The following is a 144,179-nucleotide window of genomic DNA, read 5'->3' on the forward strand; positions in this document are numbered from 1 at the left end:
AACAAATTGTAGCGATCTGACATTATAAGTTTTAAACAAAGCTTTGAAGACGTCCAAGTTTTAATTTATAGTTCTGTGGGAGGGTGGGGGGATTGGAAACACTTTTGTCTTACAGGAAAAATCAACAATAAAGACAAACTTTTTGTTAGTGTCTGCCAGAGACTTTTGGCCCCTGAAGGCAATATTTGATGACTGCATAGTTTCTTGAGTGCTGCTTCAAAGTCAGATAAAAACGTATGTTTTTAGGCAAAGGAAAGGTTAGTTTTTTTCATCCTCCCCCTCCTCCTGTGATCCTTTCAGAATCATTGCATGCTCAACCAACTAGTAGTGTGCATCCAGTGATTCCAGTCTGTGGAGGAGCAGGAATTTGGCAGCAAGAGGGAGTTGGTAATAGGAGGGGGGCAGCAAGGAGTTTAAAAAACAACTTTGGACCACTCGTGAGCCATGGAGCTTGGGTTATACACCCCTGGTGTGTGTACACAGTCATGCACATAGATCATTGTGGTTCATAGCTGCAGTTCTGGTAACAGTAAGAATAATGGTCAACCTAATATATTTTAAATCCATCCTGTGTATATGTAGCTTTATCTCAAGGACCATCTGGATGATCTCAAGGACCATCTGGATGATTGCTTTGTTTCAGCCTTGCGCCCTTGGAGGTGTGTGGGAGTTCTAATTTGTACACATCTGAAGAAGAACTAAGTTTGATTCCCATATGTCTTTCCTCTCTTCATAATTGTAAAATCACTGATGACATATATTTTGTAGGTTTTTAATGAAATAGGTAATCATTAAGCACATGTTTGGGCCCTTCCTTTTTTGTTATACACCCCCCCCCCCGGTTGCAAATACTAAATAATAACAATAAATGATAACAAATACATAACTCATGCAAATAAAATTGTTGATCCCATTCTATGGATATAAAAGATTGCACCTCTGCCTATAGATTCCCTAGGCATCTCTATCAGGGAAACCCAGACCATATCTGGTGGTTGAGCTAAAAGGACACCAAGACTCTCAAGAGTTTCCAAAAGAACTGCTCTGCATATATTCTCTGTTATCCTGCATTTTTAAAATATTGTTTATTTTAAAAGCTGTAGTATAATAGAACTATTTTGATATAATCCTATTTAAGATTAATGCCCAGAGAAACCACTGGGTTCAGGAAAAAGTGACAAGAAATACAGGGGTTTTTTTGCAAAAAATTAAAGGCAACAGCAGAACGAATTAAGTTATTGTTCACAGGGAAAACATAGAAAAGTGCTTTTAGAAGTTGTGAAGTATGTGTCCAAGGAATGAGGGTGGTTCCATAGTGGCACATTACATAGTTGCACAATCACAGTTTTCTGGTTGTTGGGTTTTCTTTTAAAAAGGCACTAAATATGGCGCAGGAGGTGGAGCAAACAAGATGCAGTAAATGGTATTGTATTGCATGTGGAAAAGACAGCATCATGCTTTCTGAGTACCTTGGAACAACTCAAAATGTATGTGTGTGGGAGAACCCTAAGTAGAATTTGTTAGAAATGAAGGTGCTATTAAGGCCAGTCAAACATAATGTCTTTTCTTTTTTTCCTTTCCCCTTTAAAAATCATGCTTTTCAAAAACTTATCATTAACGTCTGTTGATCATACGTTAATATTAAGTTAACAGAGAGATTTATTAAGAGCACAGATTATGAACATTAGTCATGGTATATCAGAGCCAGAGAGGAGAAAGAAAATGAAAACAAGCTTCAATGTGGCTCAGTCTGATTCCTGACAGAAGGCTATGCTTTTACAGTCCTTTTCTTCCTTTATTTTTCAGGCCAGAGATGTATGTGCAATTTCTTGGCAGTCTGGTGATTTTCTGTGAAGTTTTTAAAAACAATTATTTTTCATTTCTTTTCTATAATGTGATGACAGGCTTTGACAGATATTACTGTGTACGTTCTGATTTGAATGAGATGAAATCATGCAGTATTTTGAAAAAGATGTTATAGCTTTACCTTTAGCTAATTTAAGCTGATACATCAAATTTTCTGCCAAAGCTGTGCGCCAGATTTGTATTAGAAACCCTGCTCTGTTCCAACTTTTAGCTGTTACTCAGATTTCATTCATACTTTGTTTCTGGGAGTGACTTCAGAAGCAGGTCTTGTTTCTAATCTGAACCTGAGCATTTTGGCTTCGTATCCTCCAGTTCAAAGGCTAAAAGAAGCTGCAGTGTTTTGTCTTTGTATGTTTACATAAGTTGGCCAATACTTAGTATTTTTTGCTTTATGTTGAATTGTTTGCCTTATGTTCATAATCACATGTTCTCTTAATAAAACCTTCTGTTCAGTTCTGCTGTATTGGTTTATGTTTTTTTACCTAAATATTTATCACTTGGCAGCCCACTGGAGCTCGTGAGGCAATATGCAACAAATAAAACCGGGTCAAAACCAGGTAAAACATGAAAACAAATCAAAATGATTTTTACAAATAACTTTTAAAAATATATACAAATGAGATGATCAGAAAAGTAATTTCTGGTTCTAAATGCCAGAACCTACACAAAGCAATGTTGGCCAACATTCTGTGTTACCTACTTAGCTAGATAATCACCTTACTTATGTAGCCAAATAATTTCTTAAGATCCAGTTCCCTCAGAATCCTAATTTGCTGGGCAGCAGCTGCTGAGAGTGACAGGGATCTGTTATCCTGTAAATCAAGAAACAGCAGCCTGGCATTTCCACCACCTCTGATCTCTGGTGCAACAATCAGAAGCGGAGTCTATGACACAATTTTCCCCCCGCATCAGAGATTGCTCACTATAAGGGGAATGGAAATATCATCTGGCTGCTTCCCAATCAACAGAGGAACAGATCCCTGTTGTTCACAGCAGCTGCTGCCATGTAAGTGATGAATATGAATGATTCACAAGCACTCCAAATTTTGGTCTTGGGTTCCTACTCTGCATGGGATATACATTGACTGACTACAGTTGATTTTAGGATTTGAACCAGAATTTCCAGTGAGTTTTTAATGCTCTTTCTACCTGGATGCATGCTGCAGGTAATATTTGGTGTTTACATTTTGCTAGACACCTCAACCTTGAGCCATATTGAAACTGGATTATGTGATTTGTGCGGAAAGCCTCATAGTAGCAGACTAAATGTGTGATGCCCAAAGGACCAGCTAGGTAAGTATAGAGTGGCTCAGTTCCAGAAGGATGACCACCAAGATAATGAACTGGAAATTCCAACAAGGGAACACTCAACCATATGGAATACTTGCAATTTACATCACTGGAGAGATACAATAGCAGGATTTGGTTGGGTGTCCTTAAGGTAGCAACGTATACTTTTGTCCCATTCCTTCAAATTCCAGTATAGTTTACTCATAAATGAAGAAAGTGGAATGCCCACTTGCACATCTGCTTTTTACTGTTTCTTATAATCAGAAAAAGACCTGCAGACCACAGCTGCTTTAAAGCAATTCTGGTCCCATGCCACAAATATGCTCCTAAGAAACCACATGCTGTTTTAAATAAACAGACCTTATAGACCTTATGGATCACCTATCTCAATCTCTTGCCTGTTGCAACAGCCAGTACCTGATACTTCAAAACATTTAAAGAAAAAAATCAGGCAAAGCAGAAGTTTTTAAATAGTTGGGTATGAAATTGCATCCCCGTGTCATCTTGGCTTTCAGCCACTGGATGATTTAATCACTGTGAATTTTTTAAAACTGTGTTGAATTGAGTGATTCAGCTTGGACAATATCCTTTGATGGCAAGTTCCAGAAGTGCTCACAGCACGGACAGGTACATAATTATTTTGAACTTGATGCATATTAATGTCATCGTGCTTTCCCTAGTTTTTGTTTCACAGGAAAGGAGAAATAAATGTTTCTAATTCATGTCTTCCATTCTTGATTTTTCATGGCTCTTATATGAATAAAGAAGCAGGGAGTTCAATCTGTCAGACTTCCAGATGTTGAAGAGCTCTTGCAGGAGGACTATCGAGACATGACATTTAGCAATTTAAAGCTATGTGATTTTATTTTGCACCCCATTACACACTTGGACAGCATTTGCTCCATATATCCAGTAATAGAATATTTAGATGGTTATTGACAATTCCCAAGACAATTCCAAGCTTGTTTTTATGTTAATGCAAAGATCACTTGACTAGGAAAAGCATAGTCTTGATACATTAATACCCTGAACAGTAACAGTAGAAAATATTGTGTGCTAAAGCATTGCCTCTTTAATGTATAGCTTTTATGTATATATATATTACACTCTCTCAAACATCACACATCAGTTACAGACTGCAACACCGAGGATCCATACTTGGTTTTTTAACACAATCATGAGGTCAGGAGTATTGTGCTCCAAAACTTTGTTAGTCTGAATTCGGAAGTCCCAGAGTAGTTTGACATGTTCATATTGTTGTTGTTGTTGTTGTTGTTGTTGTTGTTGTTGTTGTTATTCTATTGCCTGAGCAATAAAAGACATTTTGAAACTTGTTGTTTTAGACCTTTAAATCAGAAGACTTCCATTTATTTGTTTGTTCATTCAATTTCTATCCCACTTTTCCCCTGATAAGGAAAAGGGTTAACTAAAACAAAAGTTGTTAAAAATAAAATGTCAATTTTATTAGGAACACATAGTTAAAACAGTTTTTTAAAATACATTTTATAACACAATTAAAAACATACAAAATAAAAAAGAGGTTGCACTTTAAACAAAATACTGCCATATTTTTGCAGAGAATATGCAATGGTTGATTCCGTTCAGGACTGTCTCCAGAGATAGTTTGGAGGGAACAGAGAAACAGATCCATTGTGGTCATATGAAACTTTGTGTATCTGTTGCAGTAGAATCACACTGTCACCATCCTCCTCCCACAATGTGAACATCTGAGATACAGACTTTTGTTTGCACCATGCCACAGAAAAATGGCTATGAGCCAGAATACAAATGACACCAAAGCCAAGACTCCCACACCCACACATCATTAGCACTTTGAAAAGTCAAACAGAAGAGAGAACACATGTTGTAGCACTTGCCAAGCAGATATCACACATGTCGGTTTGGAACAAAGCCTATACGTTAGTGCTTCTTCTCACTTGTAAGTACAGTATGTGAAAACTCCTGGCTCTCTACCATCAATACTCTTATAGCAACAACGAAGGAGCACTTCCATGCTTTCAAAGCTGTGGAGGCTGTTGGATCACTGGTGAACACTGGGGTTTATTCCAAAGTTTAAAAGAACTAACCCAGGTGCTGAACCTATTTAGGGGATAGGTTATTTCAAATGTGCACTGAACTCTCTATCAGAGTCAATCATCTATATAAGTAACTCATTACTTTTCAATGTAACCTTCCAAGCTCTACTCTCAGCACAGGTTTTGTCACATTTCGTTTTTGAATGCTGATTTACAGCAGAAATCTTTTAAAAATATTGAATCTGCAAGTGGGAGAAATGAGAACAATTGCATACCCCTAATATGCATTCACCGAGGAAGACCACACACTCCTAACAGCCATTCACCAATGACTCCACAGAATCCATGCCCTTTCATTTTTGGAGGGAGGCCATGGTAGGAGAGAAGGGCATTTGGATCCAACCCACTATGCAAAAAGATCAATTTCAATTTGAGGATTTGGAATGTTAGTTTTATAAAATCTTGAGCCTCCAATTCTCATTTAAAAAATAATATATCCCTTATGGTTGCTGATAAAGTTGCAGCAGTGTATTGCATCTTGGTTCATGGAGCTTTTTGTTCTTATTCAGATATTACTAAGTAACATAAAGCTTCTTGTTTTTATTTTAGTTCCATATCTCCGTAGTTGTTAGAGAAACACTAGGTTTGATGGGATTTTAACCTGATCCAAGAAAGCAGTGCTTACATCCTTACCAACATTCTCATTGTGGATTACTTTTTTAGGCAGGATGTTGAGAAATGAGTATATGTAATCGAATTTAGAGATAGGACCACGAATAAGAGAATCCATGCCCAGCAAGCATAATGCTAAACTGAAACAGGCCAGGACAGAGAACTCACTCACCAGGATGAAGACAAGCCACAGAGGTTTATTCAATATGTCCAGAAAGGATGCAAGTACAAGCAGATGCTTTCAAACGTACAAGCGTAATATGAATACAGAGACATGAGGCTTTATTCATTTGACAGCTAGCCAAAGCTCCCGCTCCCTTCCCTGATTGGCCAAAAGAGGGCTTGGATCTGCACCCTGAATAGCTGGGGCTCCATTGATATCATCGCTTCCAGACAGGGATTCCCTCTGGTGGGGATGATGGGGGATTGTCCAGGTGGGCCAATCAGCTGTGGGAGGCATCTCCATGGGAAGGGACAAGGTCTGGATGAGCCGTGTTCATATTTGAAAAGGCTAATGAGTTCCTGAATGGCTTAATTGTTCAGTTTCAGATGATGGGGAAATGCTTTGGGAAAACAAAGGTGCAAAACCCCAAAACCTAAAGGGGACGATCTCTTTAATCAAGTCTTGGGTTTGAAATAAAGAAGTCCACAAATGTACATACTGTATCCTGTTTCCATGATCAGCAATCTCTCAGCCCAAATGGAGTACTTGACTAGACACACATAGGCTGGCATTATTAGATCAGACATGGAAACTGTCTACAGTTCCATACATACACACAACCGAGTCCTGATTATTACCCTGACCAGGGATAGCCAGGGGTTACTGCAGCCTTTCCTGTCCTGGAAATGTCTCTGAGGGGTGGCTGAAAGGTGAAGACCTCTGGGATTCACCTTGTTATATTTTGGCATGCATTTTATATAACATATTATAGAAGTAGTATCAAAGGATACAAAGTAGGCAGAAAGTTGAAATAAAAAGATTCAGTTATTAATGGGTTGAAACAATATAACTTTTGTGAGGAAGCTGCTGGCACTGATATCCTTCTCCACAATTGCAGAAGTCCAGAAAAAAAGTTAAGAAGGGAATGAAAATTATACTTCTATTCTTGCGTCCTTGGACAAACTATAAATCATGCTAGGGGGAGGGTTATGATGTTAGACAACATATACACAGAGTGGGGCATGTGAGTAAGGAATGTATACAAATATACATACATCTGCATCATACAGCATCAGATTAATTCAAATTCAATGTGATGCAATGAAATAAGTTTAGAAAAAATAAAAACAAATGCCACACAGTAAAGTGAATCTATCATGGTAAAATCCAACTAGGTTACCACAAAGCAAATTCCTTCCCCAGCTATAATGCATTCCTCCTCATTTGCCTTTCCTATTTTTGCTTTCCCTGCTCCAAGAGCAGGAAATAAGATCCCAACTTTTCAGTTGTTAGAGCCAACACCCAATGATATATTTCCATATTCTGCACCAAGAAAACAATGGCATTCTTTCCCTCTACGACCCAGCCCATTCCTCCATGGCCTCAAAACTGCTCCAGTGGGTTTCCTAAGTTGGGGGTATCTGTTTAGGAGGCCTGGGGTAACAATTATGATGGAAGTGATGGAGGGATCTAATGGATGGATGCCACTGGATCCTGACTAAGACCCAATAGTCATCCAATGCATACAAATATTATACAGTCATGCTAAATAGGTAAGGATGTTCACATCAGCCTCTCCCCTCCAGTTCTTGCTCCTGCTTTCGCATGCTACCAATAAGATGCCCTCTTTCCCAGGACAAGGGCTGAGAATCATATTTTTCTCGCCTACATGCTTTCAGGGTATCATAAAACTGAGACTAAATCCTTAAAAGCTTTTAAATGAACAAAGTATGAAGAGGCAAAGCAGCTCACATAACATTGCTGCCAATTCAGTTGCTGCACATTGCAACTATGTGAGCAAAGTATGGCCTGCAAAAACCTCACAACTTGTCAGTATTGGAAGAAGAATTATTTCAAAAACACTCAGAAAATATTCTTAAATTCTTCTTGGGCTTCACATCCAAAGACAGCAGAAGCTATGACAGATGTGTTCAATCCCAAAAGAAACGAGAATGATTTTTTTTTGAGCAACTAGAAGGGCCAGGGAAGGATAGTTGGGGGCATACAGTTTTACAGTCTGTGCTTTTGTAGCAGTGCAAATGCAGAGACATCTGGAGCAATGCCCTTCAACTTCAAGAACTGAGAACCAAGTGGCATGGTGTGAAGGCTATTCTGAACACTTCCCCACCCACCAAACAGCTCTGATTTGGCTCCATGTGATTTCTTTCCCCAAACCCACATTAAAAGACATCATTTTGGAACAGGTGAAAACATCTACGCAGCTGCAATAATATCTCAAATGAAGACTTTCTCCATTGCTATGAAGAGTGGCAGCAGTGCTGGAATTGTTGAAACCAATCACAAGGAGCCTTTTTATAAGGAGTAAGACTTTAATTCCATGTATGTTTGATTAAAAAATTAAAATCATTCTCTTTACATTTGGGACAGACTATGTATATGGTTGTTTGAGATCCATAATAATCAAAGTGAGTTAAAATTTGCCAGTGGGCCAATGCCCACATTCACCTTGACCAGTAAAACCGGAAACCTCAAGGCAATAATTGTGTTAACAGCAACAAAAAGCTAAATACTTAACACACACAAATTCCTAAAAGTTATTTGATGAACCAGAAAGGGGTCTTGTTAGGCCATTTAAGTCAAGAGATTTGACAACTAGACTCCCAGAATTTTAAAAAAGATGAAAACCCATCTCTTCCATCAGGCTTACCAAGTCAATTTTAACCTATGAATTGTAAATTGTCATTGTATAGCAATGATTGATTCTATTGTGTGTTTTAATCTTGTTTATGCGTGTTTAATCTACATGTTCTAACTGGATTTATGTTTTATATATTGTTAAGTTTCTATCTATTGTATTTTAACTCTGTTGTAATCCACCTTGACCCTTGGGGAAAGACGAACAAGAAATAAACCAAACAACAACAACAACTATTGTTGTTGTTGTTGTTATTATTATTATTATTATTATTATTATTGGATTCTGGAGATTTTGCCCTTCAATATAAATGTACCTTTCAAATTGCCAACTATCTAAAAATGCAAATACCAAAACATTATAGGGAGGTGTTCACTCGAGCTATTATTATTATTATTATTATTATTATTATTATTATTAATTATTATTATTATTATTATTATTATTATTATTATTATTAAATTGAGATTTTGCTCTTCAATGTGAAGAAAATTCTCCCTCTGAAAGAGGAAAACAGATTAAGCTTTTCTTTTCTTGTCCCCTACAAACAAAGCTCCAGGCTGTGTGTGTGTGTATGTGCGTGTGCGTGTGAAAATATTGAATTTCAGTTTGCAGGATTATGGAAAAGACTTTTAAGGGCTCTTTTCTGGAGACAAAAACAGACCAAAACAGCTGGTAGAGATTAGGCCTAGCTGTTGTCTGCTTCTCCAAAACGAATGATCCAATTTTGATCCACAACACATTCTATCTGAAACCTAGTCAAACCAAAATAATATTAGTTTTATCGCAGTGTAAGTGTTCAAAGTCTATTTATAGTGTGTTGGAAGCACTATTTTTTTTAATAAATACTCTTCAAATATCCACAGTTTTTGTAACAGTTTTTGTCTACCCATAGAAATTTCAAGAATAGATACATTTCAACATTATGTAATTCAATTCCTTTTTTTAAAGTGTGCTTTTGTTGAAGATAGCAAAAAAGTCCAAGCAAAAGTTACACTGACAGACTGACCACAATTCTGAAGATTTGGGCTTCAAAGTCATGCTTGAGCCCATTTTTATCTCGAAACTATCCCACAGAGCCAGATGTGAGAGGACTCAATTGGTGGAATGAAATGGAAATCCACTTTCCTGTAGCCTTTCACACTCACTCTCCTCAGATCTAAATGCAAGTCACTTTGATTGAAAAACCTGCACAACCAGGTTTCTGACATGGTAGCTCCTATTCAAGGGTATAGATCAATGTTTGGAGGCCTTCAGGTCTTACAACTAACTATTTGATTTGCACAAGCTTAGAACATGCAGAATTTATTGTTCTTTAAATCTTTTTGTCTTAGGCCACAAACCAACCATTCTTACTTCCCAAGAAAACCTGAGGTTTTTCTTTTTTTCATGTCAGGAGTGACTTGAGAAACTGCAAGTTGCTTCTGGAGTGAGAAAATTGGCAGTCTGTAAGGAAATTGCCAGGGGATGCTCAGATGTTTTTGATGTTTTACCATCCTTGTGGGAGGCTTCTCTCATGTCCCTGCATGGGGAACTAGAGCTGACAGAGGGAGCTCATCCTCTGACCTGATTCGAACCTCTGACCTATCCATCACCAGTCCTGCCAGCATAAGGTTTTAACCCATCGAACTACTGGGGGCCAACTAAAGGTAAAGGTAAAGGTTTCCCCTGACATTAAGTCTAGTCATGTCTGACTCTGGGGGGTGATGCTCATCTCCATTTCTAAGCTGAAGAGCCAGCGTTGTCCATAGACACTTCCAAGGTCTTGTGTCTGGCATGACTCCATGGAGTGCCATTAACTTCCTGCAGAAGCGGTACCTATTGCTCTACTCACATTTGCATATTTTCAAGTTGCTAGGTTGGCGGAAGCTGGGCTTAATAGCGGGAACTCACCCTGCTCCCTAGATTCTAACTGCCAACTCTTTGGTCAACAAGTTCAGCAGCTCAGCATTTTAATCTGCTGCTCCACCAGGGGGTCAACTATCTATACTTATTTCAGGGCATTCTCAGATGGTTCAAAGAAAGGATCTGCCACGAACACTACAAATCATTCTTGCGTGTTCCATAAATAGGTGACAGATATGAAGATAGAGATAAGAAATTATTCAAAGAGGGGGGAAATATGCCCAAGGCAGTAACATGTGGAATAAATAAATTTTAATATTAGATACACACCTAATAAACAAGCATAAGTAGAGCATTGAAGGCCAAGATGGTTCACATCCACAGTGTTAGTAATTGGTGCAACAGCACTTTAAAATAGAGCACTTGTTTTTCCCTCCTATTGCACATGGATACTGTAAGGATGGTCAATAAAATAACATCAGAGTAGCATGCTCTAAAAAAAAAAGTCTTGCACATTAAACTCATCTTACAGCAATTGACGTAAACTGAGGATAAACAAGGAAAGTGGAAGGAGGAGAGCCAAACTGGAACATTAGTCTGTTGCAGCAAAACCAAAAGAAGTTTTACAGGATGAACACGTTTCACTTGGCATGACAAAGTGCCTGGAAGATTACACCAAATAAAACTTGGGAGTCTTTAAGGTGCCAAAACACTTTTTGCTTTTACCCTACTGCTGACGTTCAAAAAATAATCAATAGCCAACCCAGTTGGCTTCTGTACAATGACTGGAGATGGGGTAGCATCTTGTCCTTTGCCTCAGGCAGCAAAAGTTTTGGGCTGGGTTTATTTAATAAATTGGGTAATGTGGGAATGAGTTCCCTTCCAATTTTCTGCTCTCCCTTTACTTCCAGCACCAAAAGAAAGATGTATTAGTTATTTATTTTATTTTATTTATGTTCTACTTTTTCCCCAACATAGGAGTCAAGGCAGATAAAAAAATGAGTTTTAAAAAGAAACATATAGAAAAACAAACAGTACAAAAGTGTTTAAACAACTAAATAACCATAGTAAAACATTAAGTTAAAACAGTTTTGAAAAGAAAATTAACATATCATTTTAAAAATACAAGCAATTACAATGTATCCCAATTAAATGATTTTTCTCTACATTGCTAACACTCAAAGTCTTTGGCAAACACAAAGGTCTGTGCCTGTCAGCAGAAAGAGAGCAAAGGAAATGCCAGCCAAGCATCCCATGGGAGGGAGTGCCACAGCCTGGGAGCAGCTCCCTTGTAGGCTGACTCCCATGCCCACAGCAAAAATGCCTGGGATGGTGGTGGGACCAAGGGAGAGACTTCCCCTAAAGATATTTAAACCCAGGTAGGCTTATAGTCAGACTTTCTTTCCAAAGGTTTGGACTCTGGTCATGTAGAATTTTATAGATCACAACCAGCATTTTGAATTGTGCCCAATAACAAACCAGCAGCCAATGAAGGTATTTCAATAGGCAAGTTTCAACAGGGGAAAATCTCCACAAAGATTCTCCTTTTAAAAAAATCTAATTCGCTCCACAGCATTGTAACATTAATTTGCTTGTTTCTGAGATGGCTGAGATCATGCAATGAGAAGGGAGAAAATTGTGCCTTAGGAGGAAAGGGACAAGGGAACACAGAAAATGCATCTCATCTCCTCTCCCACCCCCACCCCCCTCTCACACACATATATGCTAAAGCTTACAAAAGGACACATATATTGCACTTTGCAAAACTAAAAAAAATCCTTTTCTGCCTCAAATATTTTCATAGGAAAAGGGCCACTCTCTGACAGTGAGTTTCTGGTGCATAACTTAGTAGTTGACACTGTGTAGCATTTAGTCTTAGACATTCTGCTCTCATGATCCAACGTTTACTACAATATCCAGAAATTGATTAAATATCTTCTGTTCTTCTAAGACTGCAGGGTTGATGCAACCTTCAGCTAAGGAGCCTGGCATTGACATGTATGGTTTACCCCAGATTAATAGACTGTCTGGCACTCAAATCTTAACACAAATGTGTCATCTGAGGCATTTTGTGGTACCACATGGACTGAATATGAGCAATTCAGTGGCACAGTTGAGCCACATAAATACTCCAGTTTAGCATTAGAAAAGCACCGAGGAATCATGCAAAAAACAACAACAACAACAATAACTGATAGTCTGGTCAGTGCTAGACCATTCTGAAAACTCTACACCTCATCTCCATACTCAACTATCTCTCTGCACAAAGTTGCCACTGAATGTTCATCGGTCTAGAAGTGGGTATGCATTACAGATGTCATCTATAATACTAAGGAACTGGTCCCTCAGTAAAATCACAGGACAAGAAGAAAGCACTTAGAAACTATTCATTGTAGAGTCAAGTAATAATGAGTTTGACTCTAGGCTGTGAATAGGGGCTGTCATGATGGGGGAGGGAGGCGGTATTTTATTTATTTTTTATTATTATTATTATTATTATTATTATTATTATTATTATTTCCAACATTTATACCCCATCCTTCTCAACCTCCGAAGGGGGACTCAGGGTGGCTTACAACAGCAGCAATTCGATGCTGACAACATACAAAAAGACATTACATACAATATTATACAAAAGATAAAACATTACATTAAAATACGTTTAAAACATTACTATTCATCATACAGCTGATTCCAAGTCTGATTTAATGACCAACGACCCAATCCAAAGCCTGTCATAGGCAGATTTCAACATTATGATTACTGCCAAACCTACTGTCTGAATGCCTGGTCCCAAAACCATGTTTTGAGCTTCTTTCTGAAAGAGAGGAGGGATGGAGCTGACCTAATTTCACTAGGGAGAGCATTCCACAGAAGGCCAGTATAGGCCAGTGAGACATGCAGGGATTGTGTGTGTGTGTTGGGGGGGGGGGGGGCATTCTTGGTTTTAGTCTGAACTATAAAGGGAAGCCCCATCCTGGATTCCAAAATAGGTTCAGTACCTTGGAGAGCTCCATAAACTGATGATAGAGAACACCACACATGCAAAAATCCCCAGGCTAAAACCCTAGCATCTCCACATACAGTTGTTTGAAACTTTGGAGAGATACTGTCTAACATCATAAAGGTAAGTCATAGGTAACTGCTATGGGAACAGGGAACTACTTCTCAGGTTGGCCAACAGCAGTGGACTGCATTTGGCTTTGGCTTTAAATATAGTTAAAATACATTAAAATTAGGAACATGTATACAAATAGGTTTAAATTCACAGAAAATAATTGAAACTAATTTTCAAGAAATATTATTAAATTAAAAGCCTCCACTCATGCTTGCATAATTTCTATTAAATTTATATCTCTTTGCAAATGAATCTTAAATAATTCTATTTAAGAAAAATGGCCACAAAATGGCTGGAATCCTGTAGACGAGTCTCAACTAGTGCAGGCCTATTAAATCAGTTGTGGAAGGGTGAGCTAATACATGGGTAAAACACATTTGTTGATGGGAGAGAGAGGAAATACAAACAAGGGTCACAAAATATTATGAGCATAGAGCGAAACAACATAAATATTGGAACAATGAAAACTCAAAAGAAGCCAAATCTGATAGATCCATGCACCCTAATCTACAAAGAAACAATTGTCTTCTTAATTTGGATTATACTGATTTGAGAACTTGTTTTATGTATTTATGTATTATGATTCTGAAAATTTAAAAATCATCCCTAACCATGAGGTTAGAAGGCAGCCTTAGGAAAACCTTTGGATTTGTTTGTTTGCACACATTTAAATTCAGCCGCACTGAGAACTAGCAATGCTGCCTCTTCTTACAGGTTTTGGCAGCTCATCGTCTGAGTGGATGTGGAGAGGGATCTCACTCCAAAATGTTGTGGAGAGACCTCTCTCCTGGCTCAGACTATGGGCTAACCATGTTTGCACAGTTATTGCAAGGATTACTGGGATATAGTATGTGGAGTTCTTTGAACATATAGGATAACTGCTGTACAAACATGGAATCCAAGTAATAGCTTGTTATCAACATTGCAAAAGTTTTAAGCATGCCTTTAAAAGGCCTGCTCTGATATCTTTTTCTAAAATCCTCACCCTTGGTTCTTTGTCTCAGTTGCTTCACCTTCACAATGCTTGTCAAACAAATGACTCTGTCCAGTCCCTTTAAAACATTATGCTTCTTTGGACTAAGTTCATCACCCTACATAATCAAGGAGTATTCCCGTTCTTATCTCCCCTAACCTTCAGATAAAGCCCAATTATCCCATCCTTACTTTGATGGGAGAGGACTGCTCTTTGTTCATTGATAGATCTTGCTGATTTCTTTGAGACAATGGTGATGTTTAACACAATGAAATTACTCCCTTGAACCATGAGCTAATAAAATTAGGCCACCAAAGATTTGGTACGGGAATTTCTGTTACTCTTACTTTATTACCAGTCACAAATAGTCCCATTTCCACGTGTTGTAGAAATGGTTCTTTATTTTTTGTTTGTTGAAGAGCTCTGGACTTGAAAGGAATGGCTTCAAGGTGGGGTGATAGGGCAAGGGCCAAGGAGTGCATGACACTCACCATAGACATACTGCTGAAACTAGGGGTTATGAATCAGTTTCTGGTCAATTTTAGATTTGGTTTGGTTATTTGGGGTGCTGATTTAGAAAATTGCATTGGCTAGACCACATCAGCTCTAGCTTCTGATAAAAGAAAATATACCATGCAGTAGTCACCATCTGCTCACCCACAGAAAACCATATTTAATAAGCATCAGCACTATAAGAGGGTTTTGCGAGACCAGTCACTCTCATTGCAATGGTGTAGTAATGGTGAGGCCACAGACCATATTTTAATTCTTGCGGACCACTGGTAGTCCACGGACCACAGGTTGTGAACCACTGATTTAGAACTACAGATCTTCCTACATGGATGGATCCCTTCCATCATATTACCAGTCTCCAGAACTCCAGCTGCAACTGCTGGGTATTTTGTTGGTGGAGATGCAAAATGTAATTGAATTGCAGTCATCCAAATTTTGAAGTTGAAGAGCATAAAAGACATATTTAGGCTTCGGGTCTTGATTTGGTTTTTGAAATCACATAGTTGCTTAAACAAAACAGGCATGGAACTGGTTGCTCTTAGATTACCAGTGAGAAGTAGTATTGTTAACCCTCTCTGAACTCTAAACACCTTTGCAGCTATGTTAGAGTCTCTCACTGAACATAGAGAAAACCAAGGTGCTCTTTCAGCAGATACCAGCCAATCCCCCTGCAAAGCCAGAAATACATCTTAATGGTGTAATGTTAAAAAATGTTGACCATTTCCATTACCTTGGCAGCCAACTCTCCACAAAAGTCAACACTGATATTGAAACACAATACCATTTGAGCTCTGCGAGAGCAGCATTTGAGGATTAAGACACCCATAGGGATACCAAGGTGCTTGTTTATAAAGCTATTGTCCTCCTAACCCTGTTATACATCTGCAAAATGTGGAGCATCTAAAGGCATCACACTCAACTTCTGGAATGAATCCATCAGCATTGCCTCTGAAAAATCCTGCAAATCTCTTGAGAACACAGGAAGACAAATGTCAGCATGCTAGAAGAAGCAAAGTCAACCAGCAGTGAAGTAACAATCCTCTGCCATCAGCTTAACTGGACTGGCCACATTGTCTGAATGCCTGATCACTGCCTCCCAAAGCAGTTACTTTACTCCCAACTCAAGAATGGAAAATGAAATGTTGGTAGACAGGATAAGAAATTTAAAGATGACCTTAAAGCCAACCTTAAAAACTGTGGCATAGACACCGTGGCCTTTGAGTGTTATTACTTGAGGTCTGCTGTGACCAACAGTGCTGTGGAATTAGAAGAGGCATGGATGGAGGGCAAAAGGGTGAAAGCACATCAAGACAACCCTGATCAAGACCGCCTTCCACCTGGAAATCGATGTCCTCACTGTGGAAGAATATGCAGATTGAGAATAGATATCTACAGTCACTTACAGGCCTACTGCCAAGAAACTACACTTGGAAGACAATCATACTCATATAGGTGTGATTGCCAATGATAATAGGATTCTGTCCTGGACCTGGTGCTATTCACGTCTTGAAGGAGCTGAATATATTCATCTTGGTTTAGGGAAGACTGAGAAGAGGGGACAGGCCTGTTCTCTGCTACCCAGGTAGCATCAAGTCTAATGGTTTGAAGTTTCAGGAGTGCAGATTTCTATTGGAAGGAACTCCTTGATAGTAAGACCAGTTTGGCAGTGTAACCAGTTGCCTAGAGAGATTATGAGGTGTCCTTTCTTGAATGTCTACAAAAAGAGGTTGAACCGTTACCTGCTAGCAATGTTTTAGCTGGAGATCCTGCACTGAGCTGAGGGTTGAACTCAGTGGCCCATGAACCTTCTTCCAACTTCTATGACTCTAAATTAATGTCAATTAAAATGGTATTGGGAATAATGCAGACCTACAGAAACTAAATTGACTATGTTATTGATTATAGCATATGTAATTCTTTCACCCACTGACAACAGTACATTTACTTGTTTGCCATCCATTTTTAGAGATAACCAGGAGATATTGGCATGTGGAAGTATAAAAAAAGGCATGGTGGCAAATTTCTGATTTTGATAATGTTTGGTGTTGTTTGGATAGAGGTAATAGCATGCTGGAGAACACTGAAAACCTAGCTAACAGATCCTGGCTTGCCAGAGGAAAAATATTACTCTTTTTGGAAAACAAACAAAGCCAAAGTATCCACTGAAGATGATGCATTTGAAAGTGTTCTATATCCATTTATTGTCTACTCAAATAAAAAATGGTGCTCTACAACTCCTGCTGAAATTTTACAGATTGTCATTTAGGCTTACACTACTAAATGTGCATTGAAGAGGAGCCATCATGCTGAAAGAATTTCTCATTCTCCTTTCTGCATACTAGTTTTACTAGAATCGATATAGAATCTTATATTTATTTATGCATTCAAATGTTTTGTGATTTTGTTGTCGTTGTAGAAAATCTTCAGTAAAGAGGGGGGGGGGGGGAGAATAAAAAGTGCATGTTAGCTGGTTGCAGAGCACAAACAATACTTTCTCAGCCTGACTATAGACCCTACTGGGCAAAAGGTTGCAATGCACTGCCTCAGTCTAAATACTACTATTACTACTACTGACAATAATAATAATATTTATTTGTTACCCGCCTCTCTTCGTGGCTCAATGCAGGGTGCAACACAGCTAAAACACCATTCCCAGGGATTCAAGGTGCCATAACTGAGATGGTGTGAAATGCTCAGAGGAGGACTGGGGTTTCTGAGAGTTGTACTCTAATATAGCTGCAAAGGTGTTTAGAGTGGCTTGTAGGTCTTTTTTATGAATGAGCACAGATTACATTATCATCAGCATATTGGTGTTCTAGAACAGATATTGTTGTAACCTTGGTTTTGGCTTTCAGTCTACTGTGGTTAAATAGCTTGCCATCTGTGTGATATATTATTTCCATGCCATTGGGAAGCTTCCCATCAACTAGGTGCAGTATCATAGCAATGAAGATGGAGAGTAAGGATGGGGCAATAACACATCCCTGTTTGACAGCTGATTCCAACTTAAATGGGTCACTTTGGGAGCCACTGCTGTCCAAGACTGTTGCCATCATGTCATCATGGAGGAGCCACAGAATGCTGACAAATTTGTCAGGGCATCCAATTTTTTTGCAGAACAGTCCAAAGAACACTACGATTCACTGTGTCAAATGCCTTTGCAAGGTCAGTGAATGCCATGTACAGAGGTTGATTTTGTTCCCAGCTGTCAGACTGCTCAACTGCCTTGGATCTTGAGGTAGAATGACTAAATCCAAGCCCTATGAGGAGCGGCTTAGGGAACTGGGCATGTTTAGCCTGAAGAAGAGAAGGCTGAGAGGAGATATGATAGCCATGTATAAATATGTGAGAGGAAGCCACAGGGAAGAGGGAGCAAGCTTGTTTTCTGCTTCCTTGGAGACTAGGACGCGGAACAATGGCTTCAAACTACAAGAGAGGAGATTCCATCTGAACATTAGGAAGAACTTCCTGACTGTGAGAGCCGTTCAGCAGTGGAACTCTCTGCCCCGGAGTGTGGTGGAGGCTCCTTCTTTGGAAGCTTTTAAGCAGAGGCTGGATGGCCATCTGTCAGGGGTGATTTGAATGCAATATTCCTGCTTCTTGGCAGGGGGTTGGACTGGATGGCCCATGAGGTCTCTTCCAACTCTTTGATTCTATGATTCTATGAAATCCATATCCACCGCCTATTTGCCAGTTTTTGACTAGGGGCTTCCAGATTTCAAAGTCCTGCCCTCATCGCCACTTGCTGATCGCCATGGGACTTTTGTTGGTTTTATTTTTCTTGGAAGATGCTGGTGTGTGTGTTTAATGTGTGGAGGTCAGTACATAGTCTTCCTAGAATGAGGTGCACATCCAGTGGCATGGTTAACATGATAACAGTGGCTTCTCATCTGCTGCAACCTTCTTCTGCCCTCTAGTACTCTCCTAGTCACTTCTCTCAAAATGAACAGGAGCCATTGGATTCATTTGGTCAATCCATTACAAATCTAACAGTTCTTTAAATATCCTTGGCTGTAGTTCATCTAGCCCTGGAGATCTGGAGGCCTGGTATCCTTGTTCTACTTCTTGATTTATTATGTGCTTCATTTCCCCTCTTGTACCATCTTCTTAATTTTCCCAGGTTGTAAGCTGTTTTCCTTTGGGATAAAGAGCAAAAGGAAAAAAAAAAAGATGTTGAGCAATCTCTCTAAGGATTAGCTATTTCTATACAGAACTATTTATCTGGGGCTAGAGATCCAAAAGTACTATTAGTTCCCCATATCTGACTTTTAAAAAAACAGAGAATTTATTTCGTTCAATTTATTTTCAAATGCTTGTTAAATGATTTCCAGAATCTGGCTATTGTTGGATTGTTCCTTGCTGGGGTTAAAAGTACATGTTGAAAAGAACTAACCAGACATTCTGAATTCATGAAACTATTGACCACACTGGGGAAAAGAAAAACATATTATCTTTTTCTATCATCAGATTGTGTGAGTGTGGGTGATTCCCTTTTTTTCTAAGTGTGGTTTTATTCTTTCTTACAAACAACAACCTAAAAACATGTTTCCCATCAGCATGAAAGAGAGCATCAGGCCTGGTTTTGTGATTCCAAAACTTTCTTCTGTATATATTTCAGATTCCAATATTACAGTAGAGCCTCGCTTATCCAACATAAACGGTCTGGCAGAACATTGGATAAGTGAAAATGTTGAATAATAAGGAGGGTTTAAGGATTAGCCTATTAAATGTCAAATTATGTTATGATTTTACAAATTAAGCAACAAAACATCATGTTTTACAACAAATTCACAGAAAAAGCAGTTAAATATACAGTAATGTTATGTAGTAATTACTTTGTTTACGAATTTAGCACCAAAACATTGCAATGTATTGAAACCAGCTGTGGATTCAGGCAGGAGGCAGACTGCATTGAATAATGCAGAATGTTGGGTGAGCGAAGGTTGGATAAGCAAGACTGTAATGTCAACAATATGTAGTATGAGCTTACATAGGATTTTAACGTATTTAAAAACAACGAGTCAGACTTAAAATATCTGGAGAATAGCTACAGGAGTTCTGACAGTTTTCAGAACTCATAAAATCATTTTCCCCTTTCAAATTTACTTCTAGTTTTGGCAAGATTTAGGCAGCCATGAAGTTGCCTTTTCAAGCTTTTGTTGGAAAATGTGTCATTCAAATGTGCCTTCAAAATCCTCCCAGTGTGGACCTTGGTTTTGTTTTGTTCTGTCTTTTGAAAGATGTTTCCTTCAAAGGTTGGTTGCCTCTGCAGGTGTTACCTATTTCCTGCCTAATAGCCATCCAAAACCACAGCAAGTCCATTCAGATCAGACACTGGAAGATCAATACATTTAAAACAATGTCTCTAAGGAAATTTACAGCCATTTTCAGGTTGAGATTATTTCCCCATATTGTCCTTGGCCAGTGCATCTTGTGTAATCAGTCAATGAGATAGCCAAGTTTACAGTGCACTCATAGCTCATGGATGTGCCAGCCATAAGGGGTTTAGGACTGGAGAGAAGACTCTTTTGTCAACATAAACCCCTTTCTGTAAAATAATCTCAGAGATTTGCCCAAAAAGACAACTGAAGAGTATGCTATAGGGTGCAGTGATAGTACTATTAAAGTGCTACAATGCTGCATTCTGAAAGAAGTTGCAATTAAAATGAGGTGTACAGCGATTTTCATCACAATTTCCTAATGTAAGTTCAAGCAAAAACAGACAATCCTGTCATTTGGCAGCAACTGCACAAAGTTCTCAAGGAATGCGAAAGTAACACCATCCAAAGTTAACCTTCATAGAACATGTTTATTTGTCTGTGTTGCCTCTTCAGTATTCAGGCTATATTTTGTAGTTTAAGGCTGTAGCTAGTGGCAGGTCACAGATAAATACTAGCAAAGAAAAGGTTAATAAGGGAGAATTATGAATAGTCTGAGACATTATAGGGCCAGGGCTGAGGAGGAGAAGGAAAGAACCCCACAATTCCTTCTTGTAAAATATTTACAAAATGCTAGGTAATATTCTGCGCCAAGGATTGGCATCTACGCAAAGCGCTTTTATTTTCACATCTGTAGTGAACATCCACAAATGTAATAAATGAATGGCATGTGGTGCTGTAATAAAGGGAGAGAGCTTTTATGCTGAAAAGAACTGGAACAAAGAAATGGCTCTGCTTGAAAAGATGGTGACATAAGGCATAAGGTCAGCCATGTTCCCTTTCAGTTGCAGGGGAAAATACAGTAAAGTAATTTAATGAAAACATTTAAATAAGCAAACAAGGAAGTTAATTGAACCCATATGTATCAGGAAGGAAATCTAAAGTATACAGATTCATTAAGTTTTATATAACTGTAAACCCCAGTACCTAAGAGAATGTAAGAAACCATGATACAGTGGTAGCTAAAAGGCAGCCGAGTACTAAACTGTCTTCAAACTGGTTTGTTTTCAGACAGAAAAAAAGTGGTTTTAATGCATTCAGCATACATTTCGATCCACCATCACTTTCCCATTTTGTAGATTTGGAGGAAACATATCCGCCATGATAGTGACTACAAATTTAGGTTGACGATTTTAAAGATGTTTTCATGTTAGTATTTATTTGTTTACCCCATTTATACCCCACCTTTCTCTAGTTCAAGGCAGCTTACAAATGACAATTATTCCATGCCTTAAACACATACAAACATTAAGCTTTAAAAAACTGAATTAAAATTAATACATATTAAACATTTAAAATTACATTCAATATTCAAATCACGCCATCAAAAAATCATGGTCTAAAGTCATTCTGTAGTCATAGCACATATTCCAATTATATTATATTGTTGCACTGCTTCTCTGAAAGCCTGATCACAGAGCCAGGTTTTTACTCTCTTTCTATATAAACCAATTACTGCTGTAACTAGATTAGGTAAAGTAAGAAGTCAGATTTCTATCACTAGTTGATAATTTTCCCAGCACATTTAAACTAACTGGACTTTCAGGACTGTTTAGCAGTCACCCTGATGTAGGAGGATATTATAAATGGACTCTAAACCTTATTTTGACATGTAAGGCATTTGGTAAGCTCTCTGTCTCCCAGGTACATCAATAGTGTAGTGTTACTGCAGTTTGACACCAAACTTTAACTGCCATTCCCAGGGGCGGCTCGTCCATTACGCGAAGTAAGCGGTCGCAGAACACTTTTTTTGCCAGGGGCACAGAGGCGCCTCTGTAAATGCCCCTCGACCGCCACTTGAGGAGCACCTCCTCAGCTCACAACAGCTCTAGCAGTCCGGGGGGGGAGCATCGGCTTTCTTGCCTCGCTGCCGGGCAATCCTCTTCCCAAAGGGGCCGGGCCCTTGAGCCTGCTCCACCTGGCCACTGGGTGCATGAGCAGAGCCAGCACTCAATTGTTCTCCACGTTTGATCCCTTCCCCATGACCGGCTCCCTTTCCTGATCCCCCAGCGCTCTCCACTCCCCAATCTGCGGGTGGGCCAAGGGGCAGAGGGCCAAGGGGCTCTCTCTCTTGGTCCCAATGGCTGAGGAGAAAGTCAGGAGAAGAGGTGACTTTTGGTGCACATGCCAGGGTCTTCAGGCACACCTCCAGACCCAAAGCGGGCCAGGCAAGGGAGCAAGTGTGGCAAGTGTAGTTACTGGGATGTATAGTTCAAAGAGCATTCTGAACTCCACCAACGATGGAATTGAACCAAATATGGCACACAGAACTCCCACGACAAACAGAAAATATATATCAATGATTGGTTGGGGTGGGGGTGGGGCACCAAAATACTGTTTGCTTACCATTGAAAATTACCTAGGGCTGCCTCTGGCCATGCCTCAATGCTATGGGTTTTGGAGTTGTAGTTTTACAAGGTTTTTAGCCTTCTGTGCCAAAGAGTACTGGTGCAAATTAAAAATATCAATCTGTAATTTATAATATGTATGACAGAAATTATGGTAACATATTCTTACCTGTGCCATTGTCATAACAAATGGAGACAGAAATATAAACTGTGTTGATAAGAAATTGTTTCTTTTTCTTTTTAACTGAAACTATAGTATTTTATTTGGAACAGTAGCCTGCTTTGCCTTATTCTGCCATCTCTGTCATTCCAATGCAAATCTTCAAAAGCCACATGCCACAGACATTCCTATTAGAATAGGGAAGGTGTCTTCTATTTTTGGCAGAGTCCAAAAGTTTAAACTGGTAAATGCTGAGAGAGGGAGAGATATATAGGTCTACATGTTCCTTCTGTCCTCAACCCCAAGACCTGATATTGCATTGATGACCCTACCAGATTGCTCACCAAGAAATGGAAGGCATTGGCAACATCTGAAAGCTGAATTACTCCAAGCAAGTCCCCATCAGGATTTGATTGGTAAACATTTAACAAGAGACCTCCCTATCCTCTCCTGGTACATATTAAACTAATGCCTTTATTTTAACAAGGGAAACACGCTTCTGCTCAGTACGAGTCCTACAAAAGACTGAATGAGAGAAAAGCTTTTGGGAGTATTTTAATTCACTTGGGGGGAAAACAATAAGTGGCTGGGAGACAACAGCTTGCAGTCTGAACTTGGGAACCTCCCTCTGACCAAAGTCACATGAATGTGGACCCTCATGTTGCCCTCAATAAAATAGGCAAGCATCTTATCTAGCAGTTCAGTCATGTTTGACCCACAGTGTCCCTCCTTTTTCCTGTGTGATAGGCCCAGTTGTTACTTGACATCTATTATGTGAGGAGAAACAATCTGCTAAGACTAGGCAATTTTGATAAGTATCCAGTCACAAATCCACAATTTTCACAAACTTCTGGTTGACAATCAGATTAATGTTCAGATATTGTGACTTTGGGGGATATTGTATTATTATTTAGCAAGATCCAGACATTCCATGCAAGTATGTTATTCTTCACATTTTTATCTTCTAATATTCTGTGCCGTTTAGCTTCTTTTGGATTTTGTTCCCATTCAGATGCCATACTTTAATTTTGTTATAAGCACTATCCATGTAAGTAATTGATCCACATAATGTTACATTGTCTTCATAGTACAAGAAAGAGAAACAATGTTTGTTTTCTGGGTCAGGTATTTCTTAGTAACAGGGATAGACATGATCATTGAAGTTGCCTTCTCAAGTGGAGCCAGTCTATAAAGTGGTACTCTGCTCTTTAGATTGGTCCTCAAATTTGATGCTTGGCATTCCAGAAAGGAGGAGGTTTCAGGGCTGGGAAAGAACCTGGCCCCTTTCACACTACACAGATATGGCACCATGATTCCACTTTTAATTATCATGACTCCATCCAATAGAATCCTGGAATTTGTAGTTTAAGGAGGAGTATTTATCATTCTCAGCCAAAGAGCTCTTCTAGTACCTCTCACCAAACTACAAACCTCTCACCAAACTCCTACTGACAGTTCAATAGGATTTGTAATGTTATAGCTGTATGGTATAAAAGGCTTATCTACCTGAAAGCCTGGGGAATCCCTTCACAAACTAGTAATGCACACTACTGATTGAGTGAGCAAATGTCATCAGTAACTAACTATAAGGTGATTATGAAAGGATCCCTTCCTGAAAACCCAGGGAATTCTCACCAAACTTGGTGCAAACTTTTGGGCTGGATGAGCCAATGGTATGAAGGTAACTATATATGAGTGTGTGGTCTAAATCCTGTTGTTAGTTCCAATTAAAGGAGTCTGAATCTATATGTCAACTCTTCAGCAATGGATTTGATGAGACTGCTTTAGTTAAGACTTAGCAATAGGATCCCAGTCTGTGTGTTTATTCATGAATGTATGAGTTACAACTTATGTGTCACAATTATTTATTTATTTATTTACTATATTTATATCCCGCCTTTCTCTACCCTGAAGGGGACTCAGCAGCTTACAGACAGGCAATAATTTAATGCCTTAACAAAAAAAAAACACTCTAGCTGGAGGTCAGCTGTGACCAGCAGTGCTATAGAATTTGAAGAGGCACGAATGGAAGGCAAAAGAAAGAAACATGCCAAGAGGAAGGAGCGTCAAGCCAACCCAGACCAGGACCGCCTTCCACCTGGAAACCGATGCCCTCACTGCAGGAGAACATGCAGGTCAAAAATAGGTCTCCACATTCACCTATGTACCCACCGCAAGGACACTGAACTTGGAGAACAATCTTACACAACGAGGGATCACCTAAGCAAGCAAGCAACAACAATATACCATTAAAATAAACATTTAATTTTAAATTAAAATCAAAATTAAAATGCATTAAAACATTTTAAAACATTACAATCACTATAAAACCACACCTCCCTTAGATACAAATGTCACCAAATATTTAAAAACATCCAGACTTTGGCAGTTGTCAGGACATTTTACCTCCAGGAATCTAGTTTATAACTGATAAAGCCAAAGAACTGCCCCATTCAAAGCACTCCCTGAGCACATGTTGCCGTTTTCCTTCCAGTGCTCATTAGCGGAGAAGGGAGTCTCTCCCTTACTCCAATATGATTGCTATCAGCCATGTCTAGCCTACAAGATGACTGTCAGCAGGGCAAAGGGCCATTAAAGGATGTTTAACCTCTGCTCACTTAAATTACGCATGAGCATTCCCAGACCCATGGTTGTTTTCAGCATTCCACCCAATGACCCATCTGCTCTGCTCTTTATTCCAACTTAGTCTGGCATTCAGAAGCTGCCTGTTTTCTTTTGAGGCGGTGATTTGGACAATGACCAGTCAGACAAACACCTTCTTAGTAAGGAGTAGCTCTGACTCGAGAACAGTATGGTGCATGCAGGTGTTTTTTCAAGTTTACTAGACATGTTACATTGACTGGATTTCACCTGTCCCACTGGCTGGTGCCTGTTAATTTTGCAGTTGCTCTTCCTCCTTGTTGTTCAGAAACTTAGGAATGATTCCTCAACTTGCAAGGACTTCTTCTTTTCTGTTAGCCTCTGGTTTTCATCCAGGATGTGATTAGTAGAAAAACAAATTTGCCTTATTTCCCATATGTTTCGAAACCATAACTACACTGCTGGATTTCAAGGTAAGAGCATTTGTAGACAGGCTATATGTTGGAAATACTTCCTGTGTGGAGTAGATCTGCAATATACCTACTCTCTTAATTTATTTACCTCTCCCCCTTTTTGGCTCAAGTGGCTGTCCTCCAGAAATGCAATAATCTCTCTTCTTTGGCCACGTTGCTTTCACAAGAGGAAAGCAATGACCAGACATGGTGGAGAGAACAGAGTTGGTGTACTCCTCTTCCCTCATGTGGCAGACACATGGTTCCCTAATAGAGCTTATGTCAATAACTATTTACACTCATCTTCTATGTAACTGGCAGCCATTTACATCTTCTTTGGGTGGCTTGTTTTATCATTATAACGTCTCTCCTCATTTTTTTGAAATCACTTATCCTTGAATTTATTTGTAAGTCATAAAATATACTTGGTTCCATAGGATGGCTGAGGGCCCTTCCACACACCCTTATGTAAAAGAATATCAAAGCAGATAATCACACAATATCTGCTTTGAATTGAATTATCTGAGTCCACACTCAGATAATGTGGGATTTTCTACTTTGATATGCCGGGATATAGGGCTGTGTGGAAGGACCCTATGATAAAGGGATTTAGATAGGTTTGCACATATGTGAATATGTAGAATTTCCAGTATGTCATCTTTCCAATTTGATGTTGGACAGTTAGGGATGAGCTAAAAGTCAGAACTGTTAGACAACAAATACATTTTTGCTGCTTTATTACATCTCTGGTATATTTGATATTTTGTTAAGTGAATATTTTCCAAACAGTCTCTCCCATTCTTGCCTCTATATCTGTATCTGTATCTGTATCTGTATCTGTATCTGTATCTGTATCTGTATCTGTATCTGTATCTGTATCTGTATCTGTATCTGTATCTGTATCTGTATCTGTATCTGTATCTATATCTATATGCTTTGCAATTTTGTGTTCACTTTGTAAGGGCAGATTAACAACATGCTTATTTCAGCTGGATCAGGCCTATGACGGGAACTTTGAACAAAACTTGCGGTTCAAGCTTTACCGTGACTCCCTTCCATCATCTACATAATCAGTTGTGTTAATCCGACGTAACACACAGGCTGTTGCAATAAACTGATGTGTCTTAAGGAATATCAGTGGTCAGATTTATTTCTGTAATGTGCATTTTGACTGGGAAAGCTATGCATCTTTGACACTAAGTAGAGTAATATTTTTGAAAGGAAGCCTCCAAGGAAAACTCAGGATGCCTGAGAAACTGGTGTCATCAAGCGAGCAGGTAACACCTGTCACTCCATTAGCACACAGGCCCATTAAAGAAACCAGGTGGCAGCCTTGTCCAGACACTTGATACCACCATTAGAAGCTTCCCAAGAGCATAAGTAAATGGTATTAGAAACATCTCATCTGTGAGGAGTGGGAAATTACTTGGCACTGAGACTTTGTGGGAAATATTTCACTCTCTGGAGTGCCAGAGAGTTACTCCTTGCAACACGTGACACCAGGGGAACTTGAAAAAGACATTTGTTTCACATTAATGTACTGTTTCGCATGCTCTCCACTTTCCTGAAAAGTAGGCTTCGAATGGGCAGACTTCTCCCAAATCTGCTTCCTTCCGAAGAGTGTATTTTTGGGGGGGGGGGGGTGTAGTTGTTTCTTGGGTTTTGTTTTGTTTGTTTTTTTGTTTTTTTGCATTAACAGTTCATTTAGAGATGAAGGAGAGGTGAGAAAGATAGGGCAATCTTAGCTGTATCTGGGAAGTTACAGTTATTCTCCTCAAGCACCCTACCAAACAAATCAGTATATCAAAGTAGTCACCACCAAGAGAGAAAATGCAACAAATGGAAAAACAGTTTTGTGCCAATTAGGGGATGCACCTTTAGCCCTTAGACAACAGGAAATTGTCTATTCAACAATACATCAAGGAAACCACTGACCGCATAGGGAAGCTGATGAGGAAACACAACCTACAAACTATCTACAGACCCACTAAGAAAATCCAACAAATGCTATGTTCAGCAAAGGACAAGAGGGATCCTCTCACCTCTGCAGGAGTCTACCATATACCGTGCAGCTTTGGACAAGTCTACTAGGGACCACCAAATGCAGCACTGCCCAAACATGAATCAAGGAACATGAAAGGCACTGCAGACTACTTCAGCCAGAGAAGTCAGCCATAGCAGAGCACCTGATGAACCAAAATGAACATAGCATATTATTTGAGAACACAGAAATGCTGGACCACTCTAACAACTACCGTGTCAGACTACATAGAGAAGCCATTGAAATAGACAAGCATGTGGACAATTTCAACAGAAAGGAAGAAACCATGAAAACGAACAAAATCTGGCTAACAGTATTTAAAAAAACCTCTAAATTATAACAGTAAAACAACACTCAAACACAGGGAAACTCCAGTCAATCAGGGACAGCTAATCACCTCCCAACAAAGGATTCCCCCAGGCACTAACAAGCCACACCTAAAAACTGTCCGGCCATCAAATGCTAATCAAGGTGACCAATTGAAATATTCACGCCTACCTCAAACAGACAAGAGTTCTTTCTCCCACCCTGGAGTTTCCATAGATATATAAACCTAATTTTCCTAGTTTCCAACATACCTCACACCCTCTGAGGATGCCTTCCATAGGTGTAGGCAAAAAGTCAGGAGGGAATGCTTCTAGAACATGGCCATACTGCCCGAAAAACCTACAACAATCTAATCATGTTAGTGTTGTTTTCTGACTTTGGTGATCCTCTCATAGGATTTTCTTGGCAAGATTTTTTCAGAAGAGGTTTGCCATTGCCAGGGGCGGCTCAACCATTACGCAAAGTAATCATTCGCAGTATAGTTGATTTTGCCCAGGGGCGCTCTTGAGGCGCTCTTGGGGGAAAATAGACCTTGACATATGCGAGTTGTAGTTACTGGGATGTATAGTTCACCTACAATCAAAGAGCATTCTGAACTCCACCAATGATGGAATTGAACCAAATATGGCACACAGAACTCCCATGACGAACAGAAAATATATATCAGTGATTGGGGGGGGGGGGGGGGGCGCCAAAATACTGTTTGCTTACCATTGAAAATTACCTAGGGCCGCCTCTGGCCATTGCCTTCCTCTGAGGCTAAGAAAGAGCGTGACTTGCCCAAGGTCAAGCAGTAGGTTTCCATAGCTGAGTAGGGATCTCATGGAGTCCTGTTCCAACACTTAAGATGTCCAAAAACCCAGGCGACAGGCTACAAAAGGTTTGTACTTGACAATGATACATGCTTTCTAAACACTAGTGCACACATTCTTACAGCTCAATGCTAGCAGTTTACTGATTAACATACCTAGAGGACTGCATCTCCCTATGAGTGGCAAGTTAGCTACTGAAATCTTCAGTCAAGGCCTTATTAGTCACTGTCATGAAGGTTCATAAAGGTGACTGGCACCTAACTTTCATCACCTCTAGCCCAAGTGGTTAAAGTGACAAAACCTATTACAGCTTTGGCTTCAAATACCTGCTGAAAACATCCCTCCTGATCAATAATTATTCACCTTGTTCTTTTTTCTTATATTCATTATAGGAATGTCTTTTATATTGTTTTTAAAGGTTTTCTACCATTTTATATATACCATGTTAAATACATACATACATCTGCTAATAAAATCTACCGATTAGTCTTGGTCTCATATGACCCATCAGAATAAAAAGGACTTGCATCCATCATTCTGAAAATTGGGTGCTTCCATCCCAAAACAAAAGGTATGGAGAAAAGACTGTCAAAAAATCAACATTACCTTTGCTTAGTAACTTTGGAAGTAATTAAGAACAGCTTTATTAGTATCTGGACCTGCTGTTCAAAAGACTAGTAAAACTGGTTTTGAGTCTTCTGATCAAGGTGTGCCCACATGCTTGTAAAAGATGGCCATACAGCTGGTCACAGTGGATTGAAAAGATGGGTGCTGGTTCTCCCATCCCATGTCTCAGTATCAAAATATTGGTGATGTATTCACTGTATACTCTAAGGCAGAATATGTAAATAAGAGTAAAGCAAGATCAGCATTATTTGTTTATTCTTGTTTATATTTTTCCCATTTGTCTAGCTTTCTGAAATGCGGCCCATATAACTGTCAAAAGAAAAAAATTGGTTTTGATCTGCTCTCTCCATGCAAGCAGTCACATATTGTCTTCTAGAGCTACATGTGTTTTCATTATGTGGTGGAAGTTTGAGGAAGTGATCGTCATAAAACATGAAATTACTACAGATGACAACATGAACACAAATTTAAGGGGAACATGTCTCATTGGTTCCTCTCTAGGACTTTTATGAGGGACTTCTGTTTGCACTTGTAAATGTCTTCCCACAGAAAAGTGACAGAAAATATGTAGCTCCAGATGAAGTTCCCTCGGACTCTTTTAAGTTGAAATAATGTACATAACAATATTGTCAGTTCTATCCAACATGATGAGCCACGTGTGGATACAGGCTTCCATATGCGGACAATCTGCTTATCTGAAAAAAATAGTGTGGCATTTGTGGTGTTCCAGATGTTGCTGTCCTGCAAATGTCACCGCCCTTTACTATTGGATATCCTGCAAGTACGATAAGAGATTTAGTTCATCAATATCTGGATAGCCATATGCTGCCCTACCACAATCTAAGATATTTAATAAATATTAAACAAATGGAGCATCTTCATGAATCATATAGACTCACTAAACAGGATATTTTGTTAATTTCTTGTTGAATAAGAGGAGAACCACAAAGTGCTACTTCTTTTCACTCCTCAAAATTTCTCAGTTAACCTGGTCACTGAACATACTGGTCAGTATGTTCTGGGTATTATACTTTGAAAAGGCTTGGAACCAGAAGTATTTTGGATTACAATATTTTTGCATTATGAGATATCTGTATTTGAACATAAATATATAATGAGATATCTTGGAGTTGGGACCCAAGTCTAAACACAAAATTCATTTATGTTTCATATATATCTTATACACATAGCTTGAAGGTGATGTTATACAATATTTTTAATAGTTTTGTGCCTGAAACAAAGCTTGTATATACTGAATCATTAGAAAGCAAAAGTGTCACTATTTGAGCGAACCATGTGGACTATTTTGGATTTCTGTAGTATTTTGGATTTTGGAATTCCAGATAAGGGGTGCTTCACCCCTTATCCAGAATTCCCACTATTTCAATAAGAAGGTTATGCCATCACCATATACACCTTCCATTTCTTGAAAGACACACAAAACCAAGAATTCCACCAAGATTGCCAGGTTTTCAAAACAACAATAAAGAACAGTCAAAATTCATGACACATGGACTGGACAATCAGGGACTATCAGCAGCAACAGCAGCATCTATTCTATAGCCACCTTTTTTCATTCAAGACTCAAAGTGGCTTACAACAGATTAAAGAAACATACCATATAAATCAACTTCATGTATAAAACAAAGCTGGGATTTGGAGCCAAAATGGTGGATTTTGGCATGAAGTGTGGATAAGTCAAGGGTTACTCAACAAAGGGGAGAAAGTGCAGGGTTGCCTCAAAAAGCTACCCATTCCTAGCTGCTACCGCCATTTTGCACCCAGTCATCCAAAAAGGCCAGAAGTAGTACTCTGTTGGAGGTAATAGGGGCCACAGTGGCGCAATCAGTTAAACCTGTGTGCTGCTGAACCGCTGACCTGAAGGTTGGCATCCGAAGCCATGGGACAGGGTGAGTTCCCATTGTTAACCCTAGCTCCTGCCAACCTAGCAGTTTGAAAACATGCAAATGTGAGTAGATCAATAGGTACTACTTTGGCAGGAAAAAGGAAAAAGACGCTCCAAGTAGTCATGCTGGCAACACAACCAGGAGGTGCCTACTAATGCAGGCTCCTCGGCTTGGAAATGGAGAAAGAGCACCTCCCTCAGAGCCAGAGATGAGCACCGCCTCCAGAGCCAGAAATGAAAGGAGAAGCCTTTGCATTTGTCTGTGTATTTGTGTCTCATTGTATGTCATTGTAATCGAGGCATTGAATGTCTGCCTGTTTACAGTTTATATACTAATCTGTTCTGAGTCCCCTCGGGGAGAAGGGCGGAATATGAATAAAATTATTATTATTATTATTATTATTATTATTATTATTACTATTATTGAGGGCAAATGCATTTTTTTTTGTTCTCCCAGAATGAACCAAGCTTTCAGTGGTCACCACTCCACATAGAAAAGTGGATGGCTACTTTCTGATGAGAGTTAAGGTACAGTACTTACATTGACCCAGAGATAAATTGACCCAGGTATTTTGGATTGAAAATTTGACTGAAATATTTAGACTTGCACGTAAGTATATGCATAGTTAAATGTTCACAAAGAGTGCTTATCAGAAAATTCCAACCAGTTAGAAACATAAACCATAAAAATAGCACAATAAAAACAACAAATAGAAAATCCAGCACATTGTTTAGGCAAGACAGGCCTTATGCAATAGGTCCTTAAAGGTCTGTTGGAACAGAAGGGTCTTCAGCTGTCTATGGAAAGAGGGGGTGAGGGTACTGGTCTAACTACTCTGAGAAGAAAGGTAACTATTAACAAATGGTGTTCTCACTAATTTGCTGCTGACTTAGCTAAGCATTTCTCTGCAAATTAACATATTGCCCATATTCTCTACACATAACGATGCACAGACTTCTGCCTTTTTGAAAATTCACATTTAGTTTCCTTTTTGACCTGCTTCAACAGTCCTGGATCCATTTTACTCCTATCAAAAATGCTTGACTTCTATGATTATAATTCAAAGGAACTTAAATCTTAGATTTTGTTAGGCTTACAGAACATCTGGTTACCTTATCACTCAATTTGCTTTTCTAGAATTGAAAAAAAACACACACACACATTTCTACAAAAAAGCATTTGACCCTGGAAGGCTTCAAAACAACTCATACAGGTTGGGTACTGCTTAATTGAAATGTTTGGGAGTGGATGTATTCTGTATTTCAACCCCCCCTCCCCGGCTTCTTGGAATACTTCCATATATACAATGAGATATCTAGAAGATGGTACCCAAGTCTAAGCATGAGATACATTTATGTTTCATATACACATTAGCTTGGTGGTAATCTTATACACAATATTTGAATAATGTTATGCATGAATCAAAGTTAATGTATTGTTGAAGGCTTTCATGGCTGGAGTCACTGGGTTGTTGTAGGTTTTTCGGGCTGTATGGCCATGTTCTAGAATATGGAGAGAATACTTCTAGAACATGGCTATACACCCTGAAAAACCTACAACAACCCAAAGTTAATGTACTTTGAAACATCAGAAAACAAAGGTGTCATTATCTCAGCTACCCACATGTAACATTTTGGATTTTGGAGCATTTTTTAATTCAGACTTCTAGGATAAGCAATGCCAGATAAAAGTGAGGGTGATATACAATGTGTTTACCTCTCAGAGACAAATGGAATGACATTATACAAAAAATGCATAAAAGTTGGAAAAGCACAATTGTCGTAAAATATATGTATTTCCAGCTATCTTTAGTACGCCTCCCTTTGGCAGGCATGTTTACTGGGAGGAAAGTCCCATCAAATGCATTGGGGCTTGCTTCTGAATGTACATAATTGTTATCTCTCATGGCATTTTGCTTTGTAGAGCATGGTACACACATGGGTACACAAGCATACACACACACATGCACACACACATTTTATGAAGACATGCAACCATCCACAGCTGAAAGGTTAGTACTCTGAACATGAATTTGGAGCTTGGTCTGTTGTGTTGGATTGACTGGTTGCTCCATCCTCAATGGCCTCTTCCTTTGCTCAATCAGTTTCTGCCTGGAGTATGCTGTATACTGGGAACAACAGGAAGCAGCCAGGAAATCTCTGTACACATGCCAAAGAGAGACTTTGTTGTTTTCCTTCCTGAGCTTTGTCACTGGTTGATGGGGGGGGGGGGGTATGGGGGAAACATTCCCTTTAAGTATGGGGGTGGGTGGGAGATATAACGGTATCTACTGGCAGTGAGCTTTAGACATGCTTACTTCCTCCTGCAACTCAGTTTCATCTTTTGTTGACAGATCCATGACACAAAATACAAGGGGTTTTTTAAGCACCTGTTTATGTAAAGGCCAAGTCTCTTGGCTCTCAGATAAGAGACACCTCGTAAATCATGCATAGCACAAAACAATTTGATATTATTCACAGTACTCTGGGGGCTAGGGATGGCTATGCCTTCATGTCATCTCTCGACGTATGATGACTCCATGGATTTCATAGTTTTAAGGCAAGGGACATTTAGAAGTGGTTTACCCAATTCCTTCCCCTGAAATATAGATTACGACACCCCGTGTTCTTTGGCAGTCTACCATCCAAGTTCTAAACTGATCTTCCTTGGCTTTCTAGTTCAGATGGAATCTGGTGCCTTTAGGGTATTTAAGCAATTTGTGTATTGCTAAATGGCTTTGGGCCAGAATCTCTTTTTCCATATGGATCCAGCTGCATGTCCCATTACCTCTTGAAGCTAGACTTATGCTAGGACTCTCTGTAGCAGCACCTCAACTGTGGACCTCTCTCTCAAGTCAAGTCAGGTTTTTTATTCATCACTCCTATTGAGTTTCTGTCAAGCATCAATGACTAATCTATCTCATTTGGCCTTTGGCTCTCAAAATCAGAGGCAATTCCTTTTTCTAACAATTTTTGAACTGTCTCTAATTTTAAAACATATTTTAAAAAATAATTTTAATTTTTAATTATTTTCGATCACACCTTTAATGTTCTAAATATTCCCACCTATGGTCCTTTTGCTTCAAGTTCTGGTAGTTAGAAATGCAATAAACAAATTCCTTAAATAAAGAATTATTCAGAATAATTTCACTTTCAGTGAGAGCCATAACTCAAAAGATGTCCTTCTCACCTTGATTGGAGAATTGCCCTACCTATCAATTTACTTGGTATCCTCTTTCAATGATTTTTAGAAACCAGTTTAAAATGCTGCTCTGCTAGCCAGCTTCTAATTGAGTTAGGACCTCTGAAGTGCTTTTTTTGGTGGCAGTTGATTTTATGTTTGCCGTTTTTATGCTTGATTTTTCCTCTTCTCTAGTTGTATCAGTTTTATAAGAATTTTAATTCTGTTATCAGCTATATTAAAAGTCAAGACAAAGGAACAAAATATGATAGCTTCCTATATAAATCTGCATTAATCTACATAAATCAGGCAGGCTTTTAAAGAAGAAGGTTTTTAAGATCAGTTCAGGGGGTGTTGTGGTTTTTAATTCAGGGGGTGCTTTGGGTGGGATTGGGAGGAATATGAGTCTTAAAGGCCATTTTAGTAGATCTACTGCATTTTAATTTTGTTTTTACCATACTGCTACTATTTAATTGCTTTTTCATTTTTGCATTGCACCTTTTAAACTTGCCTAGTGTGGAGTGTTAGCTGCCTCGAATCCCCACAGGGAGAAAGGTGGAGTACAAATAAAGATAATGAATAAATAAATACATTGTAAATGGTGATCTTCATATTGAGATTCCATCATTTGAAAAATGTAAGGAAGGGTCCAATTCAATAACATTGGAACTACATTTGGAACTTATTTTTATTTATTTACTTTATTTACACCCTGCCCTTCTCATGATTTAGGGCGGCTTTACAAACTATGGCAAATATGCAAAGCTGCATTGTATATACAACATAAACATAACACATTAAATTGTAAAACAGTTATGCATAGAAACAGTTAAAACATATAAAACAATAAAACAGATTTAATCATACAAAGTGCTGAATCATACTTTCCAAATTCTAAATTATCCCCTGGACCTTATTCGGGCTGCAAAGTTAAAATCAAGTTCCGTTACCCTATTCTGTGAATGCATGTGCACAAAGCCAGGTCTTTAGCCTTTTCCTGAAGACCAGGGGGGTGGGGCCAATCTAATGTCATCGGGAAGTGAGTTCTACAGCCAAGGGGCCACCACTGACAAGGCCCCTCTCTCGTCTCCACCAGTTGCACTTGCGAAGGGGGTGGGACTGAGAGCAGGGCTTCCCCAGCAGAACTTCCATTACTGTGATCAGAAGCAGACCACAAATGACATCATAATAATTGCACTGACTATCTATACAGGCTAAATTTAGGCATCTGTTCTTTAAAAATATTTCATTTTAAAAGCCTGTCCAAATAGAAAGGTTTTAGCATGCCAACAGAAGGACAACAGGGAGGGGGCATTTATTCAAAAGTGCAAGCTATACTTGTCCTTTTTCAAAAATCCAATATATGTCAAATGTACAATACTAATAGAATAGCCCATCAAATCTAATGTTCTATGAAGATGAAGATCTTATTAACTGACAAAGTTTCAAAATGGCTTTACTTGTGCCAAACTGGCTGCTATCTGGTTTTGTAGCTTGTACATGAGATTTTTTCTCTCTCTTTTTTTTAAACACCAGCCCATATCTTTGTCAGAAAGTGTCAATAATTTTGCTTTATGGGCATCATTTTTCAAACATTTCGGAGCCTAGATTTAGACACTGTTCACGTCTGTTTCTAATTTATTTTACTACTAAAAAGCCATAGAGTAACCCAGACTAACCACTTACTATTAAAGAGGACATTTTTCAAGTGGTTCTTTTGGTAATATTATACACTATCCCACTACACATAATCATAAAGTGTTTCGCAGCTGTAATACAAAAAATATATTTATACGAGTCCAGGATCTCAGCACCAAATATTATATCCCTTCTTTTTTCTTGGGAGGGAGTGAGACTGGTAAATGCCATCCATGAAATTCTCAAACTATTTCAAGAGCTGGCGGTTTCACCCGCCACTGGCGTCTAGAGGATTTCCTTGCCCTTTCTCACATTTTGATGTTAATTCAAGAAGAAAATATGCTTCACATCTGACTCTTGCTTTTTGCGAAGGAGCAGGATCCTGTGGCTCTAGAATAATCGACAGAATCACCAAAGAAAATATTTTTCCATCTTGTTCAAAATGACCAAGCATAGCTAAACATTTCAGAATGGATTTCTTCTCAGGATATTATTGCTGCTCATGAGACTTTGGAAGTCAAGTTGCATTACACCATCAAGACTTCCCTCTCCCAAATTGTTTTGCTAAATTTCTAGTTCTCGAAATGTTGTTTGATCAGAAGTCTCACCAGCTCTAAGACTCAAAGAGTAGTTATTCCCATTGCCATCAAACCTTTTCTCCATGTCATCTTAGCAATTAGCAGTGCAAATTCATGACTACTTAAGTGGCAATGAAGTTGACTACAGACACCCAGGCATTCAAATTCCATCATCACAAACCTATGTGTATTCTATATATCCTTAGACGCTAGGGAGCATGCTGCATGGCCCTCATTTCTGTTCTGTGCGCTCACTGATCACTATGGAAAGGGAAATTTTGTGCAGATACAAGATCTTGTTCCTTTCTCCCAACAAACAACAAATGGGGATTATTCTGCACAGACAGAATAAACTTTTATTTTGCACTGCATCTGGGTTTGCTAGTTAACAGCTACCACATGGCCTTCAAGAAAAAAGTCACAGGATATGATCTAACATTTTGACCTATGCCTATAAAGATGGAAAGAGATACAACCACAAACACAAAGATACATTAGGAGAGCAGTCAAATTATGTTTACGTTTCCCAAGATGTGAACGAGCTGGGCAAAATCTGATCTCTGATAGAAGTTCATAAGGGAGATTTACCATTAATTACAGTCATAGCAATGCAATGCACAAGAATGTTTCTTTTCAGAGCAAAATAACTATTTATTTATTATTTGGCTTGCAGTCATAGAGGAAGAAGATTTCGATTTTACGTTGGCTAACTGCAAAGATTTCAAAGACTTTTCTTCTGCTTCCCGTAAGAGAGTGGTCAAAGTAGCAACAATTTCATAATAGAGTTCTTGCAGCCTGGAGTGACACAGCAAGCAAACATATTTAATCATAATTTCATTATACTAAAATGGCATAAAATTCGTGATTTGTGAAATCAATATAATTTCATTAAATCTGGCAAACAATTTTAGATAGAAGTGTGCCCTTTTAACCATCCAGGTGCGGCAGGTTAAACCACTAAGCTACAGAACTTGCTGACCGGAAGGTCAGTGGTTCGAATCCACAGGATGGGGTGAGCTCCCGTTGTTAGCTCCAAATTCTGCCAACCTTCTGCAACCAAAAACTTGCAAATGTGGGTAGATCAATAGGTACCACTTTGGCGGGATGTTAATGATGCTCCATGCAGTTGTGCTGGCCACATGATCTTGGAGATGAATACGAACAATGCTGGCTCTTCCATTTAGAAATGGAGATGAGCACCACCCCCACAGTCTGACTTGATTAGACTTAATGTCAAGGGGTAACCTTGACAGTTACTACAGAGTGTTTTTCTGATGCTATTAGAAATCCCAGCAAATTCGGTACATGTGGCCTGCACAACCTCTTTCCTGTTTTAAAGTCAAATGTCACTCTATGTTCCAAGAGGTTTTCATAAACAACTGTTAGATGAAGTCATCTGTGGCTAGTGCTGTTCAGAAGATTGAACCTGTAATATCTTTGTGTCAAAATATGAGCTCTGGCACAGATCTACAGCCCCTTCTATATCAATGCTCTGAAAGATAGGCCAACCTCCTACAGTAGAGTGAAAATAACAATTGATGGAGTTATTGTCTGCTTGCATTACATAATCCTGATATTAGATGCTGTTGCCATCCAGTATATGTGGACCACTTCAAAAGGTACATGGCTGATAGATCATTGTGCAATTGCAATACCCCATTACAGAATAAGCAGAAGACTCTTATGGATTATGTACACCTTCACTGAGGTATATGGGTACATGTCTTCATGTGGGCCACCATTTTCAACCGTAGCAACTTTATATAAACATTGCACAATGTCTGGTAAAACCTTCAACACATGTAGTGCTATTTCTATCTAAAGATGATGTTGGCCATACATTGTTCTCTTAAGTAATAAAATCTGTGTTGCTCCTGCTTCTTTCTAGTTGTTGCTTTTAACTTTTTTTTTTTTTTTTGCTTATTTCAGTGGATCTCAGCCTATGGGTCCCCAGGTGTTTTGGACTCTGAGAAATCCCAGCCAGTTTGCCAGGTTGAGAACCACTGGCTTAGTTGGTATTGTTTGCATAAAAAATTGTGACCTGGAGCTTATTTTTATTTGTTTGTTTGTTTAGGAAACAAATTAAATATTCATGATTAACAGTTTGCCTAAGACAATTGAATTGTGGCAGCAACTTTTCTAAGATTTGAGAGACATCTTCAGTTCATGTTCCAGCACCACCTCTAATCTGCAAGCAAGCCTAAGAGTGCAAAAGTGACAGAGTGTAATATACTCTTACTGATATAAAAAACATCATTCATATGGTCCTAAATTGCTGGCATGAGATTTTTACAGGGATTACCCAGGAGGGTTATGCCTTCTGTATTGTTCATATACATTTAAAGGGTAGTAATATAAAATACATTTGGGTTTTTCCTCCCATTTTAGAATGAAGCACCTCTCTTTTTAACAGATGTGTCCTAACTAGAAAGAATTGTATTCCTGCAATTTTTACACAGTTAAGGGATAAAGGGGGGTAGGGTAGATATTAAAGGTCAGCCTAGTCTTCTGAAATTCAAAAACAGAAAAAGCACATGTTACAGCTCTTGCAGGATGCATGTGGCATACTTCAGAATGCGTATGAAATATATGTTGTACATCTAACTGCTCTGGAAAGAGACTTTTTAAAATTAAAGTTTCACAGCCAGCATGGATCCTTGTCACGTTATCTAGAGCATTCTGGAATATGTAGTTCCGCAAGGAATATTTCCAGGCTCTGGTTAAAATAAAACAACATGATCCCATGTGAACAGGACCCAATTCTCATTTCTCTTGATTTAGGAAGATTACCATACATACTTATAAATTGTGGCATCCTGGCGATCTAAGGATAACAGATAGAGATCGATGAATGGTAGGCTGCAACAAAAGTCTTCTAAGATCATAGGATCTGTGTGAAGCAAGGTTTTTTTGAACTCTTCCACCATTTCATTAAAAGTTTGATATTCAGTTGATTTCTGGTGTAAAAAGATAGGCAGACAATTGAAAGGTCAGCATTTCAATGACACATTTAGCTTTGCACAAATAGCAAACAACAAGGGAAAGGCTCAATGTAACACATATTGTGTCTAGTTCAAGATTCGTTGATGTTAGTCAAGAATTAAGTCAGACACTGTGTAGGCAACCCCTTCAAACCTTTTCTGAAATTTGTCTCCTACCACTGAAAACGTTAAGGGTAGAAACATCACAATGATACAGAAAACTGCTTAGAACCTTTGTCTCCATGCAGTATCATGGCACCAAAATTCAGCAGCAACTTGGAGTTGGATTTAAAACCTTGGTATCAAGCAAAGAAGCTGAGCTGTCATATTGGAGATTCCAGAACGCAAGAGACACCCACGCCCTAGTCATATGAGCCCAAACATTGGTGGCCCCTGAGCTTAGCACCAGTGTGAGGATAGCACATCCATCTCCAAGAATTTCACAGTGCTGGAGTCACTGCACCAGTACTAATAGTGTGCAAGCATGAGCTCTTGGAGACAGAAAAAAACTGCCAGACTTCTACCTGTATAAGTGCCTGTCTCTTTGAAGCAGGGGTGGATGTTGATAGGTCTAATTGCTTCCTTGGAGCCCTCAATGTGAGCCCCAGAATCTCTCAAGTATCCCCCGGTGACTTCTACAAAAGCTTTGTATCCTGCAAGCCATCCCAACTCTCACCAAAGAGATGACTGACCATTCTAGGTTTGATTTTTCACTATTTTTGCATATTTCCACATTTGTCCAACCCACAGTAGAGGATGAAAAATTGACCCTTTTCTACTCTAGTTTCTCACTTTTGAAGGAAGCCAGAAGTTAGGAGGGATAGTAGAGTTTAAGGAACTCGTCACATTGTCTTCTGGCTCCATCCTAGGATGCTTCCAGGATGTACCAGGGGAAGGACTGCTGGAGCCCTTCACACGATGTATGGCTACTTCTGGCGAAGCTCCATCCTGGCTCTGTCCTGGAAGCCTACTAGAATGTAGGCCAGAGAACATGAGAGGCTTCCCATGTTCTCATTGCTAAAAATGGGGCCAGGACAGGGAGAAGTTGGGTGGGAACACTTTCCCTCATGAGATGAAGAAAGCAGTAATGTGGGTGATGCGGAGTGGGGGGGGGGGTGACGGTTTTCCCCACTGCCCCACGGTTTTGCTATGCTGCCTGGAGAATCCCCTCATTGTTGCCTGTTTTTGGGGCCTACATATGATGAGGTCCCTAGACTATTTGTGCAAATTGTTTCCACATAACTCTTCCAGGTGCCATTAGTTCAGGGTTGTTTGACACCTGGTGTCTCCGGGGATTGACCTGAACATGTGAAACAGCTTCCTATCTCCTTGCATGTCTCCTTTTTGCATACATTGAAAATCAATGGATATGTGTGTTCCTTCAATTAGCCCACCTATGAAAACTAGGGTTTTTGTCAGAAAGGAATATTCAGAGTGGGATCCATTAAATTTCCAAATTTCCAGTACCTATTGTTTGTGGCAGTTGTTAATCTGTCTTAGTCTATCCAGGGAGATATACCATATGCAGTGTAACAAACTAAGGAGGAATGGGAAGTATGAATAAGATACATATATGTATAATTGATCACAAATTATTATATGCCACAGTTAGTTTATGAGGAAATATGCAATATTCTACAGATGTACAACATTTGAATAAACTCAAAATCATTTTAAGAATCATTTTTGTTTTTCTAGTTTTAGCTCTAAGGGCATAACCACTGCTCTTGGTTAGGCAAGGTTAGGTCAGAGGTTAAAGTCCAAAGAGAAGAGTAGAGTTGCAACCAAGCAAAAAAACACAAAACACAAAAACCATTCCACTGGTTTATAAGTAAAATACATAAGGTAAAGACTCAGCTTTAAATGTAATGAAAATCTACAACCTTGCTTGCTTTTGAAATTCTATAATATTTGAAATTCCTAAACTTTGAGGACTAATGAACAGAGACTGCTATTAGGAAAACAAAAGAAAATGCAGTACTAACTTGCTGGTTGAGCAAATCATTCACTTCGTCCTGTTGCCTTTTTAAAATGGTTTGTTTCTTGGCAATGAGATTAGCCCGCCTTTCTGCTTTGAGCTTTTGTTCATATTCCTCAGTGGAACTCTACGTATATCAAAGCAAAGGCTGTTAGATGGTCCTGAGAAAGGAAGTTGCATTGGCTTCCCCATTTTGTAAGGAGACTCTTTTAGCCCAGGAAAACTATCTCTCTTTTTGCCCAGCTTGCCTTAGAACACAGAAAAAGTAGCAGATATATAGGGCTGTAACACATTCAGTTAAACAGGGGATTTGTCTGATATCAGATGGGTTCAAGTATATCCACAATGAAGAATTACAGCAAGGGGCTAGAAGACCCCATGGAACAAGTAATTGATCACCTCCACTGCTACTGTCAGTTTCCTTTCTTGTTCCTACCTTGTATATCTCCCAAATGCTGGTATGCATTTCACTGGGAAATGGGAGGGGTGGGATACAGTTTCCAGCAGCTGCCAAGCCATGGAAACTGCGGGTTCTGAAACCAGTTTCAGGCCACATTCCGTGGTTAATGTATTCACCTTCCTGGCCTTGAATCTGTTCCAGAAATGTCAATCTAGTCAAAGTGAAACCAGTTTCTGCCCTAATGACTTCCAAACAGACCTGAGTGGTCAGTAAAGAAGTGTCCATAGTCTCCCATCATCAGGATTTTACCAGGTTAAGACATTATTCTGCTCTAATATTCTAATAACAAAGACCTAATCCAATTGTTTGTCCCAAATAGGGCAGATTCATTGAATCAACAGAACATAGGCAAGACTTTCCTATCAGCAGGTTTTCCTTGATTTAATGGGCCTACACTAGTTATAAGTCAATGTGTTGGTTGCTGAATTAGAAGTCCAGGAGACTAAGATTCAAATCTACATTCATCTATGGAAGCCCACTGAATGACTTTGGGCAAGTCACACTCCCATAGCCTTAGAGGAAGGTCATGGCAAACCCACTCTGAACAAGTCTTCTGAAGACGGTAAAACATTTGCTTTAGGATTACTAGAACTTGGAAACAACTTGAAGGCTCACAATAACAACAACAGCAACTATAATTTAGAGTTAATAATTGGATTTAAACTAGAATTTTAATCACAAGCCTCTCTCTCTCTCTCTCTCTCTCTCTCACACACACACACACACACACCCCAACAACAACAACTTATAAACTATTATTTGGTTTATATCAAATACCAAATAGCAAATGAATATACTTCTATAGGGAACAATGACAACTTGCCTGAATATCCATAATGACAACTGCAATAAACATGTTGAAAAACACAAAAAATCCCAAGAGAATGAACACAATGGTGAATGTTCGGCTTGAAACAAAATGTCTGTTATCCAATTCTTCTTGCAAGTCTGTCCAGCCATCAACCTGGAAGTTAATTAAACCAATTATCCAACTATGAAAAAAATCAGTCAAGATTCATATAAATCAGCATGATAACAATACATCCCTCCCACACACAGCAAAAAAACAGCACACATACACATTCCTATTGGCGCCTGCGTACACTTTGCATTTAAAACAACTCTTACTTAATGATATGCAGAAACACCAATTATTATCCCTGGAGCTTGTACACACTACTGCTTTGTTGCATCTCTTTTCTTTATTATCAGTTCATTTCTATGTTTTATATTTATTGCTATATTCCTGGAAGATAAGGCTATTATGGAATGATGAAAATACAGGATCAAAGGCAACATGCACCCAAATACCAGATACAGGTTGTCCCCAAGTTACAAACAAGATAGGTTCTGTAGGTTTATTCTTAAGCTGAAGTTGTTTCTCAGGCAGAACAGGTATGTATTTAAGTGTAACTCCAGCCATATAGAGAGAGAACGAGCTAGCTAGCTTTGGATAACATAGGCAAAGATGAACAGCCCCATGGTGTTTGTTTTGCTGTCTGTGCCCTATTAAGAAGATTTCACTTCTCTTTCTGTCCCTGTGAAAATTTGATTTTGAAAAATGTGGCTTGTTGTGAAAACAAGGATTGGTGCTAAAGCTTCGGTGGAGACACCTTTTCCCCAGGATAACGCTTTCAGGGATGAATTTCCCTTCCGAGGAATAGATTTCTCTCACTTCCTGTTGTCTCACCTCCATTCTTAACTATGAGTCGTTTGTAAGTCGGATGTTTGTAACTCAGGGACTGCCTGTACTGGGGAATAACAGTAGGAGAGGGATGTTTCCATTAAGACCTGTTTGTGGAATTCCCAGAGGCCACTGGCACTCCCTGACTGTATCCACACTGCAGAATTATAGCAGTTTGAAACAAACATTAACTGCCATGGGTCAGTGCTACAATCTACAATCTATAGTGGTATGAGATCTTTACCCTTTTCTATCAGAGATCTCTGGTACTATAAGAAACTAGAAATCATAGGATTTCATAGGATGGAGCCAAAGTAGTTAAATTAATGTCAATCTGCTATACTTCTGCATTGTGGACAGTCTGCAAAATACAGAGAGTCTCTTCATCAGTCTGATAGTCTAGGAAGGGAGACATTCTAGGTTGTGGTCTGTGGTACAAAGCACAGGCGATTTCCCAAGCCATCCCTCTCATGATCCCTTGGTTCCAAAGAGAGCCAGGCATTAAAGAAACAAGCATCTTGGGAAAGAGTATGAAGCTAGCAGTATGTGATAGATTGCTCCTCTAGCAGATGTTAACATATATTTAAAGGGGCATAATTATAAGTAACTAGTTACTTTTGAGCTCTGGCTCTGTTCAGATGTTGTGAAAATGTTATAGGAAAATCAGAGACCATGACTGGAATTTTAATCAGGGATAATAAGCCTAATGAAATGTTTTTAAAAATGTGCCAGCTGCCTCTAATCCATAGGAAAACAATTGATATACCTTGATATTTCAATATCACAGTGTGCTATCTGCATGCTTTGCCCTAGTAGGCAAATAGCAGCTGGGAAAAAGAATTAAATATCCATCCTGATAAGACTATGTACCACAGTTTTGGAAAGTTCATGTTTTGGACTTCTTTCCCCTTTTTATTATTGCATGGTATCATGGATCCCTGCACCACATCTAGGGACACTACCAAGCTCATGACTTTATTATTATTATTATTATTATTATTATTATTATTATTATTATTACCCCGCTGCATAGAACCAATATGGACACAGTTTCTATTGCTTAGAGATCTTCTCTTTTTTTTCTCCAAATCAAGAATGTTGTGAACACAGTTTGTCTAACAGAGACATGAAATACTTGGAAGGATGTGACGATTTTACCGTTACTAAACTGAAGAGAGTGAAAAAGGCAGCTGCTAAGGTGCCCCAGTTCTTATAGTCTCCATGTGTGGGGTCTCCATACAAACCATGACCCAAAATCGCAAAGATTAACATTAAGAGGAACAACAAAACAAGGACATAGATGACATTTTTCACAGTCTGCCTCAGGGCTGCCATCAGAATCTAGAGAAGGGGTTTGGAAGGGAGAAGAAAAAAGAAAGGAAGAAATCACATGAATACAACTGATATGACCACATGCAAAGCATTTTTTCTCAAGTTAACACAACAGAGACAGGAATTAGGAAGCAGAGATTAATATAATTGCCACTTCACATTTGCAGTTTTGACTTTTGCGCATTTGATTATTTATTAATTGGTTTTAAAATGTTCTCTCTAGCAATCTCTAGGTCCTCCAGTGTGACCCTATCATCAACTTCTTCCAACACCCTCCATCTTTACTTACTCCTGTTTGCATAAGCATTGCTTGTCCACAGCTTTTCTCAATTATTGACTTGACAAGCAGAAGAGACAGTATTCAGACATGGACATCATTGATCAAGAACCTTCAGTAACTGTTTTCTGTGCTCAAGAACAGGTAGGATATATAAGGCAGAAATCAGTCCAAGACAGGAATGCATCTGAAGTTACGAAAAGTCCTCCTACAAGGCATGAGAACTGCAAAGCTGGTGATACCCTTAATCTTTTTTAAAAACCCACAAACAATTCCCTTTGCCTCACAAGAGATACAGATGAGCATTTTATCCCAGCTTTGCATAAACCTATTAACCAGGAACTGACACCTGAAGAGACCAACACATGGATTTGGGGTTTGAAGTATGAGACAGTGTTGGCAGTCACAGCTGTTTGTCTTAAAAGAGCCGATGGATTGTATAAGAACCCCTTTGGCATTTGGATTTGGCATCTGCATGCTTTCTGTAGTGAAGGAAGGCAGCCAGCCCATTCTTTAGTCAGTCCCTGGAGTAATATAATACCCAGGCAGCACAGAGTCTTCTGTAGTCTTGAGTTAATAGAAATGTTTGTGATCTTGGCCAAGATCCATGACTAACAGTCTGACTCACGCGGTATTCCCAAGTCAGTATTCCCCTCAGCTCCGCAGAGAGTCTAGTGTACATTCTGATGTAATTTGTAGTACTTTATATGAGTTCATTCTGTTTAGAGTTCTTACCCAGTGACCCTGTGCTTTTCAGTGCGTCCTCTAGGGGCACATTAAGCCAGAGTTATCGTAGTGCAAAAGACCAACAAGACCAGCATCTGCTTCATCGTAAATATTGCTGATGCATTCAGTCAACAGGGCCAGAGTGGATTCGTTAAGGAAGTACGGATCCTTGAGAAGTTTTTCTTTCCCTTTCAACTGTGACAACTTTATCTGGGGCTAGGGATTCAGGTTACAGAAAGAATATTTTACCAGGGGTGCTAAAATAGAACAGCTTGCATAGGCATAACTGCAACCAGGGTTCATTAGGTGGAATGTGTCCAGAAAGGAGTGGCCAAGGAGCTAAAAGGTTTTGGAGAGCAAGACTTATGAGGAAAAACTTAAGGATCTGGTCATGTTTAGTTTGAAGAGGAGAACATTGAGAAGTGATACAATAGCCATCTTTAAATTATGTAAATAAAAAGATTCACGTGAAAGATGGAACAAGTTTGTTTGTTTTTTTTCTTTCAGAGAGCTAGGACCCAAATCAAATTGCAAGAAAGAAGATTCCAGATCTCCACACATAGAGGTCCTAAATGTGGGCATCAACAGGGAGGTTCACCAGGCAGCATGGTGAATTTCTGGGGCAGTGGGGGAAACCACCATCCCACATCACCGCTTTCGCCATCACATAGAAGAAAGCATCACCTCCTGGCTCCCACATGTGCTGACCCCATTCTAAGCCTCCCATGTTCTCTGTCCTCCATCCTAGGAAGGAGCACCACCAGAGGTTGCCCTGCATTATGTGATGGGCTCTGTCATGGCTCCATCTTGTAAGTGTCCTAGGATGGAGCCAAAGATCAGTGTGATGAGGCCCCTAATCTAAACCTTGGGAAGAACTTCAAGATAATAAGAGCTATTTGACTGTAGGAAAGACAGCCTCAGAGGATGGTGGTCTCTCCTTTACTCGAGATATTTAAATGGGAGCTAGGTGACCATCCTTTCAAAGAGGATTTGTACATATAGAAGGTTGGACTAAATAGCTCTTGATATCCTTTCCAATTCTATCTTTCCATAACGATTACTTCCTTCATCAAATGAGTATACTGGATCACAAGAAGTAATTCTGTTATATTTAGACTGAAATGCAGGAGATGAAATCGCCCTCCCTAACTAGTGGTCCAGGTGGTGATTGATTCAGTCCATTTTTTTGCTGTAGACATAGTATATCTTAAAATAGTAACAGACACATTAACCAGATAAACTGTAGAAAGTAGTTGTAAATGTTTTGCTTAAATAAAGGGATTAAAATGGGACTTAAAAATAAAAAACTTTGCTTCTCAAGCTAGAATTAGTCAAAGCATTTTTATTTACTGAGATAGTGTTGTAATTAGTGCAGTGCAATAAACAGTGCCCCCACTGCTGTCCACAACAGTCAAATAATAGCCACTTTGTTTTGGTATTGATATTTTAATGTGGTAGTTTATTTGATGTGTGTGTTTTATTTTTTATTTTATTTTTTATTATTAGGTTTTAATTCATGTACTTTCTTTTGGTTTATATGCCTTTGCTACCACTCGGAAGAAAAGCTGTATATAAATTAAAAGAAATAAATAGGAGGTATTGACTAACAGTTTCACCACTCTTAACTCTGCATTAATAAAATTATATTGGTAGTTTTTGCTTTAAGGGATTATTAGAAAGGAAAGCAGTATCAACACAGAGCTGGGTGTGCTTGAGCTCATTGTCTTCCAAGTCTTGTGTTGGTCTATATTCACAATGTATACCATACAGCATGAGTCCCAGTTATCTGTGGGTTGGTAAGGGTACATTTCCGAATTTCATGTGGATATATTAAACCATGGAGAATAGCAAATCCTATAATTTTCAGTGAGAGAAACAAAGGAGGCAGAGTGAAGAGTGTAGCTTGTATAAGAGGCCCTAAGTGAATAACTATGGATAAGTAAAATCATGTATATGCCACAATCTGTGGATACAGGGTTTGTACTTATTTGGATGCAAATTGTGAGATCATTTCTCACATGTGCATAGCTCCTGCATGCGGCAGGATCATCATGGAGCATCAGAAGGCACTTTGGTTCATGCACATGGGCCCTTGGCATGCCACAAAGGACACCTTCAGGAAAAGATGGTTGGCATGGGCATCTCCCATTTACATCCAGCTATCTGTATTCCATGTAGAGATGTAGATTCCAGGCTAACATTTCTTAACTAGCTAAGAAAAATCTACTGGAGGGGTACAAGGGCTCTCCTGTACCCAACGGAGATGCCTCTGCGTGTGGCCAAAGCATCCACATGGGGAAGCATCCTCCCATAAAGTGCTACGTAAATGAGTAACAGTCCAAAAACCGGGCTTAGCACCCTGCATGATCAAGCTCTTAATCATGCCTTTAGAAACCGGCCCTCAAAACAAGAAGGAGGAACAAATCCGTTTACACTCCACAGCATGAAACATTTTTATAAAGCTATGTAATGGTGGTTCAGTCAATCAGAGCTTTAGATACAATCTTTAAATAGGCAGCCTCCCTTAAGGTGAATTCAACAGGAGAGCTATAAAAATGCCAGTGGCAGCAACATGCCAGCAAACACCCCTTGTATATTTATACCCAATAACTTTGTTCCCTTGGTCCACCTTTGCATCCTTCCACTTGCCTTCAGACACCCACAGCAGCTCCACAATCTGTTCTCAAAAAACAGGTTTGTGCCTCTGAACTTTGGAAATTATGCAAACAATGTTGGAAATAGTCTTCAATACATTTCCTAAAATGGCAGTTTTGTAAATAATTTGACATTTGAAACATTTATTTGCAAACCAGCCAATGGGTGCGTGGAGCCTCCATCATAAGCGAAGTAGTGCTTAACAGAACCTCTCTGTGTGGAACACAACAAGGAAATTATATCCCCCAAGGTGGAAATTTACTGCACTAAAGTGGAAAGCAGAAAGCTGTAAAGAGGCCGTTCCTTTTTAATTAATCATAGGGAACCCTACGAAGAAAGTGTTGCACGTTTCCCAGCTTGGAATACAATTTCCCTGCTAAGGAGCAATTTAGGCTGCAATTAATAACTTGTAATGCATATAACAAATATAAACAACCTCCCACATCTCCAGGAACGGGGAGGCTGGAGGGAAGGTCCATTGGAGCATAAAAGAATACACTCCCTACAGACACTAGGAAATTGTTCCACTATTTTAGACGAAAGACCTGTGAAGATTCACATCTTGCTTGTGTCTTAGCAAAGGTTTTGGGGAAGGTGCCAGAGACTCTGAAGAGGATACATTACTGTAAACGAGAGATTTCAAATCCTCAGGGGATTGCTAGAGCTGAAAGTATGGGTGGTCTATGGTTGAACATTTATATGGTCTCCGAGTTATATGGTCTTCAGCACATCTACTCAGAAGTAACTTCTATTATGTTCAAGGCAGTTTTTATCTCCTAAGTAGTCTATTCGAGATTGCAAAGTAACAATAAAAACCTAACATTTCTACTCAAAAGTAAGTCACATTGAGATTAATAGGATGAGAGAATATGTACATGATTGGAGTCCTACATGTTTCTTTTTCAAAATACAAATTTGGTTTCAAAACAATTTTTAGTGCTACTTGCTCAGATCTTTATAGATGAAACAGTGTTTGTACATGGAAAACAGTTTGTTCCATAGGTTAATCTTTCTAAATGAGTTTCCATGGGTTAAATCTGTATTAAATCAGCTTGCTCTCTATCCAGATTTTATATGGGAGTCCCTTTCTTCAAGTGTTATTAGCAAAGATAACTAGAAATGCCTGATTTACCTTCTATAAACTGCTGGTTGTTTTATATACCCCCTTCTCAACCTTTTTTCCAGAAACACTGGATAATTAGCATATAAAAACCTGGTGATAACTGAAGTCCAAGATCAAAAGTAGTGGGATAAAGGCTCAAAAGTGATCATTATAAGAGCTTTGTGCCTATAAATATCCCACTTCTGGTGAACTCCCAAGCCAATTAATGACAAGCAGAAACGCGGGCCAAACAGCCAGCCACAATGCACACATTAGCTCCCTACTTGAAAACTAAACCTCCAAGGTTGTCAGGAGAAACCATGAGCCAACAGACTCTCAGTGTGTTACCATGTATATGCCTGTGCCTCAGCATAGATATGCATTCATGTATTTCTTTATTCTGATCCAACACTGTAACCCTTGTTCATTTCTGCTGATAGACATAGAAACGGCCTATGTCTAGTTGAGTAAATAAATAAATAGAAAACATTCCAGTATCTTCAACACTACACAGTTAAGCTCACTGCTTGAAGAGGGAATTTGTTTACTATCAAAGGTGGAAGAGAGCTAATATTTCCCATTATAAAAACACCCCAGAATGCTTAAAACAGCACAAATAAGGAAATCTTATAAAAATAAATAGTTATATTCTATAACCGTGCTGTCCAGGAGGTGTAAATTTTCTAATAATATTGGGAAGTACTCTTATGCACATTTAACACAGAACGGTTTTGACTGTTCACATTTATTCCCATTCTGTATGTAAAATACTTCAGTATAGACACCACATTATAGCTAGGCTGCAGGTGTCATGGCTAGCCAGCAGTCTGCCTGGTCTGACTCGGCTACTGGTGAGGGCAGCTCTCCAGCAGAAGAGGACTCTACCCAATATTTTCAGCAAGCTTGGGAAGGATTAATTAGCCTTTGCAACAAGGAAATGCTCCAGCATTTAGAGGTTGAAGCTGGATGAAGATGAGCTTTACCTGAGACCTCCAAATAAAGAAGCCTCTGGGGAGCAGATCAGTGGATTAGAGAACTTAGTATCTTTGTCCTGGACCTTGCCTTGGCTGCTCCTGGGTTGGATTCCTAGACTCTGACCTTAGTTTCTTGTATTCTTGTTTCAGACCCTATTTTTATTCTGAACTTCTGGCTCTGATTCCTGGACACTGACAACTGACTTTGGACTTTGACTTTAGTTTATATCCCTGATTACCTGGCCTGACTTCTGAACTCTGACTTTGGTTTCTACTCCTGGATTCTTCGACTTTCATTTATGAACCCTAATAATTGAACTCCTGGCATCTGACTAATGGACTATTGTTTGTTCTTGGTCCTGATCTGGCTCTGTACTTTTAGGCTTGCCTTCATTAACTGGACTCTTGAACATGGCAGTGTTTCAGAGTGATTTGGTTTGTGCTTTCCAGTTCTGTTATTTTGGTCAGACCTTGAAGACTTAAGACTTTAGTTTTCTTTATACGTGAGATTTGGTCCTGACTAACCTAGTTTTTGCTCAGCCCTGATACCAGGGCCTTTGCTAACGACAACAAGTAGTGCACAAATTTCTGTTGCAACAGTTTTGCTGGCTGACAGTTTGTTTCCACAGAAAATTCAAAGAACCTATAAAGTTCGATATGGTTCAAGTCCAGGCTATTTGGCTGATTGTATCTCCCTATAGAAACCTGCTTGGGCCCTGAGAGCTTCAAGAGAGGCCCATCTCTCGGTCATACCTCTATCGCAAGTACAGTGGATGGGAATGAGAAAGAGGGCCTTCCCTCTCTCTCATTCCCTTGTATATTTTAAAAGTCCCTTGTTTAATTATATTTTAGTGTTTATATGTTTTAGGTTTTAATTTGTGCATTGCATTGTTTTTAGCACTGTTAGCCACCTTGAAGTCTATTTTAAGAGAGAAAAAACTGGATAGTGATGATATTATTATTATTATTATTATTATTATTATTATTATTATTATTATTTCCTCCACATGTTAGGTCAAGAGCCCATTGTGCATTGACCTGCTTCATGGGACATGGTTCATTGTGGATGATACAATTCCAAATTCTGGCCCCTTCTACAGTGCCATATAAAATCCAGATTATCTGCTTTGAACTGGATTATATGGAAGTGGTGGGCTCATATAATCCAGTACAAAGCAGATGGTGTGGATTCTCTGCTTTGATAACCTGGGTTATATGGCAGTGTAGAAGGGGCTTCACGAAATAGTGACTAGGAGGAATCATAGAATCATAGAATCAAAGAGTTGGAAGAGACCTCATGGGCCATTCAGTCCAACCCCCTGCCAAGAAGCTGGAATATTGCATTCAAATCACCCCTGACAGATGGCCACCAAGCCTCTATTTAAAAGCTTCCAAAGAAGGAGCCTCCACCACACTCAGAGAGTTCCACTGCTGAACGGCTCTCACAGTCAGGAAGTTCTTCCTCGTGTTCAAATGGAATCTCCTTTCTTGTAGTTTGCAGCCATTGTTCCGCATCCTAGTCTCCAAGGAAGCAGAAAACAAGCTTGCTCCCTCCTTCCTGTGGCTTCCTCTCACATATTTATACATGGCTATCATATCTCCTCTCAGCCTTCTCTTCTTCAGGCTAAACATGCCCAGCTCTTTAAGCCGCTCCTCATAGGGCTTGTTCTCTAGACCCTTGATCATTTTAGTCACCCTCCTCTGGACACATTCCAGCTTGTCAATATCTCTCTTGAATTGTGGTGCCCAGAATTGGACACAATATTCCAGGTGTGGTCTAACCAAAGCGGAATAGAGGGCTACCATTACTTCCCTAGATCTAGACACTATGCTCCTATTGATGTAGGCCAAAATCCCATTGGCTTTTTTTGCCACCACATCACATTGTTGGCTTTCGCAAATGGGGTTGGTGGGGACGAGAGACAGGGCCTTCTTGGCAGTGCCCCCCCCCAATCTGTGGAACTCTCTCCCTAAGGATATCAGGTTGGCCACCTCCCTCCTATCCTTTAGGAAACAACCTGGTTCTGGGGCCAGGCATTCGATTAGGGGCCAGCGGCAATAGGAAAAGGAAATTTGGATTTTTGCGACATGGATTTTCCTGGCTCGGTTTGGTTTTACTGGCACATTAATCTATTAATTTATTGTAAAATTTTATTGATGATGTGCAATGTTTTAAAATGATTTTATTGTGAGTTGTAGTTTTTATGGTATTATGTTGTTAGCATCCTCTGATGCTCATGTGAGGCCACGCTGAGTCCCCCTTGTGGGGAGAAGGCCGGGATAGAAATATATGAAATAAATAAATAATAAATTGTAGAGGGGGTTGACATGGGTACCAAAACAAGTCAAGCTTGAACTCTCCCTATAACCAAGATGACTAAGCTGTCCTACTTTGGCCATATCATGAGATGATTCATTAGAAAAGACAACAATGCTTGGAAAGATAGAAGGCAGTAGGAAAAGAGGAAGACCACATTCCATCTGGAAAGACTCAATAAAGGAAGCCATAGTCATGAGCCTGCAATACCTGTGCAGCATTGTTTAGGATAGAATGTGGCTATGGGACCACGCCAGGAAAGGATACTCAAGTGTATTGTAACAATTTAAAGATTGGAAGAATAAACCCTTGGTTTCACTATTTAGTTTTACATTATTTGGAGAAATAGTGGGATACTAATTTAGGGACCTGTGGTTTTTAATATCGGGTACAAGCAATAAAATCTTTAACATCTTCATTGTCATCATCATCATCATCATTCCCACCACCACTACTACCAGTATCATATGGCATCAAACATATTATGATTATTAACTATGTTGCCTTGTACCATGAAGGGGTTCATAGTTTAAAGCTCAAACATATCTACATTCTATAATGTAGATGCATCCTAAGTGAAAGCAAGATTCAGAAAATAGAAGAGAGCACACCAAATTAAATGGTATTAACTGAAAAGGCCACATTTCAGTTAGGTATGTCAAAAACAATCAATTAAAAAGAGCAGACCAGAATTCCCTCTCATGCTGCTAAAATTATTTCACAATGTATATGGCAAAGTTTCCGTTGTGAAACTGATAATCTGCAACTATTTCATTTCTATGTAGACATATACTCCAATGATCAACTAGGAATATTACCTGGTCCTGACAAGAGATGTCAGCAGTGAGCACAGCAAACCGAGCAGAGAATAAATATATTAGTAGCAGAGTTGGGGTGTGGGGGTTGCAAATTATAGAATCCTACAGCCAGTTGGCCACTGGATTGTTTTTGGATTACAACTCCCATAAAATTACTTTATGAACTCCCCAATTCCTCAATATTCTGTGACTGCAATTCAGTATTTGCTTGTTTAAGAGTAAAGTTCAACTCAATGGGACTTAGTTCTGAATGAAAGCAGATAGAACTGTTAGAGTTGAATTTATTTTTCCACCCTAAACATGAAACCAGAGGGCAGTTCTAGTGCACAAAAAGTGCACATACATCCTCACATGAACAAGAAAAAGAAATACCGTAATTGGAAATTGCCATGTAAGACTAGATTACACTATACATCTGCAACCAATGATGCAGGGGTGGGTGGAAGTTAACATAGGAAAGTATTCAAACATGAAATCCCCACTTACAACTTGAAGTGCTACAACCCAGGATGTTTCTGCACAGCAGTATCCTTTCTCAAATAAAATAAATTGGAATGGAGAAGCAGTGGAGAATCAGGATAACAATGTTAATTCAGAAGAAGAATAGTAAAACTGTGACAAATACAGTATGTTGTTGCTCAACTAACAACGCAGCATCCACTTACCCTCATTCCTGGGCTGTAGTAGATAAGTTTGAGAACTCGTAGTACCTGGAAGCCTTTCAACAAGGTTGAAGTCTGGTGCGTACTGGGGTTGCTTCTATCAATGGTGTACGGGAGGTAAGCAATTAGAAGGACAATGAAATCAAATCGTTTATAACCATCCCCCCAATACTTAACGGGCTCCAGATAAACACTCATCAGGAATTCTGTGGTGTAGATAGCTAAAATAATCAGATCTGCCACCTGAAAAGGAAACAAGATACCTGTGAAGGGAGTAAGAACATCACAAGGAACTTATTTACAAAATAACATTCAGTCGCTGCTAAAGAAAATGACTAGAGCACCAGCTGAGATATAGAGAACTTCTGGAAGCATGAGTGAGCCCATAACTAGCTGTGTTAATTCTTTTGTAAGAATTAAGACAAATAAGTGACTTCCATTGAAAATTGAAAAGTAGGGTAGTGTTGAATGGAGGCTGAAATTTGACAGATTCCCCAGCCAATGATCTGCAATTACTATGAAGAATGCTGGTGACTGAAAATTCAAAGAATTTCTACATGATATTAAGCAATCATATTCCATCAATAGAAAGAAGACAAAAAAAACAACCATCTGGCTTTAAGGGACTCAAGTAGAATTGGCTTTAAGGGACTCAAGTATATAACAGCCTAACCTTCCATGAAGGCGGTCAGGATCTCCTTCATTTAATTATTCATCTTCTGAGATGTTAAATACTCTGTCTGATTAGGTTTCAAACTTCTCTAAGTCAGTAAAGTACCTTGGAATGTCAATTTATGGACATTTATGGAAAGCTGAGGTGAAGCAATTTCTTGGTGGAGTGACTGAAGGTTCCTTACCCAATGCTTGTCAATCTGTACCAAACTAGAGTTCCTTAATGTTTACCATTTCAGTCACCTAAGTTCCCATGGTTGTAAACATCAGTATTGTCCAAAAGGTCAAACTACATTAATATCCCCCTTAAGAATCTCTTAAACTTTGGTATTTCAGAAAATGTGTATGACAGAAGAATGTACATGACTATGTGGATTGTAATCTTTTGCATAAGCAAAACAATTAGCATATACGCCTTGCCACAAGATCAACACATATCATAATCATTCCCAGTTTTGGTACTATTCTTCCAGGGATATCTCAGAATGTATCGCTTATCATGAATCTATGGCATATTGCTTTCTTAGGGCCCTTCCACACAGTTGAATAAAATCCCACATTATTTACTTTGAACTGGAATATATAGCAGTGTGGACTCAGATAACCCAGTTTAAAGTAGATATTGTGGAATTTTCTTCCTTGATATTTCGGATTATAGAGCTGTGTGGAAGGGCCCTTAGACCTTTCATCTTCTTGGCACACAATGAATATTATAACTTGGAAGGGATACATCTCACACTTACAAGGCACATGGATTAGTAGTATACTGAACATAGTACTTGTTAGTATGCTTCAGTGATAAGGAATATCAGCTTTACATAATCTTAAAACATCGCAACTTGCATGTCAACAATGGAGGAAAGTGGCATACCTCATACAAACATTTACATACATTGTAGATTGTGATTGCATTTCCAGATGTACTATATTACATTGCTTCATACGCAACAAATACTTAGTTCAGCATTGTAATGCATTTACATATATTTCATTTTATTAATTCAGTACAGCTATTGTTTACAGAGCATAAACCTTAATCTGTCAGACTGGCATTTTAAGGTAAGTAAAATATTCCCTCGAATTTGAGTGGCAATCAGAAAGCAGCCTCCTCAGGCATGAAGTGTATACACTGTAAAATTAATGCAGCTTTGACACCATTTCAATTGTCATGGCTGAATGTTATCATGGGAGTTGTAGTTTTAAAGGGTATTTTGTCTTGTCTGCCAGTTTGCTGGTACCTCACCATACAAATCTCAGAATTCCACCCTATGGAGCCATGGCAGTTGAAGTGGTGTCAAGCTGCATTAATTCTACAGCCATGACCAAACTGCTTATGACCAAACTGGCTTGAACAGTGACTTATATAGCTTATATAAGAACTTACAAGCAGGTTGTTTACATTTCCATCACCCACTCACATGTGGATTTCAGGGTTTCTCTTCTAGTTTTGTTCCAGAGGCTAAACACTTTGACTCTGGATTTCCGCCTGAGGTTTCTTTTGCTCTGTGTATGTTAGATATTTATGAACTCTCTATGTTGGCTTTCGGTTGTTGTAGGTTTTTTCGGGCTGTATGGCCATGTTCCAGAAGCATTATCTCCTGATGTTTTGCCTGCATCTATGGCAGGCATCCTCAGAGGTTGTGAGGTCTTATAACCTCTGAGGATGCCTGCCATAGATGCAGGCGAACCGTCAGGAGAGAATGTTTCTGGAACATGGCCATACAGCCTAAAAAACCTACAACAACCAAGTGATTTCAGCCATGAAAGCCTTCAACAATGAGTTGGCTTTGTTTTGCTGCTGCACAGAGTCTGTTGCTTGTTACATTTTGTTTCCTTTTAACCAGCTGGCAGGACTGTAGCTTCCTCTGTTAATATCTCCCTTTCTGTATGCATGCATAGAATCCTTGAGACTTTTGATTTTTAACATATTTTAGCTTTTGAATTTACTATGCAGTCCAGCCCAACTGTTCATTGGAGGGAAGGATATTAGAGGCAAAGATTTAGTACTTTGGCCACATCATGAGAAGACAGGAAAGCTTAGAGAAGACAATGATGCTGGGGGAAATGGAAGGAAAAAGGAAGAGGGGCCGACCAAGGGCAAGATGGATGGCATCCTTGAAATGACTGACTTGACCTTGAAGGAGCTGGGGGTGATGACAGCCGACAGGGAGCTCTGGCGTCGGCTGGTCCATGAGGTCACAAAGAGTCGGAAACGACTGAACGAATGAACAATAACAATGCAGAATGCATGATGGCAAAATCGACAGAATTCATATTACAGGATGTGTGAAACATGTTTTCAACATGAAAACCACCTTTCAGGGAAATTGACATATTGCCACCAATCACCCCAAAGTATCTTCTTTGGGGTACATTTGAGGCTGCTCACAACAAGTTATATCTGTTCACTTGACCCCAATATATCCTCTCCTCCCCCCTCCCGCTAATCTGCAGGACCCTTGCAGTTTCACTTTCCCACAATCCCTGGCTGCCCCTCTGTCCACAGCCTTTCCTCTCTCTAAAGAGGTGAACACATATGCCTCTTTTCACTATTTCTACCCACATCTCTAAAACCAGGGTTGCTTTTCACAATTTATAGTCGTGACTGTAAAAATCCAGGGCCATATTGACTTAACTCTATTGATTTATGTTTAATTGATACCAACTGTATACCTTTGTATATTTTTGTTATTCTTAATACAATCCATCTGTGACTGCCTCTATGTACTATAATGAGCAATATTAACAATGCAGAGTCAACTGTTTATGAAAATTAGGGAAGAAAAGAGTGCTAAGTCTACAGCAATACTGGCAACCTGGCGTCCAGAATATGCATTCTGTGTCTGCATCTGCCACAAGGCCCAGCCAACAGAGAAATAGTTAAGGATCATGATAGTTGTAGTCCTGGAGATGATAAGATATGCTTCCCTGGTCACAAGTCTAGATTTTCACAGACAGACTTGTTCAAATAATGATTTTCACTATCATCTATCAACAGCTGGATGTCACTGTTGCTGTGAGCCTTTGTATAATTTCCAAATTATTTTATGCCCAAGGCAAAGCTATCATAGGGTTTTGTTTTTTTTTTAGAAATATTTGCTTCTGAAGCTGAGCATGTGTGACCTAATCTCACTCCATGCCCAAACTAGGATTTCATTCTCCCAGACTCCCCTTCCAGCACTTAAACTGCTAAATCATGGTGACTCTCAGCGGATGACGGATTGGTAAAGGTAAAGGTTTTCCCCTGACATTAAGTCCAGTCATATCTGACTCTGGGAATTGGTGCTCATCTCCATTTCTAAGCCAAAGAGCTAGCATTGTCCATAGACACCTCTAAGGTCACGTGGCCAGCATGACTGCATGGAGCGCTGTTATCTTCCCGCCAGAGCGGTAGCTATTGATCTACTCACATTCGCATGTTTTCGAACTACTAGGTTGGCAGAAGCTGGGGCTAAGAACGGGAGCTCACCCCACTCCCCAGATTTGAACCACTGATCTTTTGGTCAGCAAGTTTACCAGCTCAGCGGTTTAATCCACTGCACCACTGGGAACTAGGAACACAGATGGAGCTTGGGAGAAAAAGACCTTGACATTTGGGAGTTGTAGTTACCGGGATTTATGGTTCACCTACAATCAAAGAGCATTCTGAACCCTATCAACGATACAATTGGGGCAAACTTCCCACACAGAACCGCTATGACCAATAGAAAATACTTAAGGCCATCCAATTCCCTTCACCAGGGCAAGAAAATGTAATCAAATACTGTTTACTCACAAGCATAAAGAAATTATATATATTAGAAACCAACACTTTCTCATTACTTTATTTTCCAGATCACTGGACTGGGCCACAGCAACGCATGGCAGGGGATGGCTTGTGTATAAATACGTGAGAGGAAGTCATAGGGAGGAGGGAGCAAGCTTGTTTTCTGCTTCCTTGGAGACTAGGACGTGGAACAATGGCTTCAAACTACAAGAAAGGAGATTCCATCTGAACATTAGGAAAAACTTCCTGACTGTGAGAGCCGTTCAGCAGTGGAACTCTCTGCCCCGGAGTGTGGTGGAGGCTCCTTCTTTGGAAGCTTTTAAACAGAGGCTGGATGGCCATTGTTGGGGGTGCTTTGAATGCAATTTTCCTGCTTCTTGGCAGGGGGTTGGACTGGTTGGCCCATGAGGTCTCTTCCAACTCTATGATTCTATTTTTTGGGTCGTGTTTTAATGTTGTATTGCTGCACAGGAGTCATTGTTCCTTTCATGTGGAGTGTGATAACAGATAATAGACAGCATAATCAGGAGGGTATAATAGCAAAGTTACAGTTATTTTGGTATTAAGGTAATTATTTTCGATTGGACCTAATTGGCATGTTTCTTTCTGAAATACAGAACATGTGTGGAAATTATAGTGCCAAACACACATTTCCTCAATACCCAAGGTACATATACAGCTTGCAAACTTGAGCTTCCCACAAAAAAATGACATTAACAAAAAATTTAAAAGCTTTTATAAAGCAATAAGTTGACTCCTTGATATTTTCCAGACTTCTCTGTTGGCTTGCGTGCCACTGGGATATGAAGTTAAATTCCCACCAATTGTGTACAGTAGCCAGTTTCAAGTAAGTAAAGACATGAGGGTTTGTGAAAGCGAAGTGCTTTTCAAGAGGGAGACTAACTCATGAGAGGTCATTAACAATCTGACCACTTCCTTGTCAAAGCCAGAAAATGTATCAAACCCGCTTCAAAAGGAAACAATGGAACGGGAGGTGACAAGGCATTAACAATACCAAGTAGTGGTGTGCAGACATCCTTATCAAATCAGTCTCCATCATAATAAATGTACAGCATAGTCTCCTGCTGGCTTTGTCAAACATATGGGATTAGTTAGGATGGTTAATAAGAAATAAAATATGACCAAGGGACACAGGGCAGATTAAGTAGGATAAGGGGGCAGGAAACAACTGCAAAAGCAGGTACCCGTTTGTGCCAGGTAAAGTGATGGCATGGATAATATTGACCTGCCAGTATTGAGCCTCATCAACCTGCCAGCATTATTCAGAAGGAATTTGGCATTGCCTTCCTCTGAGGCTTGTTTGTTTGTTTGTTTGTTTGTTTGTTTCAAACACTTGTACCCCATTGTTCTCAACCTCTGAGGAGGGACCCAGGGCAGCTTACAACCAGCAACAATTTGATGCGCAACATACAAAACAAATATAACAAAGCAATTACACAATGAATAAAACATTCGGTTAAAATCAAATGAGGCTTAGAGAGACTTGCCCAAGGTCACCCAGTGATAGGTAGATAGGGGTTGTGCTGGCAAAATGAGTTAAACCCTTGTGCTAGCTGAATTGCTGACCTGAAGACCTGAAGGTCAGCGGTTCGAATCCACAAGATTGGGTAAGCTCTCATCTGTCTGCTCCAGCTTCCCATGTGAGGACATGACAGAAGCCTCCCACAGGGTGGTAACACATCCGGGCATCCTCTGGGCAACGTCCTTGCAGATGGCCAATTCTCTCACACCAGAAGCGACTTGCAGTATATTCTCAGTTCACTTCTGATATGATTTTAAAAACCCCAGTGGGATTCCCCAGATAGGTGGGTCTCCCCGAGTTTTAGTTCAAGGATCAAATCACTGTACCCCAGTGACTCTCTATTGATAGCAGGCCTGCCCCCAATCTCTAATATAATGTGTGGTACATTTAGTTCAAGGGTTCCATTTATCTTGTCCCACTGGTTTACAACAATATAAAATAAACGACTACCTACATTTTTACGTGAGACCATTTTTACTTGGGCACAAAAGTTCTCTTACTCTAAACTACCCTTCTCAAAATATTATCCTGTCCTGCTGGGAAAGATAAATTGTCTTCAGAACAAAAAGAGAGAGAAATCAAGGCAGCCCCGATAGTCTACGTTGTGTGCAGTTATTATTTTTTTACCTCCAGGAAGAAATTGGACTCCTTGGAAACTTTATAATCTGTTTCTAAAGCCAAAAAGATTGCATTTAGTGTGATGGTGCTGATCATAATTGATTTGAACAGTGGGTGGTAAAATATTGTTTCGATGAATTTATACAGACCAGTGTCTCTTCTCCTGGAAGGAAAAAGAAGAATGACAAAGTTGACATTGTAAAACAGGGAAATGCCAATATATGTAGTTGAAGGGATGCCTAAACCAAAGAGGCAGTTGAATATGCAATGGAATATAAATGTGTTCCTTGCACAAAGCGGTTGCAAGGAAACTACATGAAAGAGACTTAGGCATTTAGTCGAGTTTGCTGGGATAGCTAAATCATGCTAAAGTTGGCTGACCTCAGGCTCCCCCCCCCCCTATGAACTTCATCAGATGCAGTCTTTTCTGCATCTTATCTCTGTTTTCTGGCAGAGGCCATCACATAATGCAAGGCCACTTTTGGAAGGACTTTGTGGGACTCCATTTCTGCAGCGCAGAGAAATGGAGCCCAGAACGTCTTTTGAGGAGTTGTGTGTTTCCTAACTCCAAATGGGAGAAAGCAGATGAAAGATGGACCTCAACGGGGAAAAGACATGGGATGGCAGAAGACGGACCTCAATGGGAGGGAATGGAGTAAGACAGTTCCCTTCGCTTTCCCCACTTTCCCCCCTCTTTCTCTCAATCATAGGATGCATCTAATGAGGTCCTAAGACCCCAACTTCTTCCAACAAGAGCCATGTGCAAGGCAATATTTTAGGAGGAGGGATGGGCAAAATATTGTGAAAGTTTCTTTTCTCACATCAGATCTAAACCTCTATGACTTTTTATCAAAGCTGACAGTATAACTGCAGCTTGTAAGATCATAACTTTGGTTTTTAATGGCTGTCCCCAGACTCAGTAGTGGAGGTCCTGAAACTCCCTTTCTAGAGAGGGTCAAATACACTCCTCCATACTATCCTTCCATTGGCAGGGAAGGGCTTTTTATTCTGGCTGATTATTGACGACTGAATGTCTCTAAAGACAGGGCTTCTAACAGAGTGTGATATTGTTCTAATTATGTTGTTCTAAAACTATTTTTATTATTTTTTAGTTGTATGTTTAAAAGTTTTTTTTAATGTTATTTTAATGTTATTAATTCTTTAGTTCTATCTTAACCTCCCTAAATTTGTATGGCTCCATGAATACCAGCTTTTGGGAAAGGCAGAGAATATATAAAGGAGGAAAGGGAGACATTTATTTTAATTTATTGTGCCTTCAGCATATATGCACCCACATCACTGATCCAAAGAAAAATATCGAAGAGCTTAAGTGTGAAGTTCACCTACATTGTGATTACAGTGAGCCCTTAGTACCTGTGGGGGATTGGTCTCATGAATCTGTGTGAATACCAAAATCTATGTATGATCAAGTCACATTTACATAAAATGGCATATTGCATCCTCTGTTTGCAGAGTTGGAGAGAGATGTGAGGCAGGAGTGACACAAGACTGAAGAGAAACTCAAGATCTGTTAAATAGTGAGTGGCGTAGATTTGTGCCGAGGATTATGTTTGGATTCCCACCATTGTTTGGATTTCCACCATTTCACAGTCTTTCTACATCAGTCATGGGCAAACTTCTGCCCTCCAGGTGTTTTGGACTTCAACTTCCATAATTCCTAACAGCCAGTAGGCTGTTAGGAATTATAGAAGTTGAAGTCCAAAATACCTGGAGGGCAGAAGTTTGCCCCTGCCTGTTCTACATTATACACAAGTAGTGTAGTTGCTGGAGAGAGATGTGAAGCTGGAGAGATATTGTGAATATTGTGAATCACACTTCCCATCATTTTACAGATTTTCCTTCCACCCTCGCATTTCTCTTCAACCTCCCAAAAAAGTACATAGTATGGTACTTGTATTGTGTATTGTGTTGTGTATTTTTGAATCTGCAGTTGGTTGACTCCATGTATCTGGAGCCTGCGGATAGGGAGGATTCACATTATTGTTGTTGTTGTTGTTGTGTGTGCAATTAAGTAATAACTAGCAGTAAAACAACAAAAGTCTGTTTGACTGGCAATCAGGGTGAAGGAGGATGAAGCTTCCAGCCCCCTCGTGACAGTGAGCAAAATTGCAATGACAAATTACTACAGGGGTCCTATTCCAGATTGTTACACCCCCACTCTAAGGATCCTGCACCCCAATCATCAACTGCATTGTTGGGTATGGATGTTAGCTACAGTAGGTTTGGAAGGGGGCATTTATGATAATGGCAATAGTGTCAAAACTGTGATTACATTGTGTTAGTGAATATGAACTAGTTATGAATTTGTAACTCTAGGTTACAAATCCATAATTGCAAATAAGGATGCCAATCATAGCCATTGTCATCCAATTTTCCCCAAATCCTGAGATATAAATTGATATACAAAAAAATACAAATATCACACAAATCCAACTAAATAATGCTATTGTATAAATACAGGACCATCTCCTTCTGCTACAGCCAGTACCAAATTATTTAGAAGGAATGCCAGAACGACACCTAACTGCATCATTTAATTCTAGAAAACGTGTTCAAAATCTTCCGTCTCACTATACTGCATCAACCATATTTTGGGGAGAAAGTGCTATCAAAGTTTCATGGAACAGATTCAATGGAAAAAGAGGTATATTAACTAGTGTTGGAAGTCTTACTTGTATCCAAAGACATAATATTTCACATCAACATCAGAAGGAGCATTGAAGGCTTCCAAAGAAAGCTTATCGATTAATCGCCGTTCTTCAGGCAATTCAACCGTAGTTTCAAACGTCTTGCCTTGGTTTCTAAACATATTGAGTATATTTCCATGTAAGCAACACTGGAGACAGCAATACAAAAGCGCAACTGAAAGAGAATGGAATGCTTTCTGTGACCTCGTGTACTTTGTGAGGTCATATACAGAACTCCAGAATGGAAGATGCAACATCCTTAAGGAATATTCATACCCATTTGAAATGATAGTACAGAACAAAATAATACATTTAGAACAAAATGTGCACTCAAATTGTGTGATACTTTTTGATACACATTAGGAAATCCCAAGCACACTCATTTGGAAATTAATGAACTAAAAATGGTCTTCAGGGTAATTTGGGGGATTAGAATGTATACCTAAAAACCCTACAAATCTGGCACTGCCTGCTCAGGACATCTTTAACATTCTCAGAAAGCCGCCTGCCCCACGTCAAATGACAAACTGCCTTTGGAACTGATCCCCACAGTGGCAGGTGATTCCTCAGATGTGTCTAAAACAGTGATTTGGATCCCATGGGAGACTTATTTGGAGCTAAAACCAACTGAGAACTTCTTGAAATGTCTCTTTAATAGATGGGAGCTGTACGATAAATTATAGCCCCTTGCATCATGCTTTTGCCAATTTCAGTTCCGTTGCTGCCTCACAATTACCTATGATGCCACCTGCCATTGTCTTCTCAATGATTTGGTCCAGTTAAACTACTTCCCCAACCTCATCAGCAGTGGAGTTGATGTACTATCTCCATTATAGACCCAACAACATAATTACCACACTTTCTGGTCCAAATTACCTCCAACGTGACTAAGCTTACACAACCTGATTTGATCAGACTTAGAACGCTGAGAATGCAGAGGCCAAAGCAGATACTTGTGAAGGAGAAGCTAAACAACAATTGTACTTCGGAAACTAAAATGTCAAGTCTCCCCAATAACTGTTTCAACAGGAGAGAGGAAGAGGCACATCAACAAGTGGGGGTTTTTTTGTCCTAAATAGGGGGAAAAACATCAAAACTTTCAGTTTGTATAAATAGAAAGTAGTAAGATAACTTTCTCATCTTATATCTCTTGGGGCTACAATGAAATGGTTTCTTTATTTTCTTTATTTTTTAATGTGTTTTAACAGGCTTTTGGTATTTTATGCTTTTAGTTGTTATTTTGTTTATTAGGTTAAATTAGGTTGTGTTATATTGTCGACTGTGTTTATTTTGATGTAATTGTCTGTATGGTTTTCTTTCCAGCAATTGAATGTTTGCCTTATGTGTTGGAAACCTCCCTGAGTCCCTTTGGGGAGATAGGGTAGTACACAAATAAAGTTTTGTTTTATTTATTATTTATATATTTTAACATCAGCGTGGCTTGTATCCCAGTTTTATCCCAGTCTTTCTGGAAAGGTTTTCTTCCTTTGTGTGGGAAAATGGAAAGCACAATTGTTTCTATATGGTCACACTTCTCAATTTCTCATGAGAGGAAATATTTAAAAATATATATCATAGAGGCAAATAACTTAGGGCTCACAGAACCACATGTAAAAATATGAACATTTGAAATTAATAATTTCTAATTAGGTAAATGTAACTCACACAATGATTTTTTTTTCTTTTTAAAAAGCTGTTTTAAATGTTTTAATTTGGAACTCATTTATATATTTTGTTCATGCCTAGCTTCATGACCACCCCCCAAATGAACTAGCGTGGACTCTAAGATCTGCCAGGGAAGCCCTCCTCTCAGTCCCACCATCACAAGCATGGTTTGTGGGAACGACAGAGAGAGTCTTCTCAGTGGTGGCTCCTCGGCTTTGGAATGCCCTCCCCAGAGAGATTAGGCAAGCTCCCACACTGTCCTCCTTCCATAGGGACCTGAAGACCTGGCAGTTCAAACAAGCTTTTGAGAACACCTAGTCCCTAGCTCATTTATCCAATTGTTATGCAGCCTTGCACTTTAACCCATGCCCTCGTCCCATGGTTACAGCTTTGCACTTATCCCATTCCCTGTCTGATTGTTTACAGCTTGGCCACGTTTACAGTAGCTTACCACCATTGCTGTTTTAATTGAATTTTAAGTTGTTGTTTAATATGCTTATATGTTTTATTCAACTATATTTTAAATTGTGTTTTATTTCATGTTCTGGTTTTGACACTTTGTTCTGTGTATAAGCTGCCCCAAGTCCCTTCAGGGAGATGGTGGCAGGATACAAGAATAAAGTTGTTGTTGTTGTTGTTATTTAAATTTTAATATCAACATAACTGAAAAGACAGGTCCAACTATTTCAAAATGATAATTAAGTTGTATTTGCCTTTTTAATTACCACTAGTAGCTACAATGTTGAGAAAAAAGTGAGTTATGCCATAAATAAATAAGCATATGAATAAATATAGACTTTAATGAATTAATGAATAAAGAAACAGTAAAAACCTTTTAAGTATAAATGAAGTACAGAAGAACTATTTATTTTTCATTGCAAACATTTGCATTGTCTCTTTCTATTAAAATACAGGAGGATTGTTTTTTAGTATTAACAGTATTTCTATATCACCTCCTATCCCACAAGGCCACCCAAAACAATGCACCGTTCAAACCTATTAAAACAATAGAAAAATCAAAACATTTTCAAAACACATTGCTCTTGAAAGAATACACTTTAAAAGTTCCTAAAATAGTCTAAAAATCATCTTAGAATCCCGTTTTGAAACAGTCATGAGCAATTTTAAACACCGAATATCATGTGGAATAGAACTGCTTGCCTGCCTGCCAGAAGCGTAAAGTAGACAGAGCCAACCCAACTTCCTTTGGTAGAGAGTTCCACAGTCAAGGAGGAGAAGGTCCTGCCAATATCTTGGCCCCAAGACATTTAGGGCCTTGAAGCACGACACCAGCAACTTGAATTGAGCTCAGAAGCAACTTGGAAATCGATTGCTGCATTTTATACTAGCTGAAGCTTCAAAACACTGAGAGGAAAAATGAAAAACTGGCCAGATCTTCCCCAGCAAAGATGTTCTTGGCCACCACAAACTGGTTTTCTGTAAGCGCCCCCAGGCCAAAGAGCACCCCAAGCTATAAACTTGATCTTTCAGAGGAAGAGAAATCCCACCCAGGGCAGGATGCTCCCAATCCAGGCTGATTTTCCTACTGACTGGTGAACAGCTTAACCTGGCATGTCAAGGTTAAGCTGTTCACTGACATCCAGGCCTTCGCTGTATCCAGGAAATGATTCAGTCCTACCAGTCTCCTTGGCATCAGTTGTAAAGGAGAGATAGAGCTGGGTATACTGATGACCAGATCATCCTTGTCTATGTGATACTACTTTATTTAATGCTGCATTTTCATAATTACTTATTTGATTTTACTGCAATGTACACTGCCAACTTGAATGCTCATTGGCACTTTTTAAAAATGTATTCAACATGTTGCTCCAATGGTCTGTTGTTTGCAAAATGTACTTGATTAATGGATAATTGTTAGCCTTCGCACAGTGTTGACTCATTAAGAGCAAGGCTTTACACATGAACCTGAACACTCCAGGAGTCAGAGAAAGGAAAACACTTTTAAACTCCTGCCATGTAAAGGTTTTTTTTTTTTTTTTGTATTGCTAAAAATGCACATGACTGCTTCCTATAACCTGAAGGAGAAAGGAAAGGTGCTAAGAAACCCCTCTTCGTGTGCCAGTCTTCTCCAGATTTCGGCTGCTGCAGTTGCATTTGATTTTTTATACTAAAAGGAAAACAATGTGGAACTGAGCATCCCATGAAGTTTGGGCCTTGTGAATAACTGTTATGTTCCTCTATACATTTGATTACCATATGTATGATTATGCGCCCAGGAGAAACTGTTTCTCAACAAATCTGCTTCAGTCTTTGGTCTCTAGCTTAGCGAGCCAAGGTTTTCTCTGCTCTCTGCTTAACCTACTTCTATTTCATTGCTTGTTCTGAATTGTGCTTTTGGTGAGCCCAGAGTGATATACCACCTTTAAACAGGCTGGTGGCAGCATCACCACACAAGATCATAGGATCTATGATCCAAGATTCTCTAGTTATAATCAGACCTGGGTCTGAGGCTGCAGAGCCAATTTCACCTGGCATGAGAACTGAAAGAATGGACTTACATAAACTTAACATTTAGATTTTACCCATATTTTATGTGAATAAACTACTATGACTTCTAAGAAAACAACAATTATCTTTAATGGCTGGGGTCCAAAATAACCCACATATGAGTGGAAAGCACATATTCAGGACAGGGCTTGTCACCTATTTTCCTCTCAGCTCCATCTCCTGCCACACAGTGCACTACAGCAATAGCTCCCCTTGACCCTTGGAATACAAAATATGGGATACAGGCTGCATGAAGACATACAATGTGCAATGTCCACTTTACTTTAATTTATTTTGTCTCCCCCCCCCCCCCACAAAAAAAACCCAGGTGTTTAAAGTGGCTAAGCCTACATCTAGATGTGATTACTTAAAACATTTATTTTTGTGTGCCTTCGTTTCTAGCTTATGGTGACCTTATCATGGGATTTCCTTGGCAAGATTTGTTCAGTGCCTTTTCCTTCCTCTGAGGCTGAAAGAGTACAACTTTTCCAGTCACACGGTGGGTTTCTGCAGTTGAGCTGGGATTTCAACTTTGGTCTCCAAAGTCATACCCAACACTCAAATCACAGCACCATACTGGCTTCAAAAACACCTAAAAGAAAATATGGCACTTATTTGGGTCAAAAGCTTCTTTGGAAAAAATCCAATGCAGAGGACTTCAAAGACCTGTCAGCATGAAAAAGTTATTTGCTTGGTAGAAGGAGGACAATACAATGATGTGAAGCTGGGAGCCTAAAATTTATTGGATGAGAGATCCCACAGCCTAGAAAGAAGCCTAACTAAGTAAACCAAATGGACATATGAGGATAGCAGAATAAGAGAAGAGACTCCCTACAAAATGTCAAAACTAGACTAGGCTTGTACCAGAGAATATGGCACTTCAGACATCTAGAATCTGAGTCATATAGATCTCTAAATATCAGAGGATGAGGATCCTTTGGCCCACAAAATATTTTGGACTACATTACCCATAAGTCATTAGCACAGGTCATGCTAGCTAGGGATTCCCCTAGCTAAGGAGTCCAAAACATCTCCAAGGTAAAAGTTCATGGTCTAAACCATGGTCTAAAGAATGGAAAGGACAAAAGCCAGCCTTAAATAAAAGGAATGAAGCAAGTGATTTAGCTTTTAACTTCTGCTCTCTGGAAACAATTATCAATTGGTATAGTAATTATAGTGTATAGTCATATGCAGTTATACAAGCAGCAAGGAGCTCAGCACACATAATTCTGCTTCGCCCAAATGTCTTGTCTGCAAATATGCTGCACATCCAACAAATCTCTCTATGCTTGTATTTCAGCCTTTGAAACGATGGGGGAACTTGAGGATCAACATATTTCAGAAAGTAAGAGAGAAAGAGAGATGAGAATGACGGCCTCATATAACACAGTGGGAAGGAAATGCTGCTTCAACACTGATTTCAACATCCACTGGTTAGACAGACGCAGCCACTTTGTCAATAAACTGAGCCAGTTTGACATCTCGCTTCGACAGCCCACCACAGTCATGGGAAATGAGAGTTATTTGGACCTGTTAATAAGAAAGGAGAAAAAAAGAACGTTACTATTCATGAGCAAATGTGTTTGCATACAGACTGACCAGATCCGGATTTCAGTCTCAAACTCTTTGACACATATTTTGATTTGTATATTTACAAATTTAATTTCTTTTTTTTAAAAAAAAATTCCTGTCTGCTGATTGTAAATTGGAATGGCACTGCTTTTTCAAATAAAAGGCATCACATAACACAGCTGTCAGGTGAACAGCCTTGAAAAAATTGGAGACTAACCAAAGGGAGCTCTGGCACAAAGCACAGAACACTTGTGGGTTGGGATTCCAGTGCTTCCTCCTGAAGAAAGGTGTCCAATTAAATTACCCTTTTAAAAAAAGTAATTGCGTATCTTGCTTTCGGAAGGAAATCAGACCTTAACCCAATTGCAAATGCTAAGTTATGCAATTCAAACCAGAAACTCAAAGGTGAAGAACTTGATAATACTGTGCAGGTCAGTACTGAAGAGAAAAACAGACTGGAGTTGTATTGGTATGACGCAGCTGCCTTGAAGGGATTATTTACACTTTCTCCCTGGCCCAGAAGCTTGCAATTTTTTTCTGGTTAGACAAAGGGGGAGATAATAATACAGGCTGGAAGTCTAGATTATCTTGGTTTTAATTCTCAGACACTAAATACATACCAGGAATATATTTACTCCGTCTTCTTGCTTTCCAGGATCATTGGGTATCAGTTTCAATGTAAACATAGCTGTTTGCTATCATTAGAAATTACACTCTCCATAACCAGCCATCCAAGCTATCCTTGAATTTGGTTTAAGATGGGTAAAATTTATCTGCAACTAACCATTTCCCACAGTGAAATGGGAAGACTTAGATAACAGTTTTATACTACCCAAATTGTGATGCAATTGCCTGTCTTTCTGAAAAAACCTGGATCCCTCTTTTGAGTTTTCTCGTTCCAGCTGCTTTCCCAGAGGTCTATATTCTGTCCTCACTCAGATGTTTTCTTTCTCTTATTTCTGTGTCTGAAGGTATTCTACACTGACTATAATTTGGAAATTTTACTTAGAACATCTGCATGCAGGACAGTCAAACTCCTTAATTTTTTCTTTAAAGGGATTGAGATAGAAAGCAACACTGTGTAATAGAAAGCTCACTCATCCAATGGGATTTTCAACTTTACTCCACTGCAGACCCCTAAAACATCCCATGTGTTTCTGCTGAGTTCCTTAACCCTTCAAAGTAGACAATGGGATCTTGCTGCACCTTAGATACTAAATGAAAGAAGGTGGTAGTGTAAGCTTTCATAGACTTAGTCTATTTCCTCATATGCAGAAGTAGAATTAGTCTATGAAACCTTATGTTATCAACATTGTTCTGTCAGCTAGTCTCTAAGATGCTGCAAGATCTTTTTACATACTAATATTCTAGATTAATACAGCTAACGAATTCAAAGACATAGCCGTGTTAGTCTGGAATATCAATATGCAAAGGGATATTACAGTACTTTGGAGATTAATTGAGAACCAAGTTGGTACCATAAGATCTTACAGACCAGTGGTTCTCAATCTGTGGTTCCCCAAGTATTTTGGCCTACAATTCCCAGAAATCCCAGCCAGCTGTTAGGATTTCTGGGAGTTGAAGGCCAAAACATCTGGGACCCACAGGTTAAGAACCACTGTTGCAGACTTTTGTTCTCTCAGTTGTTACCTAAAGTGCTACAAGATCCCTTTGCACACTGATATTCCAGACTAACACGGGAACAAATGTAAAATAATATTAACACCAGCAATGTTAATCTCACTTTACTTGTCTTTTCAATATTACTCTCTGGTCAAGGGCCCAGTACTCCCCAGTGGCTAATGAAAACAGTCCAGTTATTATTACATTTAATACCTTATTGTAGACATTAAACCACTCAGGGTGATGATTCATTTTTTCAGCCTGAAGAGCAATCCGAGTCATAAAACCGAATGCCTGTGTTAAGAAAAGAAATATGTAAACACTATATAAGTATGCAAGTGTCATCTTCTAGGCAACTATGTATGGAGAGACATGGGAAGAAGAGTGACAGAGAATTGAAGTATCTAAAAACAGTAAATGAAAAGAACAGAAACTATAAAGCAAAGAAGACACCGAGCCCATATATACACACACAATCCTGAAGCAAACAATTCTCTGGCAAAATGTTGCTTGTGGAACAAAAAATGACAGTAAAGAGATCGTTCTTCATGGCTGTATGATTGATGGCATTTGGCTGAATAGAAAAACTACCAATATTTTGAAATGCAACAACAACAGATGTGTTTATAAAGCATGTTTCAAATATTCCAAGTGCTTCATTATTTCAATAACGCCAACAAAAGCCTTATAAAAGTAGTCAAACATTATTATTTTCATAATGCAGAGGGACACCAAGAAAACACTAACTTCCCTCAGACCACCTATTGAGTCCGTGGTTGATGAGAATGTTCTAGAAACAAAGCACAAGCCTACACTCCACAAGTTTTTTGTGTGTAAAAAAGATCTTGATATTATTTACAGATAAGCTCAAAATATCAGAACTCTTAACTTTATATAGCTCCTTCTAATAATGTACCCTCAAGTACCGATCTTAGCACAGGATTAACAATCTATTGATGTATGGTGTATAAAATGTATAATTTAAATAAATTAATGTATTGTACATAAAATATATATTTAAATATATTTCAATAAATCAGTATCTTAATCTAAAACCACTGAATAGTCTCTGCAAAATAATGTGCACTGAAATATGTTCGATCCCACAACAGTAATCTTAAACAAACGCACCCTTAAGAAAAAGCATAATGGCTGGTAATAGTTCTAGAATTTTTTTTTCTCCATCGCTGGTGACTGAATGAAGTATGACTTTGCAAGCCACTTTGTCAATCAGATTAAGGCAGTCATTACAATCAGGGCAAATTATTCCAGTGAAGTTTTTCATTTACAAATCACCAAACTGTCAGCATTTGAAATGACCAGAAACTTTCCTTCAAGCTCTTGTTTCGTTAGTAGCCTGAACTTGCTCACTTTTATTGAAATTTAAGTCCCCAAAAGTTCCACAGAATTTTCTCCCAAGTAATTGTGCTTACGATCGTTGCCTTCTTTGCACTTGAACAAAATAATTTATGTTTCAAAGTATAGTTAAAGTGGTTTTGAAACCTTTCAAAGTACAAGTAGCATGTATTAAGCCATCTTTTATTTATGCAAAAATCACATATGGCCAGCTCCAAAGGACTAAATACTCCTGAAATATGCATTTTGTATAAAGGTATTTTTATCTTAATGTTTCAGAACAGGGTTTCCAAACTTCTTATTCTCATGGCACCCTTTAAATTGCTGAATGAGCCGCACCACTCACCAAATGGCAGAGCAGGGATGGAACCAGTAGCAAGATAATTTAAGGTGGACTGCAGTTAGCTGGCAATTACTGTTAACCTTTTATATTAATATCTAATCTCTTTTTAGATATTGCTATGTTCTTTGACATAGCAATTTTCATAAAGCAAGGAGCTGCACTGTCGGCATTACTCAGGTGTATGGAACATTGGTTCTATATGTTAACATTATTTAGCCTTTCAACTTCAGGCAGAACGGGATAATCCAGAGGCTATTAACGGAAGACTGTTTATATGTTTCATCTCCACATGCCTCTCAAACCATTCTTAACATCTTCTCTCATTTCTTTTCCCAACTTGTATCCTAACCCCAACTGATAGTTTCTTCTCATTGTGCTTACATTTGCTTCCACATCTTATTCCCATTCCCTCTATTCCGAAATTTTAAAATTTTGAGATGACACTGTTGCTTTTTGATGGTTTAATATACACAAACTTTGTTTCATACACAAAGTTATTAAAAATATTGTATAGAACTACCTTATATGTAATTTGAAACACAAATCAATGTTATATTTAGATTTAGGTCCCATCTCCAAAATCTCTCATTATGTATATATATGCCAATACAAGTATTCCAAAATCTGAAATCCAAAACACTTCTTGTCCCAAGCATTTTGAATATGGGATAATCAACCTATATTATTAAAATTTATTTTGATCTCTGCAATTTCCTTCAGAGTTTCATTTGGACCTTTGCCCTTAGAGGTTTACAGAGAATGACATGATGTTGCCTCTGTTGAGTTTAGGGGAGCACATTTATTGACTGGGTCCTTCAGAAGGGCTCGTTTTGAACTTTTATGGTTGTCTTTTTTCTCCTTCACACAGACTACAGAGTCCATGAATACAACTGCTGCCCAGGAATGGTTGGAGTTGAGAATATCTGGGAATGGTCGGATGAAGAAGAATATCAAAAAGCAAAAGATCTCATTTTACAACCTCTTCAAATTAATTTCGTTTTGATTCATCTGCATTTCTCTTTTTTTCCCCTCCTTTGGCAAAATGTATACTTCACTCACATTTCAAAGGTCTTCCTTGTGTAAAGTTAGTAAGGGGGTGGGGGGTGGGGTGGTCATTATTTCAATTCCAAGATACTTGCCCACCGCAAATGTATCAGAGACTGAGTAGATAGCTATATATATTGGTCAATGGTTCAAGCTTTTAATAGTTTGAGAGAATATGCAGAATAATTTTCAGCACAGCTGCAGCACACATCCTTTTTGTCTGCTGTCTCCTTTATTGTTGTTCATTCGTTCAGTAGTTTCCAACTCTTTGTGACCTCATGGACCAGTCCACACCAGAGCTCCCTGTGGGCCATAGCCATCCCCAGCTCCTTCAAGGTCAAGCCAGTCACTTCAAGAATAACATCCATTTATCTTGCCCTTGATCAGACCCTCTTCCTTTTTCTTTCCATTTTCCCCAGCATCATTCTCTTTTCCGAGCTTTCCTAATCAAGCGGTAAAACACAGTTTTTACATACAGAAGCCTGTCATCCTAAATCTAATTGATGGCCCATTCTTCTCTGCCTCCATATTGCCTTAAAGCGAGTGGAGGACAGAAGCATAATATACAATATCAACAGTCCAGCACATAATTGTCATGAACAGAGCAACGACGCAGCCCCATCTCACCTAAAAAGACCTGCAGCACTTTCCATTTATACAGTTTCATGGATTGAAAAGGCTTTGCCAGTTCAAGGGTCTTTGTTTCCACTTCATTCCATTCCTAAACTCTTTTTTCTTCAATTCTTTTTCTCTTCTTTCCTAAATGTAGATGCTGTCCTGCTTTACAACATTCAGTTCCCTGACTTGGGCCCAAAAATTCAGAATTACCAAGTCGCAGAGTCTAATAAAGAAAAGTGTTAAGTGCAATTGTGATCACCTTCTAAATATTTTATTGTACTGATATTAATACTTTAAAAAAATCATGCTCAATTTAGAGATAGCATGAAAGTTCTGGGGTAGGACACATAATTTGCCTAAAGGGCAAAAGTGTAACCTCTGACATCTCCAGGCATAATAATTAATTAGTAAGTGGTGATAAATGACCTCTAAGTAAAACCCAGTGGAACCACCACCAATGGACAATCCTAGGGACAATGCTTGGGTAGATATACTGTATATACAAATAGGCTGACCTGTACAAAATAAGCTCTTATATTCCTAATGTTCTTTGGACTCAATCAGGCCCTAAAACCCTAAATATTCCTTTATCTGAAAAATGAGCCTTATTAAATATGTGTATATTCCACTAGAATGAATAAGCACTATCAATCAATTCAACTATAACCAGAGCATTTGAATGCCTAATAATAATAATAATGGTGTCAAAATGTTTTATGAAAAAATTAAATTAACAAATGAAGAATATGTTGTATATCTTGTGAAAGCTGTTGGTTTACATAATATTAGCCAACTCTGATAATATTTCTATGAACTTGTTAAATAAAACAGTTGGTTACAGTCCATTTTAAGCATACACACAGCAACCTCCAGATTACATATATTTCGTACCATGAAAATGAGAAGCAGGTCTGTTGAAGTAATTTCAGCAGAGCAATCTCCATTAAGCCCCCTAAATACTTCCCTTGCTAATTAAATGAAATTAGAACTTTATTGTTTATGGATCACCTTTTGTATCTGTAGGCCTGTAACCTTCCTTTATAAAATACGTTTGGCAGTGGATGGAAAAGCTATTTCAGACTGATTATATATGAAAACATTATTACATAATCAGTTTGGACATTTCTTCACGTCTTGAAACATAATCAGTAATTGGGTGTAATTGGTGATCAAGGAAACTATCTGGTGATCAATTAAAGTAATTACCAGATTCCGGCAACACAACCAATCTTAATTTGAGGTAAAGTCTGCACTTCTTCAACTTTAATTTAAAATAATGAATATTATTAAGCAGTTTGCAAGCCAAGATCATGGTCAAGCATACATGATATGCCAACAGCATCAAATTAGCTCTGATGAGTTATATTTACCAGGGAGCCAAACATCGTGCTGGAAAGTATATAGTTTATTCTGGAAAATAATTCCATCATGGCCTTGACCTTCATTATCAGCACTGACAGGACTCTATCCTGACCACAAGGAGAGCATTTTTGCATCCCAATGCTTATTTGCACACAATTTAACAATATTTAAAAGTGAATTAATGGGAAACCATAATCCAAATTGCATTAATAAGCCATTCAAAATGACTAGGGTTTCTCTTTATGCTTGCAAACAGTAACAGCCCCCTATATGCTTAGCCTGTTACTGGTGCCTTTGTAAAGCTGAAAGGCAATATAAACATATTTAAATAGAGAAATGCCCAGTCTTCCTAAAATTTAGGTTGCTCTCTATATTCTTCATTTGTTAATTTCAATTTTTCATTAAAAAAATTGACACCATCTTCATAAAGCAATTTTTAGAAGATTAAAACACTTTACTTGTACAGATAGGCACGCCTTAACCTGTGCAAGATAGATTAATGAAATGTATATCACAGTTTACCCTAAAGATCAGAACTATCAAATAACAAAAAATAGATAAATGACAAGCTGGTGTTATCAGAAATTTTAAATATGAAATATCTTCATAGGCTTATTGCACAAGAGCCCAGTTAGACATGAAGGAAAAGGTGACATTTTGCCTCAATTTAGTAACAAAAGCACTACTTTATTTCATAATATAAAAGTGTGTAACAATAGGTTAAGCAAAATACGTATATAATCTATTCTGGCTTTTGTTACTAAACTGAAAAGACACGTAGACGGTAAGAAAACATTTTCTCCAGTTCCTTGGGTCAAATGATTCTAATGTATTGTCAAAGGCTTTCATGGCTGGAATCACTGGGTTGTTGTAAGTATTTCAGGCTGTATGGCCAAGTTCCAGAAGCATTCTGGAATGCTTCTGGAACATGGCCATATAGCTCGAAAAACTTACAACAAGCCAAATGATTATACTTATGAAACTTAACAACTAATTTATCCAAACAATCAAGAGCTATGGAGAACTAATGTATGATTAATCGTACTATAGCATTTTCATTAAAAAGAGGAAAAAGTAATGATAGAATGAAAGAATCCTCCCTAAAATACCACCACCATTAGAAATACAAAATATTTTATTTGGTATGAGTGCCTCACAAACTTTGGGCATTCAGAAGATGGGGAGAGGAGAGAAAAGCTTATTCCAAATTCATTCAATTCACTTCTATGTCAATATTCTGCTGAAAAATACACTGATAGTAAATGCTACATTCCCCTGATACCTTCGCTACACAACAAGAATTGCTGCCATATCGTATTTATTTAATGTGATGAACAACATATGCCATACTAGCAAATCCATATTGTGAAATGAATTATTTTGATATTAAGCATTATTGCAGCACATCATATTCTGTGACAGTCAGTTCAATGCTACTATATTATACAATATTTATTTATGTTTGTCTTGGAAAACAGAACAAACTTGGAATGTTTAGAAAACTACAAACTTTCTCATTTGTATGCGTATTTCATTTTGATTCAAACTGCTCATCATATTCCTTCTGCGTCCTTATAGAAACTATTTGTAAGGCCGCTGTGAGTTCCCTTCAGGGTAAAAAATATGGGGCATAAATATGGTAAATAAATAAATAAACAAATGTGGTCTAGCACAAATGGATGGGATTAACCAAAATGAATGCTTTCAAGCAGATGAGGATTAAATGAGTGCTAGGGTAAAAAGTACAAAGAATGAAGGTGTGCTATTGGCTTTATAATTAATCTATCATCAAATTCAGCTTGAATGCTCCAATTTTACATAGGAATTAGACACAAATTGATTGCTGGACAGGAGAAATGTCCATTCTAATTCATCTCTCTGTTTTGAACACTGGCCAGTCACAAGCAGGGCAAGAAGTCAAGAGTCATATAATAATAATAATAATAATAATAATAATAATAATAATAATAATATTTTATCCACCTCTCCTTGTGGTGACCTACAGCATGATTAAAACACATAAACATTCTAAAAATTCTATAAATATACATATTAACATGTATTTCTATAAAAATATGTATTAAACGTCTTTCTATAAAATATATATTAAAATGTACAGAACAGAGATTAAACACACAACACAAGCTTAAAACTCATGATTAAAATCGGCTGGGTAGGCCATTATCTACAGTTCCCATTATCTACAGCACATTTTGACTATATTTGATCATATCCTAACACTAGTGGTGCTTTTTTTAAAGTTTCAATATTAGATTACTACCTTTCCTGATCTCAGATCATTAAGCCCACTGATATCACATCAAAGAAGGACCCCAAATATGCTTAAATGGACACTGTAGTGTACTATAACACTTTATAAAACTTATACTCTAGTTATGATTACATTATTTTTTATTCCTCAAATGACAGTCAACGTTAGTCAGCAAGTGTGAAAGGTGAATGGATTCTGGATGCGGATTCAAAGTTACATCGCACACTTCCACTTGCAAGGCAGAAGACAGAACCAGAAGATGGTGAACGTCTGGACAGACATCACCCCACTTTGCATACCCTCCAGCATTTCACAGGAGGAAACCAAAACATGTGGCTGAATAACATCTGAGTCTGTTCAAAACAGTGTGGCCTGATGAAAGTAAGGCAAAAGTTATTAACAAATATTTTAAACAGAGTACAAAAGACAACTTTCTTTTCGGATTCGATGACTTGAATGACGTCAAAACAACTTTAGAATCATGGGTCACAAAGCAAAACCCTGAATTTTTCAAAAATGGTTTTGATGCCTGGGTTAAATGATGGTACAAATATGTACAAATTGATGGTGACTATGTTGAACTATTCTTTTGTGGAGATGATAGTTCAGGCTATGATCTGTAGCAACTTCCGCTGTTATATGTTTGTTCATAATGTTTTTATTTTGACCCACCATTGTATATTTGGCTGGATTTACACTAAAAAAAATATTGATCTGATTTTATAGAAATAGAGGGGGTATGAACTATTAGAGGAAAGTAAGGGTATCTTTGTGAGAGAGATATTGGGGAAGGTTATTATTATTTATTTATTATTTAAAACATTTCTATTCTGCCCTTCTCACCCCGAAGAGGACTCAGGGCAGACCACAACATATAAATGGCAAACATTCAATGCCGGGACATAAATGGACTATATGCATACAGTACATAAACATTAAAATCATTTATAATCCACTGTTTAAAATCGCCTTGGATTACAGTTTAGGGAGTGCTCTAATTCAAAGGCAAGCCAGTCAAGGAAAACCCCTCTTTGCGAAACCAAAGACACTTGATTGTATTCACAGGGGCTGAAGCTAACTGCAACACCTTTTGCTGAGAATGACAAGACTCCATCCTCTCCTCTGGCAAAGCATGAAGGTGGGCTGCCTCTACCTGGGTTAATTGGGTACAAAGTAATTAGCAGCTTTCGGTCATTTAGAAGGAAGTGGGGGAAAGCACATCCAGGACTTCTACAAACAAGCTGAGAATCCAGGAAAGCTGAAGAATAGGCTAGGTCATCCTGTCTGATCCTTGGCTATTGGAGAGGATGGCTATGCAGAAATGCTATCATAAAAATATAATGTACAGCACTTTCATACATCCTTAATCTTTCTTCCAAATCAATGCAGATTCCACTAGAAAAGAAACAAGTTAATCCTATTAGAACATTCCCACATAATTGTAGTTACTTGTTTTCCCGAGTCCAAAGAGAGGGCAGATATTTATATTCATACTATAAACTACATCCCAGCTTTAAAGGATTCAGAGGGCACTGGAGGAAGATCAGTATATAGAAAGAACTTTGCCATTTTTTTAGGAGAATTGCAGGCCGCTCCATCGCATCCAAACTTGTTTACAATTATGCTGATGAAGAAACTAGCTAGCCAGCTGTATATCAAACATTTTGACAGCAAAAGCACAAACACTGATCTATTTTAAGTCCTTTGCCACTCTGTGTAATCTTGTAAAATGCCATTCTTGCCTTTGATATTTAGAATGTTTATACTTCATATGTTATGCAAACAACGCTTTACATATTAACAAATAATGTGAACAACACTTCATGTTAGATCACATTCTTTAACAAGTGTCCTGCCAAAATGATGTGATTGTCCTATAAAATTATTCCAATTTGTTGATCTTACACTGGATGAAACATACTGTAACAATCTTCATAATTTATGTCCTGTTGGGACACCATGATTTAAAGTAACATAATACAGACCAGCACCACTGCTAATCTAAACCACCTGACCAGATAAACAACGGTTTCCCCTTCTCTCTTCACTGAGGGCATTTCTGTTTATTGTCATATGATTTGCTAATTTTCAGGAGATGAAGAATAAATGCAGCCAAATTGAACTGTGAGGGAGAGGAAGGGCTGGCAACACAGTGGAATATTTTCACAATGCAGGTCTTAACACAATGTCAAGAGCTTCACGAGCAAGCAGGCAATATTGCTACAGGTATTTATATAAGATTACTTATAAATCAGTAGAATTCAATCCTGATGCAGTTATAGAAGCTATATGTTTCAAAATACATACAAATTGTGTTACTTCCAAAAGCAAAGAGTTCAAGATACTTTCACAGGTCCAACATACAGCAAACCGAGGTCGAAATCAGTAAAAACAAGTGGAACGGTATTTCACATTGTCAAAGAATATCTTTGACACACACAAAAAAAACCTATAAGGAAAAAAGGAAACTAAATTATCAAGAATATTTTGCAATAAAATAATTGTTTCTAAGTGTTATTAGTATTACTGTGAACTGGCTTCAGTTCCACTTTGAACTAAAACAAATTGTAACTTCTCTTTATGAATACATATTTAATAATGATTAAACAATATTTCCCTTTCATGTTCAAATTCCATAAACAAACCATCAAATACTTTAACATAATATGCATTAATTTCCTCACATAATTGTTCAGACCTACACAAAGTAATAAGTAGAGGTAAAAGTTTAAAATATGGACAATGTTTAGATAGAAAGCTGTACAGGTGGGATCCAACAAGCCAGGCAACCAAGAAAAAACAATTTAGACATTGAATGCTAGCAGTTCATTGAGGACGGATTGAATTTTCCATGCACATGCTTTTGAGTGAACATAAAGTAGTATTTTATATTCGGACCCACATTTCCTTAACCCCTAAAATTTCTGGCATAGAAATTTAGCTAAATATGACATTTAACAGCTAGGATATCTACTCCACTGCACAAAACCACTTTATAAATAAAGTTCTACATCTGTTTAAAAGATGAGGCTGTATTTCTCTAATATGACATTATTTTCACTGCATTTCCCCCAAAATACACTGGAAATTTTTGATGAGGCTTTTCTTTTATTCGTACAGTTCTATGTTAACTTTACGGTAGAAAAATATTAAAATACAGAGTGTGAGAAAAAGCCGGCTAAGGAAAAAAAGAGCATATAGAGCACTGTGTCTGATCACAGAAGGACCTCCACTGACCACTTAATGTCCTGGCTTCCACTTCTTGCCATGGAGTTTATTTATCCAGCTTAGCGCTCCAAAGAAGGAAATGAAAATTTCACTTGTAGTCAAAATATGTCTTTATAATGGTGGAGTATTTGTTCTTCTGTTCAAAGTCAATGAATTATCAACATGCAACCAATACATTCAATTTGAGAGTTTAACTACACAACTCCATAAATTCTAAGCAGCAAACACCTGTTAGAACAATCAGCTGCTTTAAATAATAACGTCTCTGTCCAACTCAAAAGCAGTGATAAAGTTACTCCATCAAACTCATTCTCAAGGACCGTTCTACTATAAACTCAAAGAAAACCAGGTATGTTCAGTCCTCTTCTAATCAACTAACTCAAACGTGTGCTTTTGAACTTTCCCCCCACAATTTTACTGTCTTGAATCTTCTGTGTTATGTGGCAAACATTGTTCCTGCATCAAATAGAGAGCAATTACGTTAAGCCCTAAGAAAATTAAGGCAATATAATAAACTCAAAGTTGCCCTTAGTTACAATGCTTGGGAATGTTACCTTTCTTTTGGAACGCAGATGCCAAAATGCATTGGCCATTTTAGCTGCAGGGACTGTAGGTGTAGTCCAAAAATAACAACAGTAACAAAAATATTGCAAGCTCTCCCCTAATGTAACCAAGACCCTTCCTTGCAAATGTACACATTAGTCTTAAAGCATGTATCTGTAGAAGAAAAAGAAGAAGAAAAACCAGACCTACCAAAACCTTTTATGAAACACTCTTCTTTTATCATCAATAATATAGATTAAGAGTGAATCGGTTGAACTAACATCCACCATTATGAGTGTAATTCAGGTTGGGGAGGTGGCAGATACTATGGCTTATTCTCAGGAAATAGTTTGACATTCATCTGAAACTTGGCAGTGTATGCGAGATCAGTATAAGGATGGTCTGCACTAATTTTGAAATAGAAAGGCTACAAAACTGCTTATTTATAGGAGTCTGAAATATGACAAGTAATCTCCAGCAGTTTGACGGATATTGTTTATTTTCCATAAACTTCATGTAGATGTGCTGGTTGATTTCTCCATTTATACATCATCTTATAGGAAACCATTTGACATGATTGTTAGGGAAATGGTCTGTCTGGCTTTCTATCTAGTCCTGTTTATTTATTTTATTTATCTAAGATGTGTCTAACTACATGGTGGAGCCCCCAGTGGCGCAGTGGGTTAAAGCCCTGTGCTGACAGGACTGAAGACCGACAAGTCACAGGTTCGAATCCGGGGAGAGGCGGGTGAGCTCCCTCTATCAGCTCCAGCTCCTCATGCAGGGACATGAAAGAAGCCTCCCACAAGGATGATGAAACATCAAATCATCTGGGTGTCCCCTGAGCAACGTCCTTGCAGACGGCCAATTCTCTCACAACAGGAGCGGTCGCTCCTGAAATGACAAAAAAAACAAACAAAACTGCATGGTTCCAATTTTTATGAGTTCAGTAGCCAGCGGGTCTCCACTATAACTGCATATGCAACAAATACTAGAATTTTAAAAATCTCACAATTTTTTGGGCTACAACTTGAAGAGGCTTGATTTCAGATCCAGACACTGGTTGACCGCCCTGTCAACCAATACACAGAAACTCCACCAATCCACCAGCTGTATACCTACCTGGGATGATTGAAATGGATTCCTCTGTGTGATTCCCCTGCCAATTGGGAGTGGGACAAAGCCATCTGGCCCAGAGCTGAGCATTAAAACACCTACACACACAACCTAGTAACTAATGGAATGCTACTATTGCAAATATTATTTCAGGCCCATGTTATGCTATGGAGCTCATAACCTCTGTTCCCTACCTGCTCAGCTCATGTTGTCTATCATACATGAAAAGGCCAAAAGGGTAGAAAGAGAGTTTGCATGGCTAATAACCAGGGAGATAGAAGTGACTGCAGGTGAGGAGACCCCCATCTACTCTGAAAGATAGAAGTTATCAAATAACATCTGAAGGAACAAATGTTTTGAATATATACAAATAAAGGATAGATTTTACTCCTGGACATCTGAACTCATTTAGACTATATTTTTATTATACTGGGGAGAAATCTTTCCCAAATATTTTTATCCAGTTATTCTGAAAAGACCAGTAGTGCCCTTTTCTTCAAGCAGCACCCACATAAGCAAGGCTTGCCAATGAAGTATTGCCATGGCATTCCCAGAATCCAAGTCTGGGCATATCGTAAGGAAAGCTGAATTTTGGAACTGGCTTCATACCTTGAGAAAAAGCTGAGTTATGGAATCGGCAGTTTTCAATGAAATTGCGGAAATAGCATGGTTCAGTATAAAAAACAGAGGAAGGAGAAGAATCTAGTAGCCCCTTTTACATAGGTTCATTTTAGGAAAGAAATTTAGCTTTCAATCTACCTTTTCAGATGTACTTGAAGCAATGAACAGAAATCCATGTAGGTCCATGCTAAAATAAATCAGTCTAAAAGGTATTTGTAGAGTCTTCTCTCTGGCTTCCGTTTTAAAATCTGCCTACAAAAAAACCATTGTGGCAAAGAATTAAGCAATGACAAAAGAGAGATTAAATTTTAATATAAAATAAGAACTACAAATTATATATCAAAGCCAAGCTTCACTGGAATTGCCCTCTTTTTTGGCTGGCTCCATCCCTAGTTCAGGGCATAATAATAACATCCTGTGTTTGGCCCCAAAGAGACCTCGAGTATTTATGCTTTCTCACCTGCTCCTGCTTCAAGCTGCAATCTCTCTTTTTCTCCCTCATAAATATCAGTGGAGTATTTTCTTAGAAAATTGCAAGACTACAAGGATTTTCCTGAGGAAGGACAGAGTGGCCTTCTACTGAATCAAGAGGACCTGCAAACCTCAGAGCCCCCACATCTACTCTTCGGATTGCTAAGCAAACATCCTGTTACCCCCAAAGTTATAATATTATATATACATACACACCCAAAGTTGCCCATCAGTTCCCAACCATCCTACCACACTGCGGCTCCATGCTTGTTTGGGACTGATAACAACAAGCCAATGTTCCCAGATTTGGGTTCCTTAAGGAACTAGCTAAGCACCTTGCACTCCACATAACTTGTTCTCCCTTGTGTTTCCTGATGATATAGAAAAATTAATTATGGCAGTCCCTACTCCAAGAAAGCATTAAATTCCTTCTTTTTAGGAATCTCAGAAGGGCATCTCATTTGGGATGCTAAATATACATGCTTATTTCAGTGTAACCCATTTAATGTGTCTCTGTGGATAGAGACTCTAGTCCACTTCTAGCTGCTCTACTATACTGGTCTGCAACGCATCGCCTCCAGACTGCACACTAGCACAAACCAGCTACTTCTGTGTCCCCTTCCCCAGGACTCTAAGACTAATGTTTCTTCCCCCAACACTGCCAAACTCACAGTGATTGTAGTGGAAAGCCTAGCAGGCGGGGTACATACACCTTGTCCCCCAACAGGAGGTTTCAGGAGTGCAACTCTGCTAAGAAACAAGGTTTTGTGTGTGTGTGTGTGTGTGTGTGTGAAAGAGAGAGAGAGAGAGAGAGAGAGAGAGAGAGAGAGAGATATTTATGGCAACATGAATGCCCTACCTACCCTTGATAGGTTTCAGGAAGGGGACTGCAGTGCTCCCTCCTCCAAACTCTGGGAAATTACCCAACCTGTTCTATTAACATCTTTGTCAAGGAAATAAGATCCAATCACAGGAAATTAACCCTCTGACTCCTTTTACAATTCAAAATGTTATTAGTGTTACCAGACACTTCCACTAACTGAACGAGTCAAAGTATATTAAACACAGTCTTAGGATAATGTAGACTGGTAATGTCTACATTACCAAGACTAAAATACTGAAGTCCTTTGTTCCTAGAAAAGGGGATGATGGGAGTCACGAAAGCTCTCTCTAAATTTTAGACATGGTACTGTGACATATGAACAAATTTTCTACCTCGGCCCCATCAAAGTAAATAGACCAATACAGCAAATGAGGAAGAAGGAAAACAAAAAAACACCAGAATCCCATGGAAAGTCCATAAGGCTGATTTACAGCTTTATGAAAGAAAAGGGAGGAAAAAAGAACCTGTACGTGATCCCAGTTGATAAACTGTGGAGCTGCCAGTGGGTTTCTCAAGAGCAGATGTAACATTTTAGCAAATGTGATTGTTTGTGAAAGAAATAATTCTGATCAAAAACGAAACTGCAGCCAGCCCAAGCTCTGCACTTTGTCTCGGTAATCCACTCTGACAGGAAGCAGTAAGTGGAGATTCCTACTGTGAAAGGAGCAGATGTGAAAGGTCAGCCTTGGCCTGGAACTTCAAAACCGTTAACGTGTAAAACAGTGTGCATTAAAGCCTGAAACAGCTAACCACTGGATTAACGGATGTCCGCTAAGTGGGTTTGATGTTCTTTTGGCAAGTAATGGTTAATTTTTAAAATAGGTATAATTGTAGTTTTTCTTGCCCCCAACTGTCCCCATGTTGTTTCGCCAACTAGAGTCCATTTAAGTACAAAGTATATATTTTTATTTTTTTGAAAAATGCTTTAAAGTAAAAGCTACATACAGTTTTTATTAACATGTTCATGGCTACAATTGCAAAGTACCGTACATGAAGCCTGCTAAAGAGATTTAGATGCAGACGCTGCTCTAAAGATCACATCCAAGACGCTAAATATTTACCCCGCAGTGTTCATCTACAAGACAAAATGTTTATTAACATTTAAAAACATCAACGTCAAATTGAAATGTTCTTGGAAAATGGAGTAAATACAAGTCATATTCAAATTTAAGCAACTGAGTCAAAGCAATTGAAAACAATACATGGTACAAATGGAACGAACACTGATGAGTTTTTCAGACATGGCAGGACTCCAAATTTCAGTAAGTTAATCAAGTCATCTTAAAAGCATCTTAAATGAAGAATAAATAGCTGCCTTCCTTCTGCAGTTGGCCTAACCATATGTTCTTCTCCTTTCGAGAGTAATGAAGAATTGTTAATTTACAAAGCATTCACACAGCTAGTAACTTCGAGATACTTATCAACTTGGTACAACAAACTTAGAGGCCTAGCTAAAGGCAGAAACATGGTATAAAATGAAGACTTGTTAAAAGAATCTGCTAAAATCTGTACATTAAATTTATAATGTATAAATATATCTCTTTTGGCTCTTCCAAGTCAAGTAACAAAAACAATACATACTATTTCATCAGAGAATTCATAGGGTGTTTTACTTTTTCTTCCTACCATATTTTCTAGCATATAAGACGACGACATATAGGACAGCCCCTAACTTTCCAGTTAAAATATAGAGTTTGGGATATACTTGCCATATAAGACTACCTCTCTTCCAACACACACCAAATAAAAATTTAAAAAACATCATATTTGGTTTCAATATGGTAATTTTCCTGTTACCGTACCCCCTCAGATCTTGCACATGCGCGCCTGTGCCGCTTTACTGCAATCCACAGGAGTGAGATCTGAGAGGCAGAGAAGGAGGTACAGTAATAGGATACAAAGGGTGGGCCAGACAGATGAAAGAGGCATGTTTTTCTGGGCACAGTGCCACTCTATCTCTTTTTGCCATACCCCAGGTGTCCCGGATGCTTACACCTTCCTAGTGAGGCACCTCCTCACCTAGTCATCGGGACCGTGTTAATTCACTTATTTTCATGAATCCTGGTGAGTGGATTTTCTTCTATTGTACTTGTACAGCGCCGCCCTTGCTGCTTTCATATGGTTGCCACATACAGCAGCTGTTTTTGAGCTCCCCACATCATATGTGGCAACCGCAGATTCTCCAGTCCAGCTCAGAAGTTTCATTCAGCACCTGCCCTATAAGACGACACCCGGTGTATAAAATGACCTCTGACTTTTGAGAAGATTTTCCTGGGTTAAAAAAGAGTCTTACATGCCAGAAAATACAGTGCATACAAAAGATGAGACTACTCAGTATACAGCTCTTCCAAATTACAAAGAGCAGCATGGTGCACACGATGAAGGCTTTTATTTAATGCATTACTTCACTGAAGCTCAAGATAGTGTCTTGAGACAATACAGTGGAGACAATATTTCTTCATCTTCCATTCTGTCCTCATACTAACCACGAAAGAGATAGTGAGACAAAGAAAGAAACTGGTCCAAGAGCTTCTCAGCAGAATCACTTTCTGAATCCATGTTTCCACAGTCAAGTTCAATATACTAACCACTATATCATGTAGATTTCCTCAAGAGACCAATATTTTTAAAACTGTATTTCTTAAAGTGTAAAGTCTTATAGAGAAGCATAGATAGACACATAGTTCTTTGGAATTAGGCCAATATTTTCACACACACTTAAGTTAAAATCCACTGTGCAATAATTATTATACCACGTTATAGTTAATAAATCTACACTACCCTTTTCAATGCTTTCAAAGATCTGTTTTTATAAGAACCAAACAGCATGGAACTTCCTGACTCTATTTACTTTGGATAAATCAGGATTAACATGCCTAAATCCGAATATGTAATACTTGCATTACATTTTCAAAGAGAATCTGTGTTAGAGAAAGAAGAAAAATGTATTCAAACACCCTTACATATACATGGATGGATGGATGAATATAAACAGTCACACCGAGAGAAACATATATGGGCATAATGTAAACACATATATCTCACTCTAGTGAAATGTAATGGCAGCCGAGGTGTACAAATTATTGGTTTTGGATGTGAAAACTTCATTTTCAAAGCATGCTTAGCACCCGACCAGTCTCTACTATCTCCAATACACAGGGCTTTTCCTGTCTAAGCCTCACTCTGTGCTCTATTGTAGGACCAGAAAGATACGTTATTCCTAAATTATTTACCTATAATAAAAGTGAAACATATGGCTTCCGAAAAACAATTAAAGAGAAGTTGCAGCGAAGTTTTCTAGCAAATTAAAGCAACATGGAGATTATCAACTGCCTTTTTAAAATCATCCTACTCAGCACTTTTTGTGCAGCTGATAAAAAAGGTTCCCAGCTCTTATTTCTTCCATGTCTCATGGTTTCATATACTTGTGAATGTCTTGGCAGAAGTTTATTATCTTGCGCAAGAAGCAAATCGTCACCCCATATTACAGAAACACACATGGGTCCAAACTTTCTTTCAGTCCTGAAAAATAGAACCATTGCATCCATTAGATTAACCTACATGCTTTTTTTTCATGTCAGGAGCGACTTGAAAAACTGCAAATCGCTTCTGGTGTGAGAGAATTGGCCGTCTGCAAGGACGTTGCCCAGCAGATGCCCAGGTGTTTTAACATGCTGTGGGAGGCTTATCTCATGTCCCAGCATGGAGTTGACAGACAGTAGCTCACCCCGCTCCCTGGATTCGAATCGCCAACCTTTCAGTCAGCAGTTCAGCTAGCACAAGGCTTTAACTCATTGTGCTACCAGGGCCGCCACCTATGTGTTGACTGACCATGCAATGACTCTTAGAATAGATCTAATCCAACTGGGAATGAACAATAGGATGCCAGTCATGGTTAAATGGACCCCCAAACTATTTGAGCATTTACAGATAAATTTGAATGTAACAGCACTTCATATTTATTCTTTAATATAGTGGCTGGTTCTTACCCAACACCTGGTTTTCTTATAGACTAGCAACTGGTTCTTACCTAAACACAGCAGTGAGTGGTTACTCTTCTACCAATCTTTTACAATAAGGTAGCAACTAAAGGAAACACTTAGATTGGATAGTTTTGTAGAATTAAGGATTTCTTTTTAATCTGATGGAAGATCTGACAAGTAGCAATGAAGACAGTAACCTTAACATCCAAGACTTATAAATGTAATAAAATAATGAGTTGTCACAATGTTTAATTTAGTGCCTATAATTAAGTTACAATATGCATTTTGAATATGAAACTTTAGTAAGCATAATTTTATGGCAGCTGTCACTGGTGAAGTGAAAGTATAAATAGAAAGAAATAGGATTAAGTTATCACTAAAACTCTTCTGTATTCTCTGCACTGCAAAAACACTGGAGTTAGCTACCATGTTTCAGTCAATCTGGATGTATTAGAATGCAAGAAATACTTAAGTACCGGAATAAATTATAGCTCTTTGAGAGCACACATGAAAGTAATCATATTATAAATATAAACAGACAAAACAACAATCATGCGGCATAGAAGTATTATTGCTAAAGCAGAGATATAGATAAATATCTGATATTCTTTAAAACTACTTGTATGTTTTGTCAAATTTTACCTTCAACCACAAGTCTAAAGCCAACCACTAATACCAAATATAATAGATGCACTATGTAAATCGAGTTTTCATAGATGCTGACTTGCAATTCAGGAATTCATTCTATGGGTTGAGCAAATGGATTTAGGTCTAAGTCTTTCACCAGACCAAACAAACGGTCATGTTTCTTATTAATTTTTTCATCATACATGCTGTGCAGTTAATATTTGAAGGTAAAAACATAGGTAACCTCATAAATTCTGCCATTACCTGGCAGGAAATGCCAACGTCATATCAAAATAATTTTAAAAACCAGATTATATTGATTAGGTTTACTGCAGCTTGCAAGTGTTCTCTTTAAAATTGAAAACATGGGCTGGCATCCTGTTCAGCAGTTATGATTTCCTAAGGTGGGCTTATGATCCCATAACTTGAGATTCATGTTTATGGTTGTTAATGACCAAATGTGACCCCAAAAATGCTTATTTGCAGCCTGGGAGCACCTCAGCTGAAGTTTTTCCAAGGTTATGTAGATCACGTGCTTGGGAAGGACATCTGTAGCACTCAATCATGGGGTATCTTGATAAAAATACTAGTGGCAAGACCTTTGAGGTGCTTCCACCTGCCTGATTTTTGATGTGCCCAATAACAGGAAGAGTGCTGCAGATATCAATGCCTGATCCAGCACCTCAAAAATGCTGAGTTTGAAGAACTGTCAGGCTAAAATATTAAATTTTCGGGAGATGGGCTCATTAGATGTTACTGTGATGATGGAGCTCCATCATCATAATTACACTGACAAGGCAGGATCTCAACCATGACATAAGAAAACTAACCTTAAAACGCCATTTAAATATTGTACAGATAACCAGCTTTTAAACCCATCAAAAACATTACTGTGGAAATTTCTCAAGTGCCGGAGCTAAAATGTTGCCCTTTGATCTTCTGAATCAGACATATTAATACTATTTATTCACCCAATGAGATGTTACAAACCAAAAAAAAAAATCTCATCTCATCAAACTTATATGTTTTATGACACATAAGTTTAAATGTGTATTATTCATCTAATCTTGCACTAAGTTTGGCTACAGTTTGCACCTACAGTTGCTATCTGTGAGTTCTGGAAATTTTGCCATCAGCTTTACATAAAAGGAATAACAACAAGCAGGCACAGAAACCAGAAGTTCAATATTCCAAGCATCGTTTCCAAATGCAGAGATTTTTCTCCACTTTCAAACACTGCTCGTAAATAACCCTGATTTATAGCAAACTGGCTGTTTTATCCTACATGTAGGAAGCCTACCCATCAACCTAACTGCCCAACGAAATACCGTTATAAACTTTGCAGGTGCACAAATCACAGCATATGGCAGAGGACTCAGAGGATAATGGGAAATGAGGCAGCTTAGGAAAGAGCATATGAAAAACACCGGCTGAATCAAGGTGGATATAAAATTCATTCAAAAGGTAATCTGGTGCAGCAGTCTAAAAATGGGACAACTAGTCAACAGCAACTCTGAAGGCAATGAATTTACCAAACATTTTAACGGGTACTACTATTAGTTCTTCAGTGTTGTTCTAGGGAAAGGTAACACAACTGATTCAACCTACACATGAAACCAATATTGGTCTGCCTCCAAGAAGATTCACATGTAAGGATGAAGTCTCTCAGAAAGGCATTTGTTTCCGATCCTAATGTAGCCAAGCTGTGTTACTTCGACTTCCATTTAACAAATCAACTTAATGGGTGCTGGGAGTGCCATAAAAACTTAACCGCAGAGTGATTTTAAAACTTTTAAAATACAGTTATGAAACAAAATGTTGGGAGAACCCCTTCAATACTGGAAATCAAATTAAATCTAGACATTTCTAACAGTCTTGACAGATATAATCCTGGTTACCATGTAAATTTATGGTAAGCTGCTGTGATATTAGCCACAGGTGCTACTTTTAATATATGGGCCGCATCTGGCTGGGAATAAAATTTCTCAGAGGACGAGAAATGACCTCACTATCAGACAATGGAAGGGGGGAACACAAGGCCAATGTGGCATATAAAAAGCAAGAGATGTGGTCCATAACCAAATATCTGACAAGAAATTCATTTTAAGTTTGCAGATTGTAGCTTAAAAGATATTATGTTTTCAGTACATTAAAAGGCGTAGACATTTTTCAGTCAAAGAGCCAAAAGATTAAATAAGCATGACAGCTATGAAATATTCTATGACCATAAAAACAAATTTTCTAGACTTTGATCAAAAGAGAAGACAAAGCAATGTGATGAGAAAGTGAAAAATATATAGATCCAAAGTGATTAAGTTCTCAAGTATTACACAGCAAGCCTACCTACATTTAGGAATAGCTGACTCTAGCAAAGCACCATTAATTAAAAACCAGTGCCAAAAAATCTAGTTTGAAAGAAATATGGTAAATGTTCCCTTCAAACCCTAATTAAGTACATATAAAAAGAACTCATGCCAAGAACCCATCACTAGCTATGAAGATCACTATAAATAGAGATAGGTCCATCTAGTTCACCACTAATGTTCCACTTATGAGAGTAGGGTTAGTTGTCCCCAAGCAACAAAGTTCAAAAATGTAAGGTGGAGGGAAACTAAACTCTTTCCTACATTCTGTGTTCAGAATTATTTCAACATCACAAAATGTGAATAATGGTGATCATTGTAGTTTTGCAGAATTAATTATCTGAAATTAAGAGAGCCTCAAATCTATAAAGAGCAATCTTCCAGACCACACTGAATGTCATTATGGTTTTCAACGTGCAAAAACAACTTTGACACAGTAAGTTCTAGCAAGCACCCAGAATATCATGTGCAACTTGCCACCATGTCAGCTTTCTAATGACAGAAGGACAGAGGGGCTGGGGAACAGAAACTATTCACCATAAATACCTATGTGTACTTTCTAAGGAGTTAATCCACTATGATAAATGGGTATTACTCCTTAGATAAAATACACACAGGATTACACCTGAAGTGAAGCAAGGATCATTCTATGGCATATTCAGAATAGGTGAAAGCCCTGTTGGGTTTCTGAGCTATAAGCATCAATTCACACACAGAGCTACTGACTTTTACTAAGTTTGGAATACTAGCATGGACAGGCAAAGGTCAAGCAAGTTGAAGACTGTCTCTTACAGGGAAAAGAAAGGGATAAAACATGCTTCAAACAACTTCCTTAATACATAAGATTAAGGAAAAGTATACTTCAATGCATATCTATCCTAAAGGCACCAGATGATGTCTGATCATGGAAGCTAAGCAAGATCAGCCCTGGCAGGTACTTGGATGGGAGACAGATAAAAGAAGGAGGATGGAGATGGAAGGATGACTCTAAAGCAGGTCTGCACAGGTAGGTAATGACATCATTACTCTTGAGAGCAGGCCTGCACAACCTGCAGCACTCCAGATGATTGGGACTCCACTTCCCTGAAGCCTTAGCCAGCTTGTCCAATGGTCAGGATCTCTGAGAGCTAAAGTAAACATTTATCTGGCCCACTATCAACGGCTCTTACAGTCAGGAAGTTCTATCAAATGTTTAGGTGGAATCTTTTCCTGTAGTTTGAATCCACTATTCTGTGTCCAAGTCTCTAAAGTAGCAAAAAACAAGCTTGCAACATCTTCCATATAAGATACCTGGGTTCTGAACCGCTCCTCATAGCACACATTTTCTGGACATTTTCCCACTATAATTGCTTTTTTCTGGACACCTTCCAACTTGTCAATATACTTCTTGAACTGAAGGGCCCAGAACCGGACACATTACCTCAGATGAGGACTAACCAAAGCAGAATAGAGGGAGACTATTGCTTCCCTCAATCTAGACATTATATTCCTATTGATATTGCTTTTTAGCTGGTGATCACACTCTTAACTGCTAACTGACCCAATCTCACTGCTTAACTGTAATCTCTCACAGCAACAGTCACTTGTTAATTTGGAAAAACTTCCTTTCCACTTTATCCAACTATTTATCAGCTGATTGATACCAGCAAGAAGGAGAGTGTCATTCAAAGGGCCACTTGCCTGTTCATTCTTTTTTGCAGATCCATGCATTCCTGTTACATCAATCCACACATTTCCCATAATATCCTCCAACTATGAAGAATAGCTATCTGTTTTTTAAAATATTAGCAAGGAAATCTTGCTTGATACAAAGCCAATCTGTGCAAAACTTCTAGAAGAAAGTCCTGTTTAAGTAGCATGGAGAACATATATAAATATACATTAATATCCTATATAGAAAAAAGACAGAAATCTGCATACTTTGCTCTGAGCCTAAGGAACTGATAGATATGAATATTCCATGCAAAAACAACTGTTTGATTTGCTATGGAAGGGATCTCCATATATATACTACACTAGCCTTTAAACAAATATGTGACAATCTTAAGGGATATTTGCTAACACAGCTATGATTAAAGATCTGAAAATAACTGCAAGAGAATACAACAACTTAAAAATCTCCTCTCATTTCTGTAAAATCTGTCAAAAGTATTACTTTGTACAACTGGACTCTGCATGCAGTTTTTGCCATTAAATGATTGCTCATGTATTCAGAAAGGATAATATGTAACCAGATCATTCATTTCTTTTTTTAAAAAATCAGACGAGCGCCCTCGGAAACCTTTTCTGTTTTAAATATTAAATGTGATCCTAACACTCACAGGCAGTTTACTTATTCACATCAGACACAAGACACAGAAAAGTTGAACAGGAAAGCTAAATGAAGTCTTTAACCTGAAGCCTTTATTTAATAAACACAGTGGTTTTTATAAACTGCCTTCAAGTACTCCAGCCACCTCTGTAATTCCTCAACATTTTCTAAATATCATTTTCTACTGCCATTTGGCCAAAGTAAATAGGAATCCTGGCTGACAATTCAGGAAAATGGAGGAACATCCATAACAAATTGCAAAACCAAGAAATTCTGTTTCCTAAGCCTTTTTCAGATGCAGCCATATAGTATGATACCTATAAAAAGCCACAATACTCTCCCTCATCCCATGCGTGGTTTCCTTTTGTGATGAAATCCAGTTTTGTTTGTGAGCCCTTTAAAAAGGGCAGCTTGAGATGCACGGAGATATACACCAAGCTGATGAGGATGCAGAGTGAAGCAGTTTCATCTCCAAAAATCTGGTAAAGCAGATTTTCACCACTCTAGATTTTGGAGTACTTTTGTTGTAAAGACTGAGAGCAATAAAAGCTGTAGTGCATAAAGTAGTGTATAAATAAGTGCAAAAATTAACAAAGTTTAATTGACTATTGTGGATGTTTTATACTATAGGCACACCTCGGTTAATAAAGCCTCTGACAAAGAAGCTACTTTTTACCAATCATAAGAAAACTGGAGACTGAGAACTTTTTCAAAAACCATACTTTGATGCATTTTGAAAGAAGCCTTCAGTAGGTTCAAAATGTTTTCGTTTAGTTATCCAGGCTTGCCGTTTCACATGTGAAAATTGTTACTTCTGGATAGAAAGTTTGCAGAACCATGTTACACTCTTTTTTTGTGGAGCAGGAACCTAACACTGTTCTTAACATGCTATTTCTGCCTCTAGTAACTAAATTCTCTGCTAAAGAACTAATGCCAGGAACACATCTGCTTTGTTAAGTGAGGCATAGCTATACATGTATTTAAATCCATGGGAGTGAGCAACCTAAACACACAGTTGGACATATCCATAGAGTATGTATCCATTAATTCAACAATTAATAGGTTGATTTTTTTAAAAAAATTACAAAAGACAAATTCTGATTTTGCCATTTTATTTAATTACTATGCCATTGTATATCATGGGACTTGAGCATCTACGGAGTTTGGTATCCAGGAACATCTTGCATAAATTATATAGAAAAGGAACATGTATACAGTTCCTTTCGACTTCTCCCCCACTGTTCCTTTCTGGAAATGAATACACAGAGACATATGCATTCATGTCCTATAATAAGCTTACCAATTGGCCATAATTTGAGGAATGGAGGCAGGAGGTTGCAATTAGTCTTTCAAAGAAAAAACAAAGACACATAATTTAAAGACTAAGATATTTCATTTGGCACTTGACAGAACATGTTTTAATTTGCAGAAGTCTGCATTAAATAAAAGTATCCTCAAGGTGCCACAAGAACCTTTGTTGAATTCACCACAAATATTTCAGCTCTGAATCAAACTCTTGGTTCCAGCTTTCCTCTAACCTTTTCCAGCAGATCATTCTATAATCTTGGGACATCCAATGAAAAGGACCTTTGAGTGACAGATGCCAGTCAGGTTCTGGCTGGTTGGAAAGGCAGCTCTCCAGAGGACCTAAGTGTCAGGGGTGGATCATTAAAGGTCAAAACCAATACTTGGTACTTTGCTCGGAAAATGACTGGTACCCTGTGGAGTGATTTTAGTAGGGGTGTAATATGTTCACTCCTAGATGATTCCGTAATCAATGTGGCTGCCATGTTTTGGAGTTTCCATACTTGGCAAAGGTATCACTATCTCAGCCACTCATGTGGACTATTTTGGATTTTGGAGTATTCTAGATTTCAGAATTCCAGAAAAGGGATGCTTATAATAAGATTCAAGCCAAAGTGAACCATAAATCGAACCATGGAGTCTGGCCTCTGCCATGAACTCTCTCAGAGGCTTTGGCAAGCCACTTGCTCTCAACTCCAGCCCACAAACCTTTACAGAGTATAACAAGAGCAACATAATTTAAAGATTAGTATTCAGATTGCAACTGCATAATGCGAAGTACTTGGAACATTTGTTAAGATAAATGGAATGCATTTGTTATACTCCAAATGTAGTATGGGATCCATATGCCTCTATAAGAACCTCTCTTCACAGAGGTAGGATTTTCTAGTGAGGAAAAAAGTCTATGACCACATGGGCCAAATGTGTTTGAGACATGGATGATTCAGGGCCAAGCCAATGTCTGCATTTAATCAACATTTAAGGAGAACAATGAAAGTAATTTTATGGTAGAAGAAGCCGGGTACAACTTCACTGAAACGACAGCATTAAATTCATAAAAAAGAACAGAAGATATCCCTAGAGCTTGCTATATAAAAATGTCAATATGTTCTTGCATAAACCACCCTAGCTCATGTTTATAACAAAGTAAAACTTGTGTACACTGCCAGAATTCTTAAGAGTGGTTTTACATAACCGTTTCTCAATTGTGTTACTTCAAAGATAGATCATTACTGAAAACTAAATTGCTTCTCAGCCATGTTTATTCTGACTTGCAAAGAATCTGTCCATTCTCTTGCTACTGAAATAATATGCAAAACAATACAATTATGTCCATGGACTTATGAAATTTTGCAGGAAAATATGTTAACATCTATTGGACACACAGTCTTCAAAACCTGGCATGAATAAAGCCACAGTTTTCTATGTATCGTATGTCATTTATATTATCTATGAAAGTGATAAAATTTTATAGAATAAGTCAATCAACTCAAAATCATCTGCAATGCATAAATCAGAAATGCCTTTTATGCCAGGTCAACCTGTCAGCTTTTTATACACTTGATTTTACGCCATCTGTAAAGGGCATGGTAGAGATCACTAAGGAAATTATACTTCTTGCCTGCTTGACTTTTGTTAAATAGTTGTATTGTCTTCTGTACACAGAAAATTTAATGACTTGAAGACAAAAGCTGATGCTTAATAATTTTTTTTCCTTTGAAGCTATATTATTAACTTGCATTGCAATATTGGCACACAGTGGAGTTTCAGGCATATATTTTTTTAGTTGCCACGTGGGCACAGACATATGTGCAAGTGCACACACAGACTTTTAGAAGTGTCAATAAATCAGATATATTGAGAAAGCAGTAAATATTATAAAAAAAAGTGAGGAAAATAAACTCATTATTCCAGGTCACAGTACAGCCCTACCAATGGGTATATATGGTGACAGATGTTGGGTAAAGCAATGGGAGCTACATAAGCCACACAGTTAGTTGTGTATGTGCTAAACTAACTCAGTGCCCTAATGTGTGATAAATAACCCAATTCCATTGCCAGAATTTAATAAAGTCCAGTTATCAATCTCAGTCCCTTTCTTCACTTGTCCTTTGCCTCCAGCAGCAAAATATATGGGGCCAAAATATTTTTTGAAACCCTGGCTATCTCCAGAGGTGATTACTTTGATTATTTAAGCAGAAACTCCACCCTAAGATGAATGAATAATCACAAATTACTTCTGAACAACTACTATTTTGAGAGTTTTAAGGGATTGACTAATGATGATGGCAGTAGAGCTGATTTAACAAAATATGTGTCATACTAAGCAGACATAAAGCAGGATGTGAATCTTTGAAAGCATATATGTTCTGGGGAGATGAAAATGTGTTGCTTACCTTTTTCCCACATCCAGTCTCAGAATCCTATTAAGAGAAACCAACTGGAAAAAGTGGCTTCTGATGGGAATGTACAAGGCAAAGGTCTAGACTTCCAATCTTCATATGAACCACCCTCTAATTCTTTTATATTCAATTAACTGTGTTCCTGAGCATATCAACATATATATCTCAGATATGAAGAGCCAGATAGGAGTACTCCTTATGGACCTGACAATGTTTTTGTTGTTGTGTGCCTTCAAGTCATTTCTAATTTATGGTGATCCTAAGGTGAACATACCATGGGGTTTTCATGGAAAGATCTGTCTTCTTGTGAGGCTCAGAGTGTCCAAACAGGTATTTGAATCCTGGTCTCTAGATCACAATCAATGTGCAAAAAATCACAACACATTGTCTCTAGGCAATAGTTCATGGGATTAGAAATAGAAGGGGAAAATCACCAAATAAACAATTTGTGCCTATAGGAGGAAAGTCAGAAGAACTAAAGCTCAGAATGACTCAGGCTTAGCAGAGAACTCAAAATAATAAAAAGGAAAACTGGGGCCATGTTCAGAGAGGGATCTAGGGATCATAGACTAAACATAAGTCAATAGTGTGATGTGGGAAAAGTCAATAGAATTACAGTACTCAAATCAAGCGAAGCAATATAGTAGTACCACTCTATTCTGCTTTGGTCATATCACATCTGGAATACTTAGTGTTTCAGATCTGGACATCACAGGTCAAGAAGGATATTGACAAGCTGGTAAGTGCCCAGAAAACAGCAAAGGCCAGGAAACCAAGCCTTATGAGAAACAACTAAGAAAGGTTGGTATGTTTAACTTGGGAAAGGGAAGACAGACATGATAACCATCTTTAAAGATCTAAGATAAATAAACCAATGAATTCAAATGATAAGAAAGGAGGCTTCACCTAAACTTCAAGAACAGCTTCTTTACTGTAACTGCTGTTCAACAGTAGAATAGATTGCCTGGCTGACTCTCCTTCTTTGAAAGCCTTTGAAGGCCTTCATTGACAGGTTTGTTAGGCATCTCTAAGGAGTGCTTTAGATGTATATTCCTACATGATAGAAGGCTGGACTAAACAGACCTTGAAGTCCTTTCCAACTCTCTATCAGAGAGACAGTTCGCCTACAACACAGGAAACAGTTCCAAATACATGTCCCCAGAGAAGAGGATGTGTTTTCCAGATGTTTTGGACTAAACTCTGATAATCCCTTACATGACTGATAGGACACATTGGCCGATCGGAGGATCAAAGTTTTCCCAGCCATGCCACTGAATTCCCTAACTTTTACCATGAGTTCCCTGTGGGTACTTGGTCACACTAGATTTTATGATAAAGATGAAGGTATTGGGAATATTTAAGGCTGCAGTACTAAACATACAAGCTTGGTCACAGGTCACACTGAAATCCAGGGGACCTCTAAATATAAAAAAGAGTGTAAACCTTTGTTTCAAGCATAGTACAGTATAGTTTTGAGTTTTTCTTATTCCAAAAGTGCTTTTGGATTTTGAGGGGGGAGGTGTTAAATTTTAGAATACCTATATTTGGATATATGTACATAATAAGCTATCTTGGAAATGGGATTCAAATCTTAACACAACGTATGTTTCATATGTACTTTATACATAAAGACGAACGGTAAGTTCATAAGCAATATTTTTGTGCATGAAACAAAGCCTGTGTACACTACGCCATCAGAAAGCAAAGGTGTCACTATTTTAGCCACCCGTGTGGACAATTTTGGCTTCTGGAGGGTTTCAGGATGCCAAACTTATATTACAACAGGTTTGTGTGTGTGTGTGTGTGTCAGGAGTGACTTGAGAAACTGCAAGTCGCTTCTGGTGTGAGAGAATTGGCTGTCTGCAAGGACATTGCCCAGGGGACACCTGGATGTTCTGATGTTTTACTATCCTTGTGGGAGGCTTCTCTCACATCCCTGCATGGGGAGCTAGAGCTGACAGAGGGAGTTCATCCACGCTCTCCCTGGATTTGAATCTCTGACCTGTCGGTCTTCAGTCCTGCAGGTACAAGAGTTTAACCCATTGCGCCACTGGGGGCTCCTTATTACAACAGTAATTGTGGCTCACTACTAAGTAGATGACTTTCAAACAAGACTTGAGTGGCTGATGAAGAACATACCAGATGAAGACAAATGGATTTTCTTTTCATCAGGAGTAATGCTGTTTACCTGATTGAATGATTTGAAGATGAATTCCTTGTATATGGCATCTCTTTCTGTGAGCTCAGACCAACCAGTAGCTTTGAGATCATATAAAACTTGGTTCCTTTCTTCTGTGGTCAACCAATGAGCCTGTGAAGACTATGGCAGGAAAGACGAAAAGAAAATACATTAAAACTAAAGTTAGAAAGTTCTGCTTTTTATCAACAAGACTAAATAAAGTAAATTTACTTAAGGGCAAATTAACATTTCAGTTATCTGTTATTTAAATACTAGTTACACAGTTGAGTAACTAAAAACTAAAATTGATCAGCATGCTTATATACGGGAACAGCAGACAATTTTGGAACTCTGCAGCTTATATTTTTGAGCAAGTGCATCTGTTATATGAAGTATTAAACTTGACCACCAGATGGCGCTACATTTCAAATTTAAATATCTCTTTAAAGAATGTAGGTTTGCAACATCTTGCTTTATTAGTTATCAAAACACCAAAATAAATGTGACAAATTTAAAAACAACTCCTAAAAACAAAACAATCACAGTATGGAAGAAGAAAAGCTATACATCTATTCCACAATTAGATTCACAATTATTTTCCTGAAGTATTTTATTCCTATTACAATGCACTAAAATAAAATAGGACAATTTAATAGGGACTATCCAGCATATGTTTGTGTGTTCATATTTATTTCTTTCAAGATGTAGAAGACAAGAATGGAACATGTCTTACTTTCTTATTTACACAAATTTAAATAAAGTTTTTATTTCTAACAGCCAGCATATTGTAGAGCAGGGGTCCTCGAACTAAAGCTGGATACGGCCCTCCAAGGTTATTTATCCGGCCCTCGCTCAGGGTCAACCTAAGTCTGAAATGACTTGAAAGCACACTACAACAACAACCCTATCTCATCAGCCAAAAGCAGGCCCACACTTCCCACTGAAATACTAAGTTTATCTTTGTTAAAATTGTTCTTCATTTTAATTATTGTATTGTTTTAAGTGCTTTTTGCACTACAAATAAGATATGTGCAGTGTGGATAGGAATTCATTCATGTTCCTTTCAAATTATAATCCAACCCTCCAACAATTTGAGGGACTGTGACCTGGCTCTCTATTTAAAAAGTGTGTTGACCCCTGATATAGGGAGACTGAAGTTTGGATTCCTTCTTCGTCATGGAACTCACGCACAAGTCACACTCTCTCAGAAGCATAGGAAGGCAATTTATGTTTGCATTTTGACTCATCTGGTACATGTTTATGTTTGTATGATTGTATATATGTATTTATAAGAATTTAAAAATCTAATTCCCTCTCAGAAATAAATAAAATGCTGCTCAGACATCTAAAAAAAGACAATAAGTAGAGGCTGAAATACTGTGGATAAATAGAGAGAAGTGGCCATGATTTTCAGCCTCACAGATAAATTGTGCATGCTTTCTTGGAGCCAACCTGAGTCCAAGGACATTGACATCAATCTATTTGTCCCATCTCTCAGTTCTCTTTTGTCATTGAACTCAGGATATCATTTCAGTTCTTTGGGGACTAAAAATTTATAGACACAGAAAATGTAAACACAGAAGGAACTATCCACTTGACCCTGGACTGTTTTATGTTGATGTGGTACAGTATGTTGAAAGAACTTTAACCACTGGTGAACTCAGCCTGAATCCTTCATGGAAGCAAAAAATGCAGATTGCATGGAGTTTCCCACCTTGTGGAAGTCTGTAGTTGTATTCAGCTAGCAGTTGTTAAAGCTCTTTTTCCAATCTTTTTTTTCTATCAACACAAGATTGGAGTATGTTTCCATCTATCATTCATGCTGAAAAATTTCTGGATTCCTCACAAAAACTAGACTGCCACAAGTACAGATCAAATAGAAAGTGACTGTGATGCAATGGCTTTAGGACTCTAGAAGTCTACAGTTCAAATCCCTACTTAGACATGGAAATCCAAAAGGCAATAATAGGCATGCTTCACTCTCTCAGCCTCAGAGAAAGGCAGTGGCAAACTCTGAGCAAATCTTGGAAGGGAAACTCCAAACTAAGGCCGCATCTACACTGCAGAATTAAGATAGTCTGACAGCACTTGAAATGACATGGCCAAAAGCTATGGAATCATAAGAATTTTACTTGTGCAAAGACTTTAGCCTTCTCTAGCAAAGAGGGTTAGTTCCTCATCAAACTACAAATCCCATGAGTCCATAGTATTGAGTCATGGCAATTAAAGTGATGTCAAACTGCATCAATTCTACAATGTAGATGCATCCTAAGGTCCCCTGTGAGCCAGAATAGACCTAAAGGCATATAACAACAGACTAAGAGGTAGACCAAATTAAGACATGGCCATATGCTCTGTCTTTCTGATATGATTTCAATGAAAATATTTTTTGTATTTATTGAACTCTCTTTAACCCAGTCTTGTGGGAGAGTGCAATCATTAACTCGTGGGTCAAGACTAGCTATTTCAATGGTTCATCAAATGTTGGCATTTCAATGTCCAGGCAATGTTTACTTTTGCCATTGCACAAGCTATCTTCCAACTTCAACATCTCTGCACAGGAAAATCATACCATAATAGAGTGTCCATACATTTATGCTAAAATACTCTCTTGTGGAAGCCAACAAATTATCTCTCATTGCCCTAACTCAATGCACAGGAATTGCATTTTCTTTCTTTTTTAATACAAATTGCTGAATGACTTATTTATACCTTGAGAATGATTGAGTTGCTGTGACTTTTCCGGGCTGTCTGGGCATGTTCCAGAAGCATTCTCTCCTGATGTTTCACCCGCAACTATGGCATGCATCCTCAGAGGTTGCGAGGTCTGTTCGAAACTAGGCAAGTGGGATTTATGTATATATCTGTGGAATAATATCCAGGGCGGGAGAAAGAACTTTTGTCTGTTTGTCAGGACAGTAGATAAAGAGCAACACCCAGAAAACAGGGAAAATCCAGACAGGAAATAATCAGGCCCAGCTAACATCTCCCAACAAAGGATCCCCCAGGCAGGATGCAGCCAGGCTTTGAAGCTGCAAGGCTATTCAATGCTAATAAAGCTGGCCAATGGCAATATCCACACTTGTCCCAAACAGACAAAACTTCCCTCACCCACCCTCAACATTATTCCACAGAATTACATATATATAAACCCCACTTGCCTAGTTTCCAACAGACCTCACAACCTATGTATGCCTGCCATAGATGTGGGCAAAATGTTAGGAGAGAATGCATCTAGAACATGGCCATACAGGCTGGAAAACTCACAGCAACCCAGTGATTCCAGCCATGAAAGCCTTCAACAACCCAAAGCTTTGCTGGTTGGTCTGTACTACAAAGATGGATTTGGACCGCATTTGGCACTCACACCCTTCATTACCTGGCTCAAAATAATTGAGGATTTCAGCTGTAAAATCCACCCCGTTTTGGGAGGAGAGCTGCAAAAAGTATATAGATAGAAAGAATTAGAGACTGACCTATAGGTATGCAGTACAGAGATGAAATCGCAAAAGGGCAGGATACAGTGTGGGTTCCAAGAAGCTGGGGGCTCCCTACAATCCCAGGCACACACACACCACTCTAGGATCCTACTGCTTCCTCCCTGTGGTCCAGAACATCTCCATTACTTAGGACCAAACACAAAATAGTCAATCTTTGTGATGGGAGAAAAAATAGTTTTCAAAGTTTCAAAGTAGCAAGAGTCAGTGCAACATGGTGTTTCTGGATAATACTTGGGAGTCCTCCTGGACAAGTTAAACATGAGCCAACAATGTGATGCAGCGGCAAAAAAAGTCAATGGGATTTTGGCCTGCATAAATAGGAGTCTAGTGTCTACATCCAGGGAAGCCATGCTACCCCCCTATTCTGCCTTGGTCAGATCACACCTGGAATACTATGTCCAATTCTGAGCAGCACAATTGAAGAGAGACGTTGACAAGCTGGAATGTGTCCAGAGGAGTGCGACTAAAATGATCAAGGATCTGAAGAACATGCTCCATGAGGAGCGGCTTAAAGACCTGGGCATGTTTAGCCTGAAGAAGAGAAGGCTGAGAGGAGACATGATGGCCATGTATAAATATGTGAAGGGAAGTCATACGGAGGAGGGAGCAGGCTGTCCTGGAGACTAGGGCACAATGGAGCAATGGCTTCAAACTACAAAAAAAAGGAGATTCCATCTGAACATTAGGAAGAACTTCCTGACTGTGAGAGTTGTTCAGCGGTGGAACTCTCTGCCAGGGAATGTGGTGGAAGCTCCTTCTTTGGAGGCTTTTAAACAGAGGCAAGGGGGGGGGGGCAATGTGGGGCAAGATGGATGGATGGCATCCTTGAAGTGACTGGATTGACCTTGAAGGAGCTGGGGGTGGTGACGGCCAACTGGGAGCTCTGGCATGGACTGGTCCAGGAGGTCACAAAGAGTCAGAAATGACTGAACGAATGAACAACACAAAACAGAGGCTGGGTGGCCATTTGTCAGGGGTGCTTTGAATGCAATTGTCCTGCTTCTTGGCAGGGGGTTGGACTGGATGGCCCACGAGGTCTCTTCCAACTATGATTCTAACTAAAGTGCTTGCAGGCAATGTAGGCATTTTGATTTTGGAACTGCTATGTTTTGACATGGACTCCCAGCCAAGCTCATGTCCATTACTCACCTCCCACACTGAGGATGGACCACCACATACCAGAAAAAGTACCAAATCCCGCCTAAGCCTGGAAGCTAAGCAGGGCCAGCCCTGGTTGGTGCTTGGATGGGAGACCACCAAACATGCCAGGTGTGGTAGGCTTTATATCAGAGGCAGGGACTGGCAAGGGCCCCTCTAAGTACCCCTTGACGATGAAAGCCCTGTGAGAGCCACATGCTTCCTCTCCTTCCTCCTCGCCCAGCCACCCACCCACCCGGAAGCCCCTCACCATGGTGGAGAGCTTCCTCCTCGCGCTGCGCCCGGCCAACTCGACTTGACCCGCGCGCAGGATCCGGAGCAGCGCTCTCCCGCCCCCGACGATGCCCAGCATGGCTGGCAAGCGCCCTCCAGGCCCCGCCCACCTTCCCCGCGCATGCGCCCTCCTCCTCCTCCTCCTCCCTGCGACCTCAATGGCTGCCTAGCTGGAAAGGCGGCAGGTGTGGCTTGTCAACTGATTGCCTGGGAAGCAAACTCCCCCCTCCCTTTAGGCATTGAGGTTACGGGGGCTTTAAAGTTGTAGGACCCAAAGCCAGGGATATCAGCATAAAAATAATCTTGGCATGCACCCACACTATGGAATTAATGCAGTTTGACACCACTTTAAAAGCCATGGTTCAGAGCTGTGGAATCCTGGGAATTGTAGTTTGACAATGTCCTGGTTTTCTGTAAAAAAAAAAAAGGAATCTCTGGCAACACACCTACTTCATTAAATAACACACGCCTTTTGTTTTGTTTTTTTCAGTATCAGGAGCGACTTGAAAAACTGCAAGTCGCTTCTGGTGTGAGAGAATTAGCCGTCTGCAAGGACGTTGCCCAGGGAACACCTGGATGTTTTGATGTTTTACCTTCCTTGTGGGAGGCTTCTCTCGTGTCCCTCAATGAGGAGCTGGAGCTGACAGAGGGAGCTCATCCACACTCTCCCCAGATTCAAACCTCCAATCTGTCAGTCTTCAGTCCTGCTGGCACAAGGGTTTAACCCATTGCACCACCTGGGGCCCCCTAAGACTGCAAGCCTGATCATGAACACAAAGAATTCCTCAGAAATTCCTCATTAGTACGGTTTCCATTTGCATGACAACAGCAAGTGTCATATTCAATCCCAAATTGCATGCATAGGAAAACAAATGAAAACGAGACAAAAAGGCCATAACTCCGTCCAGACCACCACTCAAAAGTCTAAACATGAAAGACTGTATTTGCACACAGGAGCTTACCCAGCTCCACCGAAATCTGATGAAGACAGAAGGGGAAATCTTAATGATTTTACTTGTAGCCACTGTCCTCCTGTCCATCTAACATTCAACTCAAACAACAAGGTTTTTCCATTCTGCTCAAAAGCCCGCTATGACTTCCAAAGTCTATTCCAACCTCCAAAATCAGGTTTTAAGGGTGCAAGGAGTGGGGAAATTGTCTTCATTTTATTCCACTGAAACAAGGCATGCCATTGATCAAAAGAGCTAAGTGGCTACAACATAAAAGGTAAAAATTTCTCCTCACATGAAGTTTAGTTCTTTCAACTCTGAGGGGTGGTGCTCATCTCCATTTCTAAGCCAAAGAGTCAGCATTGTCCATAGACACCTACAAGGTCATGTGGCCAGCATGACTGCATGGAGTGCCATTACCTTCCTGCAGAAGCGGTACCTATTGATCTACTCACATTTGCATGTTTTCAAATTGCTAGACTGGCAGAAACTGGGACTAATAGCAGGAGCTCATCCCGCTCCCTGGTTTTGAACTGCCAACCTTCCAATCAGCAAATTCAGCAGCTCAGTGGTTTAACCTGCTGCACCACCAGGGGGCCCAGCTACAACCTAGTGTAGTATAAATACTTTGAATACCTCTGTTTATTCGAACTATTTTAGCTAAAATGCCAGTATCAACATGAGACAAACTAAATTATAACCATTGCAGACCCTTTAAAATGATACATTAGTTCACAGGAAAGCTTAGATTATAACATTGCTAATCAAGAAACAATCTACATTTTCTTTTCCCCAACTTTAGCAATTTATTTATTTCCATATGCATTCTTGCATTTAGAATGCAAAAACTATATAGCAAGTTCAGCCACAAATGTTACATTTTGCTCATCGGAAAGAACAACTTCTCTTTAAGGTTTTGATACCTGAGCGCTCTCATTTAAATATTGTAATAAAAAAAACACATTTACGAAAGCATCAATGTGTCACAATTCTATCCAGTGGCATTATAGGTTCAGGAAAGGGTAAAAGTATTTTAGCTGGGACCCAATGCTGGTTACGCTGGTTGTGCAATGCGGGTCTGAATTAATGAAGGGAACACGTGCACGAGACAGCCCAGTGTTCGCCAGAAAGGGGGAGAGAAAACATTTCTATCCTGTTTACCATCTTCGTAAGGAGTGGTTTAGCATTTAACAGTAAAAAAAACTCTAACATTTGTTTACTTGCCTTGACCACAATGTTTCCCTGTTTATTGTTCCCCCCTTTCTATCCCCCCCCCTTTCTGATCTGCATTGGGCTCATCTTCCATTCCTCTATTCTGAACTGCCTTACACAAGTAGCGTACCGTTGGGTCCCAGCTATCATACTTTTACCCAGGAAAAGACCCTGGATGCAGCCAAGCAACTGACAAAACCTATTCTGATAAATTTCCCACTTAACATTAATTAGTACAAATAGGGAAGCACCTCGTCAGATACTGCAACCAAACATAACTAACATGACAACACATCTTACCAAAGCATCTGAGATGCAAAACTCTAGAGCAGAAAGATGAGATAATTTTCCAGAACATTTCATAGTCAATACCTCATTTTTCCATACTACATTCTTAAGCACTTGTAGTCATTCTCCAATGTGCAAAATTTTCCTGTAGTTTTTGATACAAAACTGTAATTTAAAGCACTTAGAAGTAAATAAATAATTCAAGAAAAGTTCTTGTACCATAAATAAAATCAGCAAAGTGATGGTGTGTGGTTTTAAATATGTGATGAACACAGTTCTGACTCAAAAGATAAAAAGTCAAAGAGCTGATCCATTGTACAATTTTATGTATTTCAACTTGATCTGAAAACACAAAGAGTTCACAGTTTGCACGTCATTCCTGATGCTCCTGATCTTGGCCAGGTATTAACCACCGGATGCTCTCTGTACGAATAGTAGCATACATGATGAAACTGATGAGAAACAGCAAGGAGAATAAAAGTAGCCAGTCTACTCCTCTGCTCAAAGTGCTGGGCAATGGGCCTGCTTGATCTTCTTCAGTGACTACTACATCAATCTTGGGCTCTATCCCTGAAAGAAAACATCCATTTATTAGCTTGATGCAAATTTAAAAAAAATTATGCCAGAGATATTTGCAAGTTATCTCTATTTTCCAATTAACATGGGGGTAAGTTCAATAGCTATTATTATCTGCCTTTTTTCATTTGAACTCTACAGATTTCACTATATATTTCTGTGTGACCTTGGTTGACGTTAACTATCAGTATTACACAAAACGGGACACTTGCATTTATATGTGTATTATTATCTGTGCACTGATATTTCCACTTTTTTTCTGGCAAAGTATCAGAAAGTTTATAGTTTTAAGAATATATTTTTATGCATACTTCTTTATTATCAGCTAGACCTTTAGAAATTCAGTTATGTCTTCTGCTAGTTCCTGTCTTCAGAAAATCAACTTAAAAACTTAGGGCCCTTCCATATAGCCATATAACCCAGAATATCAAGGCAGAAAATCCCACAATACCTGCTTTGAACTGGGTTATCTGAGTCCATACTGCCATAAAGCCCAGTTCAATGCAGATAATGTAAGGTTTTATTCAGCTGTGTGGAAGGGGCCAAAATCATATTCTGGGATATAGGGCTGTGTGGAAGGGCCCTGAGTCCACACTGGCATATATTCCAGTTCAAAGCAGAGAATGTGAAATTTTATTCAGTTGTGTGGAATGTGTGGTTAAAAAGGGAAACTGAGAAATAAGACGGATATACCATTATGCAGAGTTGGGGAGATCTAAGTTTACAAAGGTTGGGGGGGGGGGGGGGACCTTCAGAAACAAAAACTAAAAAAAAATCTAGTGAAAATGAAGCATGTTGGGTTTCTGTTTTGATGAGGAAAACTAAAATAAGAAGCATGGAACAGAGTATCTTGAAAGAATGTATGATCAGTTTACTCCAACGCAGATTACTGGAGTAAACCGATCATTCACTGCAGTACACTTTGCATTGATTTTCATTAGTAAGATTATGATTTTCTTCTGTCTTCTCAACAAATCATAATCTGTGATCAAGACTGAAAAGAATTTTCCAGCTCCATCCCAACACAGAGCAGCATCAACAGAGCTCTAAAACAAGCCTAGAATTATACATCTAAGACTTAGATAAAGTATCTTGGACTACAGATTCTAAAGTCCTGTTAAAAGTAACTGTCTTACCTGTCTGGTTGAAAAGAAAAGCTTTCAGTGTTTCCAGGGTCCGATCAGTATGGTTAAACCTTGCCATAGGCTTGGCTCCTTGGAAAAGAAGGATGTTGGGAACGGCCACTGTTCCAAACCTGGTAGACAAACTGTGAAGGCAAAAGATTACAAGTCAATAGCCAGCTTTGCTAAATAAATCTGTAGCTTAACTCCAGAACAAAATAGCCAAGTTGTTAATTTTTGTTACAAACCTAATTCCTGTCAACAGGGGAAGTAGAAAGGATTGTTAAGTGGACAACATTATTTATTACCCAGTCAATTTTAACTTGTGAATTTTAATTTGCATTTTAACTTTGTCTTGTTATATGTGTTTTAATAGTATTGTGTTTTATCTCATGTTGTACCCTGGCTTGGGCAGCAAGGAGAGGTGGATAATAAATGTATTGTTGTTATTATTGCCTATTAGTATTAGGATGGAGCTGGAGAAGAAACCTCTCCGCAATAGTGAGGGGCTTCTGGGGGAGCAGGAAAGGAAGAGGAAGGAAACATGTGCCTCTGTATCTGTGCTTTCAGCTCACCATGACTCCCATAGGGATTTCTTAGTCAAGGGTACTCAGAGGTGGTCTTAACAGTGCCTTACCAATTACAAACTTAAATGCATGTTCAAGAAATTGTACGGCTGAATCTAAAATAGGCAGAATGTAGTGAATGCCGTCTTGGCTTTCAATGGTCTATAGCAGTGGCTCTCAACCTGTGGATCCCTGGGTGTTTTGGATTACAACTCCTAGAAATCCCAGCCTGTTTACCAGCTATTAAGATTTATGGGAGTTGAAGGCCAAAACATCTGGGGACCCACAGCTTGAGAACCACTGGTCTATAGCTCATAATGGGATAAAATCATGAAGCCTGCCATATATGGTAGACTGAAGTTCCCAGCATTCTTCATCAATGATTATGTTGGCTAGGTTGAACTTGCAATTCAACAGCCTCTGGAGCACTATGTGATTTTTATCACTAGCATACAATTTACATTCATAAAAAGCATTTTCAAGAGTTCCAATGAAAATGAGAGCTGAAGGAGATAGAAACTTCTTAAGCAAACCTGCCTAATAAATAAAGTTATTATTATTATGGTATGTATTTGAAACACATCTGCTAGCAATAAAAAAAGTGACTGGAAGAATTCTAACAGATTAGTTCTGAAAGAACAAAATATTATACTGTTGTACATAAATAATAGTTACCTGCTGTGCTGAGAGGCATCCAAGGCCAAGAAACTAAGTGTTGGGAATGCTCGAGGCAAAGAATTAAAGTGCGGAGCTAGATTCGCAGAGAAACGGCACCAAGGGGTATAGAACAGGACTAAGGTGCAGTCACTGCCATTTGGATTGAGGAACTCCATTAAATCCTATGAGAGAATTTTTAAAAGATTAAAAATATTTTCCATTACATAGACTTTTCATAAGGAAAGTAAAGATGTTGTTCTATATGAAAGATACATTTTGCCATGCAGTATAAAAGGTTTGTTTCCAGAATACCTGTAAAACTGCCATACAATGAATTAAAAGAGTACCTGGTACTCACTAAGTAACCTATTTATTATCTTTAAGTAGCAATGTTACCTGTTTTCAGCTAGAAATACAAGCACTGCTCACCTCTAACTGTTTTGCTCTTACTGGATTCTTTTTGTTTTAAAGAAAAGACAGTTGGCATGGAGAACAATTAACTGGAATTTGAAATATGTTTCAACCATTACCAGTATAGGAAAATTCAAAATCAGAGCCTATCAATCAAATCCTTTTAAATGATCAAAATTAGAATTTATATATTAAAGCTTTAAATAACATAGAAGGCTTAGAATTTTTTGAAAGCAATGATATATTACATATATTGGCCTAAGTTAATAATGTATACCCCATATTCAACAATAATCAATATTACCGTAATTACTTCAGAATAAGCATTTTAAAACAACACCAATAAATAAATAATTATAAACAATTATATAGTGTTTCAGATTACATTATATAACTCTCAATAACTCTGAAGTCTTCTTTATATGATTAATGTATTTCAGAAGATGAACTGGAGCTTCCTGATGAATCTATGACAGAAGCACAATTTTAATTGGGGGTTTCCTGGTTCACAGCTCAGTCTTTTAGGAACTGGGCTATACTAACTCTCAGTAATAATGGACCCTGTTTCTACATGACCTTGACAACATAACAACATTTTCTTCAAAGTTTACACAAAGTTTCCAAGTTTTTATCCTTTAGGGGGCACACAGAGCACATAATGCCAACACCTGATTACCTAAAAAGAATAATACATTCACAAGATAGTTCCAGATTACTCAAATACATCCTTTGAAGGTTATGTTTGAGACAATTTCTTCAGAAATATAAAGTAGGCATCACTTTAAAATATAAATCCATTTTTAAAACTGTAATTACACACCCAATGTTTATTTCCCCTAACAGTTTGGGTATCAATCATGCCACTAAGAATTTGCTCATTTGAATTTTAAAAGGTGAGGAAAAACATATACAGGCAGCCCACAAGTTACAAACAAGATAGGTTCTGAGGGTTTGCCCTTAAATTGAATTTGTAAGTAAGGTACATTTTAAGTGTGACTCTAGCCAAAAATATATATTGGATAACATAGGGAAGTGTTAACACTTCTCTGGTGTTTATTTTGCTGTCTGTTCCCCTTTTCAGAAGATTTCAGCTCACTTTCTGTCCCTGTGATAACTGGATTTTGAAAAAAATGGCTTGTTGTGGAAACAAGGATTGGTGATGCAACTTCAGCTGAGACACCTTTTCCTCATGATAACTCTTCTGGAAATGAATTTCCATTCTGAGGAGAAGATTTCTCTCACTTCCTGTTGTCTCACCCCCGTTTTTAACTGTGAGTCATTTTGAAGTCATATGTTTGTAACTCAGGGACTGCCTTTACACCAAAATATGTGGGCTATTTATAAGGGACAACCTCATTTTTTTGTGTGTGTGTCAGGAGCAACTTGAGAAAATGCAAATCGTTTTTGGTGTGCAAGAATTGGCCATCTGCAAGGACATTGCCCAGGGGACATCAGATGTTTTACCATCCTGTTAGAGGCTTTTCTCATGTCCCTGCATGGGAAGCTGGAGCTGACAGATGGGAGCTCACCCTGTTCCCCAGATTTGAACCCTTTAATCCATTGCTCCACCGCAATGATAACCTCAATGATACGCTCCCAAAGTTAAATGTAGCTGTAAAAGAGCCATTATAAATACAGGGGCAAAGTGCATATAGCATATAAAACCACAAACACAGTCCATTGTCTCACTTCTCTGAATCATTCTACCCTGTTATTCCTGCGCGAATTAAAAGGAGAGTTGTTCTATGCAAATTGCCAACAAGGAGGAAATACTGGGTTGTTGTAGGTTTTTTTTGGGCTATATGGCCATGGTCTAGAGGCATTCTCTCCTGACGTTTCGCCTGCATCTATGGCAAGCATTCTCACCTCACTACCTCTGAGGATGCTTTCCATAGATGCAGGCGAAACATCAGGAGATAATGCCTCTAGACCATGGCCATATAGCCTGAAGAAACCTACAACAACCCAGTGATTCCGGCCATTAAAGCCTTCGACAATACAAGGAGGAAATATTCACAAAATAAAACAGGGTGACTTAAGAAGAAACAGATTACAATGTTTTCTACTTACTTGGGAAATATTCAAGATTTGTAACGTGAAATTTGTGATCCCCGTGATATTCCTTTCCTCACAGTTCACTTTAGGGGTTTTCATGCTGTCTGTACTATTCGTGTCCTCTGCTGACGAAGGATGCACTGCTTCCAGAACTACGGGTTGCTCTACGGATGACTCTGGAGCTTGCGATCCTGACGAAGGGAAAGGCGAAAAGGCAGCCTGCGCGTCGCATTCGCCATCGGCTGTCGCGTCGCAGGTGCCTGCGCCCATCTCCTTCATCTTGGCTGGAATGATGGAAAGTACCACGGACTGCGCAGGTGGCATGCTGCTCCCCATCATGGCATCAGCGATCTCTGCCGTCCTGTACTTCACTCGCTCTTTGGGCCCATCTGGGCTCCCCTGCGCAGGACTGCTTTCCGAAGAGCTTTCTCTGAACTTTTCAGACAGCACGTCAGTCGCTTCCTCTGGTTCAGCTGCAGCTACAGGACATAGAACATCATTGAAACATCATTCACAAATATGAGTACATTTGCTTGGGCTTTTTTTGGTAGGCATGGGCCAACTTGGGCCCTCCAGGGTTTTGGACTCCAACTCCCACCATTCCTAACAGCCTCAGGCCCTTTCCTTTTCCCCCTCAGCCGCTTAAGCGGCTGAGGGGGAAAAGGAAAGGGCCTGAGGCTGTTAGGAATGGTGGGAGTTGGAGTCCAAAACAACTGGAGGGCCCAAGCTGGCCCATGCCTGCTTTATGGTAACAACTGGCCCTTGGCTTCCTGGGGATGAGGCGAACTCCTGCCTGGGAGAGAAGCCCGGCCCTGCTCCTCCTCCAACTCACCGACCAGGAGGCTCCCAAGCAGGACAGCCGCCGAAAACACACAGCCGCCCCTCATCCTCGCCAGGCAGCGAGTGAGGGAGACAGGGAGGGAGGGAGGGGCATCCACTGCCGGCAGAAGCCGCTTCCGGTTTGTGGCCCACTTCCGCTTCCGGGGGAGAACAAGCCACGGGAAAGAGCAAGGTTGGGCCCTCCAGGTGCTTTGGACTTCAACTCCCACAATTCCTGCCAATGCTGAATGCGATGGAATTATGGGAACTGGAGTTGAGTGAGGCACCAGCGCTCTTTGGCGATGAAGGCTACTGCTAGGCCCCTTCCGCACAGCTGAATAAAACCCCATATTGTCTGCTTTGAACTGGAATATATGGTAATGTGGACTCAGATAACCTAGGGCCCTTCCACACAGTCGCATAACCCAGAATATCAAGGCAGAAAATCCCACATTATCTGCTTTGAATTGGGTTATCTGAGTCCACACTCACGGCTCTTCTACACAGCCCTATATCCCAGAACATCAAGACAGAAAATCCCACATTATCTTTGTGTGGACTCATAACACAGTTCAAAGCACCTATGGTGGGATTTTCTGCCATGATATTCTCGGATATAGGGCTGTGTGGAAGAGCCCTTAATTCAAAGCAGATATCATCATCATATTTAATTACTTATTAATCGCCCTCCATCCGAGAATGCTCTAGGCGATTTACAGCTAAATTGTGGGATTTTCTGCCTTGATATTCTGGATTATGTGGCTGTGTGGAAAGACCCCAGAGACCTTGTAAAACTACAGATCCCAGGGTTCCATTGCACTGAGTTAAAGTGGCTATCCAACTGCACTAATTCTACAGTGCTGAAGCACCCAATGTTGTGGGTTAAGAACAAGAGATGGGAATGCAGAGGTTAGAAGCATTGGGTGTCAACTCTGCCACCTCTTCTCAGGTTTATTATGCCTCTTTTTCTGGGCGAACTCAGTGGCAGAATTGCAGTCAGTTCTCCCGTTCACAGGTCTGGATTTTGACAGATTAAAATACTCCAGGCCATGAGCAACACAGTCTCTCTGGGAATCCTTGGGTGCTTCACTGCATCTGTGTGGCTAACTTATGCTAGAGGACAGAGAGATTTCGAGAAAGCATACTTTTCTAGGAATTTCTCAGTCCTCCGGTGTGATTTTATAACCAGTTTCCACCAGAGGGCCCCTGGTGGCACAGTGGTTTAAACTACTGAGTTGCTGGACTGGCGTTTGAATCCAGGGAGCAGGGGAACTCCTGCTGTTAGCCCCAGCTTCTGCCAACCTAGCAGTTTTGAAAACTTGCAAATATGAGAAGATCAATAGGTACCGCTTCTGCGGGAAGGTAATGGTGTTCCATCCAGTCATGCTGGCCACATGACCTTGGAGGTGTCTAAGGACAACGCTGGCTCTTTGGCTTAGAAATGGAGATGAGCACCTCCCCCCAGAATCAGACACGGCTAGACTTAATGTAAGGTGAAAGCTTTACCTTTACTATATCTTCCAACAGAAGTTGACCACAGAGTTGTCCTGGAGAATTTACATAAATAGATCTATATATTCCTAAATAGGTATTTTCTAGGTTGCCGCTGCCCTTGCTCCCACCAACTGGGTAAAAGTATTTTAATTTGCTAAACGGAGGAAACACCATGTTTCTATTTAGCATATAGCCTTTGTCTTGCCTCCAGATCAACAGAAATATTGCCACCACTCTGTTCTCCTTTGGTCAGGCTTCGATCGTGGCACTGTGTCCAAAGCTGGGATTATCAGTGGTACAAGTGAAGCAAATGATCCAGGACCTTCAGTGAGTGAGATTTGCATGTTGCCTCATAGAATCATAGAATCAAAGAGTTGGAAGAGACCTCATGGGCCATCCAGTCCAACCCCCTGCCAAGAAGCAGGAATATTGCATTCAAATCACCCCTGACAAATGGCCATCCAGCCTCTGCTTAAAAGCTTCCAAAGAAGGAGCCTCCACCACACTCCGGGGCAGAGAGTTCCACTGCTGAACGGCTCTCACAGTCAGGAAGTTCTTCCTAATGTTCAGATGGAATCTCCTCTCTTGTAGTTTGAAGCCATTGTTCCACGTCCTAGTCTCCAAGGAAGCAGAAAACAAGCTTGCTCCCTCCTCCCTGTGGCTTCCTCTCACATATTTATACATGGCTATCATGTCTCCTCTCAGCCTTCTCTTCTTCAGGCTAAACATGCCCAGTTCCCCAAGCCGCTCCTCATAGGGCTTGTTCTCCAGACCCTTGATCATTTTAGTTGCCCTCCTCTGGACACATTCCAGCTTGTCAATATCTCTCTTGAATTGTGGTGCCCAGAATTGGACACAGTATTCCACACAAACTAAATGCATACTTCTTGGACTGTGCTGCTGTCTGGGCAGAAATGCTCCTGGGAATAGAGGGGCTGTCGACCTGTCTCCTTCTTCCTTCAAAATTCACTGTCTACTGCAACTCATTTGCCTGTTAATTGGGAAGTGAAAGCTTCGGGAGGAGGGGATCCCTGTGTCTGAAATCCTGGCCTTGGTCACACCAGCGGCAACTCAGACATGGGCATGTCCAATGCTACCTGGAAAGGGGTTCTGTATGAGAAACTGTTCCAGCAACCCAAACACCTGGACCATGTCCAGCTCAGGCCACCACAATTTTAAAAAGCATATTAACATACATGTTCAGACTTAGATGGAAAATCCTGTGAGGAACCACTGGGGAACTTTTGTATGTTTACCTTGAAGAGGAAAAGACAGAAGTAATATGATATCCCTCTTCAATTATTTGAAGGGCTGCCCTGCAAAAGATTAAGCAAACTTGTTTTCTGCAACTACAAAGGGTAAAGACTGAACCAATGTATGAGAAGAAAGGGTATTTCAGCTAAGAACTTCCAGCTGACAGCTGTTGGACAGCGAAATGGACAGCTACAGAAATTGATGGTCTTTCAAATAAAAGATTTGAGATTTTTAAACAAGCAGGGTGTCCATCTGTCAGGCATGCTTCATCTGAGCAAGGGCTTAGACCAGATGACTGTGGATACATCCCATGTCTATACTTCTCTGCTTTCTTTCAGTGGTGCTCTATATTTTTATATATATATTTGCTATATTTACTTAATGTTTAGACTGTGATAAGGACTGACATGCAGGGTTGTTGAAAGCTGTTTCTACCCACCTCAACCAAGCACCAATTGATACACTGCAGGCCTATTGCATAATCCAGAACCATGCTAACTGCAAATAAATCTTGAAATCAGTAGCTTACTTTGCAGTTTTCATGCTCTAGGGCATGTGAGGTGTTTTGTCACATGAGAAAATGTGTAAGCACTTTGATCCTTAGCAAACAGCTGCATTTTAATACCCAAAAGTCATGTTCTCTTGCAGAATTCACACAAAACCAGATCAACCAGATAGGCCATATTATGACGCTGCCACCTCAAATTGTTTTTAGACAAAGTCCCCAAGTTTTGACCCTGACTATATGTTTATTTAAAAAAAAACAGCTAGCCTAAACATTGTCCCAAGAATTCAATTGTGATATGCCACTGTGGCATTTCTTCATACTATACAATGTAAGGTAATGCTCAAGATCCTGCAAGGAAGACTCCAGCAGTACATGGAGAGAGAGTTGCCAGATGTCCAAGCTGGGTATAGAAAAGGCAGAGGAACGAGAGTCCAAATTGCCAATATCCGCTGGATAATGGAGAAAGGCAGGGAGTTTCAGAAAAAACATTTATTTCTGTTTTATTGACTATTTTAAAGCCTTTGACTGTGTGGATCATAATAAATTGTGGCAAGTTCTTGGTAGTATGGGCATACCAAATCACCTTGTCTCTCTCCTGAGGAATCTGTATAAGGACCAAGTAGGAACAGTCAGAACTGACCATGGAACAACAGGCTGGTTCAAGATTGGGAAAGGCATACGGCAGGGTTGTATGCTCTCACCAAACCTATTCAACTTGTATGCAGAACACATCATGCAATGTGCAGGGCTTGACAAATCCAAGGCTGGGGTTAAAATTTCTGGACAAAACATTAACAATCTTAAATATGCAGATGATACCACTTTGATGGCCGAAAGTGAGGAGGAGCTGAGGAGCCTTCTAATCAAGGAGATAGAGCTGAATTCTGTCCAGGAAGGACCAAATGAAGGACATGCCATGAGGGGCAAGGATGGAAGAACCTCGGGACAAGCATCCACAGACAGTTCACCACAGAGCAGCCCAAAAACATAATTTGGAAATGACCAGAGCCAAAGAAGGATGCAAAGCAACAGTGCTAGAAATCTTTGGACTGAAAGCATTCCTTCCCATATACTCCATGAGAGGTCTTTAGCCTATGCCAAGGATTTTGTACCTCCAAAATGACAAGTCCCAGAATTCTATAGAATTCTATAGCATTGAACCATAGTAATTAAAGTGTTGTCAAACTGCATTAATTCTACAGTGTAGATGTTGCATGGTTGCAAATGTGATATATTCAATGGACAGATCTAGACATGGATGTGTTTAAGGGTATATGTCCATTCAAATCGTATATGTCAAGTAAACTAGGAAAATATGGCATAAAAGTCTGATGATGCTGCAGTGCTAGGACAAAGGAAGCAAATACTGGGGTGCTCTCAATAAAATAGAGAAGAAAAGTGGCATGTCTCAAGGTGCTCAATTGATGGTTTTGTTGGTAAAAAAAGCCCATTGTGGGTGACACAAATGACTGCTCATTGGGCGATGTTACCTTCCTAAGAGATTATTTTGTTATATCAGTAATAAAAATTGCCCCATAATGCCATTGATACTTTTTTTGGTGTCAGGAGCAACTTGAGAAACTGCAAGTCGCTTCTGGTGTGAGAGAACTGGCCGTCTGCAAGGACATTGCTCAGGGGATGCCTGGGTATTTTGATGTTTTACCATCCTTGTGGGAGGCTTCTCTCATGTCCCTGCATGGGGGGCTGGAGCTGACAGAGGGAGCTCATCTGCGCTTTCCCCAGATTTGAACCTGTGACTTGTCAGTCTTCAGTCTTGCCGGCACAAGGATTTAAGCTACTGCGCCACCGGGGGCTCCGTCATTGATACTGAGACAACTAGATGAAAACAACTGTTTTCCTTCACAATTTATATTTGTATTGTATTGGATGGGTTCACAACCAGATTGGGTTTTTTTCTATTTCAGTTCAAAATAACATTGACCTATTTTTAGGACATGTAAGTTATGCTGGTTAAATTTTTTGCAGAAAAGGAAGTGTGACCATTACCCAAACATTACCCAAATTTCCATGTCATGTTAATATGTGCTTTCTTGCTTTGGATGTTTGGGTATTATTATGGAATATCCTTCATTTATTACCCACAAACACATCTGTGGTATGAGATATTTCTATTCCCTGAAATATACTGGAATTCCCACAGGGACGTGTGTCACAAAATACCCCAGAGGTCGCTTAGTGAATCTTCATTGTATCAATCAGGATAAGGGTTAAACAAAGTCTCAGTTAAACATAAGGTTTTTTGGGGGGGTTTTTTAATCCCTTAATACAAATGGGCGCAACATTTGGGGGCCACTACATACTTGTATATGTAGCAAAATAAAGCAAGCTGCTCAGATATAACATAGAGTTTGAGTATCTCTTTGTATCCAAAGTCTTAAAGCAAACATATTTCTTCACATTTACCTATCAAACATGTAATGGTCCACTTTCGTTTAATAATGGAAAAGTTATGAGAAGTATGAAACAGAAGAAATATATTCAAACATAGTTTGCAAAACACAAGACTCCAAAACAAAGCTGGAGCTCTTTTTTACCATCCTGACAAAAAAAATCAGCTTCTTCATTAGGCTGTTTTTATGTAGTTGAAGCCAGAATTTGCCATACAAAAGAGATGCAGTATTTTAAGAAAAGGAGTGCATTGACACTGTAGAATTCATGCAGTGTGGCACAAATTTAATTGCCATGGATCAGTGCTATAGGATCCTGAGATCTGTAGTTTGGTGAAGCACTAGCATTTTTTGGCGAAGAAGGCTAAAAGCAGCTCCCAGGATTCCATACCACTGACCCATGGCACTTACAGTGGTGTCAAACTGTATTAATTCTACAGTGTAGATGCACAGTGGTGCAGCAGGTTATAGAGTTAAGCTGCTAACTTGCTGACCGGAAGGTCGGTGGTTTGAATCTGTGGGACAGGGTGAGCTCCTGTTGTTAGCCCCGACTCCTGCCAACCTAGCAGTTCAAAAACATGCAAATGTGAGATCAATAGGTACTGCTTCGGTAACGACACTCCATGCAGTCATGCCAACCAATGACCTAGGAGCCATCTATGGACAACACTGGCAGTTTGGCTTAGAAATGGAGATGAGCACCACCCCCAGAGTCAGACTCGACTAGACTTAATGTCAAGGGGAAACCTTTACGAGATTGTTAACTGGTGTAAGTTAAAGGGAGCAGTCAATCCCCCTCCAGCTCCACTGGCTACCGATAAGTTTCCGGTCCCAATTCAAGGTGCAGGTATTACCTATAAAGCTCTAAATGGTTCAGGAACTGCTTATCTTAGTGACCACATCCTCCCCTATGAGCCCACATGGTCCTTAAGATCTTCCAGGGATGCTCTTCTCTCACTCCCACCCCCTTCTCAGGCGCAGTTGGTGGGGACTAGAGAAAGGGCATTCTCGGTGGTGGCTCCTGGAACTCCCTCCCCAGGGAGATTAGGCTGGCACCCTCTCTGTCCACATTCTGTAAGGAACTAAAGACATGGATGTTTCGTTGTGCATTTGACGGACGACTCCTTTAACAGATGGTCTCTAACCATGACCTGAATTCAAATTCCTATATCTGATTACTACATTTTAAGTTAAGCTGAAATGATCCTGCTTAATTGCTCTATTCCTATGCTACTATACATTCTATCCACCTTATTGACCAGTCTATCCTTTAATTTCGTTTCGTGTATTGGCCCTCCCCTCACCAAAAAAAAAAAAAGAGTCTAGAGGTTTTCTCTGTTGTTCCTTGTGATGCTTATTATTGCTTATGCTGTTTTTATGCTATTTTAGTATATTATTGTTCTGTTTTTAATTGTATGTTGCCTTGGGCTTGGCCCCATCTAAGTACTCCCGAGTCCCCTCGAGATGGAGACAGGGTAGAAAAATAAAGTTCTTCTTCATCATCATCTTCTTCTTCTTCTTTACCTTTACTTTATAGATGCACATAAGGTTAAAATGATCCATCCTACACACAATCCTTCATGTCAATTATATGCCACATGCCAATTTTGAAAGAATCAAATTTATTCAAAATAAATTTAGAAAACTGGCTGCATTTTCGCCAGGCATTGCTGAAAAAATACATGCCTCTATAGAATCAACATTATTTAAACACAAAAATCTGGAGGCAAGGGAGGGAAACAAACCAACATTTTAAAAATGTTTTTTAAAAAACACTTTAGATACTTTAATCTATGCACATGATCCTAAAAATTACAGGTTCAAGCAAATTTGTCTAGTTAAGTGCATCCCACAAGCAAGCAATTTGCAAATTTAGTTAGTTTCACTGGGCTGGGAAATTCAGGGGTGTTGAGACTGCTGGCTGCAAAGCTCCCTTGTTGAAGAAAAGTTATGTCCAATCAACTGTGCTGCCTGAGGCAGATATTTAACATCAGAGAAAGGAATCTAGAAACTGCCTATTTTACAAATCTAACAAACCTGGCCTCTACTATGGAGTAGGATAAGTGGAGTTTGAAGTCTCATGACGATAAAAGTTACTGACAAGAAAATACTCAAGAAAGACTCCTTGGACCCCTGACATGCTCTCTTCAGCCATCAGCATAATATTGTCATGAGCAGAATTTTTAAAAATGACAATTCTGTTAGCTCTCACATGAATAAATCATTGTGTGGTTCTGTTGCCAGCAGTCCTGCACCTGGCAGAGGGCCCTGTCTTGAAATGGACAGAACGCATTGTCTTGGTTTTCCATTGATCCTGCATGTGGCGCAAGTTTTTAAAGAATAAACATGCAAGGAATAACCGGCCTTTGTTCAGCGGAACAACCTGTTATTGTGACATTGATAGACAAAAGCCCTTTCTCTGTATAAACCAATGTTGCATTTACTAGTCTCCTTTTTCTTCCAAACAGAATGTCTTAACATTTGTAAAGGGAACTGAAACAGTGTTTTATTAACAGTACTGTGTATTAGAGAGGCTATTCTGGGCTTCATATGGTAAAGGATATATTTTTAAGTACTATCTTTTAGTGCTGTGCACAATGAATACTTTAATATTTTGATATTCCTTTTGTATTATATATTAAGATTTAGGTGACCTATAAGAAGAAACCAAAGCCTTTTCATAGCTGAAAGTTTAAATACATTTATACAATGTATTTATACAATTATTGTATGAAATACAATAATTGTAGGTAGTCATGCTGACACATTTGAAAAGAACACCCCAAAGCTACAATATGGTATTTCTATTAAGACAAAAGGATCGTGACATCAGGAGATAGCTTTTGCATTCTATCAGTCTTGTTCAAGTTGATAAATAAAATGGGGGTATGAAGGTGGGAGAAATCATAGCATGATCTTAAAGCCCCTAAATCTGATATTGTAATGTGATTTCAGCACCACAAGAACCACAGGTTTGGGGCCTAGTGTGACAAACATTTTAAATCAAATTTACATGCCAAAACTGCAAATGTGAAGGTACAACTGTATAGTACAAATAGGCTACAAAATGCTCATTATTTCAGGCTTATCATCTTATACAAATGCTCCAGTCCAATCTAGAATACTCCAGGAATGCCTGTATGTCCTGATCTCCTAATGGTCCCTCTAACTGGTAATGTTGGTAGACATTTTCTGCCTACTTTAAGAAGCCACGTGTGATACAGGGAGCAGCACAATGGGAGAACCAGAAAGGAGTCTGTAAGGATTTTGGTGGTTGGAAAAGATTAACACGATTGTATTTCCATCAAATGCAGGATAAAGCTGGAAAAGCAAATTGATTTATTTTCCCTTTACACAACTGATTAAATTATGATGACAGGAAATTAGGATTTGCTGTCCTAATTTTCTTCTGACATGTAAAATGTTACTTGGAATCCTGAGGTCATATGGCAAGAATATAAAACATGATAAAGTACTTGGTGTTTAGGGCAATTACTTTATTAATAAATATACATCCATATGGTGATGTAAATAATACAGATCATGAACACTACTCCATTCCCATACAGACAATTGCACATGAGTAGCTGAAGTTCATGGACTTAAGAACATACACAGTATCTAATCAGACTTTTTACAGCAGAAGACAAGGTGATGATACTTAATGAGCAATTGTTTCCACTAAAAATAACATGTTTCATAGGAAACACAAGTTGTGAATGATGAAAATGTGGACGTGGCCCATTTAAGCATAAGTTTATTAAACTTTAACAACGTTACTATAACTTTCAAGATGAAATCGGTTTATACATAGCAGACTCATTTAAATGAGATACTTATTTTGGAAAAAAAAGCCAAAGGAAAGGTTGCTTTAGTGTTCTTTCTGGTGTGCATAACTATATTTGAACTATGTTAAATGTATGTATAATAAAAATATGTAAGCATAGGCAGAAATCCAGAGCTCTGATTGCAAGCAACTCTTTTGTATTCAGTAAGTTATGTTATACTTTACTGTACATATAGTAATGAAAAACAGAGCTTATGAAATAGGACAAAAGTTATTTCTGCCACTGCCTTTCAAAACTCTTGAAAATGTAAAAAAAAAATATTGATATTAACTGCTTTCTGCATTGTAGATTAGGGAATTTCTTACCCATATAATTGATTTAACTGAATTTGTCCAAAGACTGAAAGAAAGTCTGGAATACAATAAAATGGTCCACTGCAAAATAATGGTGGATGAGTCTTAATCGATGACATTTAATGATTTTTTAAAAACTGCAATACATGAAAAAAACCTAGGTGCAGTGAATGAAACTGCCTGCCTTTTCTTCAAAAAGTGCTATTTTCACAATATTTAGTCCCCTTTGTGATTAAAGCCTCTACTAATGGCTGTGTCAAGATTTTGAAAATATCCAGTGCAAGACTTCAAACTTAGTAGTTAAACGTTATTTGGTTCTATAGTTTAAGTAAATCTCATCAGAAAGTGATCAGTAATTTCTGTTTGTGTTTAAAGTAGAGGCTTCTTCAGTATAGATCCTTATTAATGCTTAAAGATACTAAATGCTTTATTAAAAAATAAGACAAAATGTATATGTTTAACAAAAAAAGTAAAGAAAGTAGAAGTCTGACATGTAGATTTTCTGAACAGTGCCAATACACATCAACAATCCTAGCTAAAAGCAGATGTATATAATATAAAATTATCATTTTGCTTTACAAATCATGTATTAATACTACAATGAAAAAGGGCATTCCTCTTCCCACTGCCCAATAATATCAAAGTATAAGAATGAACATGCTGTTTCAGTGTTTGTCATGACAAGAGACAGTGTTACAAAAAGAAGAAGAGCACAATGTATTCTGAAGACTATATACAAGAGTAGCAAAAATATTTGAATATATCATTCAAACATCTCATGTCCTTGACTTTTGCTTTCCCCCCACATCATGGCACTTGTAAACCACAGTAGAGGATAAATGAACTGGAATCAGGAAATGCCCAACAGTGTTCTTCTGGCCTCATTAACAAATCCAAGGTGTTAAAACTGCCTTTAGAAAAATGGAAGAGGGTTTTTATTTTTCCACAACTGACAACATTAGCCTTTGAAATGGGTGTATTCAATCTCATAAAATAAACATAAATGAGCTTACATTGCTTACATAATTTCATTATTTTCTTAGCATACTTGAATACAAAATTCACTATACTAGAACAACAATGCACTTATGTTAACTCCCAAAATGCTGAATGGCATCTCTAAGAAGATGCACATGTCAGAAGTTGAAGAAAGAATAGCATGAGAAAAGGAGGAGGTGATAAGTAGTAGTCACTCAAAGGTACACTGGTGACATGCAACTTGCTCCTTGCCATAAATGTATGTCATTCTTGTTTTTACATTCAGCTGCTTTCCAAGAAAGGTCAGAAAGAGTCTGAAGCAGTCTTTCCAGTTGGGAGAAAAAGATTGTGTAACAAAAAGAGTCCTGAGGGTTAATTAGCTCACATTAGCATTGTGTGTGTGTCGAAAGTTTCACACTGTGGGGAAAAATAAGTTTCATACCTCCAAAGTTACTTGAAGAAGTATATAATGAGCTTCATAGCTACAGCAATAATAATAATAATAACAAACCCGATTTTACTAGCAGTTTAGCTGCCATTAGTTTACATGATTAAAGAGCCTTCCAGTACTGTTGAGGTTCATGGTTGCCAGTGCATACAAAGTCCCCCAAAAACAATTCAATACCTATTATAAAATACAGGAGAAAGTCCAGCTCATTATGAGTTAGGCATCACTGGAACACCTGAAGGCTTGCTGCTTTTTTCCTGATAAAAAAGGCATGAAATGACATCCATTTCTGAAGCTGTCATTACCAAAAATCAGAGTTGTCATATCAAAACATCAGCAGGCCACATCATTTTATTTTACAAAGAAAAAAAAAGAATACCGTTCATTTTAATCTCTCTAATTAACCTGAAAGACTTCTGCCCCCATGAATTTGTAAATATGTATTCATAACTTCTTTATCATGTCTATGTGAAGATAAAATTAAAAAATAATAATCTATAACTATATGTAAACTTAGTTTCTGACAAGCTATAATTCTAAAGAAATATTTGGAATATCCTCAATATTGAGAGTTTTCTTCCATTACAATGTAATATGTGTATTATACATTGTATCCCTTTCTCATACAAACATTTGAAAATAACAACACATACCCAATTTAATGTAGAACATTTATTTTAGGTGCATAAAATGTCAGAAAATGTATTTATAGTTCTGCACCTCCATGCATAGATGTATTCCTATAGTCTGTTATATATCTGGGTCTATAAACACATCAAATTACAACTTGGTTGTGCATCAGCTGTATCATTTCCAATTATGAACCATGAAATGTCTTCCTTTGGTAAATATATGCTCTCTTAGCTACAGTATGAGTGATAAATAATAAGACTTCTACTGGCAATACTATTAAAAATGACAACATCTTCTATCTGAAAAGGTGTGTTTAAGTCACACCAAGTATTTTTAAAAACTGCAGATATTGTAAATTATTTGGAATTCATAAATTTATGGACAGATCTGGGATAAAAGCCAAATATTATACACATCTGTGGAGACCCAAGGTTATCTAAATCACTTGGAAGTTAAAAGTACAAAAATGTGTAAAATCTTAGTCAAAATCTCAACTAGGACTATAAGTAATATGCATATTTGATAGCACTTTTTGGAAGTTATTTGTAAAACATTTCAAATATTTAATTTTTGTAATCTGGTATGTGTAGTCTTAGGTATATGTCAGTGGCCAATAATTAGTATATTGAGAAGAGTTGCCAAACTTTAATGGCAAAATAGCACTTCAAAAATATCAGGTGTTGAAAATACTGAATTACTCGAAACTGATAGCACTTTTAACACAATGACTGCCTGGAATGACAACTTTTTGAAAAATATATTTTTTTTAAGTTTTGAAGTATCTACAAATACTTGAGGTCTGTGTTAGGTTCCAGCAATTGTGGAAAATTTATTTTATAGTCTCTCCTACTTAAACATGAAAAAGGGGGGAAAGGTAAAATACATTGCAAAATTGACAGAACAATTATTAGTAAAACGGTACTAAATGATTGGCTTTTGTTAGTCTATTTTTATATATTTTTCAATTTATTGTGACTTTAAATAACCTAGGAGACAGAATTCCTTTATTTCAGTCAGTTGTTAACCACTTAGCTGAGATGGTCAGACAAGTATTTTGTCACTTAGAATATTAATAATTACTTTCTGGAAACAAACAAGGGCATCACTGAGGAGTCCACTTCTAAACACAAAAAACATACATGATTATGATATGACATCTTAAAAAAATAAAACAGAAGAAAGTAAGTTATGGAAAAGTTACAAAATAAGTGAAAAAACATGCCACAAGTTGGATAATTTAAAAAAGAATTACTGTTCAGATTCCTCCTTCTTCATTCAGTGGGTTGCTTGATTTTACTACTTGTCTCAGCGGCAGCATGCAAAGCTCTGTTATGGACCACAGAGTAAGGGAAGGCTGCACTGCTACAAGTATAACTTAGATTAGCACGCTGTGAGAGAGCTTTAATGCTACCTGGAGGTCTCCCTGGGCTGACTTTGTATCCTGCAGCTTTAGTTGTACCCAAGGGCCTGCCTGGACTTGTCTTAAATCCAGCTGCTTTGGTGGTTCCCAGCGGTCTACCTGTGCTTGTTCTGTATCCCGCTGATTTTGTGGTCCCCGAAGGTCTTCCACGTTTACCAGATCTGTTGAGATTTTTCTTTTTCTTCAGTTCATCTTTCGTCTCTATACTCCTGCCACTTGTGGTCTGCAAATGTGGCTCATTTAATGGATCTTGTCTCTGGCATGGTATTGGCTTGTGGCTGACTGTGTGGCCATACTTTGTTTGTTGCGTCGAATATAAATCAAACTGGTCAGCTGGTGTCCCGTTGTCATCATTAAGACAAGAACTCTTTCCAGTCCCACAGAAAGGGGAGTTACCACTTGCAACAGGATGCATCATTTTCTATGAAAAATAAATTTTAAAATTGAAATAAATGTATTAAATGATGAAAACATACAACAGCAAAGCATTTATTTGATTTACGACTATAAATTTCAATTCAAATTAGATAAATTGGCTCAGAACATAAACCAATCTTTACACAAGAAGTTGTTAGAAGAAAGGACCATTCCAAAGCGCTATCAATGTCTACTTACACCGCACCCTCCATGACTGCTAATTGCATAGTTCTATATTTATCTTTGAGGCAGTATAAAAGCCTTAATAATATCAGCATTAAAATAACTCATACTTTCAAATTGTGCAAAAAATGAAGGCATTTAAATAAATGTGAGGTTTGAAAATACTCTTTTAGGGAATAACTGGATCCAAACTAATATAAAGCAATGAACTAATTTAACATCATCATCATCATCATCATCATCATCATCAAAAGCAGCACTTTTTGCCCACTTCTGGATTCAAGGCAGCTGATAACAGAGAAAAAGAAAAACACATAATTAAAATTCACAAAATACAAAAGTTAAGAAGTGATCAAACTATTATTTATCTACTGCATTTATATACCACCTTTCCCCCATTTCAGCACTCAAGGAAACTCATGAACAATAACACAAAATTAAAGAAGGTGTACAATAAACATAATTTAAAAGATCACCATTTTAAAAGTCATAAATCAAACAACATCAAATAATTCAAAACACAAAAATTCAAACTACAGCAATAAAACAGAGAACATAAACAAAAGTCTTCACCTTTCTGAGAAAGTACAGTAGGGAAGATATCAGTTTAACCTCTCTGGGAAAGAAATTCCAGAGTCTGTGAGCAGCCACTAAGATAGTAATCTCTTTTGTTCCAATCAGATGGACCTATGAGAGTGGTATGATTCAGATGGGTCTCCCCAGCAGATCTCAATGCATGGGCTGGTTCATAAGGGAGAACGCAGTCCTTTTAAGAAGCTGGATCTATGCTATACAGAGCGTTAGGAATCTAAACTAGCTCTTTAGAAACAGACTGCCAGCAAGCAAAGATGTTGTAACAGGGAGTTGTGTGCTCCTTGAAGCCAGCTCCAGTTGGCAATCTGGATACAGCTCCTTGGGTCAGCAAAAGGTTTTTGAACACTCTTCAAAGACAGCCCCACACAGAGCATGTTATAGTAATCCAATCAGGATGCAACTAGGCATGTATCAATGAGGACAGATCTGAAGTTTCAAGGAAAAGGCACAGCTGAAGCACAGATCTTAACTGTGTAAATACACTCCTAGCCACTGCTGAAACCTGCACTTATTGGCTCAGGATTTAACCCAGGAGCACACCCAAGCTGAAGAGAAGGTAACATTGTCTAGCACAAACTGGATCTTAATTCCCTGTTTTTTGACTGACTAGGAGTACATCTAACTCGACTGGATTAAGTGTCAAACTGTTTGGCATTATCTAGTCAATTACTGATGACATGCATTGATTTAGGACTGAAACAGTTTATTTGGTTTACTGTGGAAAAAAGTGATGGAGTTGGGTGTCATCCACATACTGAGCAATTACCACCCATCTTAAAAAGAGCTCACCAAATTTATGTCTCAATAAGTATTGTTCTCAAATTGCATTTTAAGAAGTGTACCAATTATGCTACACAGAAATTTCAAGGAAATTGGTTTTTTTTCTTTTTTTTTCTTTTTTTCTTGTGTAAGGTTAGTAACAATATGGCAGTATCGAGGTTCACAAAAAATATTGCATTTATTTGAACAAATGGGAATTCTACTGCAGTGCTAAGAAACTAACTGTTCAACCAGCCTCTTTGACAGAATGGTATTCAAGTTAAGGTTGAAATCTCCCAGAATGGGTGGCTCTCTGGTCAAACAGAGGCTTCCATTAACAAGTTAAGGAAACAATTTCCAACTATTCCCCTTCCTCAGTGCATTTCCTTCATCTCTTGCATGGTTCCAAATAAACTCTAGAGCAGATTTTGAAGGGGGGGGGGGCGGGTACAGGAAACAGAAGAATATAAACAAACTACATCTACTGGGAACACAGAGCCTTCAATATACTTCTGCGATCAAATGGGAGGGTTGCCATTTGAGATATCTCTTAATTATTTATATTATCTTGAGAAGAGACGATCCAGTTACTGGAGATATAAAACAAAGCTATCAACCAAATTAAAGCACAAATCCTTTAATTTCTATGCTTCTTTCCAAGTAGCAAACCAGCCCCTGGACGCCTGCAGATTTTTGAATTGATTTCTGTCAAAGACTTGTTGGTCTTTAGATTTCCTAGGACCACTAGTACAGATATATCCTCTTCTATTTCATTATTTTCCCTCCAGGTTTAGAAGACGGCTACTAGAGGTCAAGCAAGAAAGCAGAAGACCTTGCTTTTAATTTGCTTTGATTGTGTGTTCCCATGTATGAGAAGAGGTTGAACTGGATGGCCCTTGTGGTCTCTTTCAACACTATTGTTCTATGAATGAAAGCCAACCATTTCTGATAAGCACAAACCATTTTTAAATGCAAAAAGAACAGAAGCAAAAAAAACCCTTTCTGTTCCTACTTTATTGTCCGAGTGTTATTGTGAAAACCTACTGCTTTGATTAATCAATGAATCAGTGCAAACACCAGCTTGCTTACTTTAAATGGTTAGGCATAGCTTTACAAACAATATAATCTGTACTTGCCTTGTCCTGCAGTACAATAATTCAGATGTCTATATGAGTTCATTGAAGTGAGCCCCAAATAAATGACCACAGGATTTCAACCTTAATGGTTTCCATATTATACACAAAATGAGAAGCCCTGTTAACATAGGCTCATAGTATAATTCTATGTGTGTTTAATAAACATTTAGTCTCACTTTACAGATTAGAATTTATTGCTATTTTACTTTGTTTGAAATAGCAGACCTAGACTTCTAGTATCTTTGTGCAGGAATAAGCAACTGGGAACAAAGGCCAGACAAAGATATAAGGTTTTAGAATCCCTGACTATACCATAAAGCTATCCTAATGCAAAATGTTTACATTTTAGTAACTCAGACTGAAATATATAGTGCCAGTAAAATCAAATAAGGCTTTGAATCTTTCTGTTAAGACAACAGCCTAAATCTAATGAAGAGTTAGGGCATGCTTAAGGGTCACTGATATTCATGATCTAAGCATGCCTAACTCTACTTCAGATGGTTTCCTACACTGAAGTAACTTATAGCAAGCTGTATGATGTTGCAAATGTTATAACATAACAACAAAATGCTATTAATGCTTCTTGCCGCACACACAAGAAACACCAAAACATGCACATTCATTACATTTTATTGCAAGCCGCTTTGGGTTTTATATAAATACATATCATATACAATTTCCACACAGGAAATTTGTACCATTGTCAAGTGACTCAGATTTCCACTATCTTTATTTTACACAAACACATGACAGTAACATATATGTCTCATGAGAGATATCCAATATTGTGCATGTTGACTTTCACTTGTACAAAACCCTATTCCATTGTCCTCCCAACACAGGAAAACCACACACACAGCAAAAACATGTTGGGAACTGCAAGGGGAGGGAAATGTCTATTGGCAGATTGACACAGCTAGTTTTCACACTGTATTATTCCTTGACTACATTACTGTCGCAGGAACAAAAGTGGCAAACAGAAGAGCTATGCAGGTTATTAGTAAGAAATACTAATAGCCTGGAGACTACACAAATTAAAAAAGTATGATTCTGTAGTATTTCAAACCTGCAAGAAACAGCATGTAGTAACTGAAATTGAATATCCTATACTAATTGTACACAGAAGCAAACCCCACTGAACTCAATTGAGTTTATATTTTCGTAGACATATAGGGCTGCATTATTAACCAAAACGTTCTGATAAAACAGCAGTGTTTAATCAAAATACTTTGAATATAAAAGACAGCAAGTACATTGACAGATATTATCCTACCTAATTAGAAGAAACAGCTCTTCTAAGATAATGTCTGCTACTAAATCGTGCATCTCACTTAAAAACATGTTTCAGATTAATCATTTCACAAATGGAAAGGCTCTTCCAATTTGCAAAATTCACAAGGATGCATCAGAGAGTCCACACTGTAGTCTCATCTTGCTCCACTAGGTTTTGAAGCCCAGCAATGTAGCCTTTCAGGAAGTGCAAGGAAGAAAAATAATTACAAGGATCATCTCTAAGAGGAATTATTGAAGGTATGCCTACACTTTGAAAGTATTACCTTTATGCATATGCAAAAAGTCAATCAACTAATAAGTATACAATTGACAGAGATTATAGCTTTATAATCTGTCAATGTCTTCCAAATCATTTCATGAATTAAGGAGACACAAGTTTCTCAGCTTCTTCCAGTAAACTGCTATGCAACTCTTGTGCATTTGCATTTTTTTCTGGCAAAGAGCAGAATATTATTCTAACAGCCCAACAGTTCTGTACTGCCTTTCTTCTCTGATGGAACTCAAGTATAAGAATATATTCCTTGATCATCTTGCAGGCACGCTTGGTGGGGACACGAGACAGGGCCTTCTCTGTGGTGGCCCCCCGACTCTGGAACGCCCTCCCAAAAGATCTCAGACAGGCCCCTACATTGGCAGTCTTTAGAAAGAACTTGAAGACCTGGCTGTTCCGATGCGCCTTTCCAGAATAGGAATCTCCAATAACAAGTCCCAGAAGCACTTTTGTAGAACTAAGATTGCTGCACACTGCACTTGCCCTACAAGCCTCACACACCACCTATCACATAAGCACTTTTAATCCTGTACCCCTTACTCTGGCCTGGCCCAGTTTACACAGTGTCTTGATGTATTCTTTATTGCATGTCGTTAATATTGCTTTAACTGTTTTTAATTTTGCTTTAGGTATTGTATTGTTGTGTTGTGTTTTGAGGCCTTGGCCTTTGTAAGCCGCATCGAGTCCTTCGGGAGATGCTAGCGGGGTACAAATAAAGTTTAATAAAAAAATAAATTTAAAAAAATCATCCCATTCAAGCACTGGCCAGGCCTGTTTAGTTTCAGCAAGGCTGCTGCAACCTGTATCATGACCTGATTCATGACCTGAATTTAAATTCCTATATTTTTTTGTAAGTTAAGCTGAATTTATCCTGTTTAATTGCTCTGTTTCCATGCTATTTCGTATGCTATTATAATTTTCTATCCACCTTATTGAACCACTTTATCCATTAACCAGTTTGCATAGTGGCCTTCTTCCTCCACCCTCCAAAATTAGTTTGCTGTTGCTTGATGCTTATTACTGTTATGCTGTTTTATACTATTTAAATTTGTTATTGTTCTGTTTTTAATTGTATTTTGCCTGGGCTTGGCCCCATGTAAGCTATCCCAAGTCCCTTTGGGGAGATGGAGGCAGGGTAGAAAAATAAAGTTCTTCCTCAACTTCTTCTGCATGGTGTGCTCTAAGTGGCCTGATAAGTGAGACTCTAGAATAAGCTCACAACAAATCCACTAATGGGGGAATGGGAGTTGACTTTCAAGCCACTGTCTTCTAGCCCAATCATTTGCTTCCTGACAGTAAACAACTGTTGATGTTTGTGGCTTTTATCATTAAAACAAGGAATTGTTACTGCAATCCACATATTGCAGTCTTATCAAAATCAGTTTTCATGGGGCCCCCCTCATATGTCACATGCATAAATCCACTGAAGTAACTAATGAAAAAAACATCAGAAAAACTTTTGAACATGCCAAAGACTGTTCTGAACCTTAAGGGTTTTTTTTAAGTCAGCATTTTCATAACTGATTTTACATCAGACTGAGCAATGAACTCAACTTCTTTCCTAAGGACTCAGAGTCCAAATTAGAATAGCTGGTAGATGCACAGAACAAGTTACCAATGTGAACTTATTTCTAAGGACTTGCTTGGAACTAGGTTCACAGAATGCAGCAAAGTATAGATCTATATGTTTTGCAAACAATGCTACAATAAACGGAACTGTATATATAATTAGTTCATACTAGATGTATTCAAAATAATACCATTCAGCAATCAACAATCTCTTCTTACTTACTGCATCTTATAGATAAGTGTTAGTTTTATATATTTATAAAATAAGGTGAGTTTAATATTTCCATTACATACACAGTAATCAGAAAAAAAATAAAAGGCAGAGAGAGAGAGCAATGAAAACAAATTCCAAAGACAAAATGTGTGTGAGGTACAAGATATGTAATTCATCTCAGTTATTGGGTGGCCACATCCAATAGGACAGTGCAAAAGCAGCTTACTCCAGTTCTTCCCGCCACCCATCATTGCTCCCCCCCCTCCATACAGTACTAGAGTTTGAGTATTCCTCCTCTTCTATATACCCTTTAATGGTTTTGTATATATTAGGAGGATGATTTATTGCGAGCAATGGAGAAATTATAAGACTGAGGGATACATGTAAGGGGTAGCTGCCTGGTGAGTGTTACCAGCAATCTGCACAGGTTGAGTACTTTTGTCTGAAATACTTGGACCAAAGGTGTTTTTGACTTTTTCAAATTTTGGAATACCTCTATTTGTACACATATATCAAATATACTGACATATGTCGATCACATATAGAAGTCGAGGGCAAGTTTTGAAGCCCAAACTATGGATTTTGATATGACCTGAAGTGAAAGGTCAATCTATGGGGGAAGGAAAAGCACCAGAACCACCTTGAGGCAATTGCTCCTGGTTGCTGCAACTTCTGTTTCCCCACCCTGGCATTCACAAAGGCCTGGAGTGATGCCATGGCAGGCAGAGTAGAGGAGGCTGGTGTTTCTTGTAGGTTCTCCTGGGACAGGCTAAGCTCTCACCTTTCACCATTCTACTCAGAGGGGGCATGATTCCCTTTTTTCCTTAACAGTTAAGGTATAGTATTTACATTAATCCACAGATAAATTAACTCATGATTTTTAGTTCAATCTTGATGAAAGCTTTCACACATATACAAGAGTGTATACAGTACATAACGAGATACATTGTACATGGATCCCAAGTATAAACATGAAATCCATATAACTTTCCTATACACCTGAAAATATTTTGTACACAATATTTTAAAGAATATTGTGCATGAAACAAACTTTGTGCACATTGAACCATCAGAAAGCAAAACTGTCCCTATCTCAGCCCCTCGTGGACAATTTTGGATACTGGTGAATTTTGGATTTCTGTATAAGGGCTGCTCAACTTGCAATGGGTTTTCTGGTTTAGTGCTATATCATTTTCAATCTCATACTTTTAAAGTGAGTTTTTAGTTCTATAAACAATTTTACATTATTTTAATGTTGCCTTATTTATTTATTTGTGTGTGTACTTTATTTTTTATCCTGCCTTTCTACCAATAAAGGGACTCTAGGAGGCTAAATGAATAAGTAGGTTGCTGTGAGTTTTCCGGGCTGTATGGCCATGTTCCAAAAGCATTCTCTCCTGATGTTTCACCCAAATCTATGAACTTTTGACTGTGTGAGACAGGTGTGAATGTTGAATTTGGCCAGTTTGATTAGCATTTAGTTGCCTTACAGCTTCAAAGCTTGGCTGGTTGCTGCCTGGAGGGATCCTTTGTTGGGAGGTTGAGACAGTGACCCCTTGCAACATTCACACCTGCCTCACACAGAAAAGAGTTTTCTTTCACCCTGGACATTGCACAGATATATAAACATCACTTTGCCTAGTTTCCAATAGACCTCACAACCTCTGAGGATGCCTGCCATAGATGTGGATGAAACGGCAGGAAATAATGCTTCTGGAACATGGCCTTACAGCCTGGAAAACTCACAGCAACTCAGTGATTCTGGCAATGAAAGCCTTCAACAACGCAATGAATAAGTCATCTTTAGCGGGTTTTAACAATATATGTGGGTGTACACTGAACCATCAGAAAGCAAAGGTGGCCCTATCTGAGCCACGGATGAAGACAGGTTGGGAGTGTTTCAGGCTTCTGGATCAGGGATATTCCGCTTGTATCAGTTTTCAAAGCTGCTCAGACTATTCACCCAGTCCTTTACTTAGGACACTTGAGTGGCTATATCAGCCTCTAACATGGTCTCTCTCTGCCTTGCCTTTTGTTCCTATTCAGCAGGACAGCGGGGAAAGGAAGGGAAGGGCACGCTCTTACCCTTTCTACACAAGCTGCCTGTTTATTTTGAAGGGACCACCCCCATTTTCAGCAAAGACTGAAAGGAGATTGTTGGAGCAGCAGCCGCAGACCAATCCACATTTACATCTCGAAAACCCAAAGATGGGAGGCAGGAACCAGTAATATTACTGTTATGAAGGCATATTCAAGAGCCCAGTTGGGAGAGTGGGAGGGAGGGAGAAAAGAAAGAGGTAGCAAAAGTCCATTTTACATTCTGGGGACATTAAAGAACAGCCCCTTTGCTCTTAAGCTTCAGGAAGAAACTTAAAACCTGGCTATTTAAGCAAACCACTGGGGATTAATATGACCCATAAATATTATGGAAGAATGGCACAGCAATTGGTTCAATGTTTACAAAGCTCAGTTGGTGCTAGACTTTTGGTATGTTTTAATTGTTTGAAAGACTATTTTAATTGATATGTATATGTTTTCTACAGTTTTATAAGATATTGTTATTGCCTGAATCTGGGACTGAATTACTGCCATAGTATGTAAGCCGCCCTGAGTCCTCCTTCAGGGGTGAGAAGGGTGGGGGTATAATTTATTTATTTACTTCATTGTGTGGATGGACCCTCAGCTAACCCAGTTGAAAGCAGATATTATGGGATTTTCTGCCTTGATATTCTGGGGCCCTTCCACACAGTCCTATATCCCAGAATATCAAGGCACGAAATCCCACAATATCTGCTTTGAACTGGGTCATCTGAGTCCACACTCAGGGCCCTTCCACACTGCCCTATATCCTGGAATATCATGGCAGAAAAGCCCACATTATCTGAGTGTGGACTCAGATAAACCAGTTCAAAGCAAATATTGTGGGATTTACTGCCTTGGTATGTTGGGATATAGGGTTGTATGCAGGAGTGGTTCAACCATTACGCAAAGTAAGCATTTGCAGTATAGTTGATTTTGCCCAAGGGCGCTCTTGAGGTGCTCTTGGGGGAAAATAGACCTATGCAAGTTGTAGTTTCTGGGATGTATAGTTCACCTACAATCAAAGAACATTCTGAACTCTACCAATGATGGAATTGAACCAAATATGGCACACAGAACTCCAACGACGACATATCAGTGATTGGTGGGGGGGGGGGGGGGATACTGTTTGCTTACCATTGAAAATTACCTAGGGCTGCCTCTGGTTGTATGGAAGGGCCTTTATAGGTCAGGAAAATGTGCACCACCACCACCCCCATCCTGGGTGAATTGAGGCCTCCCAATATCACTCCTGATAGCATTTAATGTCGTTTTGTGTTTTTTTTTCAAACATCAAAAACATCTTTAATCATATTTCTTATCATGATTTTTAAATTTCCATTACAACTTATGCTACATATAACTCTATCACACACCTTTTATCAACTTATACATATTGTATTTCTTAATAATAATAATAATTTGGAAGCTTTTAAACAGGGGCTGGATGGCCATCTGTCAGGGGTGATTTGAATGCAATATTCCTGCTTCTTGGCAGGGGGTTGGACTGGATGGCCCATGAGGTCTCTTCCAACTCTTTGATTCTATGATTATACCGTTTTTCCCTCTTCCCCTTACCCCTTCACCAGGACCAACCAACTCATGTTGTTTCACCATTCCAAGATGTCATTGTTTCTCTTGCTGGCTTATACCCCTTTCCCTCTAATGTCGTGAAAGCATAGTGGAGTGGAAGGGGGAGGAAAGGAAGGGGCAGCAAGGCTCCCCTTTGTGTGCTGGGGAATGGAGCGGCTGAAGGCGCTCTCTTGGGGAAGCCTTGGCCCAATGCAGAAAGGCGGCAAGAGGCAGGAAAACCGGGCCCGCTCCCGCCCTGGGTGGAAGGAAAGAAGGAAGGAAGGAAGGAAGGAAGGAAGGAAGGAAGGAAGGAAGGAAGGAAGGAAGGAAGGAGGGAGGCCTCTCAATAACACCCGAAGAGTGCGGAGAGGGGGGTGAGTTGCTTCCGGCTCCTTCTTTCAGAAACTGCGTTTGAGGGACTGGCGGAGGGGAGGGGTCTTTCCTTCCTTCCTTCCTTTCTTCCCTTCCCTCTCCCTCCGGCCTCCACACAGGGCCAGCTTCTTTTTGGAGGTGGGGGGGGGGGAGGTTGAGGCTCCATCTTGGAGCGGGGCGAAACGCGGGGCGGCTCCTCCTACCTGAGGCGGTGCTGCTTCTTCGGGGGATCGGGTCCGAGGGGCAGGCAGGCAGGCCGGGGCTGGGGCCCCTCCCCGCCAGAGGGCAGCCGGCTTCCTCCCTCCCTCCCTCCTTCCTTCTCGGGCGGACCCGGGCTTGCAGGCCGCGAAGGCAAAGGGCCACAAGCCGAGCGGAGGAGCCAAAGACCAGAGGCGCTGCAGGGAGCCGTGGCGGCGGCGTGCGCGCTCTTGGGCCGCGGGAGCGAGCAAATCAGCGCGCGCCTGCGTGCGTGCGTGGAGCGGAGGGAGGGAGGAAAGGAGGGAGGGAGGAAAGGAGGGAGAGGCCTCGAGGGGCGGGTTGCGCGGAGGGAGGTGCTGGGAAGAGCGGGAAGGAGGGGCGGAGGGAGGGGAGGCTGGGCGGGGAACGGCCCATTGTAGTAGACCAGGCAAGGGCCAACTTGGGCCTTCCAGGGTGTTTGGGACTTCAACTCCCACCATTCCTCACGGCCTCAGGCCCCTTCCTTTTCCCCCTCAGCCGCTTAAGTCCAAAACACCCTGGAAGGCCCAAGTTGGCCCATACCTGTTGTGTTTTGACACCCCTTTCTCTGCTGTGGGATTCCAAGAGGTCTTCTGCCTTCTCTGCCCAAGAGAGAGGGGTGTGCCTCGGCAAACTACAACTCCCATGGTTCCACAATATTGAGGTTCCTGGAGAGCTCGCCCTTCTATGGTGCAGTTCCATCAAAGTACACACACAGCTTGTGTAATGGTTCTGGGAGTTATCCTCCCAAAAAGTAACTTTTCTAGGCTTTTTTTTTTTTTACTGCACACATATTGACTAAAGGTAAAGGTTGGTCAAGGTTGCCCCATGACATTAAGTCTAGTCATGTCTGACTCCGGGGTGTGGTGCTCATCTCTATTTCTAAGCTGAAGAGCCGGCATTGTCCATAGACACCTCCAAAGTCATGTACCCGCCATGACTGCATGGAGCGCCGTTACCTTCCCGCCGGAGTGGTACCTATTCATCTACTCACATTTGCATGTTTTCAAACTGCTAGATTGGCAGAAGCTGGGCCTGACAGCGGAAGCTCACGCCGCTCCCCGGAATCAAACCTGTGACGTTTCGGTCAACAAGCTCAGCAGCTCAGCGCTTTAACACACTGCGCCACCGGGGGCTCCTATTGACATATTGACTACTGGGTATTTATTTACTTTGTATCAAAAGCATTGCATAAATTGGTATAAAACTGATAAAAATAGAAGGAGCACAGGCGGGTAAATATCTTTTGACCAAAAACGGGCAACAGCAACGGCATTGTCTGTAGTCTCCAATAATTCCTCCTCTGCACATGAGGCAGGGCACAATGGACAAGCATACAGATGTGGAGTTGTCTGTTCTGCTCCACAGTCACACAATGTGTGGGATTCTTTTAGGTAGTGCCATTTTGCCAGGTTGTCTTTTGATCTGCCCACTCCTCTTCTGAGTCTATTCAGGGACTTCCAAGTTGACCATTCTTGGTTTGTCCCTGGAGGAAGACCCTCGCAGGGGGTCATCCAGTTGGGATTTCCAGGTTTAGCTGCCTAGAGGGATACCCTTGCTGTTGCTGTGGGGACGCCAAGAAGAGTGGTAGTTCTCATAGAGCTTTCCCTTGCCATGTAGTGGATGGCTTTCATAGTTCTCAACCTTATTTCTCTCACAATTAGCGGCAACTTCCCAGCACACATCGGGGGAGGGGGGGATGCCAGCTAGCTTGTAGAGTTTATCAACAGGTGTAGGTTTAAGACATCCTGTGATTATACTGAGGTATAAAACATTAATATACCCCAATATTCTAAAAGAAAGAAAGAAAGAAACCCCACACACATAGACTAAAATAAAGTGATTTGTTTAAGTGCTGAAACTAAAAACGTACACATTGAGTTTGTGGCCTAATGTAAAATAAACCACGTGTAGTTCACATTTGATCAGCCCACACATGTGGATAAACTCCTTCAGCAGCTCGTGAAGCAAGAGTACACTCCAAACTCTCTCTCTCTTTCTGTTTCTTCAAACTGTCTCTCTGAACATGTACATAGCTTAGGCCTGAACAAAAATGTAACAGTATCCAAAAGACCCAGGCTCAGCTATCTCCCCTGGCATTGCCCAATCAGCAATCAGCTTCATACATCTTATTTTACAGTTGATACACACAAACTTACTAATACCTTGCATGCTCCAACAGATTTTATGTTTTGGATTTCAGATTTTGGAATGTTTACATATATATAATGAGCCGTTTTGCAGGTAAGACCCAACTCCAAACACAAAATTAATTTCTGTTCCATATACACCTTATAGTCTTATACCATGTTTTTTAACATTTTGGTACAATGATCAATTGGAAAGCACAGGAAGAGGGGCCAACCAAGGGCAAGATGGATGGATGGTATCTTTGAAGTGACTGGCTTGACTCTGAAGGAGCTGGGGGGTGGTGACAGCCGACAGGGATCTCTGGCGTGGGCTGGTCCATGAGGTCACAAAGAGTCAGAAGTGACTGAACAAAAAAACATGTGTGAACATTTTGAATTTTTAGATTTTGTTTTTAATGATTTTTTTCAAATTATTATTTCCAAAGTGTACTCATTATAACATAATTATTGCTATACAAAGCCACCAATCAGCAGTAGTAAGTTTACACTTTCCAATTACAGTAAAACCCATGTGTTCAATTTGAAATAAAACTTCCTGACCCAACACCGACATAGCGTCTTCCAGATTTTGGAGAGTTTTGGATAGGAGATGCTCAACCTATATTCATTTCTCAAGTGTATTTAAAAATAGCTAACAGCCATTTGTTTTAACAGCAATGTACCAAAAAAAAAAAAAAGCAATTCATGTAAACTGAAACAAAAAGGATATAAACAACATTAAAAACAGTGGGAAGTAAATAACAGGCATCCCAACAATAGAGCCGAAAAGTTTCTCAGAAAAAGAATTTGCTATACTAATAATATACTATATTGTATGTATATATATCTTGTAAGCCGCTCTGAGTCCCCTTCGGGGTGAGAAGGGTGGCATATAAATGTTCTAAATAAGTAAATAAATGCATGAGAACATTTAAAAGTATTTGCGTGGAACTAAAAAGATAAGGCAGGCGCCATGCAGACCTTTCTGAGCTTGGTACTCCTTCAAGCTCAAGTAGCCTGTATCATTATAAGGCAACACCAACACATAGTATTTGGTACAAGAAGGTGAAGCCAGGAAAAACTATATAATATTTGCCATAATATTAATAAATAACAATTTTAACTCCTGCTGTCATGTTTTGTACTAAATGCCCACTCCACTGTGTTGTCAAGGGGACCCAAATGATGTTTTACCTCAAATGCAAACGATGGCTCCACAATCTACAAAAATGATCCTTTTTGACCGAGATGGGAATCACACTCCTCCAAGTGGACTACAGCTTCCAGCATTCTTCATCATTGCCTTCACTGAGAGGACTTCTATTTATAAGGCAGTACAAAACCTCTTCAAGAAGTTTGAATTCCATTATAATATTTATCTGTTGAATGTTTTTAATTGTTTTGCTTTCTAAGTATGTGAACCACTTTGGACCTCAATTTTGAGGAAAGGAGAGATAATAATAATAATGTAATCGAGGAGGAGGGGAAGGGTGGACACCACTCATTTACACACATTATGGAAATTATGTTGCATTAATTATAATTACACACAACATAGTTACCATTATATTTTAATGTTTGACAAATAGTTCATTAGTTTCCCATTTCTAAAATATTTTTATATTTTTTTTATTGCACTCTCTTCCAATCCACATTAATATTTCCTAAAGCACAAGAGACTTTTGAAACATGATATATTCTTCATATTTAAGAGTTATGAACACATAAGGACAGAAGTAACACAGCAGAGGATAAAGCTGTCCTCTGACAAGTTACAAATATAACTTTAGACCTTTATTCAGGGAAAGGCATAAGCATTTATGGCTACAACTTGGAAGCTCTATGAGCTACCCACTATATAATATTTCTGTCATCTGGATTGAGCTTCAATTAATTATCTTCATCCAGTTCATTGAGTAAAGACTTCCCTGCCTTGTTTGACTCTGATGGGAAAGTGAGATAGTACACCATGTCATCAGCATACTGTTTGCTCTATATCAGTGATTCCCAGACTTTTTTTGACCAGGGACTACTCTCCAACATTAGTACCGAAAAGGGTTATGGTTCAGTTTTTGGTCAACTTTAAATTCGGTTTGATTATTTGGGGTGCTGATTCAGAAAACTGCATTGAATAGACCACATCAGCTCTAGTTTCTGATACAGAACATCTGCCACCAAGTAGTCACTATCTGCTCGCCCACAGAAAACCATATTTAATAAATTAGAGCTGATGTGGTAGTAATAATCTTTCGTAGGTAGTTAGCATCTCCCCTCCTGACACTATAAGAGGGTTTTGCGAGACCAGTGACTCTCATTGCTGCGTGGTTTCAAGACAGTGGTGGTCTGCAATAAGGCTGCAGACCATATTTTCATTCTTGCAGACCACTGGTGGTCCACAGGCCACAGATTGGGAACCACTGCTGTATATTCTTCAAAACATGAAGTGCAGAGATATAGGATGTGAGGCAGCATTTTCCACTGTAAAACTGATATGTCATTTTTTTTCCCTGCAGTTTTTATCCATTGCTCCATGACCTAGTCTAGCAGCGGAAAACAAGCTTGCTACATCTTCAATTTGACATCCTTTAAAATCATTAAATATGGCTGCAGGAAAAGAGATTCCACTTCAATGTTAGAAAGAATTTCCTGAGAATTAGACCCATTTGACGGTGCCTTCAAGTTTGGTGGAGTCTCCTTCTCTGGAGGTTTTCAGCAGAGACTGGATGACCATTTGTCAGAATTGTTTTTATTCTGTATTCCTGCATCGCAGGACATTGAACTGGATGGCCTCTGTGGACTCTTCCAACTATGATTCTTAGTTGGTTGACTTTATTAGCTTTTATAGTATTGCAACACGCCCTCAATTTCAAGACTGGTCCTCATGCCACTGGTGTTGAGACCTGGAGGCTTTCTGTTTCTCTGTGAGCACTGTCAAATTTATCTTTTTATTGTGATCTCTACAGAAAACGGACACTTCTCTCTACAAATTGTTGTGCTAATAGCTGGATCTTAAACTCTGGCGGAAGCATAGCCCTCTACAATACTATAGAAGCACAGTTTGCAGTTCTAAAGAGCAGAGCTCTTTGGTATTTGCAGCAAAACATCCCAAAAATGACTGGCAACCAAGCTTTCCATCCTGCCACAGTTGTTCTAGTCTTTAAGGTATTTCTAGGATGGGTTGCATTGTCTTGGCTGTTTATTTATCCTAATCTAAACTCTTAATATTAATAGGGGAGCAAATGGTAGGATCAGGCTATTGATTATGTTTTGCCAGTTTGTTGATTAGCGAATCTTTATCAGCCACATTGAGACATTGCCAATATAGGTAAATAGGTATATTTTGAAATTACCTTTTAACACAGGCATGAGGAGGGTTAAACTCAGTGGAAAATCTGCCTTACAGACATTTTTAAAATAGCATTCCCCAGACCTGCTTCAGCAATGTAAATAAGCACTAGCTTTAAGGCTGTTTTACAGGAAGTCATTGAATGGTGTTTTTTTTATTCTTGTGTTATTTTGAACAAGGAAGACAGCTGCTTCCCAGCTGCTGTACATTATCCACAAGTAGCTGGGTATAGACAGCATGAAGCAACGGA

The 144,179-nt window shown here is 39.0% G+C and overlaps 4 protein-coding genes across 10 annotated transcripts; all 4 read right to left on the reverse strand.

The window, feature by feature from the left end:
- Positions 1-35,746: 35,746 nt before the first annotated feature.
- CATSPER3 (cation channel sperm associated 3) lies at positions 35,747-65,906 on the reverse strand. The gene is made up of 8 exons (XM_060765300.2): positions 64,500-65,906; positions 61,816-61,969; positions 55,211-55,450; positions 45,503-45,685; positions 43,484-43,624; positions 42,208-42,327; positions 40,041-40,198; positions 35,747-38,036 (listed from the first exon to the last, which is right to left on the reverse strand). The coding sequence occupies exons 1-8, from the start codon at positions 64,769-64,771 to the stop codon at positions 37,889-37,891; spliced, it is 1,416 nt and encodes a 471-aa protein (XP_060621283.2). The 5' UTR covers positions 64,772-65,906; the 3' UTR covers positions 35,747-37,888.
- A 1,106-nt stretch (positions 65,907-67,012) lies between these two features.
- Positions 67,013-105,991, reverse strand: PCBD2 (pterin-4 alpha-carbinolamine dehydratase 2). 7 transcript variants are annotated; one of them, XM_067463690.1, is made up of 6 exons: positions 105,818-105,991; positions 104,289-104,346; positions 100,919-101,050; positions 84,524-84,637; positions 72,096-72,176; positions 67,013-70,217 (listed from the first exon to the last, which is right to left on the reverse strand). In XM_067463690.1, the coding sequence occupies exons 1-6, from the start codon at positions 105,961-105,963 to the stop codon at positions 70,122-70,124; spliced, it is 627 nt and encodes a 208-aa protein (XP_067319791.1). In that variant the 5' UTR covers positions 105,964-105,991; the 3' UTR covers positions 67,013-70,121. The 7 variants fall into 7 exon arrangements, with proteins under 7 accessions (XP_067319791.1, XP_067319793.1, XP_067319792.1 ...); XM_067463692.1 differs by lacking the exon at positions 84,524-84,637; XM_067463691.1 differs by lacking the exon at positions 104,289-104,346 and having other exon boundaries at positions 105,818-105,953.
- Positions 105,992-107,571: 1,580 nt separating this feature from the next.
- On the reverse strand, positions 107,572-114,860 carry TXNDC15 (thioredoxin domain containing 15). The gene is made up of 5 exons (XM_060765299.2): positions 114,509-114,860; positions 113,692-114,155; positions 111,229-111,392; positions 110,003-110,133; positions 107,572-108,860 (listed from the first exon to the last, which is right to left on the reverse strand). Exons 1-5 carry the CDS (start codon positions 114,843-114,845, stop codon positions 108,664-108,666), a joined length of 1,293 nt encoding a protein of 430 aa, XP_060621282.2. The 5' UTR covers positions 114,846-114,860; the 3' UTR covers positions 107,572-108,663.
- An 8,775-nt stretch (positions 114,861-123,635) lies between these two features.
- C2H5orf24 (chromosome 2 C5orf24 homolog) lies at positions 123,636-138,702 on the reverse strand. The gene is made up of 2 exons (XM_060765297.2): positions 138,442-138,702; positions 123,636-128,200 (listed from the first exon to the last, which is right to left on the reverse strand). The coding sequence occupies exon 2, from the start codon at positions 128,195-128,197 to the stop codon at positions 127,631-127,633; it is 567 nt and encodes a 188-aa protein (XP_060621280.1). The 5' UTR covers positions 128,198-128,200; positions 138,442-138,702; the 3' UTR covers positions 123,636-127,630.
- Between the last annotated feature and the right edge of the window lie 5,477 nt (positions 138,703-144,179).

Source organism: Anolis sagrei, chromosome 2, assembly GCF_037176765.1.
Source record: "Anolis sagrei isolate rAnoSag1 chromosome 2, rAnoSag1.mat, whole genome shotgun sequence".
Classification (NCBI taxonomy): Eukaryota; Metazoa; Chordata; class Lepidosauria; order Squamata; family Dactyloidae; genus Anolis; species Anolis sagrei.

Coding starts and splice junctions, on each gene's coding strand:
- CATSPER3 (XM_060765300.2), bottom strand. CDS start 64,771: ATGTTGCATCTTCCATTCTGGAGTTCTGTATATGACCTCACAAAGTAC. Junction 61,970..64,499: donor TATTATGTCTTTGGATACAA/GTAAGACTTCCA, acceptor TTTTCCTTCCAG/GAGAAGAGACACTGGTCTGT. Junction 42,328..43,483: donor TTGTCATTATGGATATTCAG/GCAAGTTGTCAT, acceptor TGATATACGTAG/AGTTCCACTGAGGAATATGA.
- PCBD2 (XM_067463690.1), bottom strand. CDS start 105,963: ATGCGCGGGGAAGGTGGGCGGGGCCTGGAGGGCGCTTGCCAGCCATGC. Junction 101,051..104,288: donor CCTCAATTATTTTGAGCCAG/GTAATGAAGGGT, acceptor TTCCTGCCATAG/TCTTCACAGGCTCATTGGTT. Junction 72,177..84,523: donor CTTCAAGTACATCTGAAAAG/GTAGATTGAAAG, acceptor TTCTTAACACAG/GCATTCGGTTTTATGACTCG.
- TXNDC15 (XM_060765299.2), bottom strand. CDS start 114,845: ATGGGGTTTTATTCAGCTGTGCGGAAGGGGCCTAGCAGTAGCCTTCAT. Junction 114,156..114,508: donor GCTTGGGAGCCTCCTGGTCG/GTGAGTTGGAGG, acceptor TATGTCCTGTAG/CTGCAGCTGAACCAGAGGAA. Junction 110,134..111,228: donor GATGCCTCTCAGCACAGCAG/GTAACTATTATT, acceptor TTGCCTTCACAG/TTTGTCTACCAGGTTTGGAA.
- C2H5orf24 (XM_060765297.2), bottom strand. CDS start 128,197: ATGATGCATCCTGTTGCAAGTGGTAACTCCCCTTTCTGTGGGACTGGA.